The 106,263-nt window shown below is 39.4% G+C and overlaps 1 protein-coding gene and 1 non-coding gene across 3 annotated transcripts; both read right to left on the bottom strand.

The window, feature by feature from the left end:
- Positions 1-18,554: 18,554 nt before the first annotated feature.
- On the bottom strand, positions 18,555-18,627 carry TRNAK-CUU. Its single transcript has one exon. It is a non-coding gene; the product is annotated as a tRNA-Lys (tRNA).
- A 12,746-nt stretch (positions 18,628-31,373) lies between these two features.
- DISP1 (dispatched RND transporter family member 1) lies at positions 31,374-105,923 on the bottom strand. 2 transcript variants are annotated; one of them, XM_032184563.1, is made up of 8 exons: positions 105,786-105,923; positions 66,118-66,654; positions 47,707-47,736; positions 43,849-43,972; positions 42,487-42,614; positions 42,039-42,136; positions 39,974-40,071; positions 31,374-35,032 (listed from the first exon to the last, which is right to left on the bottom strand). In XM_032184563.1, the coding sequence occupies exons 2-8, from the start codon at positions 66,621-66,623 to the stop codon at positions 31,385-31,387; spliced, it is 4,632 nt and encodes a 1,543-aa protein (XP_032040454.1). In that variant the 5' UTR covers positions 66,624-66,654; positions 105,786-105,923; the 3' UTR covers positions 31,374-31,384. The 2 variants fall into 2 exon arrangements, with proteins under 2 accessions (XP_032040454.1, XP_032040455.1); XM_032184564.1 differs by lacking the exon at positions 105,786-105,923 and adding an exon at positions 73,414-73,456.
- Between the last annotated feature and the right edge of the window lie 340 nt (positions 105,924-106,263).

Below are 106,263 nucleotides of genomic sequence, written 5' to 3'. Positions count from 1 at the left end.
TACCCTCTCAATATTTTATCACTGTTTTGCTCAGGTGTATATCTTCAGGAGGTTGCTCAGGGTCATTTTAATAAAAGTCTGAGCTGTCACTAATGTGGTGTAACCTCAGCAAGCAGCTGAAGTTCCCCACAGCCACTCGCTAACTCTCCCCAGGTGGGTTGGGGATGAGAATTGGAAAGGTACAAGTGTGAGACTCATGGGTTGAAACAAAGCCCCCTGAAAAAAAAAAAGCCACATACACAAGCAAAATAAAACAAAACAAGAATTCATTTGCTACTTCCTATCAGTAGGCAGGTGTTCAGCCACTCCCAGGAAGTGGGCTCATCATGCCTGACAGTTTCTGGGGAAAACAAATGCCATCACTCCAAATGTCCCGTTCTTACTCCTTTACCCCAGCTTTTGTTGCTGAACATAATATGGTGAGCTTCACCTCTGTGCCTGGCAAGATCATGGCACAGATCCTCCTGGAAGCAGTGTCAAGGCACATGCAAGACAAAGAGGTGATCCGAGACAGCCAGCATGGCTTCACCAAGGGCAAATCGTGCCTGACCAATCTGGTGGCTTTCTACAACGGAGTGACTGCATCAGTTGTCAAGGGAAGACCGACTGATGTCATCTACCAGGACTTCTCTAAAGCCTTTGGCACAGTCCCACCTGACATCCTGGTCTCCAAATTGGAGAGAGAAGGATTTGATGAGTGGACCATTCAGTGGACAAGGAGTTGGCTTGAGGGTCACACCCAGAAGTGTTGGTCAATGGCTCTGTGTCCAGGTGGAGGTTGGTGACAAGTGATGTCCCTCAGGGGTCTGTCTGGGGACTGGTACTGTTCAAGAGACGGTGCAGCAAATTTGTAGATGACACCAAGCTGAGTGGTGCAATTGATACCAAAGAAGGAAGGGATGTGATCCAAAGAGACCTGGACAAGCTTGAGGTTTGGGCCCATGTGAACCAAGTTAAACAAGTCCAAGTGCAAAGGTGCTGCACCTGGGTTGGGGCAATCCCAGGCATGAGCAAAGACTGGGAGAAGAAGTCACTGAGAGCAGCCCTGCAGAGAAGGACTTGGGGGTTCTGGTGGATGAAAAGCTCAACATGAGCCAGCAGTGTGTGCTTGCAGCCCAGGGATTCATGCCAGCTGTATCCTGGGCTGCATCAACAGAGGAGTGGCCAGAAGGTTGAGGGAGGTGATTGTGCCCCTCTGCTCTGCCCTTGCGAGGCCCCACCTGGAGTGCTGCATCCAGGTCTGGGGCCTGCAATGCAAGAAGGATGCGGGGCTGTTAGAGGAGGATCCAGAGGAGGGCCACAAAGATGGTCAGAGGGCTAGAGCACCTCTCCTATGAAGAAAGGCTGAGAGAGCTGGGGGTGTTCAGCCTACAGAAGAGAAGGCTCTGGGGTGACTTCATTGTAACCTTTCAGTACTTAAAGGGGGCTTATAAAAAAGATGGAGAGTGATTCTTAGCTCAAACAGATAATGAGAGGACAAGGGAGAATAATTCCAAACTAAAAGAGGAGAGATTTAGATTAGATATTAGGAAGAAATTCTATACTCAGAGGGTGGTGAGGCCCTGGCACAGGTTGCCCAGAGGAGCTGTGGATGCCCCATCCCTGGAGGTGCTCGAGGCCAGGCTGGATGGGGCTTTGGTCAACCTGGTCTAGTGGGAGGTGTCCCTGCACATGGCAGGATGGGTTGGAACTGGATAATCTTTGAGGTCCCTTCCTGCCCGAGCCATTCTGTGATTCTGTGATCATATTGAATGGGATATGTCTTTGGCCAGTTTGGGCCAGCTGTCCTGGCTGCATGCCCTCCTGTCTCCTTGTGCACCCGCAGCCTCCTCACTGGCAGGGCAGCAGGAGAAGTAGAAAAGTTCTCGGCTCTGTGCAAGCACTGCTCTGCAACAACTAAAAACATCAGTGTGTTATCACCGCTATTTTCATTGAAAATCAAAAGCACAGCATCATACAATCCTCTTCAAAGAAAATTAACTCTATCCAAGCCAAAACAATGACAATTGTGCACTGTTATAAAACCTGCACCCAGTTTTTTTGATTGTGACACAGTCTTTGAAGGTATTGTTCGTCTGATTTTATACATGTGTTCAATAAAGGCTTACCAAAACAAGTTCAGTATGGGTTGGGTGAATTTTTCACTGTAGCGAAGAAGCAGGAATGGACAGGTTTATAAACTGGCTGTCTTGACCTTAGCTGCAAACAAATAGTACCACCTTAACTATCTTCACAGAAGCAATAAAGTACAATATGCTTCATGAGAACGCAGCTCTTCAACTAACGAAGTGCCTGTGACTGATATAATTTACTCTCAATGTAATAATATGCATGATTTCTATTGATACAACTGCTACAGCAAAATATTACTTTTTTCTCAATAGGTGTAGTCATTCAGGAACAGAAAAGGGCTAAACTTTGGGAAAATTTCCTGTCTGCATGGGGCAGGAGGATTAAGAAAAGGGACGGGACTGTGCTCTTGAAGCCCTGGGTGTCGCTGTTGGCTTGGGTAACAGCTAAGGCTGTCCTAAACTCCTCCTGCCTCCGGTCCTCTGCAGCTGCTGACATTATTAGGGACGAAATGCTGCTGCACAGTCAGAAAAAGAACTGGCAGCCCCGGCTTCCCAGAGACCCCGTGGGCTGTAACTAAAGCCACCACTCCGTGCATTTCTTACAGGTCTCTGAAAGCATCCAACTTTTTCTATTTTCCCCAGCCAGTGCAAATATTTGAAGACATTCTCTTCAGTCAGAGGTTATATATATATATTCAATAAAAGCTTACCAAGCTACTGACAGCCAAAGCAGGAATCAATCTGTACAATGAAGATCACATGCAGGTCTAGGTGATGGATCTGTATGCAGTGTAAGAGATGGGAATTTTAAAAGCATGTTTAAGAAATTATATTTGAATGACTGTCACAAAACTTTTTTAGGTCAAGTGTTAACTGAGAGCCCTCTCCAGTAAGGACCTTATTGTGTACTTACCAGACACTCCTATCACTTCAGGTACTTAAAATTTATTTCAGCTAACCTATGTATGCAGGAACTAAAGCCAAGATGGTTTTAACAAAGTCTTTGCTTTTTTTTTGTTTGAAATGCTTCTCCCTACTGCTTATGGCACTGGTGGAAGGTGGCTAGATCAAACTCACATTTACTTCAGTCTTCTGACTTTTTACATAAAGGTAATGAAACCTTCGGATGAAATTTCATTGTCTGTCCCATACCTCCATATGATAGATATATATACCATTTTGGAAGCATAAAGAAAGTAAAACTGTTAGGAGCAGCTGGGAAAACATCCTTATACCACAAAGGCATCTTAGAAACATGAGTAGCACAGCCTCCATCTGCTCCTTGCAAATTCTAGTGCAACGGATTGGCAAAAGGAAGTAAAGAGATTTTTGGAGAACATGCTACTGAACCGTTCCTGATTGTGGAATGGTGGATAGGCATATGAATAATTCCAGTGTGAAATTTTCAAGAAATCTGAAATAACTTCATTTTTTACTCACTGTGAAACCACCCCAAGCCTGAGACACTCAGAACAAATGCAGTTGTCTCAGCTGGTACAGTCTGTCCTATCCAATGAAAAAAATGACTTCAAATAGATCATAGGACTTCAATCACCACTACTGTGGAATCACCTCCTCTTAAATGACAAAGCCAGGGGAATTGTCAAGAAAGGGCTTGTGCAGACTTTGTACTGCTCTGCTCAGCAGGAATCACAAAGGTATCCTGTACAAAAATGGAGAATGACTATGTTTGATGAATTAATGTCATGCATTGAGCCTCAACCTCATAGCTATTGCTCAGATTCCCTTAAGGCTCACCGGGAACATTACTGCTCTATTAGAATTTTATGGCTCTTTAGTTAAGGATACTCTCATTGGTTTTATTCACCTTCCCCAGTGAAAGACATTAACTTGTTGTTGGAGAGTGTCCAGAATAGAGTGTGAAGTGTGACACTGGCTCTAAAATAAGCTATTAGGATGGAAGCTGGTGAATTTATTCGCAGTAGGAACACATGGAATATTCAGACAGTGACTTAGTGCCACATGCTATCAGCTGAGATATTTGATAGTAAGACCCTGCTTCAACCGTTGCAACATATATTATAAACATTAACTGGGGAAGCAGTCAATGCAGTGGTTCAAGAGTTATAGCTAGCAAACTTGTCAGAGTCCAGTGAAGCCAGGCTTCTGCTTCCCTTCCCATCCAATATGCACACTAGGCTTACCAAAGTATTGTCCAGTTATATTTACTAATCCCACTTGCAAATCCCTCCTCAGACACTGTTCAGCATGCTGCTGGAGCTATCACCTTGTTCATTTACAGTTAGCATCCATTGTTGCTCCCACTCCAATAGCTGTACAGTAGCTGTGGAGAATGCTACCACAGATAAGACTATAGAGAATTCATTCTCTTGAGTGGGACACTCATCCATACATTGCTCAGAATCACACTGCCTTTCTTTTTCTTGTGCAATATCATTAACTCAGCTCATTTTTTGACTTCTGAGTCTCTCTGAGCATTACAGCTCTCCTACTTCCCACTGCCAGAGACCATCTGGGTTTCAGATTATTGTACACCACTTTCTCAATTTCATGTGGTACTGATTATTTTACAATGGCTTTAACATGTTCTCTTCTCACTGGAACTGTGAATTTCAGCAGTCCAGTTAAATCACAAAGCAAGACCCATACATGGCAAAATACTTAGAGATGAGGAGCAATACACAAGTGAGTGGCAGGAGTGGGAGGAGAAAACACTGCAAGTGGAGCAGAAGCAGCACATGTGAATCTGGCAGATCACCAAAGTTAGGAAGAGCACATATAACAGTCTAAGCATCTTGCCATTAAAAAGGTACTTCCATTCCATGAAAAGTGGAAACTTGAAGCAAGCACAGATAAGACAAGGAACAAAATCTCTTTATCATGAAACTTTGTATCAGGAAGTGTATTGATAGAACAAGGAATAATGATTTTAAACTAAAAGAGGGTAGGTTTTAGATTAGACATTAGGAAGAAATTCTTTATTCATAGAGTGGTGAGGTACTGCAACAGTTTGCCCAGAGAAGCTGTTTGTGCCGCATCCTTGAGGAACTCAAGGTCAGGTTGGATGTGGCTGTGGGCAACCTGACCTACTAGATGGTGTCCCTGCCTATGGCAGAGGGATTGGAACTAGATGATCTTTGAAGTCTCTTCTAACCCAAACCATTCTATGATTCTATGATAAGACCCATCTTTAGGGTATGGGAATCCAAACCTGATTAACCAGAATTCTCGTACAACAAGCAGATTGAGTGGAATTAGCACTAGCACTAGCTATATTTGCAAGGTTTCTTTGCACTATATATTGCTGCCAACAACAAGCATGCAGTTATATGAAATAAGGCTTCCAAAATAAAGAGTCTGATATTCAAAACAAAAGAAAACAAAACACCACAGATTAGAAAACAATTATAAATGTCTGGTATTTGACCCTACAAGACCACATTTTAACACTTTTTCTATGATAATGAGGTGGAAATTCATGTAGTCATGAATACAAGAACTAATGCTTTTAGAAATTACTCAAGTACTTCAGGACCTCCATTTAAATGGTAAGTGTGAGAAAATTAATCAGACTTTGATTAATGAACAGCTTAAGGAAGGTGGTGAAGATGACACAGGCTGGGCTTTCCAGATCTCTCTTGGCCTTGACTGCAACTAAAAGATCTGAAAAAGTGACAATATGAAAGCTTCAGAGACAAACTTACAACAGTAGTTCTCACAAGGCCTCTGATGGTGGCTATTTCATTAGGCTGTTTGTCGGTCTCCAAGAAGGTAGCTGTGGGATGACAAAGAGTTTGTTCTGCTTCTGGGTACAAGCAGTTTTGCACATGCATCTTTTAGTTACTTGTTTTCTGTTTTGTCCCTTGTAAAGATAAGCTGAGCATCTTGGTCTTTAGTTTCACTGTGCTGCTCCTGGCAGCCATCTGGATTCCGCACAGAGGAGCAGAACTGCAGATGCTGTTCAACCAGCATCTCTTTCAACAAAACGAAGTTGCAAAAGCAAAGTTTAGGAGCTGAGATTTACCCAGAAGGCCACTGTGAGCACAGACACAAACCACAGAGAACACTCAATGCCAAGCAAGTACCAGAAATATTAAATTTAGCCTTGTTAGTCAACCATGTATTGTATCTGTAGGCATTACTGTTGGGCCAATACGACTCCTCACTGATTCTCTCTTGCTGTTTGCACAGAGATTGACAGGAGGATTCACTTCCCTTTCTAACTTTGCCTTTGCTTTCTGAATTGTGTACATACAGATGCCAAAAATAAGTCTACATTTCCTTTCCTGATATGCAAAAGTCAGTATATAGGTGTGACATGAATTATTTTGCAACACAAAGACTATCAACTGTCTATTCATAGCAGACGATGTTTGTTTCAGACATGCGGTTTTCCTTCCTTTAAGATAGCCTATTGTTTGTCTTTTCCATTTGTATTAAAAATAAAATCTTTGAAAGCTGCAAGTAAGAGAGAAAAATGTATTCCTTTTGAAACTAACAATTCTCCAAACAGGAAGGTTAGTTTTTCCTGTTTAGACATGATGTTCAAAGAAAGGAAATCAGGATATTCAATGATAATAATAATTACATGGTATGTAAATATCAGTAAGTACCAAAAGAGGTTTCACTCTATTTAGTGTTTCAAATGCTACAGTGCTGTTCAGAGTATCTTAATCTTTACCAATTCACCAGCTTCTTGAAAACAAACAAACAAACAAACAAACAAAACAAAAAACAAGAGCAATGAGCAGTCATTGCACTGGGTTGATCACCTATATTTTTGCTTTTTGCAAGCTTCCAGAATATAAGAACAGCATTATCAGGCTGTACCAAGCCTGCATGGAGTGCAGTGGAGCAAACAGAATCCTCATATAACACAACAAACTGCAAAGAGAGCACATTCCAACTCGTGATGAAAACATCTTGCAGTTCTCAGTGTCGGCTTCTTTAATTTAAAACTTCAACTGCTCTGCAACTCCTTTTTGTCTCCTCTCTAGTTCCATACTGTGGAGCATCTTTTATTGTAAATGGATTTGCACCCACCCAACAAAGGACTACCCTGTTCTGCGAGCCACTTATCCTGCATGGCAGGAACATGTGTATGGTGATTACGAGCTAGGAAAGATCTACAAGCCATTTACCTGGGTATGTCTACCACACTAATTACCCAGATTTCTGAGAAAGCTCACGGATTCATCATAACTCTTCCTCATGTCTCAGCTAGGAAGTTTCTGAAGTCTGGACTATGCCTTTCCTGCCAGAGGCCTGATTTTTAAGGTGTCAGCACAACCTTCAACTGTAGCAGCCAGTGTTGTCCCTGGCAGAACTCCTGCCAGGAGGAAAAATACAAGATCCTGCGAATAAAGAGAAATCTAAAATGATACTTTTACCAAGACCCTTCTGTACTCTACAAGGACATATCCAGCAAGAGCAGGGAGTTGGTGGTAGATGCGTATAAAGCTAGTTGAATTTCACTCACATTTATACAGTTCTTTGTCAGGAGTAGTTTGGAATCTGACTTGATGGAAAGCAGACTCTAGCTGAGAATGACAGAGTTTAAATAATGAAGGAATTTCTTCTTTTTTGCTCCTAAAACTGGAAGCAGGCTTTAGAAAAGCCCAGTAAGATTTCTGCCCTGTTTCACATTTTTATGCAACTCTCCTAGCCTAAGTCCTGGCTGAAGAGGGAAACAAATCACTTAATGCAAGGAAAGACAGCTTGCATAAGATCTGCAGTCTGATCTGAGAGATGAAGAACCAAGATAAGGAAAAGCAAGCAAGAAAATTGTATCTGAAGCTAGTGGAAGTTTCCAGTGTGAAGGAAGAGGGGAGCTGCATTACTACAGAGGGCACAGTCCCTAGCGACTCAGTATCCTTTCATACTATAGATGCAAGGACTAAATGGAAGGTAGAGAATGGTATGAGAAGCCAATAACCTGAAACGCGGGTGACAAATTCAACTTTGAATGCATCCTGGGCAAGTCACCATCTTTATTGCCTTGTTTCTTCGTCCTTTTCATGGGGAAACTAGCACATCCATCTATCCTGAGGGTGCTGGAGTGGTAAATAAATTAAAAATTGTGAAGCTTCTAAGTATCATAATGATGGAGCAATGTAAATAAAGATGACAGACAAAAGCTTAACTTTAAAAAAATTATTCCCCTGTTAAGGGAGTTCTGCTTGTCCTGCTGTCATGGAATTACATTTCTGCGGTACTTATCTTCACACCCAGAAGAACTTTAACTGAGGGCAGGCTTTATTTCAGGTGAGTTTTTTTTGTTTTGGTTTGGTTTGGGTTTTTGCTAAAACTGGAAAATCTTTCCTATTTAGAATGACTTACGAAAATAAAATAATGTAGTTCTCTAGAAAGTGGGAACCCGCTCCCCCTGGGTGTTCTTCCTTTCGAGTATTTGCTCATACTTCTGTGGTTGTTCTCGCCAACACTGTCCTTTTCATCAGTGTTCTACTCTGAAGAGACTCATTCATAATATTCTCATTTGGGTATATACACATTCACCCCCTTGACACTTGAGCAATCCGCAGTTCCATTCATACCCCAACACACACATCAGAAGGCTGTTTAAAAACAACAACAACAACAACAAAAAAAAAAAAAAAAAAAAAAAAAAAGAAAAAAAAAAGAACAGGAAGTTTGCTCAGACATGTGCTATTTTAAGAGTCTTGGACTGGGTCTTGGAATTTTACAATATTTAGAGGATTTGGCAGTTTCCACACTAGGACATGTGTGCAGTCAGAATACGTACCATACACTTAGTGGGAGAGGAATAAGCTACCTGCAACTAAGAGATAAAAAGGAAGGCCTATAAAATGCTTGAGAGCAGCTGTAGTAAATCATTTTGGGAAGACTGATCCAGTCATCTGCTAGCTTGTCCCTGCAGAGAGAGGCATGCCAGGTTGCAGCTGGCTGACCACAAGGTGCACACTGCCCATACTGTGTCTTGTGGAGGAAGGGCCCACATATACAGAGAGGGTTAGCGTTCACATTACAGCATTATAAAATACACAGATACAAACCCTGTCTGACACTTCCTCTGCATGACTCCACTATGCCAGCATATGTGACACAGTCCTAACATTATCAGAAGAGAAAAGGGCTGCCCAGTCACAAGAAACCTGAGGAAGAAAAACGTATAAGAGGCTGCAGTCCTTACGCAGCTCCAGCATACTTACTGGTAGCTGCCAAGGGCACCTTTTTAGCACAGATAGCCAGGGTCAGCTTTTCATGCTGATACTGTAGTTGCTAGACATAAGAAGCTACTTAAATAAGAATTTTAAAAAACTTAACTAGGAGGTGAGAGTGGCCACTCTGCCAGCTTTATCCTTCTCACTCAGCATGACACTTGCTCAGACACTGCCGACTGACTTCATGTAGCACCGGGGACACTGTCCTTAGGAAACCGCAATTCCTGCTATTCAGTTACCCTCCACAGGCTCCTTGCAGAGTCCAAAGTTTAGGAAAGATCCCGGGACTCACCTCAGGTTTCCATGTACTCATTTATTTGCAAGCTTATGAAAGTGACTTGGCACTAAAACTTAGGGATATACCAGGAATAGCTACAGAAACAATATTTTAGAAAGTAGATAGTTGCACCTAACCACACTGGCTGGGTTGTTCTCCCTTCTCATTTTCCAGAGGAAGGTGGTATTTCTCATATGTCTGTTCTCCACCCTGGGAGTGGGCCATTTATCAAAAACATGGCCCATACTTCACATGCATGAGGTAAAACAACAAGTGATGAAATCCACAAAAAAGCCCTACATTTTGCAGAAACACAGCAGTAATTCTTCTGGACAAAGCCTCACCCTTCCTTCTGCCATTCTAAAGGCTCTGTTGCTTCTCAGATGACCGCAGAACACTGAATTTCTTAACTTAATAACACACTGCTCTTTGACCTTGGCTTTACCCCTTTGCCTAAGATTCAAGGAAGAAGCTGAGGAGGAGCCCCTCTGGAGGGATAAAATCTACACTTCATGTATAGAAGAAATTTCCAGTGACCCTTTGGTAGCCCTTAAACTCAGGTTGGAGTATTTTCCATATCCTGTTGACTATATTTCATTGGCATGACAAAACAGCATATCCTGCCTGAACCTCTGAACCTTCGGCCAGACCCTCATCTGCAAGGCTCCGGGATACGCCCATTGATAATGCTTGATGAGCTATCACAAAATATCATTCTGTTCTCTCAAGCCATGTATCTGAAGCCAGAATCTTCACTGAATGCTGCTACACCACCAAAACACAATCCACAGCAAAAAGAGCAGGCATTTTAGACATCAGTTTTCAAAGTAGGATCTGGGATCAATGCAAACTTTTGTCACACGTGGCAAGACTTAGGCTTGCCTCCCACAGAAACCCAGCAGTTGCATAGATTTTTGTGAGGCTGGTAAATATATTTGCAGTAGCAAATGTTTCCATATTCAATCTATTCACATATTAACTTCACTTATTCAGAAATTAAATATACATATTTGTATGTGTGTATATATATCAAAAAAGAGACTAAGCAGGCTACATGATTCTGTGTGTTTCTTCACAGTTTGATAGAGAAAACATGACCTAGGAGATTAAGAGTCTGAGAAGTGAGATGTAATGGCTTTTGCAGGAAGGTTATCAAAATAAAATTCCCAAATCCTAAAATTCCTAAAAGGACAAATCCCTCCTGTCTAGCTCCCACTTGTCTTTTGCCACTACTCTCTTTGTTTTGAACTACCCACTGAGTAGTGGCTGCAGGGGATAATGGTTGCAGCCCACCTCCACTATATCTACTGATTTTGAGGATGGGAAGAGTATGTTGGAACAACTTTTCTTCAGTACTAATACATGTACCAGAAACAAACCTAATCAACATGGTGACTGTTTAGTAAGTGCTTTGGCTTTGATGAGTCACCTGTGATGAGATCCAGAGAAAAATCTTGATGGATATAACCTGGATGAACTGGAGAAGTCTTATACAATTTTGTGGTGGTAAAATAAGAACCAGAGACCACAAAGCAGAAAAAAAAGAAAAGGAAAAAGGAAAAAGGAAAGGAAAAAGGAAAGGGAAAGGAAAGGGAAAGGAAAGGGAAAGGAAAGGGAAAGGAAAAGGAAAGGAAAAGGAAAGGAAAAGGAAAGGAAAAGGAAAGGAAAGGAAAGGAAAGGAAAGGAAAGGAAAGGAAAGGAAAGGAAAGGAAAGGAAAGGAAAGGAAAGGAAAGGAAAGGAAAGGAAAGGAAAGGAAAGGAAAGGAAAGGAAAGGAAAGGAAAGGAAAGGAAAGGAAAGGAAAGGAAAGGAAAGGAAAGGAAAGGAAAGGAAAAACCACTTCAGAATCAGAGAAAACTTGAGAAAAATGCAGAGAAAAAAGATTTTGTTATTTATTTATTTTTTTTAGTGATCCAAGATCTGACCCAGTTTCATTAATAGAAAAATAACCCAGAAATTCCATAAATCTTTTAGTTTTAGAAACAGGCATTTTTTCTACATCTTAAGTAAATTAATCCCACAGCAAGCTATGAATTAGTATAAACTTTATTTTCCAAAATCTCAGCCCTGAGAATGTGATGATCTCAGCCCTAGACCAGCTTCTGATTTACAATATCCAAAATGATAAGGATGACTCTCCTGCCAGTGTGGCTTTAAGCATTTTTAAAATATGCAGCTGTCTATGGATTCCATATCTGAAAAGAAGAATTTACCAGAAAGAAACCACCATGGTGAGTCACCGCCCTCAAAACTCCCTTGCAAAAAAGATGTCTCTGTGCCTTCCCAAAATATGAATCACAATTTTTCTGATGTGGGCCAGAAACCTGCCTTCCAATTCTCAGAAAACAGTCTTTATAGCATTGCGCTATGATTCAGGAATTACAAGGACTCTTTGAGAAAGACAAATTGCTGCTACACCCAGGTTACAAGCAAATATCATGACCCCTGGAGAGAGAACATCTTTGTCAATGACTGTGTGGATGAGAAAACAAGGATCCAAGGATTGCTCTTGATAAGCCACTGTCTCTGTGTTTTCCCTGTAGCAACCACACACTTCCACATTCATAACTGGAATTCATATGGTCACAGAAGATTATCACTATGTATTTTTTTTTTGTATGCCTCCAAGAACTTCTTCAAAAGGTGCCTTAGCAAATAGCTCTGTTTGTCAGTAAATCAGAGTATCAAGCACACAGGAAAATTGACTACCCAGGAACTGCTCTCAGCAGGAGTTATGAGCAACATCTGCCCTTGTTCACTACCTTCTCCATTAGCCTTTTGAAACTAGATTTGACTTTGCAAAAAGGAGTATGCAGGTACCCTTGTCAGCTACAGAGGGATGAGACAGGAATGGCACTTTAATGACCCACTTAAAAGTAATGAAACAGCCATTTCTTCTAATTGGAGGAAGACTAATTATGTTAGAAAGTGGCACATTCATATATGGCAAAGCATAAATGCTATCTAATCAAACTTAATGAACAGGTGAAGTATCCCGACAGAGCATCTGTGCATCACCCATGCATTCCCGCAAACAGAAGAATTAGTCTGTAGGGAGCTGATCTGGAAACTGAGATTTTAGAATGGAAGGTTAATTATGGCGGCTGAATATATGTGCTTTATCTAAAAACAGGTTTGCACCATGAGCCTCAGGGGAAGTTTTCCTTTCAAAGTAGATGAATGTGGCTGACAAGTGGCTGGAACACAGGGGAACACCTGGCGTGGAAGGGCCTGGGTACTGAGAAGACAAGAGGGACTCCCACTCTTCATTCATGTAGCAGGAGAAGGTTCAAGGCAGCATGTGAATAAAGCTTCCACTGATACCACTGCTGCTAAGTCACAGGGGTAAATCTGATGCTAAAATGTCTTTGTTTTCTCTCAAATTGGCTCCCAGCTAGCTCTGGCACTGCTTCTGGGATGGAAAATCTCATTGCCAGTATCTTCCCTGCCAGACAGTCAAGAGTGCAGCAGGAGCAGTGTTCAGCCCTGGGCTAACACCAAGGGCTTCACATTGTTCAGCACCAGCCCTTAAGGACAACAGAGGGGCTGCTTACGCCAGGCTCAGAATGGGATCCCATTTGCTCTGAATTAGCCAGGAGAAAGGTGTTCAAAATGCAAGGACTGAGGAGGGATATGAAGCAGGGTTCTCCAAACACGTCCTGGAAAGCACATTGGTGCCCAGCACCCCTGGAAGAGGAGATTATTATTACAGCAGGAGCGTGGAGGTTCAGCAATCACATGAATATGCTAATGTATTTGTAGGAGACCAAGCTGGGCATTCTATAAACTGTTCACTGACAGGATCTTAACACCTATGGAAAAAAAAAAAAAAAAAAAAAAAAAAGATTAAAAACGTTGCCACTTATTTAGAAACATCTTAATGAGGAATAGCAGTGAACTGACAAAACTGAGACTTCTGCCAATGAAACAACAACAAAAAAATCAAAACTCATTCCTGCAAGGTAGAATGTTAAAGTCAGAAAATATTTATTCTCAAGCTGCATTAGTCAGAGCCTTAAAATATTAGCAGAACTGGCTACATGGAACCCATGTGAACAGCACTAGTTTTATATTCTGAAGATGCCAAGTAAACACACAAGCCCTGACCAAACAACTACTGCACTGACAGCACAGCTAAAAAAAAAAAAAAGGCCATGAGGGATGTAATAAAACTCCAAGCAAAATGTGTTCCCAACCAAAAAACAACAACAAAACAAACCCCAACAACTCAGGATAAAAAGACATTCGCAGACACTGAATGCTTACTGAGATTAGACATAAAAGCCTCTTCAACTTATCTTGAGTTGTACTTCCCTCTTAATGTCAAAGGGTACCCTGCTGCATAGGAAGATGTTTATACCCTTTCATGGGAAGCCAGAGGCTTCAGATAAGGGAGTGTCTTCAGAAGAACAGAGCTTTAAAGTCTTGGGAAGATAGCCTTTATTATCAGCCAACCCTCTATTAGGTTGGTGAGATTCCTGTTTGATTTGGCTGCAGTCTCTAGCCTCAAGTTCCTGCCCTAGCTTTTAAAATAGTACACGATCTCCCTGCAGCTGAAAAAGGGCAAAGGGAAGAATGTGCAAATAGCAATTAAAACAAAAATAATAAAAAAAAAAAAAAAAAAAGAAGATACCCTGTGGTCTTCCCTAGTGGCCGAAGTTGGCAGGCTGACAAAACCAAACATGACACACAAGACAGTTGAAGTTATCTGCAACTTGACCAGCTATCTCCGACTGTGGGCAACAACTCAGTTGTGACATCACCCTTCCTTGCTCTCACAGTTAGGTACCATTCAGCCCAAAGGACTGACCTCTGGGATGGAGCTCATGGTGCTGCAGGCTGTCCCAGCTCCCCTGCAGACCTGCTAGTTTGGTTATATTTGGGCTTCTCTGTTGATTTACCTTTTTGAAGTACTTTTGAGACCTATAAGTAAGAAATTCTGGGTGAGGTATTATTATATATTCTTACTATTGGTAGTTTTCGCTCCATATATGCTGGTAAGACTACACAGAAAAATAAAACAGCTATGCAAACTAGACTTGATTTGTGGAACAAGAACTCGTGTCCTCCCTTACCACACACCATATGATCACAGAGCAGCCCTGTCAGGCCTGTGCTTCGCAGGAGCTGAGCATGCTGAGCTCCCATTCACTGATCACATTTTGTGGCCTCACCTCATCTGTTTCTTAGTTTTCCACTGTCCTGCTATAAATCATGAATTTCTTGCCTCTCAGAGTTTCAATCAATATATAAAATATCAGATCAGACAACTGGTACTCTCTCAATGAACACTAATGTAATTTCATTATGTGACTTCATTTTTCAGAGAAAGAATCAGAGAAGCTATTATTGGAACAGGAAGAATCAGGCAATCAATCAAGGACACTTTAAAGGCAAAATTCTTTGAGTTTTGAGTACCATATTTGGCTTTGGATTATACATTAATAGCTTCTGTGACTCCATTTGTACATACTACAAAACTGTTTCTAACAGCTAAACACATAGGTATAGGAAAAGGTGGATTCACAGGATAATTAAGTGCCAGTACCTGGAGAGAACAGTTATGTCCTGGAAGTGTTTCAGCACCTATAATTTCTTTTTATATAGCATTAGTATCGTATAGAAGAAGTCAGACTCCAGCCCAGTGGTTTCTGTCTCGTTTCCAAGCATTATCTGACATATGGGATGAACCTAAGATAACACATATCTCCAAGTATGACAACACTGGATAGAGCTCTTTAAGAACTTTGAGGAGTTGTGAGGTACTAGGTGTGAAATGGAATTAACTGCAGAATTTTGGGGAACAATTAAAGAATCCATACAGGAAAGAAAAGGGGAGAGGGAGAGGGAGAGGGAGAGGGAGAGGGAGAGGGAGAGGGAGAGGGAGAGGGAGAGGGAGAGGGAGAGGGAGAGGGAGAGGGAGAGGGAGCGAAGCGAAGCGAAGCGAAGCGAAGCGAAGCGAAGCGAAGCGAAGAGAAGAGAAGAGAAGAGAAGAGAAGAGAAGAGAAGAGAAGAGAAGAGAAGAGAAGAGAAGAGAAGAGAAGAGAAGAGAAGAGAAGAGAAGAGAAGAGAAGAAGACAAACCTCTTCAACCCCCATGATATTGGTTTGAATGCTCAAATGGAAGTCAAATGCAAAGATGTAGTCAAAACCAAGCTTAGTCCTGCTGACTCTGGGACCAAAACTATGCAATGACAAGATGAAATTCTGCTCACATCTCTATACATTTCTTCTCCATTCCTTCATAGCCACATCATTCCATTTGTGTGATAAGATTTTGGAACTTTTCAGCCTGAGATTTTTGGTAGGTTGCCTTCAGTAACTAGGGAGTGTCTGGATGATTTCTGGATGAAACTATCAATGATTTGTGCTGTATAACAACCTACAGTTCCAGACTACTTTTTAAACTTTCCTCATTTCTCTGAATTGTCAACATTGTCTTTCCCACTGCTCAAACTTGAGAGGTAAGGCACAGAGAAATTAAATAGCGCAAATCTCTGGAGAAGCCAGGACCCAGGCCAGAATCACAGGCCTTCTGATTCTTGCTTTAACCACCCCTTGGACCATCCAAACAAAAAGAATTTGGAAGAATAATCCAATAATTTACTTTTTGCATCACTTAGTCATTGAACTCAGTTTTTGCCAAGGACTGGGTGGACACACAAAACACATCAGTGGGGAATATAATTTTCTCTGATAGCAGTTTCACTGTATGGTCTTCATGACCTGTCTTTTCTCAGTTCTAAAAGCTTTTGCTTCACAGGGAAGGAGGCTTTGTTTAGAGAAGAAAAAAAAAAAGAAAAGAAAAGAAAAAAAAAAAGGCCAAAAAAAAAAGCAATTGCACTGCAGTTATTCTTATAATGTCTCAAATTTTAAAGTGCTTTTGCTAAGCAAAATATCATAAACAATTTTTGTGTGAAAAATGGAAATTAGCTAAGTAGCAGAACTACTGCTACCACAGGGATGGTCTAATTTTAGATTAGAAAAGATGGTAATTGAAAATAAAAATGCAGGTATAGGAAAAACAAGAATACAAGGAAAATAAGAATACAAGAAATACAAGGGAAATTGGCACCATGTTCTGAACATCTTGATGAGAATAAAAAATGCCCAAATAACCTCACTAAAACTGCATAGTGATCTCTGATTTTTTGATAGGCTGTGGGGATGCCATAACCTAAAAGAAGATGCAACTTTTCCTGAGGAAAAAAAGAAGAAAAGAACGTAAAGGATTCTGGAGATTGTCGTCTCCACGTACAAAGTTCATCAGTATGGTAGAAAGATATTGTTCTTCAAATCCTACAGTGCTAAAGTTGACATGAATTCAGACCTCACCGGAGCTGTATTTCACCTGTGGTCTTGGTTTGTGGGGACTCATGTTGCCACACACACAGCAGAGCAGAGCAGTCTGGGCAGATACTGATTTTAATCAAGTTAGCTGAAAAAAATCATCTTAGAAGGTGACTTTACACTTAGAAGAGACAGAGCTAAAACAGATACCTTAGGCTTTGTTACACAGAGGCAACTTAGTGCCAGTGTGAGCCTTAAAGCTGCGAAGGTTATGTGGACAATTTGACACAGGCATACCTGACATTCTTCTCAAATTGGAGTGAAAAGACCAGGCTGTGATTTATACAAAGGGGAGACAAAGCTGCACAAAGGCCAGGGGCAGAAAAGAGATCAAAGTTCTCAGACAGAACAAGCTAACCTTATCAGATTGAAGGTTTTATTCATTTCAGAAAATGTGTAAAATATTACTTTCTACAGCAACAATCTGATCGTTATAATCATCTTTCTATAAAACTAAACATGTTTCAGCCTTATAATCCTTTTTTGTTCAGCTGTGTTTTCTTAATCACTTTTATTTTCTTTCACTTTTTCTGAGGCAAAATGGAAGATTCAGGAAAAGAGACAAAAAGAGAAAATGACACACAGCCACACAGAAACCTGGGTATTTTCTGTGAAAATGTTGTTCAGATATTTTGAATTATTAAGGTGCTTGTGCTATACACAAAGGTCTTCAAAATTAAAACATTTTTTAAAAACCATTTTTCACCTATCATTACTTTTCTACTTCATAAGCACTAAAGTAACACTCTGAGTTTTACAGAGCATTTCAAGATTTTCCAAGCTGTATTTGAACAAAATCATGGTAATAACAGCTTAAATATTAATTCTGGAGGTCCAAGTATCTGAATTTGAGTATCACTCAGCATTAGTTTAAAAACCAAGTGGGTAACAAGACTTGTATTTTATTCTCTCTCCAGCTTCTCTTTTTAAAGGCAACATTTACAGGAGCACAGGGCTTATTGTATTTCTTATTAGTGCCCAGTATCCCATGCTGAATGGCAACCAGACTAAAACTAGCACTTGCTACTGCCAATCTGTGGCCAGTTACACTGAACTCATGTCCTGGTTTCAGTTAGCACAGAATTAATTTTCTTCCTAGTAGCTGGTGGAATGCTGTGTTTTGGCTTAGAATGAGAAGAGTGCTGATAACACCCCGATGCTTTAATTGTTGCAGAGCAGTGCTTATACCAAGCCAAGGACATCTCAGCCTTTGCTCTGTCCTGCCAACGGGCAGGCTGGGGGGTGCAGTAAGAGCTGGGAGGGGACAGACCCAGGACAGGTGACCCAAACTAGCCAAAGGGGTATTCCATACCATCTGACGTCATGCTAAACAATATATAGGGGTGGCTAGCCGGGGGGAGGGGGCCGGACTGCTCGGGGTTAGGCTGGGCATCGGTCAGCGGGTGGTGAGCAATTGCATTGTGCATCACTTGTTTGTACATACTATTATTACTTTCGTATTATCACCATTGTATCATCATTATTATTATTGTTATTATTATTTTTGTTATTTTTTTTTTTTCTTTTCCTGTCTTATTAAACTGTCTTTATCTCAACTCACGGGCTTCACTTTCCATTTCTCTCCCCCGTCCCAGAGAGGGAGGGGGGAGGGTGAGCGAACGGCTGCGTGGTGTTTAGCTGCCGGTCGGGCTAAACCACGACAGTCTTTTTGGCGCCCAACGTGGGGCTCGAACCCACGACCCTGAGATTAAGAGTCTCATGCTCTACCGACTGAGCTAGCCGGGCCTCAGATCCTCTGTATCCCCGACTCCAAAACCCCAGAGGCCGACCTCGAGTTTCCCCAGGTTCTTTCTGCCAGAGGCTCCAGGTGGGGCCGTTCTCCCCGGCTGCAGTGTAGAGCACATTCTTTACATCTGGTCCTGTTCGAACTGGCCCAAGGGCTACTGCATGGACTATTTCCTGCTTCATTTGTTCAAAGGCTTGTCGTTGTTCAGGGCCCCATTCAAACTCATTCTTCTTACGAGTTACTTGGTAGAGTGGGTTTACCCATCAGTGAACAGGGCATATTTCTTTTCATTCTCTGGCAACTGGTTGTACAGTGGGGCTTCTTCAGCACGACCCACCTCCTCCTCTGATGATATCCCAAAGTATTTGCCTTCTGGCCAGTCCATGATCACTTCCAATATTCCTGGGCGACTGGGGTTTCCTATTCGAGCCCGCTGAGTAATCAGTGCAACCCACTTGCTCCATGTAGCATCAGTTGCATGATGCGTAGAGGGGACAGACCCAGGACAGGTGACCCAAACTAGCCAAAGGGGTATTCCATACCATCTGACGTCATGCTAAACAATATATAGGGGTGGCTAGCCGAGGGGAGGGGGCCGGACTGCTCGGGGTTAGGCTGGGCATCGGTCAGCGGGTGGTGAGCAATTGCATTGTGCATCACTTGTTTGTACATACTATTATTACTTTCGTATTATCACCATTGTATCATCATTATTATTATTGTTATTATTATTTTTGTTATTTTTTTTTTTTCTTTTCCTGTCTTATTAAACTGTCTTTATCTCAACTCACGGGCTTCACTTTCCATTTCTCTCCCCCGTCCCAGAGAGGGAGGGGGGAGGGTGAGCGAACGGCTGCGTGGTGTTTAGCTGCCGGTCGGGCTAAACCACGACAACTCAGTAATTTCTAGGGCTGATGTACAGAGTTAATTTCTCTGTCATCAAAATTTCAGTGTTGAAATTTCTTTTATTTGTGCTTTCCTTAAGTTTTTTACTTCAGCCATTGTGCTGGGGTTTTCACTTAAAGCTCAGACCTCCCAAATACTGAGATTTCTGACAACTCCATGCACATTCCAGAACTTTGACTCTGTTAATTCTCTGCAGGCTGATAGAAAGACAAGGTAGAACAGCAGTCAGTCAGCAAGACACACTTATTTTCATCTCTCATGCAGCTGGTATCTGAGAGCATCTCAGTGAGGCCCTAAGGGCAGCAAGGATTTTGATTTACTCCAGAAACTGCTTTATTAGACAAGTGGCTTTCTTGGCAAAATTTAGAACAATCTCTTAAGCTATAAAGGCTCAGGGAAGGTTTTGACTTCCTGTGTCACTCTGGCAAATATTGCTTGCACTGTATTTTGTATAACCTCCCACAGTGACAGCACTTAAAATTTCCTGATGAAATGTCAGTACCTTGTGTGTTTAAAACCTTCATTGTTCATAATATCAATAATTATTACACAAACACAGTAATGACTAATTATTTCAAATCTTCATTAACTTCAGTACCAACAGGAAGGGGAAACCAGGGCAGGAAAAACCTGCAAGAGCTGTTACACATTGCCCATAACATCAGTCACATCGCATCAGTACACTGTCTTCCTTGTTCTTCATTTCTCTCCAGCTCGGATATCCTCTGGCAGAACCAGCTCAGAGAACAAAAGCTGGGTTAGACATTTGTATGAATAAGAATAGTATCTAATATTATACTAGCTAATGAAAAATGACCAAAGATAGCAGCTGTCATGCTTCAAGGGGATAAACTGATCGCCAGCTGGGGTCAAGAAAAAATAGCTTCCCCACCCTCACCCCCACAACACTTCAATGCAATTACAACGGGAGCAAAATGAGAATTTAAACCTTTTCTGAGGTAGCCACAACTGGAAGCACTGGAATGGAAAACATTTTCTCCTTTGCCTTGAAAATTCTTATAGCAGTACAAAGAGTAGAGATGGTGGCAATTAAGATAAAGAAGATTAAGGTAAAAGAAGGAATTTTCTCTTTCCTCTTTAAGTGCTGGCAGATGAGCCACACATGGTGGTTTAATGCAATTCTTGCCAACATATTCATGAGTGACTGTTAATGAACTACAGGTAATTCCCAGTGTATTGTCTGCTTATCCACCAAGAACCCATAATGCAGTTCCAATAATTTTCTGCACACACTGTTTAATTCTAACTGTTCTAACTGCAGGTCTTGCAAGGCACCTTTGTGAAGTCTGGCTTCCTAATTCAACTCTAAAGCACTGAAGCCCACTACTCAACAAGGTAGTAATAGACACTCCCAGAGGCACATGCACAACTCATGCTCAGCTCATCTGCCTCTGCATACACCCATTTTATTCCTGTTCAATTAAACACTCCTCTAAGCAGCTAGTTCTGTCTCTACTTTATTGACTGGGCAGAAGAAAGATCCTCCTCTCTGCCAGTGCTGTAGATTTAACCCATCATCTGAGAATTAGGCTCGTCTTTCAATTTCTTACATAATTTTTAATAAAAGTAGTCATGCGATCACAGTTAAGATGCAATTTAACTCCAAGCCTTCTCTTGGAGCCATGTAACTTCTGAAACAGGAGTAGTAAATATGTATATTATTTACCTGGCTCTCCTTACTGCATGTATTTATGCCTCTCTGGTAATATCCTTGCCTTCCATAGTTGATCTTATATTTATGTTTAAAGTCTAGAACTACCACAAAGAGACGTAGAAACAATGCAGAACAAAAATGTTGGACAAACAAACTACCAGCCTTATTTTGGCACTCTTTTTATTGTTGTTCTATCCATAATAACGCAGAAATCAAGCAAATACCATTTAGTGCCTTGCAGTTTTTCCTCTTGAGGGACAGCACTCTTCCGTGCTTGAGGCGAACATTTTAGTAGAGGAAAGGTGGTTTGGAGATTTAGAAGTACTAGGAAGAAGTTCACAGTTTAAGTACCCAAGTATGAAAAAGCTTTCTAAGGAAGCTCTGAAACCTATCCTCAAGGAGTTCTGATTCTGGATTCATCTGATATCTTTTGAGAGGTTTTTCCTCTTCAATCATCAACAAAATGTATACACCTGGGCTGTGTGCTTGGTGTGGTCCTAGAAGAGTACAGCAGTTGCTGTGCTCAGAAATAGATTAATGTTCACTTTCTAATGTTGCTGAAGCTTGAACCATTTATTCATTTAAAAACTAGACCAATACCGTATATTGGTATTGAAATTAAATGGGAAGAGACCAAGAGCAGGCTTTAGGTGTCCACTGTGGCTTGAAGCCTAGAGAAGAGGGACAGGCAAGCACATGGTTTCTCCACTGAAATCTGTGCATCATCCTCGAATTCAGCTTTAGATAAAACAAAATAGCATAGCACAAACTGGAGGTAATGAATGAATTGACATACTGTGGCCAGATCCGCATAAGGGAAGAAAGGACAAACTTTCTTAGAAAGCTGGAAGTAAAAGATGACATTTTTAGAAACTGATGTAAACCTAAGCTTCCTCAAGGAAAGTATGCTGATGTCTTTCAAAGCTTGATCTGCATAAGCACTTTAAGTAAACACCATAAGAAAAGGATTTTTTTTTTTAACAGCTTCACCTTTATGACTATATCTAACTTTTAAAACAAGCTGAGTTTATGCCTGCTTATTTATTTTCTATTTTTATGCAGACATTCACATCTACATATATGATGCTAGAACTTTACAAGAACTGTTTTTGACTTGAAATTGCTCACTTTTCTTCATCCCTTGTTACAAGAAAAGATGACTGTAAATTCTGTGCTCAGAGAAGGTTTGTTCAAAACCTAATTTATTAATCTTGTCTTGTGGTGACAAGAGGAACAGGGTGAGTATCCCAAGTGAGAATGGCAACCCTTTCCGTTGCCTGGTCAAATAAAAAATTTCACAGAAATGAAGTAATTACCTTTGCCAAACTTGGTACCTCAGAGAGGAAAGAAAATACTTCACCTGTTCTTCAGCTTGTTCAACTTTCCCATGTTATCCCAAATCGGGGTTCAACCCACTGATACATTAGTTAACAGGACAGAAAAAGACTATGTTGCACGGTTAGTCAGAAAGACGCTGCAAGCTTCTGGGGACATTCCAAGGGAGATGTTCCACATTAGGTACAATTCACTGCTCCTAAATTAGGATTCTGGGCTCCCTGGATAGTCTCTGGGAAGAGACACAAGTGTTTCCAGAAGGTTGCACCTGGACTGGATGTCTGAAGAAGACAGTGCGAGTACCTCTCAGATTGTTATGACATAGTCAGTAGCTTCTGTTCCACCTTTAATTTATGTGTTTTCTACAGTGAGAACAGGGGGGTTTCAGGCAGGACATCACAGCCCAGGATGCACACCCACATAGCAGCAGCAATCAGCTCTAGGTGCTGCCATTCTTTTTGTCTGTACATCTTATTTCATTTTACTGAACTATTTCAGCATATAGCAAAAATTCCTACCAGGGAGCCAGATCTGAGCTCAAATCACCAATTACAGAACAGCAACTATCGTACAGAAAAGGAATATCAGAGGCTGAGAACAAGAGTGTTTTGGCACAGTTCCAGTTTGGGTTCCCCATTTCCCCTCAACTGTAGGAGAGGTTACAAATGAGGTTTGTCTAGTTAGATCCTCTGGAAACAAGACTTCAGACCTTCTAAAGAAAAAATAAAAAAAAAAAAAAGGAAAAAGAAAAAAGAAAAAATGAAAAAGAAAACATAATTCTGAGGGTTGTGATAGCTTTAAGGAAATCCAAATTCAGTTAGGCACATCTAAATGTAAAAACACAAAGAGGCTGTGGCTTCCTTGCTGTCTGGGTCTCCTAAGGAAGGGTGGACCCATTTCCAGATAGCATGAACTTGGGTGGAAGGAAGGGGGAAGACACTGGCAGTGACATCCGACATGGATCTTTGCTCTCCTTATCTTAAAATACAACAATGTGAAACAAGAGCAAGTGTGAAAGCTGAAGACTCCAGCAGGGTTTCACATCAGTCAGGCTTTTCAGGCTAAAGTGTATCAAAAAATGGGAACGAGACAACAAATGTTAGATGTCAGGACGATTTCTGAGCTCTTGCATAGTGAGAAGGCAAAACAGATTTAAATCTGCAGCCTTTTAGATTTACAGTCTCTCCCAGAAGCTCATGCTGCCCCTGCTCCATTCCCAGTCCCCAGGTGGCAGAGGAGGTTACAATACAAACAATAGCCATCACTGGGGCAAGGACACTTAAATAAATGAGTCCTGCCAGCTCTCCTCCACTGACAAGGGGCTCCAACAAGGCTGTACACAAGTAGAGGGGGAGGCTTCTCCTGCAGCAAGGCCTTTTTGCATGCAGCACGACTGCAAGGATTTGAGGAACACACGCACCAGGAGGGAGCCGCTCTTGGATGCCCAAAGGAGGGGGAGTAACACACAGAGCAGCACAATGACAGTGGACAAAAGGCAAATTTAGACCTAATATCAGAAAGATAAATTGCTGAGAGTTCTCAGGACTGGAGACTAATCCTCAAGGGGGCACAGTGCCCTCCCTCCCCACACACACGGCCCCATTGCATAGGCTTATCACACCTGCTCTGCTGCTTGAGATCAATCACTCTCTCATGGTCAGAGAACCAGGAGAGAGATAATAGTGCCGTATTCAAGGTCTGTGTCTGGGAACGTATATTTAAAAACCAGGCACACAAAGGCATAATTGCAGCCCCTTCGAATGAGTTGGCCCCTTGTGGTGTGATAACCAGCTCGTGGCCTTGGGGCTGCGTGGTCAGGCACTGCAAGGGAAGCTGAGCTGGGCCGGGAAGGAGAACAAAGGTGGAGGTGGTCCTGACGGGAGGGCTGTGAAAAGGGCAAGTTAGACATGAGGCACGCGTGTAGACACTCACTAGCAATGAAGTATATCGTGCTTTTGTTTTACTGCTATGGGTCAAGTTGTTATTTTTTCTGCCAGTTGTTTCGGGGAGTTTTAAATCTAAATGTAGATACTTTGAATCATCTGTGTGTGCAGACCTGGCATTTACACTTTTTTATTTTAAAGGCATCATGAAATATAATCATGAAGCAATAAAAATGGTAAATGCAAACAGAGTTTATAAGTCTCTGCAGTGCTGGACTATATATAAAAATACTGAAGTAATGATAACAACTTTAAACATCAGTTTATAATAATAGGAGTTTTAGACCGGTGAATATTATTTTAGATTTTATATATTCATAGTAAATATGAATTTAAACATAAGAGCATAGTATTTCTCTTAGCACACCAAAATAGAAACAGATCAGGACACTTTTTACATGTAACCTGGGTGAAGTGAAAGAATTGGACAATCAGTTTAAAAGCCAGGAACTTACCTATGAACATCCAAGTGTGTATTTGGACCACCAAGATATCCAAGCACTTAGACACAGTTTCAGCTACATCTACATAGCATCACGAGGCCTTTTGACTTTTGAATCATCTGTGCTAGTCAAAGTTATCAGCTTCTTTCTTCAGGGGATAAACACAAACACAGATTTCATCTGCCCTCCTACTCTGCCCATAACAAGTTATCATTGTTATCATGCTATTATTAGCTACTGTGTTTAATGCTTATTACTCTGAGGTCATAAGAGTTCTTGTAGTCTTAAATATTATGGCTTATACACATTTTCAAGTTATTTAGTCCTTCTGTATTATGTACAAGAACATTTCAATGCAAACAAAGATTTGGGGTACCTCTCTCTGCGTCTCCCACTCCATCTTAGCTAGAATAATTGAAGGCTATAAATCTAAGCAATTCAGTGCACCTATGGAGCTGTCTCAGATTCTTGTGTACAGGCTTGAGCACCTTGCAGTTAAAACATATTAGTTCAAGTCCCATATTGCTTTTCAGCTGCAAAAAAGGGAAATGCCAGGCAGAACTACAGTTGAATTATAGTCTTCATTAGGACACCTTTTGGTAAGGTATCTTTCTCCAGTGATGTTAAAATTATTTCACATATTCTTCTCTGGAAAGTGATACCATCAAGAGGTGTCAGAGGAGAATTTCTTGAATTCTTCTTCTACAGCAGTATGCTGCTCATCTGGGACATATTAAGCAAGGTCTTTGTAGAATTGAGAAAGCAGCAGAGCTTATCTCCTGGCAAGCCACTGTAATCCTAGCATTTTTCAATTTTATGATGTTTTGTTTAATACTTCTTGAATTACTTTTTTTTTTTTTTAACTTTCTTTGTGTGAAAATAAGGTTACACAAAAGTATATGAGAGTAAGTCATTATCTGTCATTTATGTTACAATTCATAATGCTTTAGAACAGGGACTCATCTCTTTTTGAGGATTCTACTATTTCAGTGCTATGCCAAATAAAACACCTCCTAATCATGCAACTATGACTGCTGTAAGTATTCAAACTAGTGTCAATGTAACACTGCACTGTTTAGTGGTGAAATACTGTTATGAAAAAAAAAGCTGAAATTTTGTAATCCCCAAATGTAAATAAGTTTCTCTAGTGAAAAAGAAGCTTATGATACACAAACTGTATTTCAAAAACTTCAGAAAAAAAAAAAAAGGGGGGAATCAACAAAAGGAGAGGAAGGCCTGCTACATGCAGTTTTATCAGTACAAGAAATAGAGAAAAAATAGTTGCCATCAGTGTATAGTAATGTGAAAACAAACTACATTTGTCACTTAACAGATTCAGTACTATGTCATGAAAGAAACGAAGCTACTAATGCATGTAAGAAAAGGCAAAAATTTTAGTCAGATGAGACAGATCTATGAGTAAAAACACAGAATAGAAGAAAGGGTGAATAAGGACATTGGACAGCCTTGCTTCTATGACAGCCATGAATTTAATTTTTGTCAGATTGGAAGGAACATATAGTAGGAAATGGATTGATATTCAACCATGCCATATCAGATCACTTGGAAAAGATCTGGGGCAAAGCTCGAATGTATTATAAAATAGATACTTGAAATAAGCAAAGCATTGAAAACATAAATAAAGTACGTATATGAGCATACATTATTCCTGTAAGAAAAAGTGAAGGAGAGTATCTAACATTGTATTGCAGGATGGCACTGACAGAACTCCCCACTGAAAGCACTGCTACACCCATTCTTTCTGTATCATGAATCTTTTCAGCACTGAGTTAATATGACGATTTCTGTTCATTTTTGCATAGCACAAAAACATCTCCCTTAGAAAGTGGGTTTAGGCCCAAACATTAAAGTGTACTACTAAGTTTTATGAGAGCCAAAACCTCAGCATAATCATATGCAGAAAACACTGTTTATGAGTTTGCTTAAAACATAATGTGTTCTGAGGATCAGGGCACTGTAAAATAGTATTATTATAATTAAGAGTCAGGAATGAATGATTTGCTCCTTTCCTAAACCATAGAGAAATATGCTACAAATGATACTAAGATGAATCTAGGAACAATTCTTAGTTAAGTGTTTACAAGGGTTTAAGAAAATTTGTTTAATCCCCAAAGAAAAACCATCTATCTGCTCTGAAGACCCATTGCTGGAAGAGTTCATCTTATAACACTACAGTCATTGTGGCCAGCCCACAGCAAGAGAACAAATGCTATCCCTGTTGTTTTTAATACAAATCAGCACAAGTTTTAATTAACAGTAAAGGTTTGGGAACTAGAATCAACACACATTATCAAACAGCACAATTTCAATAAAAGCAACCACCATCTGCTGCTCTGAAATGTGTTTACCTATTTGCAGGTAAATTGACATCTATCAATACCTTAAAAAATCAAATCCGAATACAAGTTGGGCATATTATCTTTAATACACTTCAGGAATCAGATGAAAATTTCGTGTCTTCAGGAAGTACTTGAGTCTACAAAACTTTCTGAAGTGGAGACCTTAGGAAAAAAAACCCTCAGAACACAAGCTGCCAAATAAAGGGAGACAGCAGAGTCCTCAGTCTGTGAGACTACTTGGTGCTCAGTAGTTGTGGCACACTGGTACCTAAAAACTGCAGTCAACACCAGGGCCCGTCTGAGCTCTGCATCATCTATTTTATGGGCTCTCCAGGCTTCAGAGACCTTATTCTGATAACATAAGTGAGAAGGTGAGATATAGGAGGAGAGTGGAATGACTGATGCCAGGCTGATACTACCTATGAAGTAAGCAGCCAAAGGATAATGACATTACGTGAGGGTGGTTTTGTGATAGTGACACTGGATCCAAATTCAGAAGTCTGAGCAGGTATATTACGCACTCAGAAAAGCTATCGTCTTTCTTGCTGTCTCTCTTACTTATTTAGACTGATCTTTTTTGTAAAGGCAAGCATGATTTAACACTCCGGGAGTACTCAATACTTAGAGAGGTACAGCATCCCAGCTGACCACTGTAAATCAACCGCTAGATGTACAGGCACTTCAGATATTACTGGCAGAAGTAAAATTTAATATAGTTTGCCAGCATGTGGAAAAAATTTAAGGTCTGATTCAATGAAGTCAGTGTGAGTTTGGCTTGAATCAGCCATCTGCTACCTATATTAAGTAGTATAACATTGTCTGTATAAAGAAACTCAATTCTGATCACATTTGACATTTCTTACAGTGCTAAAATTTTGTCATTTGTCAACTTGTATTTTTAGACCTCTCTTGGACTGACTGCCAGGGCTCCATATGGCAAAATTAGAAGTGTTCGTAATCCAAAGCATTTTAAAGGAACACTACCACATTAGTTAATAAAGAACAAATTAAAGCGATTGCAGATGATTGTAAATTGATGGATTTTTTTTTTCTTAAAAAACACGATGGAATAATAACATAATAATTCTAAAAATCCTTTATGTTAGTATACTACCTACTGACCCATCTACAAACACTTTGTATGAAGTTGCTGCGTTCAGAGTGATTTTGACTATGGTGTAATATTTTAAAGGGCTTACTTTAAATTACCATATCTTTTGTTGTTGTTGTTGTTAAACTAATCAGCCTATCACCCATACTATAAATGTTATTGTAACCTGAAACACAGACACTAAGGTCAACAAAAACAACTATTGTGTCTAATATGTTAAGTAGCTTCATGGAGGATATGCTAGGTAGTGACCTGGCAGCACCCTTACCCCAAGTGAGCAGGCTGCAAGAGAAGCATGACCACACTTGGGCCACACCGCATGCACATCCAGATGCACTGTGAAATCCCAGCAACAGCAAATCAAATCCTGGAAATTATAGTGCCCAAAGCTCATTAGCTTCACTTGGGACTTGGCAATCTTTGGCAACTCTTAAAAAGGCATGTTGTAGCAGGATACAGTGCTCTTTGCTAAGCTTGCATGCAGTGGAACAGGATCCCACCTATCCTTGCTTGCTCATAAAACCTATAAAAACTTAATTATTTTTTTTCTCTCATGAGTTTCCGGGTATAGGGTAATACATAACATCACTAGCCTTCACTGGAACCAGCTTCTCTTCTCTTCTATACCATTCTCCAAGAGTCTTGTGCTGGCTTGAATTTTGAGTCTGTGCATGAATGGACAGAGATGACACGTGCACACACACACACAAACAATTATTCAACTTGCTCTACTTCATTGGTTGCTTCTTGTCCAGCTATGTGATTTCGAAAGATAAAGAGGTTAGTAGGGAGGCAATGGCAATGTAAAAGAAGACAAATACAACAGTGATAATGTTCATTAGCCAAGTACACTAGCTCATTTTAAGCTCTTCTAAGAGTACATCACAACTCCTTATCTGCCCCTATTATTTTTTAACTATATCAACTTTTAAGAACCTATAAATTATAATGAAAATACAACATTAACCTTCATTGCTTACCTCACCATTATAAAAGCATTTATTAATATAAGCCATAGGAAGGGATCTCCTTATGCAGAACGCTGTTATGGAGAGCTCACCCAGAATAAATCTCAACTTTGAGCTCCCTAGCTCAAACTGTCCCATGTTCTGTAGAGGTATTAGCTGGGATGTCCCTAAGGCCCATGTCTCAAAGGCACAGCTGTGAGTAACAGCTGATGTGACAGGCACTATGTGAGTGTTACACACTGCTTTAGAAAGGTCTGACTGAAGGTCAATTAAACTATCAAAACACTGGTTTATTTGGGGCTTACTGTTGTCTAACGGATTTATTGCCCAGCATGTTACATACACCCCTCACAGCAATTGCACTTGGTCAGGTGCAATGGTTAAAGAGAAAGTTGGATAATAATGCATGGCAGCAGCACAGTTTATTTCTTAACCTCTTCATTTTCTTTAGATTACTAGCACTGCAAGTCTTAGCTCTTGATAATTAAAGGCCTCTGTGGTGCACAGAAATCCTCAACTTGCTCTCGTTACAAGCATTTAGAAGGAATCTGGCTCTAAATTCAGTTAGGAGTTTTAAAAGACCTAAAAAATATTTCATTATATACCTAGGAAAGAATGCTACTCTACTTAAACCACGTAAAATCAGTTTAGCTTTTTCTGTAGAGTTCAAGCTTTTACCCTCTTCCAGTCACTGAGATATACATGTAGAAGCAGTAACATCACTACCCTCAGACAAACCGAAGTGGTTTGATAGTCATCTTCTATGTCCCTTCACTATGAACATCAGAACAGAAAAAGCCAGGCTTTTCCTCCAGTGATTCGTAACACACCAAGTATATGATATCACAACACTCTATGAAATCTATCTTCTGATATCTATGTCACATAAATTAACACAATCAGCATAACCGAACCATTACACAGTTTCGGCACGAGGGTACATACCAATTATGATATACTATACAGTTCCACCTCTCAAATTCAGTTTCTCTGAATGATGATGTAGACCAGCTAGCATCTCCATGACCAAATGGGATCTAACTACAGTGTTTACTCAAATGACAGATACAGTGTCTGAAATCTATTTTCTTAGTAACAGGGTTTAGACCAATATTTCTAACTACATCTTGGAACTTCTCTGGGTAAGCAAAACTCAGAGCTTGATGTTTTACTTTATGCATTTGAGCCTTCTAAACTGACTTTGTCTGATACTACTGAGAGTAAGCCTGGAACACATGCTTTAACTATGCCTTTCTCTACAGTATTACTTCTCATTTATATGCTTTGTGGGAATAAGCACGGTATTACAAGGCACTTTATGCCCATTTTTATAACTCCTGATGTTACATATGTCATATACATGAATTATTCATCTCTCGTCATCATTGAGATGTAAATAACTTTCACTTACTGTTGTTTCCACCCGTATTCTCTAGTATTTAATAGTAGGTCTAGAGAGTAACTGGCAGAAAGGGCGGTTTAAAATGTTTTACTGCACTATATACATAGATTCATAACAATGGCAGTGAGAGCACAGCTGACCTCCACAAGAGTTTATTTTTGTTAGGATTTGGATAGGATTAATAGTTAAAAATATTCCCAAAACACGCTTCACTGCTCCAATCCTGAATGAACAGTTACAGCCCTGCCGTTGTTCAAGGTTCGCACAATGGTCTGAACAAAAGCCTGTAAGACAACAACAGAATAAGGGAAATGCACTTAAAAAAAGCGGCAACCATGCTTGATCCCAAATGTTATTGACCTCTTCAGCAAAGGAAGAGTTTATTTGCAATACTTTATATTCTGGAGATGGTTTATATGGAGAAAAAATCTAGACAACATCAGGCTTTACGACATGTAATGCCTTTATGAAATATATAAAGGTTACTCTTCTATAAAATATATATTTTTCATTCCAAGATTCAAATTTTAATTCATATTTACTCAGGACTTTCTTGTTTAATGTTTTAAAATTACTTCTATAAGAAGGACACAGTGGCCAAATTAAAGATTTATTATAGTGTTTTTATTAACAAACTTTCATTGGAAAGTTCTGGGCGCATTAACATAGGAGGCACATTGGCTTCGATGTTTGGCATTTGACAATCAACAGAATTGCACTTCACTGTCACAGCCTTGCTACAACAGTGTGAATTTTCATGGCAACCTTCACAGTGAGCCTCTCCCACTGACCTATTCAGCAGGTGGTTTTCATCATTTTGGTCAGCATTCAAAACCTGGTCATTCTGCAAAGAATGCTGATCTATCATCTTGCTCTCAGCTTTCTTTTTCTGCTTTGACATAGAGGCTTTCTTGCTTTCAACCCCGTTTGCTTCTGTGCCGCCCTTTTCATCACACTTGTCTGTCTTCTGGCAGAACCCCTTGTGGTTGTTGGATACACTGTTCTCACATTCAGAGCAATGCACAAAGAGGGGACCTACACTGCGGCAGAGAAATTGCGAGGAACTCATTACCTTTGGAACTGTTCTCATGTTTTCCTCGGGGTTTTGGTGAGCGTGTGAATCTGTCCTGTTTATTCTCTGTTGTGCCTGAAGCTGTTGCACTGACTGGAGGAAAAAATTTTTAGGCAGCGAGTTCTGCGTCATCGTCCTTTTGAGCCTTCCTTGGAGGCAATTGCAGTGGAGGACATGCTGGACTGGGTGCACATAACCTTCAGCAGCCTGCTGTAAAGCATTTATGGGACCCACAGGGTTTGGGAGCTGTACAGTTCCAGGTGAAGAAGAGCACTGGTAACAGAAGGGATCACTTAGCTGTTGACAGGAGTGTGGACTCCACTTGACTGCTACTTGTTGATACGGATCTGGACAGCTGCACTGCCTGTTTTGAGAGAAAATTGGGCATAGAGCATGTTGGTCGATAGATGACTGTAACACAGCTGAACCAGCAACGTTTTTTATGCTTTTGCTCACTTCACTATTATATACCGAATGCATAGGCATACAGGTGTTTGGGGGCATGCTACCGAAGAGTTCTGAGCAAATATGAGTTTCCTCATATGTCACTTTCTCTGCAGGGTTACAGATACCCGCTTGTGATGCCAGCGGCTCAAGCTCATAGTGTTCATGCTCCATTTCTGGTTTTTGACTTCTGGAGTCCAGCTGATACTTGCTAATGGGATGCGATTTATTTTGACCTCTGCCTCCTTGAGCTCCTGAAAGGGTCTGAGAGAAGGCATTACACCGCAGTTTTTTTGGTAGCGGGATTTGGCCACAAGTGCCCTGAGGTCCAAGGCATCGGCACATACACTGGAAGAAGAACGTTGCAAAAGCCCAACTAATGCACATTATAAGCATCATGAAAGTGCCAAGCTGCGTGTATGCCAACACTGTGGAGGGCATCATCATTGCTCCAGCTACAAATGTTGTCAATGCAGCCATTGCAATAGCAGAACCCATACGGCTTAAAGAAAAAATCACTTTTCCCTCTCGGTCAGGGTCAGGAGCAAGGCGATAAGCCACTCCATAATGAACAGCAAAGTCTACTGATAAGCCAACAGCCACTGAAATAGTGACAGATTCTAGCACATTCAGCTCCCATCCAAGAAGAACCAGAGAACCTACAGTGACAAAAATAGTTCCAGCTATTGAAACTATTGCATAAAGGCTTATAATTATATTCCAAGTTGTAAGAAGCATTACACTAAATGCAACAGCAACTGAAAGACCCATGGCGATAAGAGTACCATCAGAAAGACTGTCCTGAAGATCATAAAATTCTAAATTGCTCACAAACCAACCATTGCTAAGGCCTTCAGGAGCAGAACTAAGCTCATTTGAAATCCATGAGTCAACCTCTTTGTAGAACTGATGCATTTTCTCATAAGCCAGGGTGAAGAGGTAGGTGCTTTGGAACTCCAGCACCACTGCCCTGATGGTGTCATTAAGGTCGAAGCGAGGCCCCGGGGTTTTGCTATCTAAATGGTACCCTGTGCTTCTTTCTAGCTCCATTATAGCTCTCTTGATGCATAACTCAAAAACTTCTTGTTTGTATGGAAAGCTCCAGTGGCTGCAGCAAGGGTAAAGAGATGGCTCATCACAGTCCTGATTTTCCATCCACTGCTTAAATGTTTCAATAAAACAGCTTGTGAAGTCTTGTTCTTCAGTCTGATAAAAGAATGTTTGATTTCTTAACTTCTGACAGAAGCGCAAAATCCAAACCTGTGAAGCGGGGCTAGCAATATTAAAACTGCTATCTAGCTGCAGCTTTCCTTTACTTTTAGGATTTAAAGGGTCACCATTATCTTCAGGAATGACACCCCAGATTACTGTAATAGGCATGTGGAGCTCCTCTCCGTGGTGGACACGTTCAAACATAAAAAGTTTTTTGTATTCTGCATCATATCGTTCAAATGGGTGAGAAGACCTAAATACCTGAAACTCAGAGAGCTCCAATGACGGCAGTTTCATCTTTGGATTTACACACACAATATATGCTCCACCGATTGTTAAGGCAAGGAACCAAAAAAGCCAAATGTAACGGAATTTGATAACAATGCATGGCAAAACTTTTTCAAAAAATATCCTGGATGCTTCTGAGACTGCAAAAATAATCTTGTGGAACATTTGGCACAACACTGTCCAGCAGTTTTTGTTGTTGTACACCCTCTGCTGAGGTTTTTTAAAGCAACTGAAAATATTGAGAAGATACCGTTCATGTAATACAACTACAGCAGGTAGCCAGGTAACCATCAGAACATAATTTACCAATATGGCAGTGCCGGCATAAACACCAAAACATCTGATTGCTGTGATATTGCTGACATAATTAGCATAGAAGGCAGCAGCGGTAGTAAAACTGGTGACAAACATGGAAAGAGCAGCGTGCTGCAATGTGATGCTCACTGTCTCAGAAGTTCCAGCATGAGGTTTATCAAATTTTGTGTAGTTCCAAACATCACATAATACAAAAGCATCATCCGCTCCGATCCCAACAAGAATAATTAATGCTGTGAGATTCATGAATGGAAAGAACTCAAAATTAAATACTACCCGATAGAGAAAATAAGAAACAATCAAGGAACTAATTATTGCAAACATAGTCATTAGCGTGATAAACATGGACTTTGTGTATACACACATAACTAATAAAACAATTACAATGGCTATGGCAGGATACACAGTATCCATCAATAGGTAATCTTGAAACAAACTATGTTTTATTCCAAACTCAATCCCTGTGACAGTTGTTACACCATCAGAAGAGTTCCAGTTCTCGAAGTTGTCTAGGTAAATACTCATCATGCTTTCTCCTTTCTCAGTTGGAGAGAAGAGCATGCTATATTTTAAAGCTGGTAAGACATAGTCAGCTGTCTTTGGGCTTAGGAAATCCTTGTCCACTAGATAGTGAAGGATCTGGTAAACAGCATTGTACTTGGTACATTTGCGAGGCACGTTTGTACACTTGAGTTGGTCCTTCCTTTTGGCATTCATATCCCAGCAGTCCGGCCCCAGGGTCCCATTGTAGTAGTATTTGGCACATGTGCGAAGCAGCTTTAGGGTGTGAGAGACATCTCGTTCTACAATTTTTTGACACGATGACCTGTTGTTTAGAATGGCAATATAGTTGCCCAGAGTCCAGCTGGGACAGCACGAAGCAGCAGTGGCTCTCTGGCAGAGATCGCCAAACTGGGAATGGGATCTGATCTGTATAAAAACAGGCAGAGACAAAAATTCATTTTAAAGTAACAATCTGAATTTTTAGAAACACTCAGACACACAAAAAAATCCTTAAGTGATAAAAATTCAGTTTACAGTCCTTTCCTGTTAACATTTTAAATTCCTATTTCTGCATGCATTGGTTTTGATCAGCGTCCTCCTATATACACCAGACTGAACCAGCAGTAATTCAGTGTTCTGACTTGCTGACGCAGCACAGATTTGGCAGAAGAGTTAAGAATACTGTATTTCTATTGTTTGAAGATGTCTTTTTTCCAGACTGAGGACAGTTAATTCTCTTCTATTTTCTCATACTATAGTCCTGAAAAGAGACCATCAGCTATACCTTAACAAAGCTTCATTCTGCTTTCAATCACACACTGATGTTCCTAGCAGAAGCAGGGATTTATGATCCAGAAGAAAAGACATGACAGCTTTTACAATGACTACCATTGCCTGACCTATCTTCTACAATCCTCACTTTTGAGTTTTTTCTTGCTCTCATAGAGCCGACAGACATTTCTCCCAAACAGGTCAGCATGCTGCTGCTTAAGCATCGCTTGTCCAAGTCATGCAGGGATTTCCAAGGCGCAACATAATTCATCTGTGGCATGAAGCCCCATAAAATAAGCGCTGTTGCACAGAGATGGCAGTCGTGCCTCTAAACATTGCACCCACCATGGGAAGAAGTCCCATGGGTCAGCACAAGAGTGAAGGAACAGAGAAAGATGCAGCAGGAAGGCCAGAGAAGTTACAGGAACAACCAGGCAGCAGTGGCAAATGCAGACAAGGCATAGAGCTAGGTCACAGTGAGGGGAACCTCTGTTGTCAGCTCAAGTAAATGCCCCATGCCATGGAACTTCTACCAGAGCTTTATGAAAACAATAGCAATTTTAACATTTTGGTTAAGGAATCTCCTTAGCTAATAGCTAAATGAGTGTTAATCTGGTATGTGGATAGCCTTCTTTCACTTTAAGAATATGCCAGATTTAGTTGAAACTACTAAGTGCAGGACTTAACTAAACTGCCATACGACGCTTTTGGCAAAATTAAAGCATCTTTAAGTAAAATTGAAACTGCTAAGTAACAATGTTAGATCATGGAAATTTTTTCAAGTTGGTAAAACTCATTCTTTATCCAGCAGAGGGAATTTAAGTCTTAAAATTTTCATGTCTGTTGCTACACAAAACTTTCTGGCTTGTTGTATGTGCTAAATTAGAATTAATCCTTCAAATACTTAGATATATGTAAAATTTCAGTCTTAATCAAGTTGCCTGTAATGAACACATTTTAATAAAGTTACTAAAGCTATTTGCTAAAGAGTTTACAGGACTGGGACCAGAAATAATTAACCATGTATATTTTAGATCACCTCAATTCAAAACATACTACTTTGCTTTTCTAACAAAATTGCATGGGTTTATTATTAGCCATCATTTATAATGCAGACAAAACCTTGCACTTGGGGATTCTCATGACAGTTATAAAAGCTCTAATATGGACTTAATTTTGTCAACCAATTTCTGAACAATAACAAACTGGCATTCCAAAAAACCAGGATAATTCACATTTGATTGTTTCCAGATAAAAACACTCACACATGCAAACACAGGAAAAACTGAACAACCTATTAAATAAAAGGAAGCACTGGAATAGCCTATCTGTGTTTTTCATGGCACACCTCCAGGTTTATCTTATGAGGATATAATAGGCAAACCCTTGGGTCAGGCAGGCAAATTGGTAGGAAAGGATTGTATTGTCTTCTCTGCATACTCGAGTTCAAAACAGGACAATGAGGGTTATATGCTGTTCTTCAACACTTGCTGCAGGCCATAAACATTCACCGGTAAAGTAACTGCTGCCAAAGATAAAGTAACATGAGCTGGCAGCTGGAAATGAGAAATTAAAATGCAAAATTTAGCTTGGGATAGCTTATTAAAACACTATGTAAAATGTTAATATATTGTAGCACTGGGCTTTGTTAGCGATCCAAAGGTATCGCAAAGGCCATTTTGCTGTTGCCAAACTTGGTCTGCCACTGGCAAGACTTCCATTTATTTTGGAACAACTAAAGAAACCAAGCAGTGCAACCTGCGCACATGCTGCGTCTGTAGGCAGATCTGCCCAAATGGATATATGCAGTGACGGAAATCGCAAATACATGTTTTGGGGGAAGCAGTCTGAGGAGATAATTTATAGTCTTTGAAGTTTATAAAATAACTGTTTATGGTTTATAGGGAAAACATCCTGCAATTACCAGGTGAAAGAAAGGGCTCTTCTCATTCAAGTAGTTACGTTTCTTACAGCTATTTTGTATATAGTATTTCCATGAAGATTATATGCTGAGCAGCTGTACAATGAAGCCCCTGACTGTCAGTAAAATATACAGTTAAAGTAGATACAAGCAGATGGGAATACAATTATCACATGGGATATATTGTTAGCTCATATTAAAAGCAAATACTATGTGGTGCTGAAATCCCACTTATCATTCAAAAATTACATAAACACTAAGGTTCACATTTCCAGAAACCACTGTCCAATATTGGAATACAGAAAATTTTGCCACTAATTTGAACAGAAACAGAATTTTGACCCTCAACAGTGATGAATTCAATAGCAAAACTGACTACAGCCAGAGGAGATTTGGTAAGACTGGAAGGCCATGGGAAGTGTCAATTTCTTCTGATAGCTACAGTGCAAGTCAGCCTCCTCTCTAGAGACTGGTTGTTAGCTGAACTTCACATTTAGAAGTGGGACTTATGTCAGTACTTCATTTGAGTTCTAAAAAGTGTTAGAAATGCTCAGAAGTTGCTAGAATTGTTTAGAAATGTTATTTGTAAGTAGCAAGCATTAAAAAAAAATAAAAAAGCTTCAGGCTTTTCTCAATCCCAAGTCTCTTATTTTTATTACACATTTACATATATAGACCAGCAATAATTAAAACACCTAACCATATCAGTTTATTTTATCAACTACCTAGCTAAAAGACCATGCCACTATCATGCTGCACTACTACTGTCCTCAGCTGATGTGCCTGATTATTCTCAAGTAAATACATAAATTACAACAAAGATCCATAGAAACATTATCTGCAAAAAATACTCGTTACAAAATTTACATCATTCTGGATGTGGCTGGAGCAGACAATATTTTATTTTCTCAGGTGTTCTTATTCTGAAGGATGAGCTACTTTCATGGAGTCAAGATGTGTGGTGCTTGGTTTTTTACTTTCATGCTTCCTTCAGAATGTAAAGCCATACTTGAAATAACATTTTACTATAGAAGTATGTGTATAGGGAGGCAAAAAGTCATCAGAAGTAATGAGAGCATTAAAACAGTATTTTTCAGAGGTAATTAACTGTCTTTATTTTCTTACACAGATATATTATTTTTTATTCAGACAGCAGTGTTTTGCAATGATCTCTATCATCTGCAATTTGCCTGCATCAGCTGTGACTGAACTTCTACAGTGAAACACAAAGATTAGCATCTCCTCCCTAACTCTCAATTTTCACCCTTGCAGAAGGTTATTCTCAACTATAACTCCTGACTGAACCAGCCATCTGATTACTCCCTAGCTCAAATTATTCAAAAATGGAGCTGGACTAATTTAAGTATTACACTTTCTTCTCCTGGCTCATTCCGACCAAAAGAGATAATGGCTAATCACACGAACCATCCTGGCAGTGCAATGATCTCTGATGGGGAAATAAAGAATATTTCACAAGCATGTGAGGACAAAAACCGCTTACGATAACAGAGGCCAACCAGAACAAAATGCATGTCAGCAGACTTGTAGGGAGGTTCATTATACAACATTTCACTACAGCTCTACATTTTAAGCAGACAAATGCTAGCTATTAGTGAAAACAGTTTGGGAAATTTGCTGAATTAAGACAGTTGTCTGAGGTGCAATCATAAATTAATAATAAGTATTAATAAGTATTCCTCATTGAAGAAATCTGGTATATTAATTGTTATTATTTTTGTTCTGGAGGAAAAAAAAATAGTATCCTACCAGGAAATCAATGCATTATTATTAACAGAAGAAAAACTTATTGCTTAATTTCCATATGAAATCACCAAAATTTATAGTTACTCAGCAGTTCAAAGAAAAAAATGTACTCATATCCAGCAATGACACTTACATTTTACAAATATATCACCTGAATGCTTACTTTATTTCAGCCTGTGTCAGTTAACTTCTATCAGTTGAAACCAGACATTAATTTAAATCAGCATGCTAAATTATTTTCTAACACATGTTAACAGAAGCTATGGTAGCCTCTGAACTTGGTTGTTACAATAGTTATTTTGGCTATGCAAGGCACTAAGTACAAGAAAAGCCGTACTTATACTGCCCAAGAAAAATTACAATGGAGCCAGACAGACAAGTCCAAAATATCTTTGTCCTCTTTCTAAATTTAAAGAGAAAACTATTATTACAGTATCAGTATCAAGAGGTAATTAACTGGGCTATATTTCTAGCTACTGTATCCATGTTCTTTGATGTCCAGATGCCGATGTCTTTTCTTTTGACCCCATAAATCTGAGTGACCCACTGGCTGCATATACTATAAGGATTTGAGGAATAATTTATGGGAAAGAAGAACGAAAATCCATGGAATAATACTCTAAGAGGAAACACAGAAAAGGTTATGATAGTCCTTCCTGCACAGAAACTTCTAAAGTAATCTTCCTCCACCCCATTCTGGATGGCATTAGTAGCAAAACCAAATTCCTCTGTATAATCTAATTGTAGAGATCGTTTGATAGCTTCCTCTGTACACAAACTGACAATTTTACAAAGATGTGAACAATGTCAAATGCTCTCATATACTGCTGGATGACAATCAGCAGCAAAATAAAGCTCAAATAAACACTTTCTATCTGCATATTAAATAATGGTACAACATCTCTACTTACCCTCAAGTTATCTACATTGCACATTGACTTAATTGCATTCAAATTCCATAAATTCTCTCCTTCTGTTGACGTAAACACCACTCGTGAATAGCGATCACCTGAAATTACAGAAGGATGGTTTATGGACTATTTGGTTGTGTCTGACATCAAATACTGATGTAAAATCCCACCATTCCAATGATGCCAATGAATTCTTTTTCAGGTTATGGGAATCCACCTCCTTTTCAAGATAATATATTTATCTGTAAGACTTAATCCACATGAAAGTTTCAGTTTCCTTAAAGTGCTGATAATAAATATGGCATCTTAAATATTATATACCACTTAGAAGCTCTACACACTACTATTCGAGCAAGCTATCTTCTGAACTATGACAAACAAACAAACAAAATCCAACAACAGAAGATCTAATCAGCAAACTATGAAATTCTTGGCACAGCATAATGGCAGTGCATAGATAACAGAAATCAAAGGCTGATTTAGTAAGACATTCGGGAATATAAATAATAATTATAAAGATGTTTCTATAAGACTTTTTGCTTTAGAAGCAAATGACTGCAGTGGAAATTGTGTTATCTGTAAGGCCATTTTAAATAATTCTACAGTTTAGATACATACAGCTTAAAATAAAAATTAAATTGTATTTATTAGAAGACAGCTTTTAGGAAAAGAAATCATTACTTAGTGGCAGAAGTCCTTTATGCATAGATGACAAGGGAAACGTATATACATGGACATATATATGGTGCTGAGGAACAATATATGGTACCTTCGGTTAAGAAACCTTATCACTTAATTATAGTATTTCCAAAAACAAAAGGCTGATTTTTTCCCACTGCTGAGAATACGCAGAGTTGTTGCCCTTCACAGAACTGCAATGAAAAGACTCAGTGGTAGTGCCTTATGATCTCTGGCTGTGCTTTAGGATCAAGGATCTGCTGATCCTTGAGCAGACATAGAAGGATACCAACGACCAATATGGGTCAAGAGGAAAACAACTGTTTTCTTTACATAAAAAACTGGAAACTCCCATAGAAGCACAATTCCTTCACGACTGACACAACTGAGACTATGCAGGAACAGTAATGGAAAGAATGAGACTATACAGAAATAGCTGGCAGGAGTTAATTCTGCTTCAAGCTGTAGTTAATGCTCAGTAGTGTTTCTAATACATTTCCTCTTCCTTATGAAATAACTTTTCAGTCTAATTTGGTTCTGCTCACAATGATGACATTGTTCATATTGTCTCACTTTACATGTAAAACCTCAGTGTAATTGAAAAATAAATAAATCTGGTTTTCACCCATTTTTACTGCTCATTGCTCTCTCTCTCTCAGGTCAATAATATAAACATATAATTTCATAACTATATTTTTGTGCTCTGTTGTCAATCCTGACATATACAAGTAACAGCAACAGAGCCCAAGTAGGCATTCTTTGAATAAAGGTGAGATCTAGATGACAATGTTTTGTCATATGCTTTGTAAAAAGTTCAATAAAGACTTCTTTGTCCTCCAGTTTAATTTAAATGTTTTCAAAAGCCTTTACTACTTTAAGAATTTGTGTGATTTTTGATTGGTTTTGTGATCTTTTGGTTTTGTTTTGTTTCTACAAACAGCCTAAATTCTGGGCAGGATATGACCTGTGGATGTCTTTTAGGAAAGAGTCTCATATAAACATCTAGAGGAAAAGTAATTTGTTTTAGGTGTTTTTTTAGAGTTGATGGCACAGACAAAACACAACTTCTTCCCCAATGTGAGTTAAGTGCTATGTCTATAGGCATATATAAAACACTGCTCTTACAGTGATTACAGCATTATCAACAACAGGATATCTTTACAGGAAATGGGACCACTTTAAGGATGTAATTGCTTCCTAGGAAGAACCAATAGAATATAAAATTTTAGCCCAATAACTTCAAAGGCTTCTGCACACATAAAGAAGGTATTTATCATGAATACGATAAGCAAACATATTTTCCTAATCAGGTATACAATAGACAGAAGAGCTCAGAAATGATTCAACTGTCAGAAGCTTATTCTCCTTACATCATTTCTCCACTTACTTGGAATATCACAGAAAAAGGTATCCTTGTGAAAGTTCCATTCTGCTTGCCTCTTTTCTCTTTCGTAGTGATCATCCGACCATCTGTCATCTTGATGACTGAAATGGAATAAATGTCTTTAACTTACTTTCCCAAAGAAACTGTTAAAAGACGTATCCAAACAAGTTACACATCTCAGTAGCTCTTCTATTACAGTGTGACCTCTTTATTCAGGAACTGAAACATTCACTGCATTTTTTGTTATTAGAGACTTCAAAGGTTGACACAATATTTCAAAAATCTTACCATGGGAATTATCTAGGTCCTTGAAAATTGTAGATGACTAGATCCAATATGTATTGAAACCACTGACACTATATACAGTAAATTCAGTGGGTATTAGAGCAAGTGCTATGTACACACAAAAAAACATAATAGAATAAAATGAATCTTTAATACAAATTCTTACCTTTTAGCTTGCTCATCTGCATATTTAAAAGGATAATTTGCAAGCGTTGCTTTGTACCCTGTGTTTTTCACCATATTGTTCCATGTAACCAGTCTCTGTCCTATTGCTGTCCCTCTTGGTTCAAAACCCTAAGAAAGAGTATTATAAAATTCCATTAATACTTTTCATTGTTTAGCTCAAACAGGAAAGTGGAAACATGACCAAAGTGATGCATAATTTTCATTATGAAGCATAGTTACTCTGGGAATCTGCTCTAAATGTAAAATGCTTTATGACAGGCCAGTTTGACACAATAATGACCAACTATATAAACTGACAAGGGATTACAAATTCTTGCACATATTACTTACCTCCCCAAGAAATGGTGATTATTTAGTCTACTAAATGTTCAACTTACTTTTCAGAGTAAGGGTATTCTGTAATGTCCTCTTCTGTATCTTAATTACAACTCTTTACTGATTTTTATGATCTTTATCATCTTGTTTTTAGATGGTATTTACGATTAAAAACTTTCAAATATACATATTTCCCCAAAAACTACGCAGGTCTTCCATTTCAAAAGTGACTTTGAAATATAATTAGAATAACTTGACTGTTTTCAGAAAACAGCCATTCCATATGGATATGTACAGATACATGCTACTAAAATACAACTAACAATAAATTACAGGAGTAGTATAATCATATTTGAGGATGGAAAAAAATGTATTTTTTCCATAAAGCTACTCATGGGTAAAATAGCTGAAGAAAAATAAGAAATGAGCACAGTATTTAACAGAATCTGATATAGATTACTTTCAGTCTTTCAATATGGATATCATTTCATCCCCAGAAGGCACTTAGAATACCCTTTCCTTTAATGGATTCTGGCCCTCGCTCCTTGAAACTTGATTTAGAACGTATGGTCTGTGTTGTACTGTGCTGTACATCTAAAACTGGGATGAATTTACATTATTCAATGTACAGCAGTTCTGTTGTGAGGCACATGAGATTCAAATGACAACATGCAGACCTAACTGAAACTCATGGATAACACACACTGATGGCAACTGCATCTTTGTTATCACTCTTTGTTACCAATGTCAAAATCTAATACTTTTAATATTATTTAGGCTCTTTAACATTTAATTTCTTTCAGGGATCTATTAGACAAAGCTTGATTTTGCAAGCTTACTGCTGATGGAAACTCAATGGAAATTGGTTCCCAACAAGATTCAAAGTACAGGGAATCTTTTCAGGCACATTAAGTGTCAGGGGAATATATCAGTTGCTGTACTTGCATCCACTGTTTACCGCTAATATTGAAATAACATCAAGCCAAAAATACTTACTGGACAGTACAAGTGACTACTATTCGCTTACCAGCAACGGATCAGAGAAATCTGGAAGATCTGGAACTAATATTCCAACCAGTGCACACACCACTATTAACACAGTACACATGCCCAGGACCACCACGGGCCAGTCAGCTATCAGCGCAGCATAGCTATATGGAGAGAAGCAGAGAAAAATATGTTACATAAAAGAAAGTCATGCACAAACAAACCTCCTCCCTCCTGAAGCACTCTACTCATATATAAAAAAGCTTTTCACATCAGACCCAGGAAATGCAGTCTTTATCTTAGATTTTATTTATACTGCTACAGAGGTGATTAATTATGGGCTACTGAAATAGATATTTCTGTTGTTCAGTACCCGTTAGGAATTTAAACTGCCATAGGAATCATTTATGTAACATTTTTATATTAAAAATGAAAACCAAACATATGTGAAATGAAACCTCTAAGTCTAAATACAAATTTTTGAGATTAGTATTTCTTCCTTAGCATTACACTTAATTTCTGGCATGGATATTATCCTTGTTCGGGACCACTAGAAAATGAATGTTTTGTTTAAAAACTCAGGATAGAAAACATCAATTTCTTCTTTGAAAGTTTAAGCTTTTTTAAGAAAAAATATCAGAGGAAAAACAGATTTTTAAGCAGAATGCAAAAGAAAACATTTCCTCTATATTTAAAACTACCATTTAAAAAACTATACTCAAAACCTATATTCTAACTATCCATGAAATCTGTTTTAAATTCAAAGATGAAAGGGAGTTGCAACATGACACAAGCTAATCAGCATTAATGTTTTAGTCTTCTAGAATAACATGTACCCTTGGACTTTAACTCCCAGTACGTTCTCAACTTTGAGAGTGCAACGGTTTTACAACCAAATCTAATTTTCATTATTTTTGGAAGATATTTTTATTTCTGTTAAGTTGACAAAAGGTATCAGGAAAGAAAACAAAACCCAGAAACCTTAATTCCTTAACATTTTTTCTTCAAGTGAAGAGTTGAACTCATACAGCTTATATTTCAAGAGTAACATTGTCTAATCTGGGGATCAAAGCGTACTGAGAGTCCCACAAAGTTTAAAAGGCATTTAAAAAAAGAATTGTAGGCTATGAATCATTCTGCACTGATTGTCTCTGTACACACTAAATATTGATCAAGAAGATTTATACCCCATTTCCTCCTCAACTTGGCTGCAATGTAACATGAAAGCAAGTTTATAGCACAGCTAGATTATTCTACCACCTACTATTATTATATTACTATCTTAAAAGATTGTTTCTTTTTCAGTTTTAGGCCAACCCTAATCACAATTTGATCATCTGCTCTAGAGAAATTTTCCATCCCACTCCTAAGATGGGATGTAATGGCCAGCTCCTCACTCCAGCAAAAGCTTCCCATTTTTCTAAGTGTATCAACAGCAGCGAGCAAGCTCATTGCTGACTTTCTGTAGCATGTGGAAGTCAGTATGCTGCAGGGGTCTAAAGCACAGCTTTAAGGAGCAAGGGAGTCCAAAGCACTGGGTGTATCCCAATATCCCATTTGGTAAATGTGAAATAATTCTTACATTCTCACACAAGAGGTTAATTAGCAAAAGCTTGAAAAGCAATCCGAAGCATTAGTTTTTATTAAAGTGAATCACAAGGGGGCAGCTTGCCAAATGAGCAATTGTACAAAGTAGGAGTGAAGGGAAGTAAATGACCTAATAGAATTTTCCTATTTATAGGATTAAATGTTTTCATAAACACCAAGTGCTAGACTGACTAGTTATTACAGACATTTGTTCTGAAGTCATAAAATTCTACCTAATTTATTTCTATTTTCCTATTCACCGGAGCCAGATACCCCTCTGTCATGTTGTTTCTGTGCTTTCACTGTCACCTGAGCAGCCCTTCAGACACTAGCAAAAGAAAATGTGTCCTAGGTGAATTGTTTAGCAAGTTAATAAGTCACATACAGAAGACAGCAAGTGTTTGCTTACGCTTGTACAACTGTCCTGCTTCTGACAACATGCACTGAAATTCAGATAAACTAAGCTGACCTGAGATGGAACATTAAAAAAGTCCTAACCATGCTACATTTTAATTTTATCTGAACATAATTCGATGCCACTGAGGGCTCTGGTTCTAACCAAGATGCCTACAGGCAGCCCAGATGTTGTCTCCCTCTGAGTGGCTAAACACATGGCAGTTCCTTTAGCTTTCACCCATTAAAAAGCCAGAAAATTAGTCTAATTACAGCAAAGCCAATGCCCTGAATTAGATTCTGTGTCTGATAATTTTCAAATTCAAGAGAAAAATCTCTTCCAAATCTATTCCTCAGTTAAGGCATCACTCCTATTCAGAAGGCACATCCTTAGTGCCACGCATGTACCTTAGCACTTTGCCATATCGCGGTAACGCCTCATGCTTTTTGATGCCTAATTAAAAATACTCTTGCAAAATGAACCAGGCATATTATGACATTACTACACTAGATTTTTTTTTTTCTCCTCCAAAGTATTCAAGCACTACATGATGAATTCTTTGTATCTATGATGTTGACTGAAATCTTTCAGACCACTCATTCACTGCTTTCCATCTAGTTGTTAGAATGGTTGTAAATATGTGCAGTTTCCACTAATTTCTTTCCTCCTGATATTTCACACACATGACAAAGTATTTCTTCTTCATGTTTTAAACAAATACAAATGCTCAGGAGATTCAATACGTAATTCAGTCTAGGCTAATTTCACCATTTTGGCACCACTAAAGACTAGTTTCAAGCACTCTACCCCAAGGTGATCTAGACTCCTGGCATTTTCTTAGAAAGTAGGAAAAAAATAAAAAGCATTTTGCTTTCCCTTCCATTTTAAGCAAAAGCATAAAACTTGGATAGTGTCAAGCTTTTCTGTTCAGCACTTATATGCAGACATACTCAGTTTAAACCACTGCTCAGTCTCACATAGAGAGACAGAAACATATCACATACAAATTCAATACAAGTAATCACGAGCAATGGCTGTTTGTGTGACTGCACTCGTATTACCACAGATTTATGCAACTCACACTAGATAGTCAGTGAACAAGCCTGTTTTTTACTGAAGATAAATTCTACAGGTGGATTATGTTTTTAACGTATGTTCACTTGCAATGATTTCTTGTTGCTATTACTGATACATGAACAGTTTAGGTGAGTTGCTCTACTATTTTCTAAGATCCCGCCATTCCTCAGAGAACATGCTGTCCAAACCCAGCATTCTTGATCGTGTGGGTTTTCTGCTTTGGTTTTAGGAAGCAGTGAAGATCACTACGATGAAATTATCTGAACTCTTCTGTCAGGTTATCATTCTCGCTGACACAACCAAGCTGCTTCTCAGAATAACCCTTCATCGGAACAGTAATAAGCCACAGGGTTTTTAAGCTTCTGCTGACAGTGTACATGTATAGAACAAGAATGGCATTGACTGTAGTAAAAATTACAATAAGATATTTGCCAGAAAAGCAGTCTGCATAATTTTCAAATTCTGGCCTGGCATATTGTCTCTAAAAGCCTCTCCCAAAGAAGCTATTTATGGAAAGCCTACTTAGGCCACTTTCTGTGGTCTATTCTCTTCCTGCTCCAACCGGATCCACAGCTGTTTGATTACAGATGTCAAGGGGCATGTCCCTGGCTACACCTTTCCATGTTTATGTAGGGACCCGTTGAAGACCAGTTCTCCTAAATGCTTCAGAAATCCACTACCCACTGTGTGAAGAAATACTTTCAATATAAATGTTTTTAATTTGATGGCCTACTATTTTTCTCAAATGTACCTCATTCTTGCATGGGGAACAACAACTTTATGATCACTTTCTGTCTTTATGATTCTGTAAATGTCTCAAGTGATGGTATTATACCTTACCTTTTTGGTAACTTGAATGGTCTGGCTGGCCTGGAAAAGGAGGAAAAAAGAGTAATTGAAAATATATGAAATATATGTGCAAATGCCAATTTGGTTAATTTTTCTCATACATGGATAAGCAACTAAATGATAAAAATCAGCTGTTTCATAATATGAATTATTTTAGAAGGCATACAATCATACTCAATTGAGCCTTTGCAAACATGTAATTCAGAGAATAATTATAGCTACAAAGACAGCTGGGTTTTCAAAAGTGGAATTTTATGCAGCTGATTTTTGGGATTACTATTTAAGAGGCTGTTCCAGTTTTCAACAAAAGACCAAATAAATGAGATAAAAATTCAGTACCATTAAAAATCATGAGAAAGTTTGCATATGATGGGAAAGGACAACCAAAACACCATGTTCTGACACTGCAATTCATGGACCTTCTTAATTGTCCTTCATAATTCCATTACAGAAAATGATTTTGGCCAGAATTTTTGTCTTACCATAATACAGAGAATAGCATGACAAAAAGTACCTACATAAGATAACTTTTCTATGCATGTTTCTGTTTTTATTAAAAATGTAATATAAACAACTTGATGAGGAGACTGCAAACCCAAATGCAAATTATTCATACTCGCACCTATTCAGTGAACACTTCATTTTGTCAGCTATTGATCAGCAAGTCCAGCACATGTTTCACTTTTAAAAATTCCCATGAAGTCCTTTCAAGATTTTCCTGTCTATGAACATGACATACAATCACTCTGAAAATGTAACCATGCTATAGCCTGATTTAGTTATGAACTTGCTTTATCGTCATGACCATATTTAATACTATTTCTTTAAAAAGTATAGAGAACAATTTAAGAAACAGCTGCTTGCATAAAATAGGGCACTTGGTACTTCTGCACTGTGGTCTCCAAAAGAGTGAAGATTTGCATATTTTCATACCACTGGATTAATAGCTCAAACTTTGGATCCTCCAAAGGTTTTCACACAAGTTTAAAGCTGAATTCAGTGCTCAAAATTTGCCATCATGTGAGGAATAAGATTTGTCACATTGGGTTGAAATTGTAGTCCAGGGGAATAAACATTCTGACATAAGCACTCTGAGGTAGCTACTACCATGCCTGTGCTAGGTGACAGTACTGCTTAGGCTATTTCTAATTCAGAGCAACTATAAGGGTCAAGGGGAAATAATTCATATAAAACTGAGCCTCCAACTCTACACTCTGTTACAGCAAATAAGAAGTATATGATCATGCAAAACAGCTCCTAACACAGCAGGAGGTCACTTCAGACATACATTCAAAGTGTTGCAAAATAACATGATAGCAAAAGGTATGATGAAAATATAATTGAAAAAGTAATATAAATTCTGCAATTCATGTTATCCTTTTCTTCAGCAGAGACGATGGAAGAAAAAGTTAAACTAGCAAAGGTAACACTGATGTTAAGCCCTCTTTTATTCTATATCCTCATTCATTGTATATCTCAGGCAATATAGCACAAATACAACTGTGATGTAACATTTCATCAAGATCCTGGCCTGTATCAGGAATGGTGCAGCCAGCAGGAGCAGGGAGGTGATCGTCCCCCTGCACTCTGCTCTGGTGAGGCTGCACCTCGAGCACTGTGTTCAGTTTTGGGCCCCTCACTACAAGAAGGACATCGAGGCCCTGGAGCGTGTCCAGAGCAGGGCTATGAAGCTGGTGAAGGGCCTGGAACACAAGGCCTGTGAGGAGTGGCTGGGGGAACTGGGGGTGTTTGCTCTGGAGAAGAGGAGGCTCAGGGGAGATCTCATTGCTCTCTGCAACTGCCTGAAAGGAAGCTGTGGGGAACTGGGGGCAGGCCTCTTCTCACAGGTAACTAACGGTAGGACTTGAGGCCATTCGCTCTAGTTGTGCCAGGGGAGGTTCAGGTTGGCAATGAGGAGACATTTCTCCTCAGAAAGAGCAGTCAGGCACTGGGACGGGTTGCCCAGGGAGGTGGTGGAGTCACTGCCCCTGGAGGTCTTCAAGGAAAGGTTGGACGTGGTGCTTAGGGACATGGTTTAGTGGGTGATAGAGGTGGTAGGAGGATGGTTGGACCAGATGGTCTTGAAGGTCTTTTCCAACCTTAATGATTCTATGATTACATATATATATATGTAATATATATGATTATATATATATACACTACATATATATGTAGTATATATGATTACATATATATACACACACATATATATATGTATGTATACACATATATATATGTATGACATATATATATACATATATATATATGTATTTCCTTGAGAAAATTTAACTTTGATAAGAAATAAGAATTAAAACAACAACAACAGATTTCTACCAGTTCTAACCCACTGCTGTCTGGAATTGCTCCAACCTGCCAAGTAGTGGAGATGCTAAATGGAACACGAACGTAGGGAGCAGAGTAATACAAATTGCTCCTAGCAGCCACGAGGAAGCTGGAGAAAGGGATAAGGAAAGCAGAATACACAATTTGCAGTTATAGTAACTCAGTTTGAGGAAGTGTATGGACAAGAATTTTCTCTTAAGTTTAGCCACAGAAATTAAGGCTAAATTTATGAAGTATCACCAACCTTTAGTTTGTAGTCCGACATGCACTAATCTGTATTTCAGAGATACTGAACACACTAATTCTAACAACTAATACCAAAAAATTTTCTGGTTCTCCTGGTGCCAGGAGAAGAACAGCTTACTTGTCAGAAACCAAAATTCACAGAAGCCCAAACAAACTGATTTCTGAAATGATTTTGCAACAGTAAGTTGCCTGAGGCTGAAAGAGAAGCTGTGGCAGGCTTAGGAGGCTTCTCATCATCCTAACTAAACATTTAACCACAAAACAAACTTTTTTCAACAGAAGCTAGACCGGACAAAAAGAAAGTAGGTATTGGGGTTGGAAACCACTAAACCTGAACCTTGAGGGAGTTGTAATGGGACTCTATATGAAGAGAAATGCTTAAACAGGGAAACCTTTCACGGACAAATTCAGCACCAATGAAGAACATTAACTGAGTCTGTGCTTCCACGCCTGCACGGAAAGGGATAAAACGACAGAGTCAGAAAACAGATTTTTGTAATTACAAGATATGCTTTTTGGGTTTCCAGATTAGAGGGGAACATATCCACACATTTACTGTTAATACAGTGACCCAAAGATGAATTTCTACATTTTATTTTTTAAGATCTGCATTTCCACATATGCTCAGTTACTTGTGAAAGCAAGTCTCTTTCTCATCTGTGCCGTAATGGAGTTCACCACAAGCAACAATACCATGCAATTATTTAGCACAAAAAACAGCCAAGCAAGGACCACAACTACAGCACTAGTGGCCATAATTCAGGTCTCTACTGACGTGTATAGAAGTGCGTATAGCAATTCCAGTTTATATGGACAGATAAAATTGCCTTCTGTATGCTTGGACTCTGTCAATTTTAGTGCCGCTTTTCCAACAAAGTTAATCTACAAGGCTGAAAAAAACAGCAGGTTCTTTAGTTGATTATTAACTCCCACAGAGGGAATGTTTTCCTCTGCACAGGCTGTAACACCGCTCTCCACATCACCTCACACTATGCTGTATGATTGTTCAGTGGTCTGCATGAGCCTGTAAAGGGTTATCTGGTTCATCCAGAGAGCTGTGTCCACATCACGACACAATCCCCCAGATCTGAGGTACAGAACAGCCACAGAACCATCTGAGCTCCTAAAAAAGCTGGTGAGATAAAATTTAGTTGGGAAGGACCAACATGTTTAGTTGGGAAGGATCCTGCTGTGGGGATGATGCAGGCACCTTCTCAACGTATCTTTGTGTGTATTCTCTTTTTCCACTGTTCTCCCAGTATCCCTTCTGCATGCAAAATCTTAGTAAACATGCACATCTTAAATCTTCACCCAACTTTATCCCCCATTTTAATTATGTCTCTGTAACTATACGGCAAAACAAGTTTTCTCAACAGAATCTAAAATTTGTTTTAGATAGGACTTCCAAAATTAACTTTGGCTGATTTGATTTACATAAAAAGAGTAAAAACACCAACATAACTGTTTCCTATCCTCTCTTTTTCCCATCAAAACTAAACTACATTCCCTCTGTTTCCTCCACCTGCAAAATGTATTCAGTGCTGAACAAACGATGATGATTAAGTTCTTCAAAGTTAGGGAGGGTTAAAGGTCACACCTGCTATCAAACTGTTTTGTTTCGAAAAGCGTGCATTAAAAAAACCTGTGTGTACCGGAGTGAATTCCAGCAGTGTAACCAATCCCTTGCAGCTGTTGTGATGACTCTATTGTATCAGTCAATAAGAAAAGTTATCCCTGAAAACTATGCACAAAAATTCTTTAGTTATGCTCTAAAATACAGAAATGCATGGTAAAACCAGATCTTTCCCACTTAATTAAAGCTGCTGTGTCTAATTTTTGAAGTATTATACTTCCACTTAGTTTAAATAACACCCCCAAGCTCTAAAAAAAGTCTAGACAAAAAAAAATAATAAAATAAACAAGAACAGCAACAAAAAAATCAGTTTTCATGAGAAAGAAATGGTGAATTCCATAACTGTATTGGGACAAAAGCCAAGCTGATGTTTGTATTGAATTACCCTTGTAGTTCTCACAAGTTTGGTACCAGAAAGTGGCAATTGCATTGGTTTATGACATGACTAGCAGAACGAAGGTATTACATAAATTACACTCACTGATTAAAATCCAGTATAAGCTATGCCAAGGGGAAATAAAAGGATGAGCGATATTCTACTACCATTACTGCAAACCTCATCTCTACTCAACTGACGCTTTGCTTTAAGCTTTTCTTTTCTAATGGCTAGTTTAGCTTGAGCATCACACAACTAGGAAGTACAAAATGAAAAGATAAATAGATTCGCTAAAAAGCTCCTAAGTTCTTCAACATGAAACTGATTTGGTTGACCAGCATCCTTCTGTGCGAGATGGTGAAAAGGAGTGGTGTTTTTAAAAAGTGTTGCTATAATATTAGACTGCTTATTAGGCAAGCATTACTGTCTAAAAGCAATGTGTCATGAGTGTGTTCCTTCAGCATGGAACTTCTCCAAATGAATTTAACACTTAATAAAATTGTGGATGCCTTATTGTTTACGTAGTGCATTTGTTTTGCTTGTCTAGTAAGATTCAGAGGAATACAAACCTGGATGTAACAGATGACAGTACAATTACCTAGATATTCCAAGTCATTCTTTTTGCAGCCTTCCCTCAACAAATCTCAATTGTGAAAAAACTATCAATTAAAGTAACCACTTTCACCTCACACCAAAAAGAAGCAATGCCAGCTGCTTCACGAGTGGATGCAAGAAAAGCTGCAGGAAGTAGCTATGACAGAAAATTACAAAAACAGACTATGTTTTGAAGCATACTTTGATGAGAGCTTTTTACCTACTGTGGAGTAAGCAACATGTAAAAATGCATTGGTGGCTATCAGTAAACTAAAAGGTAGAAAAAGATACAATTTTTGACCACAAGCATTCCTGCCTACTTGTTTTAAGTGTATTAACTTGTTTATATAGTAACTTGTTTTATCAAGTCAGTTAAAGAGGGTCGATACATTTCAAAACATGCTTTTGTACTAACTTGGCTAAACAGGGTACTCCTAAATCACATTAAATCCCTATTATAATTCTGGATAAAGCCCTGGTTAAATATTTGGCTTCTGAGTTATTTCATGACACTTACACACAATTAATTTCTGTTACACTGTGTGCAGATAGAAACTGAAGCTCAGATGTAGAGGGACTTTTCCCCTTTGTTCCTTGGAGGAACCACGAATGAGTCAGACTAAGCTGAAATGAATGCCTGTCGGGCTACCACCCCAGATACGAAGCAGCACAAAGGCACCGACTGGGACTGTTGCACCCTGTTCTAAGGTATAAGGCAACAACTACAAGAACCATAGATACACCTAAAAGAACCATAGATAAACCTGAAACTGCCAGGGCAGCTGCTTCCTGTGTAAGAGAAGCAGGAGAACTTCCAGCCTTGGCTAAAAGGCGCTGTTGTACAGAACCACACAACAGCTGAAGCTGGAAGGAGCCTCTGGAGGTCCAACCCTCCCTGCCCAAGCAGGGACACCCAGAGCAGGTTGCCCAAGACCACGTCCAGGTGGCATTTGACTATCTCCAGGAAGACTCCGCAGTCTCTCTGGGCAACCCGTGCCAGTGCTCCATCACCTGCACTGCAAAGAAGTGATTCCTGATGTTTATGTGGTTGCTGCTGGTACAGGCATTTCTTGATGACACACTGCTCTTCTTCATCCTGTTACCTGCCATCAAGCAGTTCATTGCTGACTTTCAGATGGATGGGCAATAAGCATCTCAAAAAGATAAACACCGGTATTTGCAGCCACTTTTCCTACTTCCCTGCGGAAACTGGTCTCAGATGAAAAAGTACCAACTGCTGAAAAATGCAGCGCATCCAGCAGAGATCCACACTCAGCTGCTTTTAAATTACAAACAGCAACAGTGGACCATAATTTCAGGGCTCAAATGTGTGTCCAAGTGTAGCACACAAATGGTCTCTGACAGAAACTTGGCAGATGAGGAAAAGCCCAGTTTTCTAAATGAGAAAACTAACAGGTCAGATTGCCAGCCTTTGTCATTTTGGCTCTGAGCTCCATAAAGTATTGAAAATAAAAGCTTAGCTTGCAGCTATTTATCATAGAAGCGACTGAAGAAATTGTCACAGGGATGCAAAGTGATCCCCAATGGTACTGCAGAGAGCAGAGCCGCAGGGGCAATCACAACTGCTCTAGTAAAATGGGATCCGGAGCAAATGCAGCAGATCTGTAAGAACTTACCTTCTGGCAGCATGGACGAACACCGAAAGTTTGCTTAGTCTTAATTCTGCTTTCCTCATGCAGCTATTCTTAAAAGGCTTGCATTGTTTTTCTCAGTACAAATAACATCATGTCCATAAAAACACATAGCGTATTTGTGAAGTAGTGTACAGGACACAAATCGGACCTTCGTTTTGAAGCACCATGTATATACCACAGGTGTCTAAACACAGTGATACAAAAAAATCATTAAAAAATAATTTCATCTTGTATTTCATTTAAAGAGGAGTCCAAAATGTTAAATTAACTGTGCTTACTGAAAAAAAAAATAGTATCAAGAAATTATCTGTGGAAAAAAAAATATGAATTTCAGTTAAATAGAAAAAAAAAAATAGAGCGGAGAAATTAGACTTTTCTTCTAGCAAGCAACTCAAGAAGTTGAAGAAGCTTTAGTTTACTGAACTTAAATCATTCCTGGCTGATCTGGAAGAAACTGAAGATTTCAGGCATTTCATCTAAGCACAAAACATACTTTTCAACAACAAAAACAAATCATTTGCGTAGGGGCCAAGAATTATGAGGTGTTTAACCTCAATGCTTTGCTTTGCTGGAGGGACACTATTCCATTTGTTTGTAGCTCTGGTTACAAGAAGTGATAAAACAGCCTTTTGTCATTATTACACTCAAGAATAAGCTAAATCCCTGCAGGACAGAACGAGATACGCATCATGGTGTACAAGCTCCATTAGAACATACAATACAAAGCAAATTCCTACAAAGGAAGAAAATCCTACAGTTTTTAAGATGCTCTTGACCCATGAGAACAATTTCAATTGCTCTAAAGTATTGAGCTAGCTTTCGCCACTTTGTGAGGTAACAACACCTACCTGCTTTATCATTTTGTCAGTCAGTGCAACCACTTAAACAACAAATGCAACTGCTTAAGTTGCCAAAAAACTTTCTGTAAGCCTCCAAATTAAGTTTTTTACTATGATGTGCAGTTTTCCCCAACTTTAATCATGAACTTTCTCTAGATATTCTTTAAACACGTAGTATTTATTGTCTTTGCATGTAGTTAGCTTTACTTATTTACATCTGTAAAGGAAACAGGACAAGCCACAGCAGAGGGATGCTGTTAAGATGGAACTCTTTTTTTTGATGGACTATTGGTTTTCACATCTTATCGAAAGTGAGAAAAATGCAAAGAATTTTCTTGTTCTTTCCCACATAAACTATCAATAAAAACCCATAAGGATTTAATTTTATCTCTAGATTATCAGGGAGAGATGATCAGAAACTAACTGCTATTTCATCCCATCAAAAAGCGTAAACTCCCAGTGTTGCATCTTTGCTTAACCTTATACTTACGAATTATGTCTGCTAAAACTTTATTCTTATAAATTATTATAAATTATATAAATTATAAGTTTTTATTCTTATAATTTTACTTTAAATAAATAAATTTAAAATGTAAAATTATTTAAAATAAATATAAATTTAAAATTTATTCTTATAAATTCTTATGAAATATTCTTATGCATAAATTTAAGCAAAATGGAAGACGTAGAAGAAACCAAAAATCCATAAGCTGTCAATTCACATTTTTATAGTTGAGGTATCAAATTTTGTAAAGGTTTTGTCTCATCTTCTTGTATTCTTACATACCTCTTCAGTCCCAAATGAGGATATGTTCTATGTTTACAGAAGTATGAGCAAATAACGTTGCCTTTCTGAAAGGAAAACAACTATGAAGGAAGGTGTTACCAGTAATAAAATCATTGTCCACATGATTCTTAAACTGAATCATAGAATGGTTTGTGTTGGAAGGGACCTTAAAGATCATCTAGTTCCAATTTGCCTGCCATGGATAGGGATACCTAACACTAGCTCAGTTTGCTCAAAGCCCCATCCAACCTGGCCTTGAGCACCTCCAGGGATGGGGATTCCACAACTTTTCTAGGCAACTTGTTCCAGTGCCTCACCACCCTCCGAGTGAAGAGTTTCTTCCTAATATCTAATCTAAGTCTAACCTCTTTTAGTTTAAAACCATTACTCCTTGTCCTATCACTTCACTCCCTGAACAAAGGGACCTCTTCAGCTTTCTGGCAGGCCCCCTTTAAGTACTGTAAAGTTGGGATTACCCTGAAACACGTGCAGGACCTTCTGGAATTTCATGAGGTTCACACATGCCCACCTCTCCAGCCTGTGTACGTCCCCCAGGATGGCATCCCTTCCCTCCACCATGTTGACCGCATCACACAGCTTGGTGTCATCCACAAACTTGCTGAGGTTGCACTTGATCCCACTGCCCAGGTCACTGACAAAGATGTTAACGTATGTCCAAACACAGACCCCTGAGGAACACCACTCGTCACTGGTCTCCACTCGGACGTTGAGCTGTTGACTGCAACCCTTTGAGTGCGACCATCCAGCCAATTCCTTACCCACCAAGTAGTTCATCCATCAGATCCACATCTCTCCAATTTAGTGATAAGGATATCACGCAGGGCAATGTCAAATGCTTTGTACAAAATCCAGGTAGATGATGTCAGTTGCTGTTCCCCTATCCACCAATGCTGTAACCCCAGTGTAACCCCAGGCCAAGACACTTGTCCTCCTACGGTAGAGGTACTGATTTAAATTTACCACAAAAGTGCCTGCTCTGCTGGCCTAGAGCATGCACACTGTGCAAAACCAGACTCTTTTAACATCAGTGGCAAAACCCTACATAACTGAGATGGATTTTGCCCACTTTCTGCTTTGAAAACATTATTTAACTTTATGAACCTACTTTCCAGAAGTAAAAGGTAGTTTTGGCATCTCCCAATCACAAGTTTCCAGCTAATGGCAGCATACAACAGATTGCTTTAGTGGGAAAATGCGCTTCTATCAAGTCAATGTACGGGGGAGGTCAATGCAATATTAACATCCTATCTGTATGCGCTTTAATTTGGAAGTTACTTCTTGAGTTAAATATCCCAGTATGATTTACTCTATGCTAAAATTATAATACAATTTTTTAAACATAGAGATGACTTAAAATTGAAATGCTCCTACAAATGTCTTCAAGTTTTGGGGTTCCTGGCTATTTTTTTTAACTTTTCTTTTGGTGCTCCATAGGGACTGAATACATTGCAGGAGCCTGCGTTAACTGAAAACCTATGTCTAAAGGTTCTACAGAACCTCATTTTTGCAATACTGACTTCTGATTGCTTCCCTCTTTCATCTTGAAGAACTGACTAAATATTATCAACTGCAAAGAAAGCTGGCTCTGTTCTTTAATAGAGTCAAGCTTGTTCGCTTGTCTTCAACAGGACGTAAATCATCTTCTCTGTAGGAAAATCTGACAGTCTATGAGGGACCTAAATAACATACACTCTAAAATAATTTTTCTTATACTTTCCTTTCCCTCAAACTCTTCTCCAATGAGTGCAGCCACTTTTGAAGAGTTCTCAGACTACCAAAAAGAAAATTGCCAAACATACTTAAAATAGATTGTCCCAATTCTAAATGGCACTGTTTATATACAATTTAAAGTATATTCTTCTTCAAAACGTTTACTTGAAGCTATATATACATAAATATATATTCCTTTAATTTCTGAAGCACTGAAGGCACGTATAGTACTGCTTGGCAAGTTAAACAAAAGTTCTGAACTATTCAAGACAATAAAAAAGCATAGTAAAATACCACCATGAATCATTATCTGAAAACAAGCCAGCAGCTAATTTGGTGCAGACTAATATTATTTCAAGATCCTTCGCAAGTCTAAAACCATTAGTCTTTTTTCTTTTCTTTGAAATCACAGTGAAATTAATAGATATGTTCAGGGATTTAACTGATGACTAGAGTAGTTTTCAGCAGTTTAACTGGCAAAAATTTCCTTCCTGAGAAATATTCTATTTCAAAGCTGTTTATATTACACTCCCAAGTTGAATGGAGCAGTGCAAGGTCATGGTCACATCTTATATTTCTCTGACAGATGGGAAACTAACGTGACCCAACAAATCACAACATACATACACAAGAGGCTCCATCAGATGATACCAAAGACAATGAGAGAGGTGTACAAGAGCACCTATTTTCATAAAGGTATTTCTCTGCAAAGGCTGAAGCCTGTGTTTTTATAGGCATTAATGATGTTAAGTATATATAAGTTTGACTCTGGAACAGGGAGACTTCAGACTGCTGTATACCGTGCTTCAACTGGTACATGCTTCAGTCTTCCTTCCTGGGCAGCTACAAGAATTTGTGAATGCAAGTCACCAGAGGGTTCATTTTTGCTCTCAGAAGCTTGAAAGATACCCTTTGAACAAAGCTTTTTTTCAAGACATTTGTTTATTCAACAGATATACTGAGCAGAAAACTCATACCAGAGTAACAAAATTAATGTCAAATTGCTTGGGTATATTCCCCCTCTCGCCACACCCTCCTCCCCCCCATCTGTGTGTGTTTTTTTTTGTCTTTTGTTTTGTTGTTTTTACTGCTCAAGAACAACTGATTACTTAAAAGCATGTACATCGATTATTACTTCCTAGGAGATGAAGAACACATTGAAATATCATCAGAGAGGAAGGACAAGTGATTTTAGAATGACCTACAGACAATTACGGAAGCTTACAAAAAGCTTTGAAAAAGTCCACTCCTCATGCAGCACATTTCCTCCCATTCAGGAAAACTGAAAGCTTTCAAGAAACAGGAATACTCAAGTATTTCGTTTCTTTAATGATGTGAAAAATGAGGTAACTGGCTATGTTTAGTTTAGACTTCTGTTCTTCATTGACTATTATCTTGTTTCACACGTGAACCTTATCACAACCCAGTATTAAGTTAACGGTGCATGAGAACAACTACACATGGGCAAAGCACTTCAATGAACTGCCACTGATTTAGCTGTTCTGCTATATTTTTTTCTAAATATAATGTGTACATAAATGGTCAGTTTTAAAAGTTGTCTCAACACACAGACTAGTCCTTTTCAAGAGGAAACACAGCTGATGCTGTTTTTCCAGTCAATTTAATTCAAAAGGAAGGCCTTTTTTTTTTTTTTGTATGTTTCTCTCACATTATCAGCTAATTACACCTTCTGAAGACTACAGTTCAAAGGCCCAGCAGATTGCTAGTTAAGTACTAGCTACCCTATTGTTCAAGGAAAGGTGAGGGATGCAGGGCACGGGAAATTCATTTTTCAAGCACACCGAACCTGGAGTCGGTAAGTGGCAGGGACTAAAGGTCACAACACTGCCCAGCTGGTACTCAGCTGCACTCAGGGCATAGCACAAGCTTTAGGCATCCTTTTTTGCTGTTGCATTAATGCTTGATTCAAAGCAATGCTTGGTAGACAATTACTAATGCTTAATTAATACTATTAAAAGCCTACAAGAATCCCTTAAACTGCCTAATGAATTTGATTTTAAGTGCACTTATTTTTTTCCCTACAGATGTTATTATTAATGTGGTCTGCCAGTAGATTATAAATGACATTTTTTATTCTCTGCATGTTGTTTTTTGCTTTCAGCTCTGTGCAATACTAACCAAGTTATTTTATGTTTGCAGAACTGACAATGAACAGTAATCATCATGGGAACAGTAAATGAATTAACAAAACCACCATAAACTTCTTAAGTCATTGGTGAACACGGTAACTTAAGGCTAAGGAAAATTGAATAAAATAAGTCAAAATGAGAAAGCACAGCTCGAACTGAAAGCAAAATCCAGATAAAGAATGTATTTGGTCACAGGCAGAGCTCTTCCTGCACATCTGCACAACAGAGAACCTGCAGTCGGACTCAGATTCAGAAAGATGCACCAAATTGCTATACATTCCCTTTCCGTTCATCAACTGTATTAAAATCCAGGTACGCCACTGGGCTGTTAATACTGAGACACAAAAGGGAGCACCTCATTTGTGGTTCACATTTGCCTCCATCCTCTTCATTCTGGGAAACCATGGGATAAAGAATTCCTATTTTACCATGGAATAAAGGAGAACAAAGTCAGAATTGGAGTGTTTCCATGCAACTTACTAACATGCAGGTATTCCCGATCTACAGCATGAATCACGATATTTGTAACATCATGTACCTTAAATGAAACAACAGGAACAGCTTCTGCCTTTCAGCTAAAGAAGGTTGATAAAATGGTTCAGAAACAACCTTCAAAAATCTCACCTAAAAGATTTTTTGTTTTAATATACATATTTAATCTTCCTATGGGAAGGAAGTTAAGCTTTTAATTAATCTACAACACAGTACATGCACACTTATTATACAGAAGACGTTAATGCACATTATGCGTATATATAAACATACACATATACATTATGCGTAATGCATAAAAATTAAAACAAAAGAATCCTTGAATGTGTTGAATATAGTAGAAGCTAAGAATTTTCAAAACGGAAAATATTTATCTAGGTGAAAAACATTTTGTTTCAAAATCTCTATGTAGGAGTTCTCATGAACAGTTAATGTTGCTGAAATGAGAGTCTATATTCAAAGCTATTATATACGCATGTATACGCATAATCAGCTCTGCGAGCCCTGCAGAATGTACCAGATAACAATTATCCTTTTCCTGGAATCAAGCAGGGAGCTGTTTCATAACAAAGTCTTGTTACTACGATTGGTATTTGGCAAATATTCCCTTGCTTTTTGAGGAAAAAAAGAAAAGAGCTTTTTATTTCTTTCTGGTTCTAATATTTGTGCCAAGTAACTAGAAGCAAAATAGAAAATGGGTAATTCTACCTTCACTTCACAGCCTTTTCATTTTCATAGTGTCCCTTTTTAAATTATCAAAATAAAAGTACTGAAGTGTAGCTGCAGTAATGTTTAAACAGTGTGTGGCACACAACCCTCTGAGATACAGCAGAACTCAGAATCCCAGAGCCTAACATAAATCCGCAATGTCAAAACAGTTCAAAAGAAGGCTTAAATCTAACTGGAAGGAAGACGCGCAAGAAATCTTAAGATACCAACACTTTACCATTTTCCTGACTCTGCAGTACCATGTTTTTGCCTTGCTTGGTCTCGCAAGTGAAATTTTGGAATCCAGCAATTCAGATGTGAATTGCAGCCTGGTTACTTGTGCTGTTCTGCTCACCTCACAGGATTTTGGGTGCTCAAAGAATTTTAGTTCATGAAGACAGGAAATAACATGAGCAGCTCCACTTCTCTCATTCTTTGATGATTCTCCTCATTCTCTGATGGAGGATGAGGAGCAATTCCCAAATATCCCAGTTTTCAATTTTAGCCAAACTAATGATTCTGTAAGGCTTCAAACTGATTTTATTTTCATGTTCTAGCTTGATATGACTATATGGTCAGGGAGAGACCATTCCATGTGTCCTTTCATCCTGGTCTTTTTAAAAGAGATTATTCAGATGTTTCACAGAGCAGTTTTCTTTACTTATCTGCTTTAGTCAAAAGCATTAACATTATAGTCCTGAAATATAAATAATGGTAGATGATATAAAGCAGGTCTACTCTAAGAAAAGAGAACTTGTGTGAATTTATGGGTCCAATACTGCAGAACTGCAAGCAGTACATGCCCTGGCAGACTGGAGCCATTTCCTTATCACCACTTCTTGCAGCTCCGTGACCTCTTCTCCCTTACCTTTTGTCTCTGAGTTCATAGATTCAAGTTTTCTAAATTGTATCGCAAAACACAATTCCAAAAGAGTTATCATCAAGATTAGTAAGGATACAGTTACTTTTTAATTAGTGTTTCCCATCAAAAAGTGCACATACAAATCTGAAAGAAGCAATTTAATTGGGTAGCAGACACAACAGCTATAGACAGCATTGTTACCACATGCTTTCCACAAATCTGCAACAACTTACTGAACCATTTCTGCACGTTCTTCCTCTTCTGCCCCTATTTACATGTATACATTCATATATAAATAACAGATTTTGAAAAAGACCAGGAATGCTCAAGAGTTTTCTGGTTATACATTTCTGCAGTGTTTAGATCTGCTGGAATATGGAATTGTTCGTTATTTATTTTATCCTTCTTTCATCCCAATAAACATGCTACTAGGCTGCATGGTTTCACTCTTCCCTAGTGACTCCTAACTCGGTCCTTCCAGTTGTCAAACATCAGTCTTCATGATTTTTCCACTTCTTATGGGTAACAACAGATTAACAGCCTTGCTTGGATCCTCTTTCTTATTTCTACTGCCTACCCGGTGAAGGTTGCTGATAATTACAGAAGCAGATGGAAGCAAAGGAGGGGCAATAACCACCCACCTTCCAGGGCTACACATTTGTTGATACATAAGCACTTTCAGACATAAAGGATTACTTCAACACGAGCCTTTTTAAGGGACATGGTGGAAAAGTCTTCCAGTAGTACCTGAACAGAAGAACTAATCATACCATGTTCCAAACTGGTAAGTTGAGAAACCATTTGTTAGAAAGCAAACCGAGCCCCTTCGACCATTACATTCTGATATGAACAGACAGCTGGAATTTCACAGGGCGTGTTTGTGCTGTCAAGATATTGTGCCTACTAGAAAAGAGGTATGAACATGTTTAAATGCATAGCATCTTAAAAATGTACACAAAATAGCACAAAACTTTGTTCAGTATCTTTCAACCTCAAAAATATCTAAAAATCAGAATCATTATGGCCAACAGTTACCTACTTTACCTGCTTTCATAATAGACTTAGAGTTGTTTGCCACCTTTACATTGTATACCACCAACCACTACAAATGTTTTGTTTAATTTATGTTACAAGCCTTTTTCACCCATCTGAAAAACTACCAGTTGCCTAGACCTTCAAGTTATGGTGCACAGTTGACATTTCTATGTAATTTAGTTTACTCTTCAAAGCTGAACACTACAAAATTCCACATCTAGTCACCTTTAAGAGTGGCATTATTTCAATTTGTCTTCTTTATATACTACAATCCCCAATGATACACCAGACCCACATTCCTTTAACATTAGGTCACTAGCAAATGTTAAGCCTTGGGCTTAAAAACCTGACAAAACCTGTCGTGCTGAAATAATTGGTTACCTGCCCAGAGCTGTAAGCATTAGTGATATAGTTTGCAGAAAGCATTCACCCCCCTCTATCAAATCACACCCCCCAGACCTAAAACTTTAACAATACTTGAATGCATATTTTTAAATTATGAAGGACCAAAATGAAAGCTAGTTTGACTGCATTCTGAATTTAGTTAATGTATCATATGAGAACCTGCATTTTAAATAACCATGTTAAAACATGCACATATTATAGAACTGGATGATTTCCAGTTAGCCTAGAAAAATTAGGAAAAATGTCTAGAGAAGGAGATGTTGTGCAGATTATAGGCTCAAAATATAATAATATCAGAGTGTGGAACAAATCATTTAAAAATATCTCATGTCCAGTGTTAATCTTCTCTTTAGCACTGCAAAGTAACTACTGATGAACAAGACTGCTGCTTCTTGAGCATAGAGCCATTCCTCTGCAAGGCTGCATCCAGTTGCAATGCCCCCCCCCCCCCTTTTTTTTTTTTTTTTTAACATCTACCAACATATTTTCATCGACAATGGTCTTATAGCATGATAAACTGGATTCACAATGCAACAGAAGGCTGTAATATTCAGACACACTTTGTAGGCTGTTCAGAGAAAAAAAGTGGTTGGTTCCATGCTAATAACTGATGCATGCATTTTCCATCAGTGTAGATACTGCCAGTTTAAGGCGGTAAAATGTATGTGAAAGTCCAGCTTTCCCAGCATGGCAAGAGACTTGAGTCCAATTTACCATGTTTAGAGCTAAAAACAGGTGACAGCAACTATAGGCTGGGTGGCATTTAGAAGACTGATGAAAATATTTAATTTGCATCTTGCAAGCATCTTCTTGATGACAAGATTCAGTTCTAGAAGGAATTCCAGAAAATAAACAAACTTTTGATAGCGATATGTAGAGTATGCTAGTGCAGATACCTAATAACTACTAACTACAGGTGCTTTAAAGGCCAGATTCTATCCTTATTTTGACTGTTTGACTGCTAACATTAAGACGAACATTTATCAAATGATAAATAACTTATGTACATTTATGTACTAATGTATGTCATGGTAAGGTAGTGCAAGATTAAAAAAGCATCTTGGTTCAAGATCCTAATCAGAATAGCTCAAACAAAAACATAGTATTTCTGAAATACTATGGAAATCATTATTCTACCATATCTTAAATAACTTTTCAGTGCTCTTATCTGGAGTAAAAACAGAAACACAGATTCTGCATCAAATTTGTTCCCTTCCTCAAGACCATGGAATACAGATGAAGTTTAACAGACCTGTTTCAGAATGAGAAAAACAGCAAAGTTAGTGCTGCCATTTTGACACTGGAAAGTACAACTGACCGATTCAATAATAGTTCAACTTCCCTCCATACCTTTGCATACAGAATTATATGCAAGTTTTCAACTTTTCTTAACAGTTAAACACATATGGAATGGGGGATTGAAGCAGTTCCAACAGTAAAGATTTTTTTCCTTTTGTAAGAGGAACGACTGGCAGGGGAAAGCTGATTTATACTTTGTATTATCCTTATTTTCATCTGCTTTTACCTTAAGGAAAAAAGCTTTATTCACTTTGACATTTTCCACATTGGATATCTGGATGTCCCAGTCTGTCCCACTATTCTCAGAAGTTTAAAATTAGTCCATACATTCCATTGAGGCAAAATGCATATAACTGTCCGAGAATAACTTGTAGCTCCAAGTTTTAGAGCAAGGATGCAAATATTGGATGACAGGGAGACGGGCAGCTTTTATTGCTCCAGTGAAAAACCATCCAATCTGGCTTAAGTGCAACTCAGGAAAAAATAACCTTGCATAAAAAGCTTAGAGGTGTCTTACTGCAACGGGGAATTTGATTTTTACAAACTGCCTCTTGGACTGACAGTGATCTCCCCCAGAACCAGCAGGCCGTAGCAGATTTTCCTTGTGATTGTTGCTCCCCCTAGCTAGGATTACTGTCACTGGATCTCCAAAACTAACAGATAGAGGCAAGTTTCTCTAAAGTGGAGGACAGAAAGGTTCAAAACATGGAACAATACAAAGTTTCTCAGTCCTAGCGCAACTTTAGAGTTTAGCAGATAAGCTGAAAACACATGGAGGCAACTCACTGAGAAAGCTGATTTGACAAAGAGAAAAAAAACAGCCAATACATTTATGAATGGCAATGTTGAAAATAGTTTCTAAAGCACCTTTTGAGGTAAATATGGGTTTTGCTTAGACAATGTAGATATGCCAGTTCTTTCCGTGCTGTCTTAGCTATCTCTGCATTAGTTCATTTCACATAATGCCCCAAGAATTAAAAACAGCTTTTTTTTTTCCAGAAAGAACTCATTCATTTCAGTAATATCCATGTAGCAAAACAAAATTATTTTCCTGACTTGGATACTTCCAAAAAAAATCATGCTGTTAACAAATAAAAGATTAACTTGTAAAAACACTAGAGAAAAAGGTTTGTTTATCTTCCTTTTCTGATGTGTTTTTTGTTTTTGTTTTAAGAAAATGACATATTTATGGAAACAGCTACCCACCCAAAGAACTAAAAACAACCACAAACCTGCAATCTGCTTACCTTATCCTGGCTATGTGTTGCTGCACAGGCTGATGCTGAAAATGGTCAGGCCACTGATGGTGAAGGCAGAAGGATGGGGAGGGCTGAAGACAGCAGGCAGGTTGATATATGGGTGGGTGTTTTTGGCAAATAGATGCTGAGTACTCAGTGTGTGGCTGCATGCAGCACGAAGTCATAGGAGATGATGCTGAGCTGCCAACCACCGAATGACATTCTTGCTTGTTATTATGGCTACTTAAAGAGTGATGGTACGGGCAGGGGTGGCAGCATTGCGACAACATCTGCTGAGTTCTTTGGTTGTCTAAAGGCAGAAAGGAGGGTTTGATTGTACCGTTGAGTTGCAGGCAGCCGTTTGGACTTGCTTTTGTTCTTGGCGTTTCCTTGGAAGTGAGCTGTTGGACAGCAACTTCTCCATCATTAGCTGCAATGATGCCTGGGCCAGAAGCATTTGACAAGATGCTGCCATTGCTCAGAATCACCGACTCGCTGACATCACTCATTGCCATGCTCCAAGTTCTTGATGGATAGAAGATGTTCCTGAAGAAACAAAAATAAAGCTTACAGAGCTGCAGTGTTTTCAGATGCTCAGAAATAGCTTTAGCTTTAAATTAGTAACGCTCTTCTCATCTCTCTTAACACAGGGCAATGGTCACATGTCATCAGGAAGGTTTTGAAGGACATTCTTGTTCAACTAAAAGTTACATTAAGTAATTAAAGCAAAATGCAAGTCAAATGACAGTCTCTGGGTCATAGCCAACAAGTAATGGCTGAGAAGCAGGGGAACAAGATCATTTTGTGTAAGACTAAGTAATGGCCACTATTTATGAAAGCAGACTTCCGTATAAACTGCCTAACGATCCACAACTTCGCACTGCAGCTTTGCCTGTGTGCTTTGAAAGCCAGCAGGAGAGAGGACCACACAGTATAAACTGTTTAATCACCACTAATGTGTGGCTTTGGTAGCTTTCCTTCTTATCCTCCCATTTCTGCCGAAAACCGGGCACATTCATATCTTTGAAGATGTTCTTTGAAAAATCCTTATTTAAATAAATCAAGCATCTGTCAAAGTTGCTGGGTGGTAGACTAGCTCTTTAGCAAAAGTTCAAAATGAACTATTACAAATAACAAAAATATATAGTATGACAACACGCTTTTCCTAAGCTTAAAAAATAAAAATCCTAGCATTCAATTATGGCAGATTGAGAAGCTGATCCTTACAAGTGACGTATTCCATAAGCAATTAAGAAATGCAATGTGCTGAAAATAAAGGGTATTAAAGATTTTGTTCTAAAGTTGTTTGTTTGTTTGTTGAGGAAAACATAAATAAGTGAAAACTATTAATTTTGGAGAAGGAAACTATTGATTTTGAAGGAGCTTGTCTCAAACTCAAAACTGACAACAGATAATTCCCCATGTTATCTCCAGTTGTATTTTACTAAGATTTCGAAATAAGCTAGAGATGATTTTGATAAATAACAAGAAAGGTCAAACATCACACTTATCTAGGGTAAGAATTTGTTTCCCAAGTTACATGGCTTTTTTGGAGGGGGAAGATGGAGGAGTAAGGAGAAAGAAGAATGAAGGACAAACTAATTATACGCTATTTACACTAACAACCCAACATTTGCTTAAAAATTAGGATCAGCTCATTATAACTATTTTGGCTAGTCACATTAACCTTCCAGTACCGAATTCAAACAGCAACATTCCAAGTTGAAATTGCAAGGCTTGCATTACAGACACTGAACTTTGCAGAGACACAACACAAAGGTTAAGACAGATAAGCGAGAAAGTTTCTAACTCATTTTCTTCTCTGTTACCTTTGCCGAGCGCTCAGAGCTAAGCCTTCCCAGCCAGCTGAGCTATTTAATTGCCTGAATGCTAATTCTGAGCAGAAAGCGCTCTGCACAGAGGAATGCTGCCCCCAGCAGCCCCCCTGCGCAGGATCTCCCCGAGACATAACTAAATCCTTCGCTGCTGAAACAAAAATTAATCCCGCGCTATTTGTTCTAGATCATGTGCGGAGTCAGATTCCCTGGGAAGTCACTTTCATTTAGATAAGCAGTCAGAGCAGGAGAATATGCTGCTAAACAAGGTGATTTTTCCCGAGTCCAATTCCACACATTCCTGCCCGATACCCCCTCCCGGGGCCAGGCAAGTCAAGCCCATTGAAGACTTTTCACAGAGCACAGAGAGTAAATTCAAGTGCTTGGCTAAAGTTTGGTTCAGCCTGAAGAGATGCATTAGTCATGTGAAATGGCGCTGTGTTTGAACAGTCAAGTTTTGTCGCAAACTGGAGGCAGCTTCAAAGGCTGCTGGAGTGGACGAGAGCAAGACAGAGGGACAGCGAGGCAGAGAAAGCTCCCATTGAGTCGGCTGGCAGCATTTTAGGAATTTCTGCCTGATTGTTTTCATTCGCTCGTGTAACAGATTCATTGCATGGTGGTGTTGTCGCATTTCTTTTTCTATGTTAGTTGGCCTAAATATCATTATTTGAGACTGCTGGAAACTGCTGAAAGTTACAGCTCTGCAGGCTATTATTGTAATTGAAAATCAGGTATGGAGATCCTGCAGATACCGAGTCCTTGGAAATGAAAGACCACATTCTTTTTGCTTTAAACCCAGGACATCTGTGCACGCAGCAATTGAGATAACACTGCATAATTTTTAGTGGCTGTTTCGAATCACTTCATGAAGGAATCACTTTACGAGGTGTGCCTGCAGCACGGAGATGCAAGTGTTACAACTCACACCCTTGGGAGCTGGTGCTCTCCGTGCAGAGACATTCGCAGTGTCTGTGCTGCTGAACACCAGCACAGGGATTATGACTTCAGTTTCAGACAGCACCACAGCCTGCATTTAATGCGATGAAAAATAAAATGCCTTATTTTCAATGGACGTAATATCTCCCTGCATCTTTTTCAGTTTAAACTCAATTTTCAGTAAATAGAACTACAGACACTAGTAAATTCCAAGAAACGCCAGAGATCACCATCAGCAGTACAACACGAGCGATGTAACTCTGCCTTTGTTCCCCTGGTGAACAGATCATCCATGAACTATTTCAAGCTATAAAAAACAATAACGGGTTAAACTGATTCTTCCTTCATAAGCAGTGAGAAACACTTGAGCTCTACTCATTTTCATCGAGTCTGATCAAGACGTAGAAGTATCTGCTCACCCTGAGCCTCTTTCCATGCTCTATTGAAGTCAGCAGAACTACTTTGTATGCTTAAGGCAGCCACATAATTAGGTGTTTTATTCCAACAGACCTTAGAATTGTTGCTCAAACTAATTCCCAAAAATTGGTTGAACTGCTTGTTTTCATTTGCTTTGGTAACTTTGTGTTCTGCTTTTTTTTAACGAAATGTAAGATGGCTGATGTTACTTGACAAGTCCAGTGTTACCTCAATTCGTCTTGCCCATTTGAAGGTACTATAAATTATGTCCTGTGATATTCCCCATGTCACGCTTCATACAAGTGTGCTGCACCACTGGCACCAAAATTTCACCAGCAGTTGTTGTATCTCTGCTGTGTTTTGTCTCAGCTACCCCAACTGCAATGACTGGGAACTTACTGTGAAACGGAATGGCCCAAGGAAACAGTTAACTGAGAATCTCTCCTTTAGAGGATGCACAGATAGGGAAGTTAAATGCACTATGTAAAACCAAAATAAGAATTTATTAACATGTAGACTTGGGAAAACAAACCTCTGCATCCAGGGAGGAAAAAAAATGGAGCAAGAGTACTTTAGAACAGTCTCTGAGAATAAGGGTTGTAGATACATTGTGGATATAACATCAGTTTTAATATATACAGCCCTACTTAACAGAAGAATACATTCAATTAGAAAAAAGCATAAACCTTGATGTTTAATATACTATACTTGGTTATCCATCCTTCTCTTCACCCCTCCAGCTGGAGGCACATTATTTTAAACACAAATGTGTATTTAGAAATTATACCAGCTGGACTGCTAGGGAAAGAAAAGCAGGATTACCCACTACTACTGGATGCCTGATAACAGTAACTGCTAAGAAAGCATTTCAGCAGTAAGTTTGGAAGAGTGTCATATCTGGAAAGTACCACCGTCTGCAGAGGCAATGTGACGTAGTGACAGTTTTATGGAGTAATCCCTCTATTATTTGTAGAGCTAACAACGAACACAGCCTACATCTGCCATCTGTATTGTGAGCCCTTCAGGAAATAAAGTAATGCTGTACCATGCGGGAACTATGTAGGATTTGGTGTTCCCTAACTAGCGTGTTCATTTGAGACGTGGATTAAGTTCACCTGTTCCTTTGGCTTCAAGTGAAAGATTTTTTCTTCACTTTAAAGACTTAAAAAAACATTGGTTCAACAAATCCCATCTGGACTCATAATGCCTGCAATTGAGAATGACAGAAGTGCAAGTTCAAGAGGGAATGATGTAGTGGAAATTTAGTATAGCCTAGCATATTAGTATAGATAATGTATAGATTGTTAGAAGATGAAAAAAGTTCACCGTTGTATTTTTGGTATTTTTAACCACTTAAGATACGTAATCTAAAACTCTGCATCTTGCACCAAAATAAAACCAAAGAGTTTTATAAAACTATTTTCTTTTCATTTAGGGTAAGACAACTGAAGGCTGTTTTTAAAGCTATCAAAAGCCTTGCAGCTCTACCCAGCAGCATGCCACCCAGCCCACCAAACTGGTCTGGGTTTTCTGGCCCTTCCAGCCCTGTCAGCCACAAAGCACAACGGTTCTGACGTGAGCTTATGTCTGGAGGGAAGCCGGGGGGGGGGCAGGAGTCTTTTCATGTCAAAAGTTCATCTGAAGCAGTTTCACTCCAGAAGCAGTGCGTTCTCGAAATAAGCAACGTTTAACAATCCCACTGCTACCCATTAAGTCTCCTTCCAGATGAAATATTATAACGGGCTTGCAGTCCCTTAAGCAGCTACAAGTTTTTTCATGTGGCAAATGGGTTGTGCAGTCCCAGTGTAAACCCTCTCCAGCCTGGGTTCTGTGCCAGTCAGTGCACAGCCACCCGAAGGAGGGCTTTCTCCTCCTTCACTTCACCAGCATTCCTTGCAGCTTTGCTTTTTCTCAGTGTTCCCAGAAGTAACAGGTGGTGCCTGGTATTTGATATTGGTTTTTATGGGAGACGTCTAGTTATCTATCACCGCAGTGTTCTTTAGCAAGACAAACAGCTTTTTAATGTTTTATGGTTGTTGATCTCCAGTTTGGCTCTCGGCTAGACATTTTTCAAATTCTCCAGCTCTTACTCCTATGCATTCGTATGTGGTGCTTGGTTTCTCTCAATACCCTGCCTCCTGCTTTTCTATTTCAGCTGTTAACCACTGTGTCTTCCTGAAAAGCTGTCGCTATACAAAATACAGACACTTACTAGAAAACAAGCACTCTCTGTCCTTTCCACTTCGTTTTCAGGAATTTAAAGCATATTTTATATATACACACATATGTAAGTGTTTTTATCTTCTGGAACAATCTCTAAACCTCACCACGCAGGTTTATGTAATATACTTACTAACAAACCTACTCCACTTTGAGGATCGATACAATGCACTTCCCATTTTTGAGAAATGCAACTACGGTCAGTTTATTTGCAGAGCAGTCTATAAATATAGATTTTCTCAATGTCTCCCTGGTAAGCAGATTTTCAACCACCTAAGCATTTTTGCCATGCAGCAGTAGTTAGAATACAGTTGTGAAAAAGAAGAGATTTGCAGAATGGAAATTTCTCCTCCTCCATTTTCATTTTGACTAGGTTTTGAAACCCAGTGATTCAAAAAAAAAAGTTAATTCTTCCATTCCTCCCGACAGCTTGACCTGCTAAGAAGCCGTCCCGTCTTGAACCTGAGACACCAAGATTTCATTTCCTGCATCGCAGGCTGGCTCAGGAATTGCAATTCCCGTGACAGGGAGTTTCCAGATGTCCCCATGCCAGCACCACAGCTCACGCTGCAGATGGGCACTGGTGAATCAGTGTTGCCGAGCTGGCACACAGCATGACCTCCCCCACCAGCTGTGGGGGAAGGAGCTGGAAAAGGCTGCCGACGGTGGGAAAGATTTTGCAAGGGCTTCAGAAATACACTTTGCTTTTAAGCTGAAGTTACTTTTCCTGGCACAAACAGTAAAACAATATTTACAGAAACCATTTGCCAAGCTGTGTGTAAAAAAAAAAAAAAAAAAAAAAAATCAATTGCAGCGCTTTAACTACAAAGTTGCTCTAAAGTCAGAGTTCATCATGAAGATAATTCAGCTATCGGTAGAAGTAACAACAAGGAGCCCTGAAAATTCTCTTCCACAAGTTTTGAGCAACCTTTAAGTTTCATTAAATATATATGCACGGGGAAAAAGGAAAAAGATATTAAGAAAATGAAAAAAAGAAAGCTCCACATACGTAATCAGAGTTTTGGAAAGGGAAAGAGAGAGCTACAGACAGACATGCTTAGAGAAAAACACCGTAAGAAAGGAATGCACAGCTCTGGAAAGCAGGTATACCTCAGCATGGTTTAAGAGCGTGGAAATCTGTTAAAAAAACCCAAGCATTGGTTACAACCGGTAGGCTCTCATCACACTAAATCTTTCTTACTTGATTTACTGACTCGCCATTACCATGTGAAAGATATTTAAGTTTTTGTAGCTGCAAATATTCCGAACCAAAATAGTTCTGATTCAGTTTACAAAGAGAGGGGAGAAATATGCATCCTTCTGTATGTAGAAGGTATCGGTTGTATTGAAAACCTTTTTTTTATTTGTAGTTGCTCTTGCTGTGAGATTACCATTCAGAATGCTATAGGATAGCATAGCAGAGACAGCAAGAAATGCTCTTCGGGCACAGCCGGGGCTGCTCGCTGTCACCCCCTGGGCACGCTGTGACATTCCGCACTAGGTTAGGAAAACTCCTGGCCGTCTATTTAGAAACAGGTCTTTTGTTCTCCTGGTTGCAGGAACACCCGTCAGGGCTGCCACCGGCGCTTCCCCGCACCTGACGGCAGCACGGAGGGGCTCCCATGCGCTCACCGGAGCCGAGGCCCAGGGCCGGCGGCACACCTGGCCGAACAACACGGCTCGGCGGCCCCGCAAGCCCAGCCCGGCCGCGGTTTGCTTCGCACGGCTGCCTCGGTTTTACTTCAGCGCAGGCAGCGCCCGGCACGGGTCCCTGCATGTCCCCCATAGCGCAGGGGGCTGTGAGGGACAGAGCAGCGGCTCTGCGCACACAATGGCGAGCTGCACCCGCGCCCTCCCGCTCCCCGCTCCCCGCCCGGCCCCTCACGCCCGCACTTACCGCCGGGGAGGCTGAGGCGGCCGGGCGGCGAGCGGAGCGGAGCTGAGGGCGGCCCGGGGCGGGCAGCGAGCAGCCGGCGGCCGCCGCGGCGCTGAGGGGCCGGGCCGGGGCCGGGGTGGGGGCGGAGCCGGGGCCGGGCCCCCCGCGGGGCGAGGCCTCCCCGCGGCCGCCGGCTCCCCCGTGCCCGCCCCGGGAGGCGGCGTTGGGCCCGGCGGGGCCTGCCCGGAGCCGCGGCCTCCGCCCCGCCCGGCCCTCGGCAGGGGAGCGGGAGCTGCGCCCGCTGTAACTTTAATTAAAGAGGTTTCTGGGCTGGCCTCGGCCCCTCCGCGACCTCCTCAGATAGGTTTGGTGGTGATTTGGAGCCCCTACTGCCATGCCCCTATGTAGGAAGCAGCGTGTGGCGTTTGGAAAGGGCTCAGCGTGTCACTGGATGCACAGGGCTGTAGCACCGGGAGCTTTAAAAACAGTGGTAGGGGAAATGCCAGGGGCAGGCTGCAACCTGCTCTACCAGGGTACGCTCCTAGCGGCTGCAAAGCCTCAGATGTTGCCAGGCAGCTCCCATTTTTTCCTCAGCTCTGGGCATCTCTGAAGCAAACCTCAGAACTGGCATCCTCCTGATGCAGATCTTACAACCCCGCCACCCATCACTCTGAAGCAGGTCCCAATCCACTCAAGGCTGGCTTTGTTGAAATGCCCTCTTTTCCCTCCACTTGAATACAGGAGCCCTGATTTCAGGGTCAGGTTGAGCTGGTAAAGCAAAGAACACAGGTGTAGGAAAAGCAATTTCACGTTCACAAGCATCTTTAACCTTTGTAAAGCATGCAAACTGTAAACCAAAAAAAAAAAAAAAAAAAAGTCTTACTGAAAGAAAGACTGGGGCTCAGTTTCCCTCACAGTGACCTCAGGAGCCCTGGTCCAATTCGGACACAAGAAAGGTCCCTCCGGCTCATTGGATCCAGTCTTAAACAGGTGGTGAAAGACTGCTCTGCTTCCCCACTGTTTTGTTTTTTCCCCCTAAAAAAAAATTGCCTTCAATGTTGCTTGCCTTTCTTGCCTTCAAAAATAATTTTACTGGCATCAGCTAACCTTTCTCCACCCCCCACGCCCCATGGGGATTGTATATAGAACATTTTTTCTGATGTTAATGGATTCTCCCATAGAAAACTTTCCACCAACATAGAGTAACTCAGTGCTAATGATGCAAGACTGTCTGTACAAGGAATTCATATTTATTAAACAAAACACCAACACTGAAAGACATAGCTTGAAATCAGAGATCAAAATGGAAGTAGGACTGCAGGACGGTATTTACTTTCTGAATATCCGAAATACATAATAATTGCTTAGAAGTATCACAAGAATAATCTACTGGACAAAACTACTTCTCCAAAGTCAAACTTCTACAATTTTTTCAAATCTATATTAATGAAGTTCGTAATTATGCAAATATTACTGTATATCAGTTCACTGCTGATACTGTATCATGCCTAATTGCTAACTACCTCGAAGAAGTTACAAAAGGGTCATTAACGTTTTCTCACTGTCTCAATATCTGGGAGGGAGAGTACTCCAGAAATCCAAAGGATCACGATCTATTAAAGTTCTAAATATTTTATGTACTACACAAAATAGCATTAGTATATCTTGGCTCATCAACTTTCTGCAAGCACTTTGTTCCCCAGGATGATAGTAAAGTGAAAATATGATGTATGTTCATAGGTTATGCTTAATAAAATGTTTCCTGTATGAACTGGATTTGAATACTTTATCATATATTTGAGTTACAGACCTAGTCAATAGGTCTTTACAGCATCTGAAAGGCAAACTCAACACTGTGAAAAAATCTTTTCTCCATATACTACACTGTGCCCCTAGAACCTTGTTTAATGCCCACCAGCACACTCCCAATTTTTGGCATCTTCATACACCCTTCATCATCCACTTCTGTGCTATGTTAATGTTGCTGCGTGTCCCTCTATGCATCTCCAGTGACATCATGTACTTACTTCATCACTTGCCAATGAATGATCAGGAAATAAAACCAAGCTCTGCACCATGTGGAACACAGGCAGAGGAAAAAAACAGGGGAGGTGGAAAGGATGGAAGAACTTAGGATGATTAAAGACAGACTGAGGATGTCAGATTTGATCTGAGGAGGCCCAGAGAAGATAAATGAGTAACACCGTGCCATCCACCATCTGGAAATGCATAGATGCATAGAATCTACACAACGCCTGCAATACTAATTCAGTCTTGCTTTAAGTCAACATAATGCTCCTCAACCCACCAGGAAGTTCTTACCTATCTAGGTATCTGTCAAGACATTTTACAAGCAACAACTTCTATCAAATACAACAAATTCTCAATTCCTTACCATGCACGAATAAGAAAATGAACAAGAAGTTTGACTGAATTAATCTTCAAGATGGTATAAGTCGTATAATTATATAATCTCTTATAATGTTATCATTCCAATCTCTTATCAATCTAATCATCTCTTATAATGTGCCATAAGGATCAGTTAAAAAAACTGTGATTTTAAAGTAATGTTTTTCATTGTATGCTAAACTTCAGTATAAAATCAAATACTAATGAAAATAGTAATGTAGATCCCAGAATGTACATCCTTCAAAAATTAAATTACTGTTATGAGGATATCCACATTAGTGTCAACTGAATTATAGTATAATATATAAATATATATATAAATATAATATATTGTATAATATATAAAAAGATAAGCCTAAAGTGAATTCTAGCTTAGACTTGTATTTACAAAGCATGGCTGAGCCTGTGTTGCAGGGTAGGAAGTCTGATCACTCTTCTATTCAAGCAAGCTACAAGGAGCTGGCAGTCTTGATCACACAATTCTTTCCTGAAGACATCGGGCAAGGCCAACAGGCACCATCCCCTCCTGCTAGCTTGGGCTGCCCACAAGCAAGAGCTGCTACTGAGCTACCACTTTTCCAACACTGAAGCCTCAGCTGTTCTCTGTACCTTCTCTTGGCTGGATACCTTCACATGCCTCCGAGCTTAACATGACATTAATCACAGATGTGTATTGTCACAGCAGGCTCTTTTAGAGAGATTCAGAAGAGGCTGAAGGACTTCGACAATGTTAAACTTTAATAGGAGAGCTGGTGGCTTTTTCTGGGTGCTCTGGGGACAAACTGATGCTGGATTATGCAAGCGCTCAGGGAAAAATCTTAGAGGCTTTTGAAATCCTTGAAGGCCAGACAGGGCACCACAGGTGCTGCAGAAATTCTGCTGAATTGCTAATAAATTGGAGGGAATAATGGAATAGAAGAGCTAATTAGAGGTTAAAATGACAGCACTAGTTCTGTATGTGGTACATGCACTCCACAAGCATTTTATTACAGCTACAATGATTTTTTTATTACAATTCTTATCCATTTACAGAATTTCCTGACTAGTGATTTTTCTTGGACAAAATATTCGCTATTGCACCTCAGCTGCTATGGTCTGGCACTGCAGACAGCAGCTTACCAAACAGCATTTAAAACAATCAACACCTTTGGGAAAGACATTATGGAGCCAACCCTATACTTTTCATAGTAAAACCCTGTTCTTTTCACACTAAAGTATGTTTTTGTGCAACATTTGAGGTAATACTGAAACGGCATCAGCTACCTTAATTATTCAGAGGCACACATTGGGAACTTCCAGATTACAGCACTACCTAGGGGACATGCCAGGAGCACAGTACTCAGGAAAATAATCAGTCTGAGGCAGCTTGACCCATCAGAGATTACTAGATCAGCTCTGGCCCCGTCATACCATACAATTTTGCAGAGATATCCGACTGCCTACACAGTGCTCCCAAGTGCTCTTAGGTCAACCAATTATGTGGCAAAGAAACTGACTTGTAGGGCTGCAGTCCCAGACAAGTGTGATCGCTTCTAGACCTAAACTAAGCCTAAAAACAAACAAACAAAATAAATAACTGTGTTCAGACAGTATTCCTGCGATGGAGACTCAAAACTGGCATTGTGAACAGACAGCAGAGCTAACTCACCATCTGTGCTACCCATCCACAGACAGAAAAAGTATTTTAAAGAGAAGAAGCAGACAAGTGAAAAAAGTACTTAGATCTGTGGGTTTCTTTGTTTGAGATACAGGATGAAGGGGATGAAATTCAAAGTACTAAGTATAAGAGCTCACTTCCTCTTATGCTGGCATTGTTCTATGCATTTTATTTTTCCTCAGGGGGCAGAGGAGATAAGCTTTGATATAAATATAGGTTGCAACATAAGCAAAGTGGATTCAGTATCATCATATCCCTACAGCTGAAGCTTTAAGTACTGAGCCTTCCCTTCTGACTGGTAATTCCACGAGGATGAAATACTGTCTGATCAATAGATGACGTGAAGTAAATTGTCCGTCCTTCTCCAGTTTCCACTCATCCCTGAGTTCATCACTCTTTCATAATTGATATGCTTAAGAAAGGCTGAGGAGGAAGTGAGTGTAGACAGCGAAAAGCTTTAAACCCAAAGGGGACAAGGGGAGATGTCAGATGCTGTTGCTGGAGTATGGGGGGTGGTTCTTGGGTGTTTTTAAGCTTTCAAGATAAACAAAGAACTTCTGACTTGTAACTGTGTGTGTGTGTACGTGTTCGTTCTTGGATGTTTTTACACTTTCAAGATATCAAAACTTCTGACTTGTAATTGGGAGATTTGAACTCAGACTACATTCTATGAGAAAGATACCAACACATCCTTTCAATATTCTGAAAACTGGATGCTTAAGGTCACATCATCTCAAATAACACTGAAAGTCAAAGCACAGAAGTAAATTTCTGGGGGCAAAGAGTGAGTTTCATTGTCCATAAAGCGCCTAGGACAATATCATCTCAGTCCCTTGTGTAATTAAAACGTCAGTCCAATATGATATTGTAAACAAAGTGGGATTCTAAAGTATTTTTTATTGATTTTTTTTAAATGTTCTTAAAGTAGAATGGTGACATTTTCCAGGCTTCCCTCCCCCCACTAAAAAAAAAAAAATGACTCACTAGCAATAACTCTTAAAACTCAGTATCTAAATGAAAAAAGGTATTCACAATGTCATGTTACAGCTGAAGTTTATGAGATGTAAAACCGTCTAGTTCTGTCTACTTACAGACTAGAAATACTAACATGAATTAAGTTATTTTTTATTAATTAAGTCTTTTACTTTGCATGTTTCCAAATCACCACACTTGCTCTGAATTGAAATATGTATCTGAGGCTCCAAAATAACTTAAGTCCCATATAAACTTACTAGCTTCTGAAGATTGTGCGATAAGTCCCCTACACTGACATGAGCATTTAAGCCACTTATTTACACCACTAAGAGTTGTGTATTAATCATGACAGATTTAATACTCTCAAAATGCTTTAATATGGGAAGTTCACAAGCTAATTGTACTACCATCTGAAAGTTTCCAGATAGTACTATGAAGACATCTTGTTCAAGAAGTACAACCACATCTGGAAGCAGAATTGGAGATGCATATTTTCTGATTTATCTAAAAACTTACAATGTTTCCGAGAAATTTTTAATAGCTTGTCTTCAGTTGTACAGTTTTATCCCATAAAGAGAGCTCTAATAAGTTGCACTAAAATGCAGCTGCATAAACATGTTTACACAGTTCCATTTTCTCATCCACATTCCTTTCCCACAGGTGTACCTTTTCCACTACGAACTGCACTGAAGTGTACCTTACGTAAGTGCACACATGCAGAATGTCACTTGTAAAATAGGCCAGGCTGACCACGGAGGGAAAAACTAACAGGATACTTTATCTGAACATAAAATACACATGTGACATAAGAAGTAGTACTAATTCCATCACTCTCACAACACCAGTATTTAAATTACAAGCACCATCTTGGCATTGCAGTGAAAGTCACTATCACAATATAAATTTTCCCAAGTGACAGAAGAAATGCACTTTGCCAATGTTGTTACAGTAATTACTACATTAACTTGTCTGTAATCAAATAACGAAGCACTGCATTTTTCCCATCATTTGGGAGAATCCATACAGCTGTAGTCCATAAAATGTTTCTCCAGTTAAAATAGAAATAGCAGCAGTAACAACAGAAAGGTTGCTTTTTCAGATTCATGTTCTTAGTTCAGGGAACAGCAAGGTATTGAAATTAAAAGGATTTTTTTTTTAAGAGGTAGCAATTGCTTTTAACATAAAGACCATGGTTTTGCAGTCGTCTCACGGAAACTAAAAGTGTAACGTTAGTATTTATCACAACTGCAAAAGTATTGCTAATTCATAAACACCAAGATAGCAGAAAGTTACTCAGCCAATGAAAATAGAAAGGTACTTACTAATTTAAGAGCAAATTTGGTTATTGCAGTTCTGAAGTATTTCTCCCACCTATTGAAATTTTAACCTAGTGTGCTGTTCCTTTGCTTAGTAAAAGGAGAGAAACATCTACAAACATATTGATTTTTTTCCAAAGGATTTTCAAAAGGAATTGCCTAAACCTTTAAATAACATAAAAAAGCTCCCTCTCCTTTTGTACACAACCTCTATCACACCTTCACCTTTCCTCATTAGGAAAGTGAAATAAGCGCCGAAGTTTTCTCCTTCACAAAAAAAAGATCCAAGTGTTTTGAGTAAATGAATATTGCTGGAGCCCATAGAGAAGGTTTTATTTGATGTGAGCTTTTCTGACACGCTAATGAAGGCCTGACAGACAAGGCAAGAGAAAATGTTATTTGAGCACAAACTCAATGTTTGCTCACTAGACCGCTTGCCTTTCAGAAGGTTACCCAAACACAACTCATGCAATGTGAAGTCAATCTTTTCTTGCTGTCTTTTGGCAAACAGATGTGAGCCTGGGAATTTCTCATACATTCAGATAAATCGAGAACCAGACCTTTCACTGCACCACCTTCATACCTTTAGAAGATGTCAGATTTCTCTGGGACTCTCTGATTTCACACTGTTTAGACTAAACCCCAATTACTGCCTATCATACACAAGTCACATCAGTTCCAAAGCTGCTCACTAAAGTTTGAGACATGTTTGAGACATTTTTAATCTGCTTTTCAACGTTGGAAACCTTGAGACAAGTCTAAACTATGAAACATCCATGTAACATTTTTCTACATGCTTTTTCTAATGCTATCTATTCCTCTTAATATTACAACGAAGGATGTTGGAATGTATCTTAAAAACCTGATTTGGTGTTTTCTGTAGCAGACAGATTCCCTGGAGCCAAACAGTCCTGAGCTACATTCTTGTCAGTACAGAACTGCACTTGTACACCCTCCAGATCAATTCTCTACTCAAAAAAAATACTTTGGAAAAGTGCAGGGTATACGAGAAATTGCATTCCAATTGTATTACAAACCAATAAATCTAATTTTTCCATATGATGCCATTTGACAAACTCCATTTTTATATTGAAGATGTCCAGTTTTGACTGGGTATCAACAATGATGTACTTGCAGACTTCTCAAACCCAATGACACCTCTTGAGATTTACATTCAAGTGAGTATGGTTAGATAGCTATTTTAAGATTGAATTCAAGATCAGGCTTCAATTTGATTACTTCTCCTACAGTGTCTATGATGTAAGTGAATTGGTGACATACAATACATTGCTTTTTCCTGTGACTACAGACTACCCATTTAAAATGCATTATACATGCTCTGTTTCTAGGAGATTTGTCAAAACAGTATTTGGCTCTAATGATTAGACAAAATTGTCATATCACATTAACTCTCTTCACATAAAAAATAAGGAATCAGAAGGGGATTAGTTGCTGAAATATATTTATGAGTATTGTTTCTTTCCATAGCTAGGGTTTGAGGAACATGAAATACTCCAGGACTCTGAAGCAACAGGGCTGAGCCTGGCCTTCTGCACAGGAAACAGGGGTATGGGAACTAAGAGACGACTAATAACTTTTGGTCATTACAGAGTAAAACTGTGGAGAGCTTTTTACACTCTGGCAAGCCAGAATGGCTGGGTATATGCCAGCTGGGTATACGCCACAGCTGCACAAAGTCACCACCAGCAACCCACCTCCAAATCCAGACAGACAGGCATACAGCAGCTGCTGAAGACTTCTGGCAGCCTCGTGGTGCAGCAACAGCTGCAAAGCAGCTCAGCAGCTAGGAGAGGTTTGGTCCCTCTGCAACTCTCTCCCTTTCAGCCCACTTAATTGGGCTGCGTACCAGTCCCAGGGCATGGGCACTGCTCATTTTAATAAAGCTAACAAAGCTGTTTATTACTCTGTCATTGAACCTATATATAGCAGTGTTTTAAGTATTAAAACCTGAATAATTTTTTTTTACAATTTTAAATCTTATTTAACAGAACAGACTTGTTTAGTCTACAGTATTTAACAGTCACCAGTCAGATCCTACTTTAATCTGAGCAACATCACATCAGGTAACTCACCTTCCCTGCAAGAACTGAGGGCCCAACCAGGTACTGAAAGCTGACGAGCAGCAAGAGGAAGATCACCCTGCTTGTCAGAAGATACTTATCTTTGTATACTATGCCCTTTCCAAAACAACTTCTGTATAAATGTACCAGGGATTTCTGTAAACTGAGAAAAGTGAACCAAAGTTTGGACTAGTTGATCCAAGTGCAGAGCAAATTGTTATTCAAAAAGCAAGAAAATATCTGTCCCAAAGAGTCTGCTTTGGAGACTAAGATAGAAAACAACCTTGAGGAAAGCATCTTAATCATTTTTGGATGATTTGTTCTTCATATTTGTTTCATACATACTTATAGTTTCTTCATACTTGTATGGCATATCCACTACACTTTTTCTCACCACGAATAAAAGGCATCACGTGGATCTGGTAATAGAAGAGCCTGCAATACCCACCAGTGTTCTTCCTGGTTTTCCGATACAGCTAAGAGACATAGGGCAGGACCAGCACCAATACGTATGGGAAATGGAAACAGGCTCCTCAGTTACTGGCATATAAACAAGGAGTGAGAGCAAACCACGCTTTTCATGGGGGTATGGCACAGGGAAGGAGGGAGAGAACGGAACCAGAATGCTCATGCTAAGTTAGAGCAAGAAATTGTAAAGCTAGGAGATAATTTGAAAGGCAAGAGCCTGCCTATCATGCTAACATGCTAAAACACTCACCCTTCCCTCCTCACAGATTATTTTTAATCCCAAATTCAACTCGCCGCATACCTGCACAAGCACGTTTGCTGGTGTAAGGACAGTGACCATTAGGCAAGAATGACCAGCAAGGGGGGTTAATTTTTTCAGTGGCACCTGCTCAGTGGCTTTGGTGACTGAGGTCCACTTAAAAGCATACACGCACACAGTGTGTACACTATGCATACAGTAAGAGCAATAGCTTTAGAGTTGATATTTTTCACTTAAACTTTACGTGCACTTTTGAGCAAGTTTTTAGTAAACAATGCAACTATAATGTGACTGCAAATGGAAAGGATAAAGATAAGCAAGAATCACAACTACTGGCTTTAATTTTTCAGTAAAACAAGTTACTGCTGAGCTAGCTTTGAATTCTCACAAAGTAACGAACCAAGCCCAAAGGGCTGTGTTTCAAATGCTAACAAACTGAAGGTCCAGTCCCCTACATGCAGGGATTCCTTTCCTTAGGACAAAATGGAGAAGAACTAAACTGTTCACAATCCAAGTCAATACTAAAAATAGTTGGGGCACAATTTGTAAGGCCACTGAAAGGATTTTACACCTCATTGCTTCCTTGTTGAGTGATTGCACTTTCCCTTTCAAAGCTCAGCATTGCAACAGCTCAACAACAGCTCTCTTACATGACTTTTCTTCACAAGTGTGGCATTACCATCCCCTGGCACAGCTACCACGAACACCAACCAGAAGCATCAGTACTCTTCAGACCACCAGTCAGAGCGTGATTAACATGGTCAGGATTCTTGTTCACATGACGCATTGAAAAGATACCAGCCATCATGAGCCAGTTTGCAAGGCCGAGTGAACATGTGAAAACAAGTGGTATGGGTAAAAATCACAGCACTACAAGGACCTCCATCTGAAGTCATACAAGAGACGTGTGCTGTGTGTTACTGAGTTCTGTACAGTACCTAAGAAGCTCCCCACACTTCAAAAATAAAAGAAAAGCTACCTCCTGTTACAGTTACTACATTCAACCCCCTTATATTTTAAGATGGAAAGAAATATTCCCCTCAGGGAAAGGGGCCCAGCTCATAATTTCTGGATTAAAGCCGTTGCTATTAGCTGCAGGATGAAATTATTAGTGACAGGTTCACTGAATTACCTCTTTACAGAGGTCACTAGAGCTTCCTAGAAACCTAAAACTGCCATTGTAAATTTAGCTAATAACAAGTAAGCTTTTTGAACTATCAAAATTAGAAGTAAATATAACAAAGACCCTGTTTTAACACCCAAATTTAGTCATGCACTGAAGTAAAATACTTTCTCATTTCTGTTCAAAGTTACAAACTGGAAAATACGTGAGTGTTGGCATGTGTCACTAGTAACTCGACATTTTACATCTACAGATGTGGACACAGAATGCATATTGGTTTTCAATATGCTCATTTCTGTCTTAAAATGATAAAACAGATCAAGAATAATTTCTGACAAGAACTGCAGCTTGATCGGCACATATAGAGTAAGATTAAACAGAAGTTACTTTTTCGTAACTAAGAATTTTGCCTGATGAAATAAAACAAATATATCAAGAACTTGGAGGGGAAAAACATCTACAACATCTTACTTCCATTCTGCATTCATTAGTGCCTTTCTAAATCTTTGCACAATTATTTACAAAGCACCTTGGACAGAAATTGTTCAGCCCATCATTTTGCAGGCTTTACTTAGTTCTGTTTATGCTTGCAAGACTGCTAATAAACTCTGCACTGTTTCATGTAAAATACATACACAGTCCTCAAAGTACAGCCTGTGTTTCCTCCCTCACAGGTAAGTGACCTCATTATTGGATTACAAAGTCCTGTTTCTTTTGCTTGTGCTCTCCCTCACCCTGGTCCTACAAATTTTGCTCTCCTAATTGTACAAAGGATGCCCCTGATCCCAATCCAGTGAACAGCTGAATAGTCAAGTCTCTGCTGCTTGGTGAGAAACCTGAGCTAGAAGTCCTTCAGGTGGAATTGGGCATAAAATCCAAGTCTCCCTTGTTTTGGAGGTGTATATGGTTGTTTATAAGGTCATATGGAAGTGTTAAAAGGCATTCAGAGGCACTACTTTTGCAACAGGACTTGGACACTGGAGCACTGGTAGGAAAACCACCAAGCACAGCCTCTGCTCTACAACACGACAGTATACCTGGCTGCTGACACTTGAAGGGTATTGAGTGATATATCTCCTTACCGCAAGCTCTCCACTCCTCCCCAAAACCCCCACATGATGAGCACCTTTGTCCCTGTTGGTCCCCCTAAATTCTGACATACCCTGTTGGATGCAACCAAGAATCTTTAGAGACGATGTTTTATCCTAGATAAAAGCATTTTGGAGTCCCCACTTTTAAAATAACCACTTTTAATTCCACTGGTTCATAAGACTGGCTGGTAAAATGTTGTTGCAGCTGAATTACTGGGGAAGAAATGCAACCCTCCCCAAAATGGTCACGGTAAATCCCACCTTACAATGAACATCCCCTTTGCTGTCACAACTGTCCCATGTTCATTACCACTGAACAGGAACCTATTGAAGTTCTGATAGTTCCACATGCCTTATGTAAATCTAAAGTGTGCTCTTACTCATCAGTGAAAAGGTAATGTGCAAAGATACACAAATCCCACTGACCTTGGTCACAAGATCTCTGAAGTACGACCAAAATTCAACTGTTGTTGTACAGATCCTGTCTGTAGAGTAAACTTTGCAGTCAAGGCTGAACTACCACAGTGTGCAGAACTCAAAGTCTAAATTCAGTTCCTTTTCTAATTGCCCTTTTTTCTGCTTAATATTTTAAGGGACATTGTTTAAACAATTAATACATCTCATGCAGTAACTAAAGATACCCCGTAAGGGAAAGTGTCTGGAAAAGTGCTTTATTAATCAACTGTGAGACTCACCATCACCTTTTGTGCATGGCACATTTGTTTCTGAACAAATCAGGCAAACAACCTCTTCCCTGCTGTGCCAGTTTCCATATCGCTGTAGCAAAGAAAACCACATTGTTAGTTTACCTCCTAGCACCAGGTTTAGCTCTTCAGATCTCTAGGTTGAGCAAACGACCTTACTGAAATAAGAATGAGTTGTTCCACTGTGGAGAATTTAAGAGTAAATTCAGTAAGATTCAGGCAAAATGGGACAGACACTTAAATACCAAAGTGTGTTACTGCCACAAGAAAGCAACAAACTTACAGATAAAAAATAATCATAGAAGTAGGTATCTAAGATACTGAGAAACTCAATGTCTGAGCTTCCTTATGAAGTCCTGGAGTGGTCTAAATTACTCTGTTACCGATATTTCACTATAGTTGCATTCTGCGGGTCTAGCTCCCCTTGCAGCAACTGTCACCTAAATCTCTGCTAGCCTTCAAGACATTAGGTGATCTGCAATTCAACAAACTCTGTCAGGGGCTGCATTGAATTACCTACCATCTGGAAACTGTAAAAATCAAAATTATATTAAGGGTAATGAAAAAATATTAAAGCACAATGGTAAAGTTTGACAGCCTTCCAAGAGAATTAACTAGAAACCTGCCTCTTCTGATGCCCCACACTGCTCGCTGCGATACAAGTGAGAGCTATGAGCCCTGAGGCATCAGAAGACTGAGTAGGGTCTCCTACATGCAGACAGTTGTCAACCAAGCACCTTGAAGATAAACTATTCCTTTATGGAAAGGAATCCACAATTTTTTTAATTTTAACTTCTAAATCAGAACACCTTAAAAAATGAAGTTTCAAAACATATAAATTCTTTGCAAAAGTAGTTACCTTTCTCCAGCCAACTTTATGGTCTTTTTCTGAAAAGAAAAAAAGTGTAGTTCAAAATGAAGTTAAAGGATTATTTGGAGTTGTCTTGCATAAACACAAGCCAAATATCAGCTTAAGTTATTATAATGGTTTTTATACGGGCTCATAAGTCACACAGCAGATTTTGGCAGAAACAGAGCTCAAGTCTTTACAACATGCATGTTCAGTTATTTGAACATAGTGCCAGAAGTTTCCCAAAGATAAGTTAAATATACCAGGAAAAATGTTTTTAATATCTGAAGAGTTACTCAACCTGAACCGAATGCATCAAGATAAAGAAAACATTTTTCTCTCTATTCTGAGGACAGACGAATCTTGCTGCTCAATATCTAACAGCTGCTTCAAACAACAGATGCTGGAAGTTCTCTAGGACTTAGAAATCTTTTAGAGTATAAAAGACTTCACAATCTTAAAAAGAGTTTCTGTAACAAACTTACAGTTTCTGTGCTGTAGTTCTGATTTTGCTCTGCTTCATTTATTCGTTCATGCTACAGCCTCTGAACCTGATGCCCAAGAAGTACTCATATCAACAATAGCCGTCCATAAAACTTGTTCACTTAACAGTACTGGCCTTAACTCCATGAAATACCAGCTCCCGTGGCTTGTCACAGAGTAACTGAACAACAACATGCTCTACACTGGCAGAATCAAAAGAATAAAAAGATGAAGAATTAGAAATGCTTCCCTTTCAAAACATACATCTTGCCTGGGAAACTGCACTTGATTCTACATAGCACAGTTCTGCTTATTCCTTAATCCAAAAATGAAAATCATAACCTTTAACCAATTTACTGAAAAGCTTTTTTTCCTACCCACAATTTAAGCCAAATGCATCTCAGCACTGGATCCCAAACTTTAATTTCCTTCTACTTCTGCTATTGTTATGCCAGCACTTTAAATATTTACCCTTCCCAGATTCCTAAAATGGAAGGAGACATGGCCCTTTTGTAGTGCAGATGATTTGCACAGACCACAAGTAGTGGAGAAATTCTCACGCTTTCGTGGGAGGGAACTGGATTTAGAGGACACTTTGTTCATGACAGGGTAAACTAATCTTTAATAAATTTCAATTGAAGGCTCTTTCTAACAGAGGGATTATGTATACCTTCCTTCCTCACATACAATGACAGGCATTGAAGGTATTAATAAACATTCCTTAGAGAACTGAAGAGCCACATTTTTCATAAAGCGTAGATGCGAGTCAATTGCATTTGTATCTGGAAACACTTAGCACGAAGCTGGTGAAAAGTTATTTTACCATATATGCCATTTCAGTTTATCTTCAAAAACACTAAACTTATTATAAATAAGGACTCGGTAGAAGTAAAAGCTGTACAAAAAATAAGAAACTAAATGCAAGCATTAAATAACAAGAAAGAGGAAAAATAAGTTCCTGTTTCATGGCTAATGAATGTTTTGGAATCTGCAGAGGCAGCTTAGCTACTGCTACCAAGGTGGAAAAACAGCTAGGTCTCTGCTGACACCGCAAGCATTCAAAGCTATCTACAGGAGAAATGCTCCATATCCCATTTATTAAATCAAATCTAGCATCTAACAACAGTAAAGCTACAGTAAAATCCAAAGGAGAAGTAAACAAAGGATGCTGTGGAGTAATACGAGACAAAAACAAAGTCAGTCTTCCTTTTCTTCTTTTGTAAGCACTGAATTACCTTCTACTTCACAGAAGTCTGTTGCTAAGGCGTTTATTCCCCCTGCTGCAATGTAACAGAACATACAGAAGACTAATTAAAGCCTGCTAAAGCCATTGCTCATGACATCTTAACTGAAACTGAATACAATTTTAAAACAAAGAATGCTATAAAATATTGATAGATGTCAGGTTGTGCTTTAACTAAGAAGAAATCCCTCCAGAAAAAAATTTTTATCGCTGAGCCTCTTCATTATCCAAGTAAACATTTCTTTGCATCTCTATTCCATAGAATGGAGTTGGATTTTTCTTCCCTCCGTTAAGGCTGCAGAGAACTTGGGGGATCAGAAAATCAATGAGATCATGACCATAGATCCCAGAATTCCCCAAGGACATATACAAATGGAAGCAGTAATTGACATGGGGAAATAATAAAACAAACAGCAGTTTTCTGCAGCGGGTGGACATACCATTCCTTACTACCCAAATCTGAGCACTACTGGTGTCGGAGTGCTCTGTGCTGGAAGGAATCTGCATGGCCAATTCAGGACAGAGAAAAGAAAGTAGACTATCAAAACCTGCTCTTCCATTTAATGGAGCAAAACAACTATGGAAAAAGTTAATTTCTGTGAAATCTGCAACAAAAAAAATCAGAGATGGTTGCCGCCACCTAGCCTATTTCACACAGCTCTGACACCCTACACACCTCTCTCCGTACTCTCCAGGTAGGGCACCATTTCTTTCATTTACACATTCCTTTGGTTTTTTTTTTTTTTTTTTTTTTTTTTTTTTTTTTTCTGAACTCCACCTGTCATTTCTGTGTTTAAGCCCTTTGTTATTAGGAAAAATAAGCAACAAAGTCTTCAACTTGGCAGTACCAGAAACTCAGAAGATTAACTTCTAAGCAGCAGCCTTTAGATAAGGAAAGAAAAATCTTTGCATCTGACCTGGAGGCAGTCTTACTCTCTGCACAAACACCATTTGTCATCTCAAAAAGCTTACATATGCAGGATGGTTTAAACCTGTAACCAAGAACATCCTGTGTACGCCCAGGTCCTCTGGATTCCAGTGACCAGTCTCACCCCCTAATCATCACAGTGAACTGCACTGCATTTGCATCTTCCACAACAATGAAGTGTCAGTCACCATAAATCTCACTTACGAGGCACGTCCTGAGTTTGGAAATAGCTTTAACCTAAATTGGCAAACTCTGTATCCTCCTAAGTGAAACAACTAGCAGATGAAATCAAATTTTGTTAGTGCGATTGGGGAGAAACTAACATTCTAAGTAGTCATTAAGTCTCCCATCCTCCCCCCCAACTGACTTCACCATAAAAATATTCTAGAAAATTGTTTCTAAATTATTCTCATTCAATTGGTTACAATACCATTACCTTTCACCAATTCCAGTCAGCTACTTTAAACTGTCAAAAGACCACTGCTATTCATCACTGAAGCCCCTATCTTTTTGAAAGAAAACAGGGAAAAACCAGTGCTAGAGCTTTAAGCCCATGAAAAAAGAACTTTAAAATAGCAGTGAATACTGTGAAATTGGAGGTAAAGTTCTTTCTCAAATCTTTTTTATATACTTAAAAAAAAATATGTGTTGGAAGATGAATAAAAAAGGAGCAGAACAATTCTTTCCACCATTTAAAATACAGAGCTTGACAGAATCCTGTATTTTAAGCTTACTGAAGGGGTAAAGGCCTAATTGCCCAACCCACCTGTGATAGGATTTATGGCCAACTGTTAGTACCAGAATTCAAACTGTCTGATAATCATGAAAGATTTCAGATTTTGCATTTCTTTTAATTATCTCAACCCCGCAGCCACCTCAAACCCTGTTCACAACACACCATGGTTCACAGAGTCACAGAACAGCTGAGGTTGGCAGGGACCTCTGAGGATCATCTGGTCCAACACCTCCCCGCCAAGCAGGGTCACTTAGAGCAAGCACGTTGCACAGGATGGCATCCAGACAAGTTTTGAGTATCTCCAGAGAAGGAGACTCCACAACCTCTCTGGGCAACCCGTGCTCTGACACCCTCACAGCAAAAAGTGCCCTCCCATATTCAGCCAGAACCTCCTGTGCTTCAGTTTGTGCCCGGTGCCTCCTGTCCTGTCACTGGGCATCACTGAAAAGAGTCTGGCCCCATCCTCTTGACACACTCCCCATAGATATTTAGACAAATGGGTAAGATCCCCTCTCAGTCTTCTCTCCAAGCTGAACAGGCCCCCTCAGCCTCTCCTAGTATGATAGATGCTCCTGTCTTCTACTCAGCTTAGAGAATGCCAGGAACTGTACGATTTGGAAATAACTCACGTGCATTCACATGTTCCCTAATAGCACTTAAGAAGCCTTTTTTAAACCAGGTTGACCTTGTATTCTTCTAGCTTGAGATCAGAAGCAGAAAGGAGAACAAGCCTAGACATTGCCAATAGCCATCCTCTAAGCAACAACAAAAAGTGATGTTTACTATGACTTGGTCCTAGGACGTAAGCATAAAACACTGGTCGACTCTCACTTGCCTTTGCTTGAAATCAGAAACAAAGACATCACTTGTCTTTCAGTCTCTGAAAGACCATGAGGGACAAACAAAGGGAAGGTAGTAGAAAAATCACATATCCCCTCTCAATTTATCTCAATTCATGAACAAGCTACAGAAGGTAGGCTCTTATCTCAGCTATCTAGAAGAAAAAAAAATAATGCTTCTTAATAGCATTCATGATTGTGATTTTTCTAAGCAATCACTAGGATGGAGTAGTTACTAAAGGTTATACGGAACAAATTTTTAAAACATTTGTTGTATTAAATGATGTGCTTTCCCATTTACTTGGTGTAAAGGGGTATACTTCAACCACGTCTGCCTTAAATGCAGACAGATTAAGGCAGCTAGCAACACTGGAAAACTGTAATAGCATCAGTTACGTGGATACGTGACAAAGAAATATGCTTCTAACACTGAATGGCAAGCTAAACAAATATGTCTTGTCTAAGCTGAAAAGCAGTTTTCAAGAGCAGCACAGAAGAGCCAAGGTTAATTTGCATAGTAACAATCAGCCTTAAAATGGTAGATGTTTAGATATAGTTAACAATTCTGTATATATTGTAAGTAGTAACATCCCCAAACCAGGCCACATGATTTGCTTTGAAAGGCTTGTATGTCTGATATTCTCTGGAACCTTGCCCTCTCCTAAGTGGACTGAAGGATGTCAGCTCCAGAGAGCAGACTCGAAATGGGACAGGAGAAAAGACATCTGGAAAGAGGTATCCTAGTCCTCGGCAGGGTGATGCCCTTCTGAGAGGGGCTGCATCAGCAGAAAAGCTATTTGAAATAGCTCTGTGTTACACTTGAAGTTTAGATTTTGGTGATACTGAAAATTTTCAGTATTTAGTATATTAAAAAAAGCAAGCTTCAAGATCCATATAAAAAAAAAAAAAAGCGTTCACAAGAAAAGGTGCAAATACTGCACTGTTATTCCACACATTACTACAACACAACACTATGCTCAGATTTCCTGTAGTCTAACTTCTGTGGATACTAGGATTGTCCTTACTGCCTAGAAAAGATGGCACTCTGGCCCTGGATTAGTCACCTTAAGCACAAGTGAGCTGACAACAGTAACAGAAGCCTTCCGACACAGATGAATGTGAATTAGGAACTTCCCAAAGGCTGCACAAAGCAGTTTTCACCTTCCTTGTCCAGCTCAGAGCGTGACTCAGGAGAAACAGCTGACTGGGTGCATAATGAAGTCTCCATTGGAAACCACATTCATGTGTTACATTTGATGTACTTCGGGCAAGTGAAAAACTTCATTAGAGCATTTCAAACAGGTTTCCAGAAACAGGGGCACACCGAATTAGGGGCTAAAGGAAGAGGAGCTGTCAGTTGTAACTGCATCAGAAAGAAAAACAGGAACACGTTTCCTGGGGTTTTTTAAATTACACTTCAAGAGCTATTGTTACTAATAGCTGCCCCAAGCTGTAAAAACTGTAACCATGGAGGGCAAAAGTCAAAGAAACCCTACTGATTTTCCCCCGACTTCTCACAGAATTAATAAGATCATTTGTGAGCCAGCCTTGAGGTTATCAGAAATCTCTTCATACACCCACAGTATACTTTTGCAGCATTTCTGTTTACAACTCCTTAATGAACTGCAGCACTGAAGCGGAAATCCTCTTGCCTGCTGGTAGACAGTGCTGGAATGCAACTTTGATATCTACATATTTTGTATTTCCAGTAGCAGTCTGCAAGAAAAATGAAGCAGATTGGTCTTTTTAGTATATAGTTCTAAAGTATCTTTATAAAAAATATAATCCCCACAACTATAAAAACTTGCATATTAATGATTGATAATATAAATTGTCATAATCGTTCATGATATAAGACAATGCTCCATTTCAGAGTGCCATAGAAAGTTTTCTTTCTAAAAAATATTTTAAAAAGAATTAAGTCTCAGGCAGATAGAAACAATGCAAACAAGAATTACATAGTTTAGTTGAGCATCGTTGTTTTGACACAGGCTGAGAAAACCGAAATAGCATGGAAATTGGATAAAGGTTCAAACACGTTCTTGTCAAGAAGGAACCATAGTTTACTACAGGTATGCCTTCACTACACTGAATTTAGTTACTTACAGGGTTTTACCCCAACCACCACCATGATTCAAGCACAAGTACCCTACCTCATATACAAGCACTTGGTTCCCCACATTCCTACTTACTCAAACCAAGACAGACACTGATTTGAGTATCACCTTTCAGCATCAAAACACGATTTGCCAGCCAGGAGCCCAGACATCCACTGCAAATTCATGATGGGAAGTCAGCAGGGTTCACAACCAGAATCTGTATGCCAGAAGTCACCAACTACAGGATAGCCTCTCAATAAGGTGAGAGGAATGAGCCAGAACAGAGCAGAGAGTAATAAATCCATGACAAAGCAAGACCTCACCATGCCCTTAATGTCAAGGGCTCAAATATTCAGCACTGCCAGACGTGTTGCACATCTGATAGTGTTACGCATTTGGAGAAGAAGTTCCCAGAAGAGAACAAAAGGACTTGAAGAGACTTAACTGACATAGGAAGCAGAGTAAGGTTACAGAACCGCAGAGAGACTCAACATCATCATCATCAGGTTGGAACGCAAGATCTGGCCAAGACATGGGCCAGGGAATAACAATGATAATAAAAACCTTTGCTCCTTAAAAGAGGGAAACATAACCAAGGCAGTCAATCATAGGTAAGAAGTTGGCTTTCTGTTATTAACTCGAAAGAAGTTACAGTATTTGTGGAAGGCTTCTGTTTGTTCAATCAGGGCAATAATCATCACAGAGCATTAAGATAAGGCATTCACAGTCACAGCTTGAAAAAACATTTTGGAACATTTGATTTGACTTCTCTTCCTTCCTACATATCAGACAATCCAAAATGGATTCCAAGCAAGCAGAGAAATTAATGCTTTTCAGTCAGCTATGCCTGTTTTACTTGAAACAAGTTGAACAGAACAAAGCCAGCACATCAAGAGAGGAAACGCAGATGTATGCAAACTCACGTACATTTAGTGTCTGAAACGAAAAGTTCAGCCTGATCATGGGCTGGGGTGGGGGGTGCACACTGGATCTAGCCTTAAAGCACAGAGACATCCGATGTCATAAATCTTACTGCATGACATGCAGTTTTAAGAATTCCCAAGATATTGCTGCCAGTTGTTATCTAGGCACTGCTGATTCACCGTTTGCTTGCATGTGTTGAAAAGACCGGTGTCATGTGCAGCATTCTGCATCCAAACTCAGCATCTTGTTTGCATTAGCGTGAACTTTCACCCAGTCCCGACTGATTGTGCTTTTTGCACAGGAAAAGCTTCAGATGGGTTTTAGAAATTCCTTTGTCGGCAGATTCTCCCTCCCCTTCCCCTGATGCGTACATATGCACACAATCCATTGTACTTGGGGGGGTGGGGGACGAGAAGAACAAAGCGTTCAACTGATTCTCAGGACAACAGATAAACACGGCTGCATGGAGTTTTGATAACTACCAGTTATCTACACGTTTCATCCCCAGGACTGGAAGAACAAAGGGTATCTGTTATTTCCCCTGTGCTTCAACATCACTCAGCTGGTAGAACTGCTCCTTCTGCCTTGAAATCAGCTCATCTATTTGAGTCCACCCCAAACAGCAACTTCTGGATCCCTTCTACTGTGAACTTGACTTGCCATCTGAACAGGAGGGCAGCAGCACAGTTTGGCTGCCAGACATCATTACCTTCAGCTGGCCCTACATATTTTTTACAACTGTTCAGTCCATAGAGTATTTGGGTATTGTTTTGTGATTTAGAACAGCAACGTGACAGCCAAAGCCCCTAAGTAACGGGACGTACACACACTGGATAGAGCTACCTATGACTGTAGGGATGACACAGACAAGTTGTTGCTTATACCTCATGTAGATTACAAACAAAGTCCACCAGCTCGGAGAGGAGTTGCCTCAAGTGGGAAGATGAGAGGATAATTTCCATCACCTGGTAATGACATGTAACTTTTCTCATCTGCCAATCCTGACAAACAGATAAGAAGTTCTTAGGGTATGGAAATCAGGCATCTGTCCTGGAGCTAATGGGACTGACATCACAGAAACGTACGGTAAGAAGGGACATTTTCACTGCCTGGAAGCCTTATGGCTGGTAGCATCTGGAGGAATCTATCAGCTTTCTACATAGTTTTTGTAGACTTTGCTTAGGAGTGGTGACCACCTTGGCCCCAAGAAACAGCAATTTTTCTGTGAAAGGAGAAGAGTTTGGGGTTGTAGTCGTTCTCTTCACATACTTCCAAGTGAACCAGTTATATCCAGAGTGTTTCAACAGAAAAGTCCCATATTCTTTGTATATTTTTTAACCAACTGTACAGCTACAAGTAATTTCACCCTGTTATCCAGAGTCCCACTACTACAAGTTCAAGAACTTTGAGTCCTTGAAATCTTCCTGCAAACACCTCTATCAAACAGGTAACACTGGCTTCTTCCTTTTGTGCTGATTCACCAGTAACCTCTTCTTTCAGTTTGCCTAAAACATTTTAGATCTCACTTCTACTTTCTTTGTTTGATGGCTTCTTGTCAGAACTGTTTTAGTTAAGACTAAAGTTATGCTAAGGTGAAACTTCTACATGGCAGGTTTAGTAGGCAAAATATTACAGCTTCCTTCTAATAGGGAACTAGCAGAGATTTTTTATTTCACCTACCATAACTTCAAGCAAAAAAAAATTTCACCAGATCTCCCAAAAAACTATAGAGGACCACATCTACTCTGTATTGTTTTGACAATACTGACAAAACAGCAATTATCAACAAGCAGTTATTTAAATACTAAATATTGTGGATAACAAGAATTTTAAATGTGTTTCTAACCTGAAAACAAGTGTTGAGAATATACAAGATACCAAACCACTAAAAACCCAAACCAAGGGTCAAGAATTCCTAGGCACCCAGGAGGCCATTTCTATTGCAGTTAACCATATATGTGTGTGTGTTTGTGTGTATATGTGGTTAGAAACCAATACATAGATCAGTAACCTCATTTTTGCACAGTAAGAAGCTTGTACTCCGTAAAAACCTCAGAAGTGATGGGAAGGGAGTAGACTTGCTCTCAAGACAGCCTGAAATTACTTTAGCACACTCTGAAGATAATCCCTAGGTTAGAAGGCTCCCACGCATACTCCAGTGAGAGTCACTTGATGCATTTTGCACTGGGTATAGAAAGCCACACGAATTGGCAGTATGAGGAACCTGCAACTGCCACGCTCATCTCACCTACCGCATGAATATAAAGTTCCCTACTCAGCACCCAAACTGTAATCCAAACTGTAATTTAAATAATCAAAAGGTAAACGTTTGTGTGTAAGCCAATGACAAATTTCTAATAGTCTTAAAACTAATTTATGTCAGGAATGTATCTCTTGTTTATATGTTCTTGAGATGGAAAATCCAGTACAAACTGTTTGTGAGCATTTGTCAAGACCCCATCTCTGTAAAGGATACTTAGGGCAACAAGAGAGGTTCAGAACAAAGCTTCTCATCAGCAGTATCGGAGCATCATGCCTCCTAACATGTTGTAACTTTCTCCTACAAAATCCAATTTTTCTTAAAACTTTGGAAGAGCAGTAGTTTTTACCTGGCTTGACAATAAACAGAGCCCGTTTTATCAGCCTCTCAATGGCAGGGAGGGATCCCAAGGGAGTTTCTCAGTGGAACTCTGCATGGAATTTCAGCAAGGTAATTAAGTGTAGACCACTTCAAAGGGGGATGTGTCTACACTGATCACTGTAACGTGCAGTACTGCAGAAGGGGAAGTCAGTACTTCAAACAGCATTTGAGTAAAATATGGATTTAAAAAAAAATGTACTCTACATGAAAAGGCACTGACAGAATATTCTAGCAGGCCTGCTTTTCATTTTTCAGTTAACATTATTTATGCCTGTGTAGAAATATTTCTACACAGACAGCAGAACTTCGCTGTTAGCTCCAAATACCTAAGCATAATTACATGTAGAATGGTTTTAAAAATTAGTTATGCCATGGCTCATAATCTTTCTGTGCAGACTGCAGGGCACAGCAAATTCAGTTTGTTTTCTCTCTAGGTTACCTTCAGTAGCCACACCTGAACTAGTCCCATTCAAATTCACAAGCATTTGTCTAGCATCTCCAGCTCACATCATACAAACTACTTCTGTTGACGCGTCATGCATGCCAACATCCTGGATCCTTTGTTTGCTAATTTTGTTTGCTAAAACCCCAAGCTTCTGCAGACAACCAAGAGAAAACACTCTTCTGTGCAGTACATATACTACCATGAATGTTGATCATTCCTAATAAAGTCCTCCTTCATGCCCACTGCCTCCCCACTAAAGATTTGTAAGTCAACTTCTCTCCACAAAAGCTAAACCATCAAGATATTAATTTTATCCAGTTTGTCTGGTGCAGAAGTTAGGCTTGCACCATTGTTTGTCCTCAATCTGATGACAAAATGACAGTATTAGAGAAGCTGAAGTTAGCTGATGCTGCAAACTATTAACCAACCTAAGGAGTAGGGCAACTGACCACTATTTTGGCAAACAGGGGTTCCAGTCCTTTACAAACGATCTGGAATTTTAGAAGGAGAAATGGAAGTTCACTTACCTTAATCCCAAAATGGATTTTTTGCTTGTTTAAACTAACATGCAGCTCTGAATTTATAGCAACTACATCCCAACATCCACTCTTACAGACTCACATGAAAATATATTTTGGGGACTGAGGTGTGAAGGCTCAGCGAATTGAGCCTTTGCCTAAGATGACATCAGCCAGTTGCAAAACAATTCTAGGTGCAATGTCAGAACTGGAAGTACAAGCCAAAAGGTCTGGCTCCATCTCAAGAGATCTAGAGAGAAGGCAATATTTCGTTTGTAGGATGGAATACATAGAAGATACACCCGTCTTCTACAACAGGAAGTCTTTGATGGATGACCAAATAGGTCATGTCTCCAATATACATCAAAAAGATTCAGGGAGGTGTTTATTTGGCTTTTTTGTTTGTTTTTAACACATTTCAGTTGTATTTTGTTCGATGAGCTTCGGACAAAGTATGCTATACTCTGCAGATTTACAAACTTCAAACATATGCTAGCATCATGTACACCACAAAAAAAGAGAATGCTGCCTGTTCAATCGGGTATCTCTTCCTGCACTTAAGTACAGATGGAAGCAAAGCAGCTGCTGACACTAATATCACAGAGCTGAGGCACATTTGAGAAACTCTGCTCTGTTCTCTAGGCTGGATATTCTCTTACAGACTTCAGCAAAGCCAGGCAAGGTAGAAAGTAAACGCAAGTAGTGACATGTTTTGTTGCTCCCCCCAACTTTAAGAAGTTAAGATTTATGCAATTACCACTTTGTCCCATAATTGTTAAATAATGCATTATAAGTGCACGTTTTGTTTTACAGCACACACAAAAATATGTTCCATGCAAGGAACCAATGAACAATGTAATTTGCCAACCAGGTCACTAAAAGAGTAGTTGAAAAGAGTCCTGTCTGCAGCACTGGCTAATATTGAAAGAACAAGGAGGTGGAAGGATGAGGTAATGGAAATAGGGAAAGCAGTTTATCACTCCTCTCTTTCCCCCCTTCCCTTGTAGAGGGACTTTAATCTGAGCACACAGGAACAGTAGAAGACTATGTTCCTACTCATGACCTTTCCTTGAAAAAGTGCAGTACAAAGTGTCAAGAAGCAACAGAAAAGTTGGGGGGTGGGTGGGATGAAGAAGTCTGGCATTCCAACACTCCCACTCCCAGTTTAAAACTAGGAGGCAGACCAATTGCTATTTCACAGTCTGATGATTTGCTCTACTTTCCATGAACCAAGAATGCTTCAGAAGATTTAAGCTTAATCTCTGTTTAATGTCTCAGGTTAATCATGTTAAGGAATTGTTTCTGGAATCCAATGTCATCAATGGCAGCAGTGGACCTCTTAAAGTGAACGTTCAGTAAGAAACAGAAAACTAAGAATCTCCTTCCTTCAGAAGACGAGCCAGAAGTCTTTTTTCCTTGAGGATTTGAGACATGGTTAGCTTTGCATGTTTTATACATGCACATGTACATTCACAGAAGTTACAAATCAGGACATAGATTACATACTTCTCTCCAACATCTATCAATAATGAGAAACCATTAGCAATTGTACCAAAGCATACTTATTTATAGATTATAAAAAGTATTGCAGCTCATGAAGTAATGAAACTACAGTACCATACACAGTTGGATAGACAGCCATAGGCATTTCCTTTTTTGTGACTGAAATACAGGAACGATTGTGCTGAATCAACCCACAAGATAATGGATTTCCTCAATCCTCAGCAATGAGGAAACAGATTATTCTTCAGAGAAAAGCATACAACTGCCACAGGATGGACAGTTTCACTACGGGAAATTGTTTCTCCAGCCTTTTTAAGTTATTTGAGCCATCAGCACCTAACTATGATGAAGGTTTATTTTTTGACTGTTTGAGAAAAGTTCCACATTTGGAGTCCATGATTTACTTGTATTTAAGTCCCCAGTATGGCAGGGGCCCTACTTCTGCAACATCAACTTTGCAGCCATACAGCCAAGTTTTCTGATATCCAAATAAATCACACCACTTATAATCCCATACTTCCAAAAACTGCAATTTCTGCATTATAAAGCAAGTACATTTGTAGAAATAGTTGGTGTAAGTAAAGAGGAGACATCATTAAGGGGATAACACTTCAATAACAGTCCTGAAATACTGCCCTCCTACATTTCCAAGCAAAACATGGCCATTCTGAAGCTCCACATTGCTGTGCACATCCACAGTCTGTAGGGGAAGAACTTGCTTCATAGAACTGCAGAATTAAGAAGTTGAGGGACCCCTGGCTGAATATCCAGCAGAACCACACCAGCAGGGCCAACTCAAGCAGGCTGCTCAGAGCCAACACGTGACAGGGCAGTGCCATCTCCTAGGGTGAAGACTACACGACCTCTCTGAGCAACCTATTCCAGTGTTCATTCACATGCACAGTAATAACATTTTTTCTTTCATTGAAATGGAATTTCCTGTATTTCAATTTGTGCTTGTTGCCTCTTGTCCTTTCACTGGGCTGGGATGAAAGCAGCAGGAGAGCCACAAACGGAACTGCTACACATCCAGGCAATGAAGCAAAAGGGGAAAAAAAGAAAACAAATCCATGAGTCATGTATATTAATTTGCTTTCAAGGGCAAGATCAATGTTTAAGTTAACCACTGGCGCAACCTTACCGGCACTCCCTGCCCTGTTACAGAACCTCATGAGCCACAACTCCCACTAAACTTCCATCCCATCCACCAAGGGACAAGGATATTCACTGAGTTTTCACCTCTGCAGGAGGATGCACTATATTTAAAGTTTTTATTTGTTCTATTTTGTAACTAAGTCACTACCCAATCAGGTATGGTAATAATTAAAAGCAATGGAAAGAAAAGAATCAGTAGCCCTAAAAAGTAACACTTTATTTACATAATTGCCTTTTAAATCTACTTCAACCGACTTCTCCACACTCAGTTCTTTAGATACTGAAATGTCTCATTTGAACAGCTCTTAGAGATGCAATAATTGTGCTGTAAAAAGCAACCTCTACCTGAGACCTCTTCATCTTTAACTGATTTTTCAGGTCCTTCAACTCAAAGTTCTTGGTGTTGCAACTTCGTTTTTCCAAATCTCTGCTTCTATTCTGACAATCAGCAAGCTTCTTCCAAATCACAGAATTTCCATCTAACCTCCATCCCAACCCTCCCTAGTAAAACCACACTTTTGCCTTCTGATTAAGATACTTCCCCAGAAGACAAGAAAAAGAGAAACAAATCTATATCATAAGACACTGAAGCTACAGAAAATTTACTGTGAAAAGAAATGGAACTTGCCATGACAAGAAGTAGACAAGAACAAGCGCAAGAAGAAGCTACTCAAAGTGGGGAATTTCAGTACTCATTGTCTCAAAGACTTAAAGCTCACACATTCATGAGATCGCATGTTATATTCCCACGTTGTATCATTTCCCCCTCAGTTGCCTGCATCTCCTGTGTTTGTATACATGGCCTTTGTTTTCTTCCCTTACCTCACAATCCTATGGGCAGTTAGATGAAGCCACCAAGCTACACTCAGCATGTGGAAATCACAAAGCAGGAGAAAGAGTTCAACGCCTTATTACAGCCAGATGTCATTGCTCTTAGTGGAGCTCCATGCTCACGTGTCAATAGGAAATATTGCTCCCAGTTGCAGCCGAACAGTGGAGAGAAATCTAACAGAAGCAAAGCAAGTTGTTTGCTAAAAGCAACAGAACATTCAAAAAATCTGTATGTGGCACCTTGATACCTTTGAAATCAATCAGCTTTTAGAATTCACTGCTACACAATAATATACGTGGACTACAGGAAGATTTAGTGCACTACAAATTGTTATGAAACACAAGAACATTTATCTGCTCATACTGTTAATGCCAACAGAGACTACCAGAGGAGAGAGAATCTGATGTGTAATATGTTAAGCTTTTCATGTCTCTGGCTCAACTCCTAACAAATAACTTCACCCTCTCTAAAGTGATAAGATCCCTCATGATAAGATTCCAACCTCATTCCTGCTCCACCAGTCCTAGCGGCTTCTGCCCCCGAACTGAGTTGCTTCTATTGGCAAAGATCACAGAAGATTTTGCCCTTCACATGCACATCCTAGGTTATGTTTCTTCCTGGTTGGCAAGCTTGAACTGAATCAAAGGTGGATCTGATGCATCCCAGAGCTGGTGCAGAGATGAGGCTGTCCCACATTGACTTTGCTGCAAGGTACTGCTTCGCCCCCAGAACAGTAAGAGAGAGTTTAACTGCTTGCTGAAACATCTATCTTAACAGTCTTTGAACAGGACATTTTAAAGTTCTAAGTCCTCCATTTATTATAAAGGGTGCCTGGATGACTAGCACTAACTGTGTACTTAACCTTTCAAACAGCTAGATTTATCCAGGATGAACGCCCTCCCAAGTCATTAGGACAAAACTGCCCCAGCAAACAGATTCCCCCAAGCACCCAGCACAGAACCTCCTGCAGCAGCTGAAGCTGCTGACAACAGCCGGACGGAACAAGTTGAACTCAACACAGCCATTTCTATACCCGTTAAGTGCCTCTATTGAGGACCTATCTTATTTTCTCTCACTACTTCTCCTCAGACATCCATATACTTTGTTCTTCCTAAACTTGCTCTTTCTTCAGCTTTTCAACTTTGCACTCTTCCAATTCATTCTGCTCCTCTGTGCTTTCAGGAGCGTTATTCCTCCTAAACATACGTGACATTTCAACAGGCCTTTCTAAAATCAGGATTTCCATTCTGCCTACCTACCACTATTAATGCTCACTCCTCTGCTAACTCCACTCAAACTACCAGAACATTAGAACAACGAAGTGAATAAAGTGGCATAGCGAAGGGGAACACCTCGTCATATCCTAGGGTAGATTTCATGTCTCTTCATGCTAGTACCAGCATCTAGTCCATATTTATTTTTACTACCCAGATTATGGTGCTGCCAAAACAGTAATAAATACCAACTAACTCTTCTCAAGAATTTAACTTCTAAATTTCATCTCTTAGAAATAATAATTCTTCAAAATTCTCTACTGACTATTAGAATGGGAGAAGCTATGAAAAATGAGATCTGGCTGATTTCAAAGTACCATATCACATACAACTTTCCTGAATTTCATAATCACAACATTAAGTTTTTTTCTCACTCTGAATTATGAAAAACTATCTAATCCTTTGGTATTCAAATTCTTCTCATGTGCTGAACAATATACACCTAGTACTACCAAAAACAGAGCAGTACTACTACATCTACTAGATTTGCCCAGGCAAAGCATCTCTAGTTTAGCCTCAGTAGATAACCTGAGCACAAGATCATAACAGAGGTCAAGATTTTTATTACTATGTGGCCGAGCTAAATAACTGAAATAAATATTCATATGTTATCGGTTTTCTAACCTGTAGCTAGTGTTACTAAATATACGTGCATTTGCATCTGTTCCATTGTTTCCATGCACAGAATGTGAAGGCAGAAGTACATAATGTTTTTAGTGCTGCACATACAAGAAACAGACCATTCATTTAATTTAATTTCAGAATTGTGGCTATTCCTTACAAGCTTTAACAGAGCAGCTAATTCAGCTACAGCATCCCAATAGTAAAGCCACAAGACAAATACACATCCCAGAGACAGAATATGGAAGGAAAGACCAGACCGACTATCAGACCCTTGCCAGAAGAGCAGAAACTCTGCATTATTTCACATTTGTAAAGATCTTTAATTCAGGCATTCGTGACTTCCATGATGCGTTTCCAACAGTCTGCTCTAAAACTGAGGGCCACTTTACTACTTCATGTGAAGTTTGTTGTAAAATGCTATACTTCTGTTCAAAGCTTACTAGAAGTTACACTGGCTTTCTAAGGATTCTGTATACTGCATGTACACAATATACTGTATATGCATTGTATTTCTAATACTGTAAGTTGAAACAGAACAGGAAACAAAATAACAGTTGCAAGAGAGCCTACGATAAGTTGATTTAAGTTCAGCTTGGCTATACCCATTCTACATAAAAACATTAAAACTACAAGGTGAATATATAAAAATCAAGTATTAACATATTTGCAAAATCAGGAAGAAAATCCCAACTTTCAGCCCCTCTCAAATCACTGCTTATGATAGGTGGATTTCTGTCAGCAAACTTAATTATGGCTAAATCATTTCACTAAGGTCACATTGTGTAGATGAACCCATCAGAATCTGCATCTGTTCAGACAACTCAGTAATTCTACCCAATTAATTTTTGTTGTTGCCACCAGAAGTGCTATTTACCCTAGCTATCAATTTCTCATGGTCTGCGTGAAGTCAGCTGGTCTTATTCTAATTGCCACTTAACCCCAAGTAACACAGAGGAAAAAAAATCCACAAGCAACAAAACCTGAGATTACTCCAGCAAACACCACGACTGGCACCCTGTGCCAACCACGGGGATCTCATTCCGAACTGATGAAGCAGTTCCTGGATGCCACTGACTGACTCCTGAAACACTGGGGGTTATCAACAACCCCAACAGATTTTCATAGGATATTATATCAACAGATCAACACAGAACAATCAGTTTTACAATGCTTTCAATCACCTCCAGCTTCTCCCATAAATAGAAAACTACAGATTAATATTTCACTTGTCAAGGTCCAAGTCTGTATGCTAATTTTTTAATCAGACTATTGCCATCCTGTCCCAAGACCTACTCAAATATTCTTCTCAAAAGTATTTTTGACAGAACTTAAGCCTCTTACAAGATCTAACTTCCCTTAAAATCAGGGAATCCCATTTTGTATATTTAAGATACTAAAAACCCATCCAAAAAGCACACAAGCTCATTTTTTATTAAATCTAAGCTTTGATACTTTTAATTATATATCTATTCCAAAGAACTGAGACACCTTTTTAAAAAAAAAAAAAAAAAAAAAAAAAAGCAGCAACCTGTATTAATTACAGTACGAATAGCATCACTGCCTCCTTTTAGTAAATAGTTTCATTTCACCAGGGCAAGTTCTACTGTAGCTATTTCTCCCCTCTCCAAGTTTTCCTGTTCCATAACACTATGGAAATTCAACCTCTTGCTCTGAAAGGGCTTTGACAAACTGGCATGTGGCCAACTTGCAACTGATACTACAGTTTAAATACCTTCCCAGCAAAGTTGCACCAACTTCAAAATACTCTGGGATCAGTCATTAAAATGTTTTTGTTTCAGTTACAACGCTAATGAAAACCAAATGTCTAAATTTATTTTAGCTAGCTTAACGGTCTAGGGACTTGGCTCAAGAGAATCAATCCTCATTTACCCAACTGAATAGATTAGTCACAACATCGTACAGTGATACGGATAATACTTTTAGAAGATTTAATTATAAAGTGTTTCAGCCACAGATTTAATTAAGGAGACCCAATTAATTGTCTCAATTTGATTCTTCTCTAAAAAGTCTTCAATTACAGTGCATCTCAAACTGGGCATTTTAGCCACAGGTTTACAAGGTTCCATTTGCAAACAGATTCAAGACCCAACGCTAATGCTACACTACAGCATAGCTCTTGCCAACTGCATGGATTGATCTGTCCATATAGGGTACACGATAACAGATTCTGCCTGAAATTTAAGCTTTTCTAAAGTCTTCGCCTGTAAAACTCAATGCAGTGAAATCTTTTGCTAAGTGTATCTGTATGTTGATATACATGACACATTGAATAAAACGGGAATATTCTGGGTGGGAAATGCAGAACGCAAAACAAAATGCTTTGTACAAACCTTTCACCTCTGAGTCATGACATTCTGCTGCTGGTTTAATCTCTACCCTCTATAGTTAGGCCAACAAGTTACATTGTTTTAATACAGGCTTCACAATTGATAACAAACTGATGCTTTGGCAACCTTTCCCCTGCAAATTCACTTTAGAATACTTTGTACAAAATTCTGTCCAAAGCAAACAATACCAAAGCTCTGTTAGAACCAAACCAACACAGGCTGACATGTATTTTTCAAAAGGCCTGAAAAATGCAGAAAAAAAATTCAATGACAACACTATTGACCATCATCAGCATCTCAAGATATTTACACGTGCCATTGATTTACCACTCAAGCCATTCAATCACACAATTAATGACAACAGCTAAAGAGCCCAAAGCATCTGGGAAAAGAAATAAAAGTTTAACTGCAAGGTTGAATTGAGGAACGACAGTCTCTTGCTAAATATGAGGCATTACAATGCATCCTTAGAAGGAACACCCGCCTCCCGGCGCCCTACCCCAGCTTCCAGAAGGCTGTCACACCCTCTCTCCACAGACAGGAAACTTGGAACTGAAGTTTTAATCTTAGCCTATTCTTTGGGACCAACTTCTCAAAAAAAAAAATGTACTGAACAGCTATCCACATTCATCCATTTCTGTAGTAAAATAATTGCATCAAAAGCAGATTACTGAGCATCAACAATATTGAAGAATGAAGTCTCAAATTCACAATTTTCACACTGAATTTTATGCCTCATAGAAAAAGCCTATTTTTCACACGAGAAATTTGTGAACACAATGTAAGAAGGGAAAAAAGGGTAACAATTAAGTCTTCCCCAGTGAAGCAAAACTCAATAGTTTCCATAGATTTGTCATTCTCCTTTTACCTCTTTTATCTCCCTCAGTAGTTGGTTTAAAGTGTCGTATCACTTGAGCTGCCCAACGGTGGTAATACGGAGAGAAGTCCAGCTTAGGAACACGGTGGCTGCTCAACCTCCTTCATATCGACACCGTCACAGGAGCTGTCACCCCTTTGCAATAAGAAACAAACACTGAGTTAGCATTTCATATTTTTTGCTTGACTGTGCATCTGAGGCTTCTCACCACACATTAAAGGAAATCTGAAAGCATTTCATAGGCTTTGCTCCATGAACATTCATAATCACAGAATCACAGAACTGTAGGGGTTGGAAGGGATCTCAAGAAATCATCGGGTCCAACCCCCCTGCCAAAGCAGGTTCCTCAGAGCAGGCTGCCCAGGTAGGCGTCCAGACAGGCCTTGAATATCTCCAGAGAAGGAGACTCCACAACCTCCCTGGGCAGCCTGTCCCAGTGCTCTGTCACCCTCACCGTGAAGAAGTTCTT

The sequence above is a fragment of the Aythya fuligula genome, chromosome 3 (genome assembly GCF_009819795.1).
Source record: "Aythya fuligula isolate bAytFul2 chromosome 3, bAytFul2.pri, whole genome shotgun sequence".
NCBI lineage: Eukaryota > Metazoa > Chordata > Aves > Anseriformes > Anatidae > Aythya > Aythya fuligula.
Note: the sequence above shows the minus strand (reverse complement) of the source record. Positions and strands in the feature narration are given on the sequence as shown.

Bases quoted from the DNA above. Each gene is read 5' to 3' on its own strand.
- DISP1 (XM_032184563.1), bottom strand. From the start codon at position 66,623: ATGGCAATGAGTGATGTCAGCGAGTCGGTGATTCTGAGCAATGGCAGC. The intron at 43,973-47,706 runs GTAAGGTATAAT...CTCTCCATATAG, and splicing joins CCATTCAAGTTACCAAAAAG to CTATGCTGCGCTGATAGCTG. The intron at 42,615-43,848 runs GTAAGCGAATAG...ACTCTTTCTTAG, and splicing joins ATTTCTCTGATCCGTTGCTG to GGTTTTGAACCAAGAGGGAC.